Source organism: Bufo bufo, chromosome 7 (assembly GCF_905171765.1).
Source record: "Bufo bufo chromosome 7, aBufBuf1.1, whole genome shotgun sequence".
Classification (NCBI taxonomy): domain Eukaryota; kingdom Metazoa; phylum Chordata; class Amphibia; order Anura; family Bufonidae; genus Bufo; species Bufo bufo.
The window spans coordinates 216036456-216158351 of NC_053395.1; the positions used below are offsets into that span (position 1 = coordinate 216036456).

General features: G+C 46.3%; 1 protein-coding gene across 1 annotated transcript; it reads left to right on the forward strand.

Moving 5' to 3' along the window:
• Positions 1-35019: 35019 nt before the first annotated feature.
• On the forward strand, positions 35020-118554 carry DARS1 (aspartyl-tRNA synthetase 1). The gene is made up of 18 exons (XM_040439840.1): positions 35020-35176; positions 53147-53243; positions 55256-55285; positions 57718-57775; positions 65376-65468; positions 69440-69542; positions 89545-89647; positions 91185-91265; positions 95136-95195; positions 107603-107714; positions 107865-107999; positions 111762-111909; positions 114791-114937; positions 115391-115433; positions 115645-115725; positions 117554-117665; positions 117934-118005; positions 118113-118554. Exons 1-18 carry the CDS (start codon positions 35154-35156, stop codon positions 118202-118204), a joined length of 1590 nt encoding a protein of 529 aa, XP_040295774.1. The 5' UTR covers positions 35020-35153; the 3' UTR covers positions 118205-118554.
• Positions 118555-121896: the final 3342 nt, after the last annotated feature.

The window sequence follows — 121896 nt, forward strand, 5'->3', positions numbered from 1 at the left end:
AACACCTCTGGTGAATAAAGCGTCTTTCCTACAGATACTGGGTTTCCGTAAGGACATTAAGAAACTCGAGATGCCTCCCCCTCATAGTACCCCACCAACGTGGCTTGAAGAACGTGTGGGGTTACCCTTCCCTGCTTCAAAAGCTTTATCTAAAATGTATAAGCTCCTTCTCTCAGCCGCCCCGCCATCCTTGTCACATCTCACTGCATGGGAAATGGAGCTTTCGACGAAATTTTCGGCGCCTGAAAAAGCAGCCATTTTAACCAACTCCCATGGCTTCTCACGCTGTGTATTAGTGCAGGAAAACTCCTTCAAACTCACGACCAGATGGTATAAAACGCCTGTATTTCTACACAAATTGAACCCTTCTATACCTGATATGTGTTGGAGATGCGGAACTGAACCGGGATCACTGTCCCACATTTGGTGGAACTGTCATAACATACGGCCCTTTTGGCTCCAAGTCGAAAATACTATTAACCAGGTATGCTCTCCACAACATCCATTAGTACTGGACCCTAAACTAGTACTACTCTGGTGCCCAAACCAAAACTTTACCCCGTCAAAATCTAATTTACACACGATGCTACTCACAGCAGCTAGACTACTTGTTCCATTGAAATGGAAATCAGATAGACCCCCGTCTCAAGCGGAATGGTTGGATAAGGTGGATCAGGTATACCGCCTAGAAGAGTTAGCGGCCTGGGAAATGGGAAACCGCCAGAAATTCCTAAAAGTCTGGCAACCCTGGAGGCTTTTTCGGGGCTTTACTTGATCATCCGTGATTTCCAACTCTCTTGCAATAACCTCCCCCCCTCCCCTTCCCTCCTTACATGTTCCCTATATGTCAATCCACATGTTGTCTGCTGTTTACCCTTGTCTACGTGTCATTGTGATCCATAGAAACACCTTTTTGCCCATATTAGAAGCCTGACAACTGTTTGGTTCCTAACGTCCTTTTTGGTTATATGATTTTATATAAGTCTGTATTTCAAACAAGTGTTAATATGTACATGCCTATTGTTTGATGATGTGTTTACTCAAACATTACCTGTACTTGTGATGAAGCATTTTATTCCTCCTTGTAATTTTCTGCTGATGTTTAATAAAAAGAAAATTGGCAAAGAATATAACTACTATAATACTGCTCCTATATGCAATAATATAACTACTATAATACTGCTCCTATGTACAAGAATATAACTACTATAATACTGCTCCTATGTTCAAAAATATAACTACTATAATACTGCTCCTATGTACAGGAATATAACTACTATAATACTGCTTCCTATGTACAAGAATATAACTACATAATACTGCTCCTATGTACAGGAATATAACTACTATAATACTGCTCCTATGTACAAGAATATAACTACTATAATACTACATACTATGTACAAGAATAGAACTACTATAATACTGCATACTATGTACAAGAATATAACTACTATAATACTGCCCCCTATGTACAAGAATATAACTACTATAATACTGCCTCCTATGTACAAGAATATAACTACTATAATACTGCCTCCTATGTACAAGAATATAACTACTATAATAATGCTCTTATGTACAAGAATATAACTACTATAATACTGCTCCTATGTACAAGAATATAACTACTATAATACTGATCCTATATACAAGAATATAACTACTATAATACTACCTCTTATGTACAAGAATATAACTACTATAATACTGCCTCCTATGTACAAGAATATAACTACTATAATACTGCCTCCTATGTACAGGAATATAACTACTATAATACTGCTCCTATGTACAAGAATATAACTACTATAATACTGCTCCTATGTACAAGAATATAACTACTATAATACTGCTCCTATGTACAAGAATATAACTACTATAATACTGCTCCTATATACAAGAATATAACTACTATAATACTGCTCCTATATACAAGAATATAACTACTATAATACTGCTCCTATGTACAAGAATATAACTACTATAATACTGCATCCTATGTACAAGAATATAACTACTATAATACTGCTCCTATGTACAAGAATACAACTACTATAATACTGCCTCCTATGTACAAGAATATAACTACTATAATACTGCTCCTATGTACAAGAATATAACTACTATAATACTGCTCCTATGTACAAGAATATAACTGCTATAATACTGCCTCCTATGTACAAGAATATAACTACTATAATACTGCTCCTATGTACAAGAATATAACTACTATAATACTGATCCTATATACAAGAATATAACTACTATAATACTACCTCTTATGTACAAGAATATAACTACTATAATACTGCCTCCTATGTACAAGAATATAACTACTATAATACTGCCTCCTATGTACAGGAATATAACTACTATAATACTGCTCCTATGTACAAGAATATAACTACTATAATACTGCTCCTATGTACAAGAATATAACTACTATAATACTGCTCCTATGTACAAGAATATAACTACTATAATACTGCTCCTATATACAAGAATATAACTACTATAATACTGCTCCTATATACAAGAATATAACTACTATAATACTGCTCCTATGTACAAGAATATAACTACTATAATACTGCATCCTATGTACAAGAATATAACTACTATAATACTGCTCCTATGTACAAGAATACAACTACTATAATACTGCCTCCTATGTACAAGAATATAACTACTATAATACTGCTCCTATGTACAAGAATATAACTACTATAATACTGCTCCTATGTACAAGAATATAACTGCTATAATACTGCCTCCTATGTACAAGAATATAACTACTATAATACTGCCTCCTATGTACAAGAATATAACTACTATAATACTGCCTCCTATGTACAAGAATATAACTACTATAATACTGCTCCTATGTACAAGAATATAACTACTATACTACTGCCCACTGCATGTGCCTATGTTTGCAGGACACATTACAGTCACTGATGATTCTCTGTGTCTTACTGACATAATAGCCCACAGGGACAAGAAGACATTTTTGACTCCTTGACCCTGCACTTCAGCTATTTTAGTCATGAATAGTAAATCACTGGTGGACGCGGGGGCCCCCTTCGTGTCCTAGGACCACTGCAGCATATGTACAGTCTGACGACCCCACTAAATAGCCCCTGTATCTGTAATAATAATAATCCTTATTTACATAGCACCAACATATTCGGCAGCGCTTTACAATCAGGAAGTTTATGTAGAAACAAGATGATACAATACATAGTAACAAACGAGTCAACAACTAAAACCAGAGGAGAGGTGGGACCTGCTCACAAGAGCTCACAATCTATAGCTCACCTTCCTTGACCCTTGAGAATGCGAGTTAGGTTATTGAGGTTAATGGAAATCACACTAGAATTTTTGGAAATTTAAAGTGACAGCTCCAGATGAAATTACAGAGTTTCTGAATTTCAGTTTGATGACATAAACACGGAAGAGCGGATTAGGTCATTACTACTGGAAGTGAGCTTAGTATACCCGGGGGACCCGGTGAGATAGGCTTAAGGCAGCAGCCTGGCAGATGTGACCGGCTCTTTAATCACCGCCAGTGTATTAAATAGATTTGGTTATCTCTTAATGAATGAATCCATAGCCGAGGATGAGTCATGCATGGAAAGGGAAAAATGACGTAACCGTATAGGCATCACTGGAGATTGACCGAATGCAAGACAATGACTTTTGGAGATGAAGTCATACGGTATTGAAGGTTGTTATATTGTGTCATTGAACTAAACGTGTACGGCCCCTTTAAACTAGTATTGTGATCATTATCATCGTGTTAAAGGGATCCTGTCAGTAGGATTTTTGTTGTTAGATTAGGTTTTATTCTTTTTCCAGGTTTCTTTATTTGCAAAATTAGAAGCAATAATAATTGCCGGAGTCAAGGAGGCGGAGCCTTTTGAGTGAAGAGTCCAGGTGGCCAGGCCCTAAACCCACATTTCTGGTAAAGCCGGGGCAAGTACATGGAAGTAGAAGACAACAGCGCATGCACATGATTGTGGATACGACTGTGATGGTAAGATTTACAGCATGGCTACCCTGACGTCTCTCTGAAGTGGCTCCACCTCCTTGACTCCATAAAGGTAATTGACATACAGCACGTGCAGCGTTTTTTTTTTCTTTACAAAATCCTGTTACTTTTGTAATAAAGATACTTTTAGAACGCTAATCTTATGGCTAGCAGTGATAGTTAACAGAGGAAAATATAAGATTTAGGCTACATGCACACGACCGTATGTGTTTTGCGGTGCGCAAAAAATAAATAAACGGATGACATCCGTATGGCGCCCGCTTTTTTTTGCGGATCCATTGTAACAATGCCTAAAACTGACAAGAATAGGACATGTTCTATTTTTTTGCAGGACTACGGAACAGACATACTGATGCGGACAGCACACATTTTTTGCTGACTAATTGAAATTAATGGGTCCGCATCCTATCCGCAAAAAAAACACGGAATGGACACGGAAACAAACAACGTTCGTGTGCATGTAGCCTTAGGCTTCCTGCACACGACCGTAGGTGTCCCGTTGCCGTATTGCGCACCACATTTGCGGATCCGCAATACATGGGCACCGTTCCGTGTGCTCCACATCAGGGATGCGGACCCATTCACTTCAATGGGTCCGCAAATCCGGAGATGCGGAACGGAAGCACGGAACAGAACCCTACGGAAGCACTATGGAGTGCTTCTGTGGGGTTTCATCCCGTACGTCCGTTCTGCAAAAAGATAGAACATGTCCTGTGAATGGGTCCGCGATCCGCTGTGGCTGTCCCACGGTCGGTGTTCGTGCATTGAAGCCCGTGCAATTTGCTGGCCGCAGCACGGCCACGGGCGCAGGAGGTCTTAAGCGGAAATCTCAGTTCTGCTGATGCCCTCGAAATTGCTCCAGTATATGCCCGCCATGTTAGTTCTTATCAGGCTGTGTTCCTTGTCACAAAGTCTTCTCCCCATCCCTCACTACAGGTATCGAATAGTCAAGCAGTGACGGTACAGGGAAGTAGCAAATCAATATGGCTGTGAGCCTGGGACATAAGGAAAGGTAAGACGTGGGATCAGTACATGTAGCAGTTTTATTGTACACCCCACGATGCCCCACGGACATGTCTCTAGAATCTCTAGAAATACGGTTTAAGAAAAGGTCCACTGTTCTGCAGCTCCACAGAAGCCTCTGATACAAATAATATTGATGAGCGATTCACAAAGCAATCAGTGATAAAAACAGTATGGCTCACTTTCCTGTTTTAAGCAGAAGATCAGTTTAAAGTATAATTACACAGCATATAACGTGTATAAACAACGGAGAACAATAAGACACATCATCTTGACAATGTATCGTATGGCTGGAAACCTCAGAAAAATAGATGAGATGGACAGATAGCTAGACAGATAATTAGATAGATAGATAGATAGATAGATAGATAGATAGATAGACAGATAATTAGATAGATAGATAGATAGATAGATAGATAGATAGGCCTCATGCACAAGACCATGCCCATACTGTGGTCCGCAAACCACTCACATCACAAGAAATGTCTATGCACATCTACAATACGGAGCAGAATGGGACATGTTCTATAATTTGTGGAACAGACAGCACATGGATGTCTGTGGACCCATAGAAATGAACAGGTCCGTGTGCAATCCACAATATATGGTCATGTCCATGAGGCTGTAGATAAGTAAAAAGTAGATAGATAGACAGACATTTCCTGCTGCGGTGCCCCAAATACTCAGCAGTGAGGGAGACTCACTTCAGGAGACTGTCTGATCTCTGCCCAGACTTCACCTCCATGGAGGAGGAAGAGAGGCTCTCCATACTGCTGGGGGAAGAGGAGAACACAGCGGCCACAGCAGCACAATATATTACTGCCTGCCATAGACTGAGAGGAGCCTGATATACCATGGACTCCTATACCCCCACCCTGTATATGTGTCACCGCCAGATCTCTGAGAAGTTCTGATAGACGTTCTTCTGTACCTCCTGCATGATGTTCTTTTGTTTTGCTTTCGCTTTGACATCTCTTCTCCCTCTCCCAGCTCATCTATTAGCACTGATTTCCTCCCTATATATCCCCTCCCATACTGCTTCACTTTGCGGTTTATACTACTTCCTGGATTGGGTTCACTACTTGAAGTTGCTACTGCTGGTTGGCTTGATTCTAGGTGACCCTGACTCCCTCCGTATTGAGTGCAGGGAGCCGGTGGTCGTGTCCCCTCACTATTATAGGGTTTGCAGGTGTCACTCAGTCTACGGTACGTGGACATGCAACTTTCTATCATTGAGATCTTTGCATGGGCTGAGCAGTCAGGGAGATCTCTAGGGCATTAATAGGGCTCACCCTTTTGTTCCTTAGTTTGGGATCAAGTCAGTCGGATCTTTATTTGTTACTTATTGTTTCCTGCAACACCATCCGTGACAATATGTCCCCATCCCCCAACCCTATCCAATTATTTCCCACTTTGGCAATGCAAAAATGTATTTAGTCCTGCCAATAAAGCTGATTTGATTAGATAGATAGATAGATAGATAGATAGATAAATAGATAATAGATAGATAGATAGATATGAGACAGATAGATATGAGACAGACAGATAGATGGATGATAGACAGACAGATAGATAGGAGATAGACAGATAGAGTCAGATGTCATTATCAATAAAGAGACGTCGCTGCCAGGGCATTGAGAATGGCGCCTCTCAGATGTCCGGTGGGTTGTACGATGCCGCCCTTTGATGTGCTGGTTGTTATTCCGCTCGGCGGCGGACACTTACTGCTGGGAATGTATGGGATTTACGTTGTTTTCTTTCCACAAAGAGATATGTTCATGGACCTGATAAAACATTACTGATGCATCGATCAGACGCTGCGCTTCTCTATGGAGGCTTTGTCCCGGCATGAAAATACATAGTTATGTGTCAGCTCCGAGCAATGTCATCTGTGTGTAATTTACACAGCAATTTGGCAGAATCAGCACCATTTCATGACAATCTCCACTCTGTTATCACCCCGTCAGCTGCTTCCACCACCGCTGGAATCAATGGCGGCCTCTTGTTACGAGGAGACAAATAAGTCTGCGGCTGTCTGACCCGGCTGTCGGTGCACGGCTCTATGGCAGTGTGGGAGCTGTTTAATTTCGAAAGAAGTACGACCCGAAACTTCTTTCAAATCGGACCTCTTCATTCTCCTGGTATGTCTATTTTAGTAAATACTTGTACTTTCCATGAAATAACAATCCTGGACATATTTTCTTTGAACTGCATTGTAGCATTCCTCTGTTACTCCTCCTGGAAATAGATGAATTGATTGAGGAGTGGAGATTACCATTCCGCTTGCCAATGAGGTGCGTCCCTACATAACCTGACACTGATCAAATAGAACCTAATGTCAGACGGTGTGGAGACACAACCTATTGACAATGAGAATGGGAGCACCCAGCTGTGATATTATTCATACATTTCCAGGAGGATTAATTGAGGAGCCGCACAATGCAGAGTTCTATGAAAAGATGCTCCAGAATTGTGAGTTTTTACTAAGACAGACGTGTTAGAAAAGCTGACTGGTCCTCATTAAATCATTCTCCTCTGTCAGGTTTTAAAAAATTATTTTCAGTCTCCAGGAAAGTTGGGTGGCCGGCAGGACACTGACCATTACAGCTACTTTAAGGCCTCATGCACACAGCCGTTGTTTGGGTCCGCATCCGAGCTGCCGTTTCGGCGGGCCTAAATTCCAGAGAATAACTGACTGACTATCTCTGAGAGATCCACGGAGAGAAGACAGTCTCTACTTCAAGCAGAATCTGCATGGCCGAGCATTGGAGTCAGTCAGTAAGGTATTTGCTGTTTGCGGCTGATAAAGACTTTACTGCAGTGAGAGGGACATTGCTAAGACACCCTTCACACTTGGACAAGGTCTGGTCCACTGTATCTTAATCCTGTATCCTTCATTGCAAGAATAATATGACCAGCCTTAGGTTTTGCAGAAAGAGACTTTGGAGAGATAGAGGGAGGAGGGAGTACTACAACCCCCATCTTGGCCTATATCCATACATCGCTATCTAGGAATATTTGCACTGTGAATTTGTTTGGAACTGAGTTTTGATACCGTTGGATCTACTACTACTTCCATTCTGCACTTTAGTAAAGAGAGACTTTTATTTTCCACATCTGACCTAGTTAGTAACTCCAGCGCCATTCACCGGCCACAGCACCTACAGCTCCTGCTTCGCACCCATACAACACTCATAAGACCAAGGGCACCCCAACTACCATCAGGAAGGAGCCTCAACATCAGGGTGTGCCCCAAGATAAGACAGGGTGTGACCTCCTACCACTGCATGGCCCCAGGAGAGATGGGCACAGGAGCAGTGCCTGATTGACCAGTACACGGCCTGGCTATTACTGACAGCCGGGCCCCTGCTGTATTTACTGACATTGCTGAAAACTCCGATGTCAGTGGATTAACCCCTTAGATGGCATGTATGGTTCACTTCTGATCACGGCATCTAAGAGGTTTACAGAGGAAGGGGGCTCCATCTCTCAACCCATCAGCTCCCTGCATTGCGATCACAGGGTACAGATGGTTACCATGGCACCCAGAACCCTTACAAAGACTACAGGCTGGGTCTCATAGGTCACTGTCAGTGTGAAACTGACAGTTTAGTGCAGTACAATACAACATGCAATCTACTGCATTGAAACAGCAATTAAACCTTTAGAAACTGAAGTCCCACAGTGGGACTAAAATAAAAAGTAGTAAAAAAATATAAAAAAATAAAGTGTTTTATAAAAATAAAAAGTTTCAAGTGTAAAAGAAAAGTGCCCCTTTCCCCTCATCAAGCCATTCACAATTGTAAAATAAATAGTATAATAAATAAATAAATAAATAAATATAGACATATTCGGTATCGCTGAGTCCGTAACAACTGGCTCTATAAAATTTTCACATGATCTACCGTCAAGTGAATGCTCTAAAAAAAAAAATAAAAAAAAAAAATAAAAACCACACCAGAACAGCCATTTTTTTGACACATTGACCCCCCAAAATTATTATATCAAGTCCTACAATGGTACTAATAAAAACATCATCTCATCTCGCAAAAAACGACCATCTCCAGAAAATTTAAAAAAAAATGTCTCTCAGAAAACGGCGACACAAAAACATGATTTTTTTCCACCAATGCATTAATTTGTAATAATGTAAAATTAGCAAAGCTATAAATAAAACTATGTCTAATTGGTATCTGTGTAATCACATTCACCAGCAGAATAAAGGTAATAGGTCATATTTTCCGCACGGTGCACCCTGAAATAACACAACCCAAAAAGCAATGGCAGAGTTGTTGCCTTTTCTTTATCCTGCTTCCCCAAAAACGATATAAAATGCAATAAAAAATTCATATGTTCCCCAAAATAGTATAATAATAACAGCAACTCATTCAGCCAAAAAATACACCCTCAGGCCTCATGCACACGACAGTTATTTTTCTCGGCCTCCGTTCCGTTTTTCTTTTTGCGGATAGGATGGGGACCCATTCATTTCAATGGGTCAGCAAAAAAATGATTATAGTTCATCCGTTTGTGTTCCGCATCCATTGTCCGTGTTTCCCTTCAGCAAAAAAAATAGTGCATGTCCTACTTTTTTCACATTTGCGGACAAGGATAGGCATTTATTACAAGGGATCTGTGGGGAAAAACGGATCCTCCCAAAAAAACAACTGTCGTGTGCATGAGGCCTCATACAGCTCTGTGAAGAAAAAAATAAAAAATGTGTGTGGTTGTCAGAAAATGGCTGTACGGACACCCGGAGGCTGATCAAAAGCAACATGGTGCCTGTAAACCAATCCATTTAATCAAGCCTAATTTGCTAAATTTCATTCTAGATGTAGTAGAGCAATAAGAATTGGTTTCAAAAGGAACCCCTAAGGCCTCATGCACACGACCGTATGTATTTAGCAGTCCGCAAAAAACAAATCCACAAAACATACGGATGACGTCCGTGTGCATTCTGTATTTTGCTGAACGGAACAGCCGGCCTCTAACAGAACAGTCCTATCCTTGTCTATTTTTTTGCGGAACGGAAATACGGACATACGGAAACGGAATGCACACGGAGTACCTTCCATTTTTTTTTCTGACCCATTCAAATGAATGGTTCTGTATACCGTCCGCAAAAGAAACTGAATGAATCAGTCTCTCCGGAAAAACGGATCCGGTATTTATTTTTTTCACATTTTTAAAGGTCTGCGCATGCGCATCCGTTTTTCCGGAACACTTGGTGCCGGATCCGGCATTAATGCATTTCAATGGAAAATAATGCCGGATCCGGCATGTGTTCCAGAATTTTGGACGGAGAAAATATCGCGGCATGCTGCTGTATTTTCTCCCGCCAAATACCGTAAGAGTGACTGAACTGAAGACGTCCTGATGCATACTGAACGGATTTTGCTTTTTTTCCATGCGTAAATTGACCTTTCCAGTGGATTTTGAAATTTCACCCTTTTCAATAGAAGGCTGAGGCAAAATACTGAAAAAGCCATACGGTTGTGTGCAAGAGGCCTAGCACTGTACGGAGCTCCTTCTCCGTACAGTATTAGGGGTTGTTCACACGACCGTTGCCTTATTGCGGCCCGCAATACACGGGGCACCGGCTGGGTCCGCAAATCCAGAGATGCGGTGCGGTACGGAACAGAAGCACGGAATGGAACCCCACGGGAGCATTACTTGCTCTATCTTTTTGCAGAATGGACGGATCGCGGACCCATTCAAGTAAATAGGTCCGCGATCCGCATGTGGCTGGCCCACGGTCTGTGCCCGTGCATTGCGGACCGTAATTTGCGGTCCACAGCACGGGCACGGAGGGGCAACGGTTGTGTAAACAAGGCCTTAGAACGAAGTTTTATGCGAATCGACTTCGGATGTTTCATCCGAAGTCGATTCGCTCATCCCTATTTGTATCATTAGTAACGGAAGCGTTTTTGCTGAGCCCTGCCGGATGTGAAAGAAGCCTGTGATCTGCGGCAAAACGCCATCAACTCCCCAACAAAATCCACAAGTAACACACGCAGATGCCGAATCTAACAGAAATCCACACGGAAATTTCTGCGGAATTTCTTCAAGTCTACCCTCGCCCGTGTGCAGGTAACCTTCAAAGTCTTGCTCAGGGTTAGGGCTCATGCACATGAACGTGTGCCGCCCGTTTCATGCATTGGGGACCATGCTAAGCTCTGACCTTGTGTCCTGCAGTTCTTTACGTGCCTAGGTGTCAAGTGCGGGTCCCTCTAATCACCGGAAAATGTTTATAAAGTTCAAGTCACCAATAATATTAAAAAAAAATTAGAGACGTACCGAATACTGACACATTGCTTTCAACTTTATCCAAACTTGCACATGTAATATTTAATTAGTGATCAGCGGTAGTGTTGATCGTGAATATTCTAATCGGGAATTTTTATCATCTAATTACTCTTATTATCCCTAACATTCTTATCAGTAAGATGAGAACTGAGCTATGATGAGTGTTTATAAGGTCAGAGAGCAGAGATAAGGAGCCTGGCAGCTCCCCAACTGACCAGAGAGAAAATACAGATCCTGCTAGTAGATAAACTCAAAGATGTGCAGGGAAAATGGCTCATCATTTTTAATAAAGACCAATCGAAAAAATAGTTTTTTAGCTCAAAAAGAGTACAATGCAATAATAAAAAATAAAAAAAATGCCACCAAAGGTTTTCTACTTTTACTCAATAATGGCGCGTGGATTACCATAAAGGGGTGTGGCTTAAAATGCAACAATGTGCGACAATATTGAGACAAAATCTTGATGCAAAGTAACCCAACTAATAGGTGGTATAAACTTAGACCAGATGATCTGCAGATGCACCAGACTTATAGACTGTGATAACTCTGCTACCTCTTCGTAGTCCAGTTCTCACTACTGGGATTAGTAAATCTGCCCCGGTGTATTATAACATTTGTTAGGATCGCACAAGGTGAAGGCTCCGGATCTCATTTCAAGCCTTTTGTTTGGATTCCTCGTGGATAAGGTGAACAGAGGCAATGTCAAAAGGAAGAATGAGCACCTTCTGCTCCAGCCCATATGTTCCGCACAGACAGCGACCTCCACAAAATCTGCTGTCGTGACCCGGCAAATGTTAGAGCAGCCCGCGCCAAACTGGAGCCTTACTACGGAGCTCGTTCATACCAAATCCTAGTGACCATCTGTGGATTGTATCCCAGGCACCATAACGTGGCAGGATGAAGACGCTGACCTGACTGGTATAGCTAAAACTATGTAACCCATATCAGCCAGTAGTCCGCTGAGCAGTCGCTTTCGGGACCAGGAAAGGGTGGCATGGAAGCGATGGGGATCAGTAATGTAGTAGGACTTATTTTATTTTTGACCCCATGCAGAACCGTTTTGAATATCATGGTGAGGGCCAGAGAGCCCCTTTAAGTTGGCATGTCACCGGGTCCACAACTTGCAGGTGACCCAAACCCAAATCTTATAGTATTATCAGCAGTTTTGTGTCCCCGTTAAGAAGAGGCCTCTTTAAGAACAGGTGCAATTTAAGTGATAAGAAAGGCAGGCTGTGGGGAAATCGAATTCCGTAAGTCCACATGCAGTGGTCGCTATCTGGCTGATTTTGCGAAAAATACATAGACGTTAATGAGCATTTAAAAAGCATGCTTTATATAATACGGCACACTGGTGCATTTTTCAGCTGCTTCTCTGTGAGGATCTGTCACAACGTGCTAGTGGCCATCACAGCAGCCCCTCTCCTATCCTCTGCGGACATTGTATTGCAGCTTAGCCCTAGTCAGAAAAAAAAAAAATGCTGCAATACCTGACACGGCCATGGACGAGAGTGGCGCCGTTTCATGTTTTTCTGATCTTGAAGGGGGTTGTGCCATTATTACAAGCACTTATCCCCTATCCATAAGTGGCTGATCAGGGGAGGTTTGACTGCTTGGGCCCCCGACAATCACAAGGAGGGGCCCTGTGTTCCCTTGCTTAAATGAAGCAGCGGTCACACACACACACACACATTGCATCTATTCCGCTCTTTAGGCCTGCTGGAGATAGCCGAGCGTTAGTACGGAGTCACATAGAACGTCAGCATACGCGCATGACCGCTGCGCCATTCAAACGAGAGATCACCGGGCCCCGTTCACATGAACGGCAGGGGCCCAAACAGTCTGAACCCTGCTGATGATGAGACATTTATCCCATACCCGGGGTTTTTGTAATGAGACAACCCCGTTAGGGCTCATGCACACGACCGCGCCGTGTTTTGCAGTTCACAAATTGCAGATCAGCAAAACACGGATGCCGCCTGGAACGGAACGAGTCACCCATAATAGAAATGCCTATTCTTGACCGCAAAACGGACAAGAATGAGACATGCTCTATTTTTTATTTTTTGCAGAGCAACGGATGCGTAGTTCCGTTCTGCGGACCCGCAGAAAAGATAGAGCATGTCCTATTCCGGACAAGAATAGGCATTTCTATCATAGGGCAGGCCGTGTGCTGTCCGCAAAATGCAGAACGCAGGCAGCCGGTATCCGTGTTTGGTGGATCCCCGATTTGCGGACCGCAAAACACTTGTGGACGTGTGAATGAGATCTTAGACCATATTCGCAGACATGCGCTTTCCATGTTCTCCCCGCACAGCACGCACATCCATGACTTAGTGCGGTCCACGGTAGCATGTCCTATTTTTATGCACCACGCCCGTTATAGTCAGTTGGTCTGTGAAAAAACATAGACGCAACATGGATGCTATCCGTGTTTCGACCGTTTTTCAAGGATCATTGCTGGGAAATGCTCTTGAAATTAAATTTTCAGCTGAGCAATGTCCGTGGAACATGGCTGACACACGGAGGGCAAAAAAAAACGGACACGTGGACCAAACACGGATCCTTCACAGATGAACCACTGACCCTCTTGTCACTGATGTCATCATGTGAATGAGGCCTTATTCTGGATCCACTGGGGACACCATTCACTGCTTTGAGCCATTTGGCGCCACCGCCTCCTCGTTTATAATCGTTGACCGTGATTTATCTCAGCTCAGATTCTCACATTTCCCCTGCAGATAAGATCGAGTTATTGTCTCCTCGTTGTGATAACGACCTCATTAATCTTCTTCTCACATCCGAGGATTTGCATAAATGTGTTATACAGATGTTCCCGCCTGACGCCGAGGCTGATGCGACGCTTATCTTCTTGTAGAAACAATAGTCGATCAGTCACCTCTTGGGGACGCCCCCACTTTGTATATACTTGAGGCCTCACAAACCCTGTGGACGGCTGAGAGACTTTATTATGTTTTACTTTATTTATCCTAAATGTGACGTTTTCTTCTCTGTTCAGATCTAAAGCTAAATTCTAGAATTCTGCTGGTTTCCTGTTACCAGAGAGCAGTGCATTGTGGGAACTCAGATGATCGACAGTTAAAGGGGTCGTCCCAGGATAGAACCTTATCATCTGTGCACAGGGATCCGACGCTGGCCGATCATAAGGGTTCCCCCATATGAAGGACGCCGAGGTCGAGCATGCAAGTTTCTGCTTCATCCACCTCTATGGGACTGATGAAATGCATGGAGAGCACACCGCGCAAGCGCAGCCACCGCTCCACTTCTATAGGACTGCCGGGGCCATTGCTCTCATTCATTTTAGGGGCTAGAGATAGGTGCACAGCTATCTGATATGGATGGCATAGACTAACCATATGCCACCAATGTGCGAGGTGAAACAACCTCTTTAACTCCTTCCCGACCGCCCCATGTAAATTTACGTGGGTGGTTGGGACTTTAAATATGGTGCCCGCTCACGCCCATAGCTGCGGGGTGCCTGCTGTTTTAAATAGCAGGCACCCGGGACTAATGTATGCGATCGACAAGAACGTCGATCGCATACATTTAAGCTTTCAGATGCTGTGGTCAAATGTGACCATGGCATCTGTGCAGTTAAAGATCGGGAGCATGTGCTCCCCCCCGGCAAGGATGGAGGGAGCCGGATGAAGTGTGCAGCAGCCCTTGTACTCAGGAGAGGTACACGGCTGCTGCACACAAGTTCCTACGGAGAGCCTGCCTGGGGCACATTTATTAATATTGGCCTTTTTTTCGGCTACTTTCACACTAGCGGCAGGACGGATCCGACAGGCTGTTCACCCTGTCGGATCCGTACTCCCGCTATTTCGCCGTGCCACCGGACCGCCGCTCCGTCCCCATTGACTATAATGGGGACGGAGGTGGAGCTCCGATGCAGCACGGCAGTGCACGGCGAAAGGCCGCCGGACAAAAAAGGGGACAGAGCGGCGGTCCGGCGGCAGGACGGATCCAAAAGAACAGCCTGTCGGAACCGTCCTGTCGCTAGTGTGAAAGTACCCTTAGGGCGGTTATGGGGGTCATAATATGGCAACAGAATGGAAAAATTTGTTTTTTCCAAAGTTTTACATTTTTCCCAGTATTAAAAAAAAATCAAAATCAAGAAAAACGATACATATGTGGTATCGTTGTAATCGTAGTGACCCGGAGAATAAAAATAACAGCATAGTTTTACCGCATAGGAAACGGTGTAAAAAAACAACAACAAAAAAACAACATAAAACTGTGGTGGAATGGTATTTTTTTTTTTTTTATAATTCCATTTGGAATTTTTTTCCCTGCTTCCCACCACATTGTATGCAATGGCGCCTTTAGAAAGCGCATCTTGTCCCACATAAAAAACAAGCCCTCATACTATGGCTATGTGATTGAAAAAATAAAAATGTTATGGCTTAGAGAAAAAAATAAATAAATAAATAAACTAAAATCACCTGGTCTTGAAAAAGTTAAGGAGTTTGGTTGTCACCCGTTTTTTCTAGAGACTGGAAAGGCGTATGCAATATGGGAGCAGGGGAGGCAGCACTCCATAACTAGGCGGGAGGCCTGGGAAAGCATGGGGGACAAACCTTATGTACAGTGGCTATATTATCTATCATCCAGCTTTCCTAGGAGCAGATACATGACAAATAGAATTGTTTTAGGGGGAAAGCTTTTCATAGACCCATCCTCAACATGCCAATGGATGGAAGGACATGGTACCCCGGTGCCTAGTGCCAGGGGGCACCAGTTAACCATAGAAGATGCAGTCGCCCCAGGTACCTAATTGGGCTCAGTGTCTCCTTATCACATAGGAGAACCCCATAATTACAAGTGGCACTTGGGGGAAATGCAAAGTTTTTCATCAAGGTCTAGAAGTTATGGTACAAGTTACGGCGGCAAACAGATTCCCTTGCCCTGGGAGAAGCGAGGCCAAGCTATGGGTCTATTTGGAAACCATTTTCCTGCCCATTGTCTCCTGATACAAGGACAAACAACCCTAAAGGCTTTTCATGGATTTCCCAGTGATCCTGATTGACAGGTAAGCAAATTAGCGAAATGTTAAAGGTCCAAGGGTAAAAGTGCCATTTGCTGACATGCATTAGCTCCGATGAGCACAGAAATCCCGCTGTCGGGGCACATGTCAGGGGGATTAGCGCTTATTCACAAATAGGGGGGGGGTTTGTGTCTGAGTAGTTTGGGTGACCCTGCTCCACGCGCTCTCTTACTCTTCTTACACCGACCTGCAATTATAATAATACGATACTCCTCCATGGCATGTGCGTCCGATCGCACGCTGTTTGATGCTCCGCGAGTCACCGTAACCTGAAAAAAAGCTGAATTTCACGGTTCTCGACACAGAGAGGAAAGTCTCAGCCGACGCCGTATCGAGTGTCGGGATCACAGAACTTTCCAAAGACCAGAACTTAGTGAGTCTTCCACCGAAAACAGATTACTCATGCGGTCTACAGAAAGGTGACGACATGTGCGCCAAACATGAAAGGACGCCGCCAGACCGCCATTTCAAAAGCAAAATATTAAGTTCTCAGAGACGGACATTCAATCCCGAGGAAGAATAATTTGCCATGGAAGGTCACAAGGGCAGATGTATGAGTCAGTGACGCCCACCATAAGCTAAAAAAAAACCAAAAAAACAAACAAAAACAATTTCTTAAAGTCCTGAATCTCAGTAATACGGAAGCTGGGAATGCACCAGCACATCACTAAGCCAAATAGCCAATTTGGAGTCTAGGACAGCTGGGTAACATTACTGACGTAATGTCAGCCATATTAGCTGCGCAGAGGTATTCTTAGAAATTCTATGATCTCTAGGTGCCCTAATAACGGTTCAAGGACAATTCCTTTAAGTAACATTGCTGACAGCTTATAGGGGTTGTCCTACGAAAAATATTCTACAGTTTTCAAACCAGCACCTGGATCTGAACACTTTTATAATTGCATGTAATTAAAAATTTTGCATAACCACTGAGTTATTCAATAAAATGTGTCTGTATAGCGCCACCTGCTGTTTGTTTTTTTCTTATTTCTTTGTCTGGCTCACTGATATGGCCGCACATGCTCAGTTTCATCCTTCAACTGCCTCCTGAGCTGTGATAGGGAGAGCTGAGACACGCCTCCTGAGCTGTGATAGGGAGAGCTGAGACACACCTCCTGAGCTGTGATAGGGAGAGCTGAGACACGCCTCCTGAGCTGTGATAGGGAGAGCTGAGACACGCCTCCTGAGCTGTGATAGGGAGAGCTGAGACACGCCTCCTGAGCTGTGATAGGGAGAGCTGAGACACGCCCCCCAATAAAGACACTCCCCCTGAGCTGTCAGCTTGATATACAGTACAGACCAAAAGTTTGGACACACCTTCTCATTCAAAGAGTTTTCTTTATTTTCATGACTATGAAGGCATCAAAACTATGAATTTTATTACATGACACGGAGGCTCCTATTGCATTCTCTTTCTTTACTGAAATTTCTATAGCAGCACAGAAAAAGAAGAAAAAACTTTACCACACAGGGTAACCATGGCAACAAGCCCTCCCCTAACCCAGTATAAGAGTCCTGGCATCAAATATCTCCTCCTCTTTCTTTGCTGCTCCACATCAGATAAGTAGCACTTTTTTCTCTTGTGTAGCTAGATATATATATACTGTGATATTAATTTTGATATCTGACAGGGGGGGTTTTCTCCCCTTTCTGGGGTCTTGTTCCTTTTATCTAGGTTCCGTTTACTGTGCCCTGCTGTGGTTTTATTATCCTTTTGCCTGCGTTTCTGGTTATTATCCCAGGGATTGTTCCCTTTAGTCTGCCTTCCCCCTTATTCTTATTTGTTTTTCCTCTCAGCGCTTCAGCGTTCAGCGCTTCCCCCCTTCTCCCTTCCTTGCGGCGCTCACCTTATTCGGCCGCTGTCTTCTGCTTCTGAATCCACTCCCCCTCGCCATCTTTGCCCGCCCTTCTTCTTCCCTGCTCGCTTTCCCGCTTCTTCTCGTCGGGCGGCGCGCTCTTTTCAGTCCTACCCGGAAGTCTCGTTTGTTCTCGCGAGACTACGCCTGTCTGTCCCTGCAGATACCGGATTCAGCTGCTCTGATCTTCTCCTGCCGTTCACGTCTGTGAAGGAGCTTTAGTATTTATATTTCTGATATTTTCCTTACAGTATATTGTGCCTACAGTCGGCTATTGCCTATTTTATTCATTATGGCTGAGGGAAATATTATTAACCCTTCCCTACCTGGGGGCCCTGAGGAGGTTGTATCCCCTCCTTCTCTACTCCATAGTGCCCCTGCTGTTTCTATGCCTCTACAGGCTTCTGATTTGCAGCGCTCTGTTACTGCTGCCATTCAAGCCGCCATGGGCTCTGTATCCAGCGCCATATCCTCCTCTATATCTGAGGCGCTTAGGGGTCATTCTTCTAAACGTCAGCATCGCCCTGCCCGTCAGTACAGTCACCCTGTGCCTGAGCCCACCGCCTCCAGAAACCCTATGACTGGTGTGCAGAAATCCACCACTGAGAGCGCGCAGATATCGCGCAAAAGAGCCCATGCCCGCCGGGCAGAAAAGGCGAGGCCATGGAAATGCGCCAGAGCGCAGCCAGAACCCGATTCTGAATCGGATGTATTTTCTGATGAGGAGGCTAGTTTACAGGATGTTTCTTCTGCTGAAGAAGGGCTTGATTTTGTAGACGAGGTCCTCCCGGGCACCTCTTCCACCTTGGTGGACCCTATGGTCTCTCCTGTCCCACCCCCTACTTCTACTTCAGTGGTCCTTGACCCATCCGGAGAGTCCCTCTTTGACCCTGATGCTCTGCATCACCCTCGCTCTGCCGAGTGGCTGCCATCTGATCATGTGGCTAAATACTTGGAATCCCGGGTTTGCCATCCCTTATCCAAGGAGGCGAGAAATAAATTACGGGCTGAATGTCCCAGGCCAATTATTCCTAACAAAGTGGGCGAAACACCTTCGGTAGATCCGAAAATGACCCAGTTCCTGGCCAAGTCCGGGTGGAACCCGCGTAGGGGTTTGGAGTCGGCCCTGAAGGCCTGTCAAGATAAATTGCTTGATGTTTTAGGTCCTCTGACCAAAATATTTGAGATGGCAGAAGCTGCCAGAACCCAAAACCTGGCCATTGACCCAGAGGAGCTTAGTGGATGGGTTCAGAGAGCCGTGTGTATTACCGGCAATGTCAATACCTCTCTATCCATCGAGAGGAGAAAGGCCATATTATTTAAAATAGAGCCGAAGCTCTCAAATTTGGCTCTTACTGAGACCGGCAAGGACGCCCAGGGCCTTCTATTCGGGGACTCCTTTATTAAGGACCTCGGCCGCCTTCACTGCACTCGATAAGGCTCAATCGTCCATGAAATGTGTTTTCCATGGGCGGGTCTCTTCTAGGGCCGGCAGCTCCAGGGGCCGCCTGTCCGGCCGTGCATCGTTCCAGTCCCGCGGTTTTGCGGGTCGAGGCTCCTACCCATTCCGTGCCTCCCAGGACTCAAGACAGCCTCCGACATTCTTCCCATCCCGTGGTTCCTCTTGGAGATCCAGAGGCCCCAGAGGTTCTTCCTACCGTCGACCCCTTGGTAAGTCATCCTCTGTATTCTTCAGCAATTTGGATAGGAGGCAGACTCCATCATTTTTCCCATGTTTGGTTGACTGTCACCACAGACCCTTGGGTCCTAACTACGGTTCAGGGGTTTCATATAGAATTGATTGTTCCATCTGTTCAGATTCCTGTTCCCCATCCCGTTTGTCTTCCATTTCAGAAACAACGCCTTCTACACCTGGAATTGTTTTCTCTTTATCAGAAGGGCGCAATAGAGCGTGCTCCCCCTACTCCTGCGGGTGTCATCAGCAGCATCTTCCTGGTGGCCAAGAAGGACGGCCAAATGCGGTCTGTAATAAATCTCCGTCCCCTGAATCGCTATGTCCGCTACCGCCATTTCAAAATGGAGGGCATTCATCTTCTCCGGGACATGCTCCTCTTCAACGATTGGATGGCCCAGCTCGATTTGAAAGACGCCTACCTGACGGTTCCGGTAGCGGATTCTTCCAGGGACCTGTTGCGTTTCCATTGGTGCGGCGAAACTTGGAGATTCACATGTCTTCCATTCGGCCTATCATCAGCCCCTTGGTGCTTCACCAAGCTGATGCGGCCGGTTGTGGCCTTCCTCCGCAGTCGGGGAATTCGTCTAGTTATTTACCTGGACGACATCCTTCTCATGGCCCAGGATCGCAACCATCTTCTGGAGCACCTGTCGACTTCTATGGATCTTCTCTCCCGGTTAGGTTTTCTCATCAACCGGGAGAAATCTTGTCTTGTCCCGTCTCGTTCCATGGAGTTTCTGGGCTTCCGAGTCGACTCTGCCTCAGAGTCCCTCAGTCTTCCTTCCGCCAAGGTTCGGTCTATTCGCAGGGAACTTCACCGGATGTTGACTCTCCCTCAAGTCTCGCTACGCCAGCTTGCCCGAGTGATAGGCCTTCTATCCGCTTCCATTCAGGCGGTCTTCCCGGCTCCGTTACACTACCAAGCTCTTCAACACCTCAAACTTGCACACCTTCGTGCCGGTGCTACATACGAGGACCTGATTTTTCTGGACAGAGAGACCAAGGACGAGCTTCGGTGGTGGATCCACAATCTGGAGGCCTGGAACGGCAAGGCTATCTTCGGCCCGCTCCCGGACTTCACGATAGAGTCGGACGCCAGTCTCTCGGGCTGGGGTGCCTACTGCAACGGGGTGACCACTGGCGGGCGTTGGTCCCCGGCAGAGACGAATCTGCACATCAATTCTCTGGAGTTGCTGGCTGGCTCCTTCACGATTCGCAGCTTTACGAATGGTATGGCCAACGCGTGTGTGAGACTGCGGATGGACAATATCTCGGCGGTGCGTTATGTCAACGCCATGGGAGGAACACGCTCTTCAGCTCTTTCCCAACTAGCGAGGGACTTCTGGGAGTTTTGCCTGGAGAAGGACATCAATGTTGTGGCAGAATATCTTCCGGGTTTGCACAACACTCACGCAGACTGGTCCTCTCGTTTTCTGGTGGATTCCAGCGATTGGAGATTAGACGTGAAGATGTTCTCTTCTATTTCTTCTCGATGGGGTCCCATGTGCATCGACCTTTTCGCTTCTCGCCTGAATGCTCAGCTTCCGAGATTCTACAGCTGGAGACCAGACCCGGACGCGGAGGCGGTGGACGCTTTTCTCCAGAAGTGGACCAGTCGTCTGTCATATGCGTTCCCACCGTTCATGATGATCCCTCGAGTGCTTGCTCAACTGCGTCTTCAGAGAGCCGAGATGGTCCTTCTGGTTCCTTTCTGGACTGCCCAGTCGTGGTTCCCTCAACTTCTGGAGTGTCTGATCCAACCTCCCTTGCTCCTGCCGTCTCTCCCGGACCTTCTACTCGATCCGTCAGGTCACCAACATCCGCTCGTTTTGGACGGGTCTCTACGCCTGATCGCGTGCAGAGTTTCAGGAGTCCCTGGGACGTCTCTGAGGTTCCGGAAGCAACTAGACGCCTTTTGGAGAGCGCATGGGCTCCGGGGACTAGGAGATCCTACCGTACTGCCTGGCGATCTTGGTCTGACTGGTGCCTGGCAAGGAACTTGGATCCCGTATCAGCCCCTGTAACTGAGATCTTGAAGTTCCTCACTTCACTGTTTGAGTCGGGTAAGGCTTACCGAACAATTAACTTGTTTCGTTCTTCCATTTCTGCCTATCATTCGGGTTTTGACGGTCGCCCGGCTGGGCAACACCCCTTGGTCTGTCGTCTTCTCAGGGGTTCCCGTCTTTCCCGTCCACCTCGTCCTCGATTTTCTTGTACCTGGGACGTTTCCTTGGTTCTTTCCCTTTCTTCTTCCTGGCCCTCCAATGAGCAGCTCTCCTTGCGACAGTTGTCTGCAAAGTTGGTCACTTTGTTTTGTTTAATTTCATGTAAGCGGGTTTCCGATGTCAGGGCCTTAGATTATGATGCTAGGTCTTTTACGCCTGAGGGTGTTGTTTTTAACATTTCGCGGCGTACTAAAACCAACATTAGATCGGTTTCTTACCCTAGCTTTCCCGAGGTTCCTGCCCTTTGTCCAGTTGCGTGCCTACAGGTATATGAGGCCCGCACGTTTCCTCATCGCTCTTCGGCATCGCCGGAATTATTTCTGTCGTATCGGCATCCATTTGCTCCAGTCACTTGTGTTACCTTATCCAGATGGGTTAAGTGGATTATGTCCTTAGCGGGTGTGGATACTTCTGTGTTCACGGCTCATTCCACTAGAGGCGCTGCTTCTACATCTATGGCGGTTGCTGGTGCCCGTTTGGAGGATATTCTTCGTGTGGCTAACTGGTCTCGAGTTTCCACATTTCGTGAGTTTTATTTCCGTCCATCCACTCATGTATTTTCTTCTGTTATTCAACAACTTTAAACTTGCAATAGGAGCCTCCGTGTCATGTAATAAAATTGCATGATTTTCCTAGTTTATGACGTAAAGTCATGATTTTATTAAGGACACGGAGGCGAGTATTGCCCCTCCCATATTTATATTCTCCCACCCTCATTGTCTATTTTATGGTATTTTTATGATATTATTATTATTACTGTTATGCTATATCATACTTCAGGTTGCTTAATATTTATTTATATTCTTATTCGGCTTTACTACAGTACTGATCTGTTCTTATCGCTATGCAGTACATTAGACTTGCATTGATCTTACATTATCTATGTTCTCTTGTCTGTTTTTTCCTTAGGATAACAACACTGGCGTTCTTGGTGCCTGAGGTCAAGTTTGGCTCTGTTGCCTGGTCTCTACTGTCATCCCGGTTGGATGTTTTCGGATTGGGTTCTTCGGGTTTGGATTCGGTCCTGCTGTCATCACGGTTTTGAGGATGTGCCTTCATCAAAGAAAGAGGAGGAGATATTTGATGCCAGGACTCTTATACTGGGTTAGGGGAGGGCTTGTTGCCATGGTTACCCTGTGTGGTAAAGTTTTTTCTTCTTTTTCTGTGCTGCTATAGAAATTTCAGTAAAGAAAGAGAATGCAATAGGAGCCTCCGTGTCCTTAATAAAATCATGACTTTACGTCATAAACTAGGAAAATCATGCAATTAACACATGTGGAATTATATACATAACAAACAAGTGTGAAACAACTGAAAATATGTCATATTCTAGGTTCTTCAAAGTAGCCACCTTTTGCTTTGATTACTGCTTTGCACACTCTTGGCATTCTCTTGATGAGCTTCAAGAGGTAGTCCCCTGAAATGGTTTTCACTTCACAGGTGTGCCCTGTCAGGTTTAATAAGTGGGATGTCTTGCCTTATAAATGGGGTTGGGACCATCAGTGGCGTTGAGGAGAAGTCAGGTGGATACACCGCTGATAGTCCTACTGAATAGACTGTTAGAATTTGTATTATGGCAAGAAAAAAGCAGCTAAGTAAAGAAAAACGAGTGGCCATCATTACTTTAAGAAATGAAGGTCAGTCAGTCAGCCGAAAAATTGGGAAAATTTTGAAAGTAAGGGCTATTTGACCATGAAGGAGAGTGATGGGGTGCTGTGCCAGATGACCTGGCCTCCACAGTCACCAGACCTGAACCCAATCGAGATGGTTTGGAGTGAGCTGGACCGCAGAGTGAAGGCAAAAGGGCCAACAAGTGCTAAGCATCTCTGGGAACTCCTTCAAGACTGTTGGAAGACCATTTCAGGGGACGACCTCTTGAAGCTCATCAAGAGAATGCCAAGAGTGTGCAATGCAGTAATTAAAGCAAAAGGTGGCTACTTTGAAGAACCTAGAATATGACATATTTTCAGTTGTTTCACACTTGTTTGTTATGTATATAATTCCACATGTGTTAATTCATAGTTTTGATGCCTTCATAGTCATGAAAATAACGAAAACTCTTTGAATGAGAAGGTGTGTCCAAACTTTTGGTCTGTACTGTAAATCTAGCAGAGCAGTGAATGTGGAGATCTCTGGATCCATGTGAGGTACAGGGCTGGTTCTAGCTTTGTTAGAAAGAGATTGTCATGTCCTATATGATGTCTGATTTACATTTTTTACATTATTCATGGGGGGCATTATTCTTTCTTAGGGCACATAAAGGGCACCATATTGTGTTGGTGCATCACACTGTGTGGGAGGGACACATGAGAGGTCAACATATTAGCGGACTGATGGGGCAGAGCTCAGCACTGCTATGGGGTGGGGCTTAGTGGATCTACAGCCCCCCCCCCCCCCCCCCCCAGACATAACTTTGCTTGGGGCTGCAGAAATGCCAATTTGGCAGTCCAGCTGTTGTGAAACCACAAATCCCAGCATGCTCCCTTCATTTCTTGGGAGTTTCAAGAACAGTGTGCATGCTAGGAGTTGTAGTTTTACAACAGTTGGAGTGCTGGAGGTTGCTGACCGCTGTTGTAAAGAATTGTAGGGCCATATCAGATACAGGTTTGAATTGACAGTAAAATACCTCTAAATCGGGCCTTTGATAATCCACAATCTGATAATCTGGCACAAATCTGCAATATAATGTGGAATTTACTGTGAAATATCTTTAATCCAGCATTTGATATTGGATTAGAGGAATATATATAATCTAGATTCTAGACTGTCTTTACAGTCAGACGGCCGGTGTGAGGAAATGTCTGCCAGTCTGGAGGGCAGTAAAATCAGTGCGGGTGGCGCAGTGTGAACCAGGTCCGCTCCTCTCTTCCCGCTCGTTCTTGAGCTTGAATCTGCTAAGACTCTTAACATGGATTGTCACCATGATAAAATCTCCAGCACTGACTTTACAGCCTCCTTCTACTTTCATCATCTGCACTTTGAACCCCAGAGACTTGACTTTATTGATGTCCATGAAACCTAGATGACTTCCTGGGACTGACCAGCTGCCCCCGCAGATGTCAGCCCAGAGCTTGGCTGTGCAATGACCTCACAACATATGGCAGCAAGTGACAGCGAAACCTGTATGTCTAGTATCATTGTGATCCTGGCTGTGGTGGCACTACAAATCCCAGGCAAAGTCTGTACAGCCCTTATCCTAACTGGTCAACACCACCTCTGACCCCGGGGACACGTCAATAAGATGTCCCATGTAATCACGTGTCAAATTTCACATATCATGATCAATGCCTGTAAACAAGACCAAAGCTCTTCATCAGGTCTGACTAGAAATACACGTGCTACAAATCTGGAATACAGGACCATAGTTGAACTGATTATGACAGTTGTACTGATCCTGAGTTACATCCTGTATTATACTCCAGAGCTGCACTCACTATTCTGCTGGTGCAGTCACTATGTACATACATTACATTACTTACCCTGTACTGATCCTGAGTTACAGCCTGTATTATACTCCAGAGCTGCACTCACTATTCTGCTGGTGCAGTCACTATGTACATACATTACATTACTTATCCTGTACTGATCCTGAGTTACATCCTGTATTATACTCCAGAGCTGTACTCACTATTCTGCTGGTGCAGTCACTGTGTACATACATTACATTACTTATCCTGTACTGATCCTGAGTTACAGCCTGTATTATACTCCAGAGCTGCACTCACTATTCTGCTGGTGCAGTCACTGTGTACATACATTACATTACTTATCCTGTACTGATCCTGAGTTACATCCTGTATTATACTCCAGAGCTGCACTCACTATTCTGCTGGTGCAGTCACTGTGTACATACATTACTTATCCTGTACTGATCCTGAGTTACATCCTGTATTATACTCCAGAGCTGCACTCACTATTCTGCTGGTGCAGTCACTGTGTACATACATTACATTACTTATTCTGTACTGATCCTGAATTACATCCTGTATTATACCCCAGAGCTGCACTCACTATTCTGCTGGTGCAGTCACTGTGTACATACATTAAATATCCTGTACTGATCCTGAGTTACATCCTGTATTATACTCCAGAGCTGCACTCACTATTTTGCTGGTGGAGTCACTGTGTTCATACATTACATTACTTATCCTGTACTGATCCTGAGTTACATCCTGTATTATACTCCAGAGCTGCACTCACTATTCTGCTGGTGCAGTCACTATGTACATACATTACATTTCTTATCCTGTACTGATCCTGAGTTACCTCCTGTATTATACTCTAGAGCTGCACTCACTATTCTGCTGGTGCAGTCACTGTGTACATACATTACATTACTTATCCTGTACTGATCCTGAGTTACCTCCTGTATTATACTCCAGAGCTGCATTTACAATTGTACAAGCTGGTATTACTTATTTGCTGGCTCGTTGTCTGCTTTGGTGATTTGCATTCTAAGGTCATCTTTACACCAGGCACTGTACACTAATACGATTTAGGTAAAATTAAAATGATATTGGCATCTAGTCCCATCAAAACTATAAAGGCCCAACCAACAAATACCTAGCTTCTAAGGCCAGCTTTATTCAGGGATACAATCAGGATACATGTGTAATTATGTTGCATTACATATAATAAACTGTGACAAGTGTATAATAAATCCATTGACCGTATCACAGCTGCTATACTAATATAATCTAATCTCTGTACATCACTAGAGGACAGAGACGTTAGAGCGTTAGACCCTTGTAAATCTGGCTTCTGACGGATCTCCGAGTTGTCTGCGCTTCCTCCAGGTCTGAAACACAATCACTTCCATTTCTTGTGCCCCCTGTGCAGAGTCTTCAGGTCGCTGCTCCACCACAACAGGATTGTAGAATGGAGCCATTAAGGCGACCACCAAGAGACCGAACAGGATACGACTCTATCGGCTTCTCATGACTCTCAGAGAGGGCGGCCTCCACCAACTGTTCCGAGAACCACCTTTCAGCTAAAGAATTACATTTGCACTTGTTTCAGGTCCTTTCATTCTCTGAAAAGAGTGAAATATTCTGTAAACCATTTCCTTAGACTTTTTTGTGCTGCCTGTTTTAGTAAATACTTGTATTAACCATGAAATAACAATTCTGGAGCATCTTTCCCAGAATTCAGCATTTTACCATTCTTCTTTTATTACTCCTGGAAATATATGAATAACCGATCACTAAGTGCTACCATTCCTCTCATCCCTACAAAACCGGACACGGTCAGAAAAGGTTCTCCGAGTAGGTAAGGACACAACGCGAATAGTAACAACTGGTGGCGAGTTATTCAGACTTTTTCAGGAAGAACAAGAGAGGAACAGCAAAGCTCTGGGGAAGATGCTCAAGAATGGTTATTATGTTATTTTGATATTCAGGAGAGCTGGGGTCCTCTTTAACCTTCATGTAAGTGCTGTTAGAGCTCCTCCCTGACTTATCCTTAACCTGTGTTTCATCCTTGACCATTCTACTTGTATTAAACCTGTGCAGCTTCTATTTTGCTCCTTGTCTCTTGTCCATCGTCCTATCGGACACCCAGAATATTCTTCGTCCATGATTTCATCCATTTTGCTTGTCTCTTTTTGCCCTCTTGTCTGTCCTTTATATTTCTTATCTGTCACTCATATCTTTTGTCTGTGCTCCGTGTCTCTAGTCCGTGCTCCGTGTCTCTAGTCCGTGCTCCGTGTCTCTAGTCCGTGCTCCGTGTCTCTGCTCCGTGTCTCTGCTCTGTGCTCCGTGTCTCTTCTCTGTGCTCCGTGTCTCTGCTCCGTGTCTCTTCTCTGTGCTCCGTGTCTCTGCTCCGTGTCTCTTCTCTGTGCTCAGTGTCTCTTCTCTGTGCTCAGTGTCTCTTCTCTGTGCTCCGTGTCTCTTCTCTGTGCTCAGTGTCTCTGCTCTGTGCTCCGTGTCTCTTCTCTGTGCTCCGTGTCTCTGCTCCGTGTCTCTTCTCTGTGCTCCGTGTCTCTGCTCCGTGTCTCTTCTCTGTGCTCAGTGTCTCTTCTCTGTGCTCAGTGTCTCTTCTCTGTGCTCCGTGTCTCTTCTCTGTGCTCAGTGTCTCTGCTCTGTGCTCCGTGTCTCTTCTCTGTGCTCCGTGTCTCTGCTCCGTGTCTCTTCTCTGTGCTCCGTGTCTCTGCTCCGTGTCTCTTCTCTGTGCTCAGTGTCTCTTCTCTGTGCTCAGTGTCTCTTCTCTGTGCTCCGTGTCTCTTCTCTGTGCTCAGTGTCTCTTCTCTGTGCTCCGTGTCTCTTCTCTGTGCTCCGTGTCTCTGCTCTGTGCTCCGTGTCTCTGCTCTGTGCTCCGTGTCTCTGCTCTGTGCTCCGTGTCTCTGCTCTGTGCTCCGTGTCTCTTCTCCGTGCTCCGTGTCTCTTTTCCGTGCTCTGTGTCTCTTCTGGAGGGGACAATCCCTCTTTTTGACCCAAGTCCCTCTTTGATCCCTAAATGTCCCTCTTTTTGACCTGAGGAATTAATGAATAAATGTGCATTAATAAATTTACTAAATGACTCCTTACTAAACTATCTGTATGGTTTCTACCTGTATATTAGACCATAGCTTTATTATTTGGTGCAATTTGGACCTTAAAATATCTATAATCCGATGGTTTATCTGCTAGTATTCAAATGGATATTGAAGGGCAAGAAAATGAATTGTCCCAGGGGCTCCATACTACACTCACCCAACCGACCCCCAGCTGCTGCAGTTATGGCGCAGTCAGTAATTATGCTTTGGGCGGAGTTAGAGGCGTGGCCTAGTATGAAAAAATACTGCACATATGTTGGGATGTATGCTTCATGCCTCACATCCATCATTCATGTCTCTTCTCTGTCATTCACGTTTCTTGAACATCATCCGCGTGTCTTGTCCACCTGCAATCCAGCAGCAGTGGCCGTGTTTTCACACTATAGAAAAAAGTTCTGTTCTCTCTGGTGGCCGAGCCCGAGGGAGCTCACATAGACTGGTGTTTTTTCCTACAGTGTGCAAGCACGGCCACCACTGCTGGATTGCAGGGTGGTCACAAACATGGAAACGAGCAGTGTACAATGTGATGGAAAAATTAATCCAGCCAGCAAAGGAGGCAACATGGACAATCGCAATACATTAGTAAGTGCCTTGTATTAACGTTCTCTACGTAATAAATGCTATTGTGCTGAAGTGAGAGGACCCCTTTAGACGGTCCTATCTTTGGTTTCCACAGTAGACAGGCGGCACTAGAGATGTCCGACAGCCAACCCTTGCTGAAAGAAATTTCTTGCCTGACCAAAATAATCAAGCATGATTATGGGGGGGGGATATAGCTGGCGACCGCCATCTTATGACTCATGGCTACCTTGAAGTTCGGATAGCTTCTGGGTCAGTTTCAGGGCTCTCACAAGCGGCCCAAAACTGATCAATACATTCTGAATGGATAAGGATCCGCTCAGAATGCATCAATTCGGCTGCGTTTGGTCTCCGTTGCGTTTTTTTAGACGTTAACTAAAACGCAGCTTGCAGCCTTTTGGCGACCGTCTGACTATGCGGAGCCAAACGGATCCATCCTGACTTACAAAGTAAGTCAATGGGGACAGATCCATTTTTCACTGACACAATATGGTGCAACTGAAAACGGATCCGTCCCCCATTGACTTTCAATGTAAGTCAAGACCGATCCGTTTTGACTTAGACTTTAATTAACGGATCCCAGCGTTTGCATTATTGGTGCGGATCCTTCTGTGCAGATACAAGACGGATCCGCACCAAAGTAGCCTAAAAAATAAAATTCTTAAAAAAAATTAATAAATAACATTTTTACTGAAATTTGACATTTAAATAAAAAAGCTTGAAGTGATAACTGGAATGATAACGGGTTGTGGTTTCTACAATAGAATCGCAGCTTTAGACGGGGAGGAGGAGGAGGAGGAGGACCGTCTGTCTGCGGACACTCAGCAAAGCCAACACCTTTCATGTTATTGTTGTTTTGAAGCTCCAGTGGAGTTTGTGTTTTTTAGGGACGGGGAGAGGAAAAAAAGCAGGCAGACAACATGCACTTTCCAAGGATAAGCTCCGATTTGACACGGTCCTAAACAATCAACACATAAATGTAAATGGACTCCTTCCCCCCCATGACCTGTGTGTGAACAAACTGAGACTGAGCAAACGTTAGAAGGAGCTTTATCTTTATTAACTCTGAGAATGGAGAAGAGGAATTGGAGGGAAAATCGCAGGAAGCTAATTGTGTGTCTCATCAGGTCATGGCTGAAATGTATGGAAAACAGGAAGACAACGATAATGAGAAAGTGATCCATGATGGTTCGGGAATATTTTCGATGTGGAAATCCTTCCTAGAGAAATTGCTTTCTTTTTCTGGTGCGTATCGACAACACTTGATAAGTTCTCTGTGTTCTTGAAAATTTTGAACATATTGGATTTTGGCAGGATCGGCTGATTATGGGGGTCACGGGAAATATGGAGGAGTCATGAAGAATAGAATTCAGGCCGGACAATCATTCAATCAACAGCTATCTACAGTATAATGCATGGGTAGACTTTCCGAAGTGGATCCTGCCAATGTCCATGGGATACTGTCATGAAGCAAGTGTGGACCCTCTATGTCCCGGAATGGATTTGAGACTACTTCCTAGGGCATTATAGAAGTGCCCCCCCCACCCCCATTTTCACCCTTTAACCCTTGTACAGGGATATGAACCAGGGGAACCACCAGGCTGCTATCTCTTGGAGTAGACTCTGTTCAGTGACACCGTGCGCTGCATCAAGGGTAAACGCTAAAGTGCAGTCAGTAGACAGGCCGAGGTCAGGGCAGAGTTCATTCAATCCGGTAATCAGGCAATAAGTCAGGACATGCAGTACAGGATCAATACAGGAGTTAGGCAGTGGTCAGGTCAGGAAGTACAAATGGCAGAGGTCAAGCACGGTAAAACAGAGCAGAATATTAGTACAACTTTGCAGGACTAGACAAGATAAGAATTATAGCTCAGGGACTCTCCAACGGGGAAAGACACCTAAACCTGCCCAGGACCTGCAACCATTGACTGGAAACAGATTTGACCATACACGCTCCATCTGGTTCTTTGAGGACAAGCACGTGGCCAGATCTGTCCCCAGTCAACAGTTGCAGGTCCTTGGCTATTTGAGGCGCCTTCCCCTGTTGGAGGGTGTCTGAGCAATAGGTCTTAGCGGCTTAATCTGTCCCCCAGCTTGGATTGCACCGTGGGCAGCACAGTGGTTATCACAACATCTGCATGGAGTTTGTATGTTCTAGCCGTGTTTACTTGGGTTTTGGGACATCCTGGTAGAGAATCTAGGTTGGGAGCTCCATTGGAGACAGGGAGTGATGAGACTGTAAAGCGCCGTGGACATGCCGAATCCTTTTGTTTGCAAGGGAGATAAACTGCCAGCACTTAGTCAAGCGTGCATGTGTACAGGAGAGGCGGAAGACAGATTCTGGCCGAACAAATGCCAGGAAATGCCAACTCAGCCAACCACTGGCTGAGGCGGGTCACCATCGCAGTCAGTAATTAGCTGAGCGAGCACCGGCAAAAAAAAGGGCCAGTGGGGACCGGTTAATAAGGCTATTTTTTACATCTGAGTATTTACATTTGGCAGGCTGTTGCGGCAGAGTAACATCCTGCCGGACTTCACCGTCTCGGGCATAGCCAGAAGCTGCCATTCATCACCACAACCCATTGACTATAACGGGATCCAGCCGAAACCCAGCACTCATTCCGGAAACCGGCCGGATTCCTGTAGGATCCCACTGTAGTCAATGGGGTCCAGCAGTAAACAGATATGCCGGATACGGTGAAATCCGGAACGCCGTTCCTCTTAAAAACGCAGATGTGAAACTAGCCTAAGCATCGGGGGATAGGTGAGGGCGACTATCACTTCTATTATTTTTTCTTAACCCACTTAACCTTTTGGCCATAATTTTTCCTCTTTACAGAACTTTTTACATTTTCTTTTGACTTTTATTGCTGAACTTGACATGATCTCCAACACTTTTCGCAATACTACAGGCAACAACTCCCAACTTTTGAGGGTCTTCGGCGTCCTGACCCAGCGATGTGTGGTCACACCGTGCGGTGCAATGGATGATGTTTTTTCCCGGTTGCTTCCTCCGTCCATCCGCCATCTCCCTGTGAAGCTGAAGCCCCTTCAGATTGCCCCCCTTGTACACCTCTCCCAGGTTCTCCCATCTGCTGGAGGAATGTTAATGACTTTTTCAGATGGGCGCACGCCGTGGCATTACAATCAGAGGGTCTTTTGATGAGGGTTACATTACTGTGCCGCTTCTGTTAGAAAGATTGCAAAGTCTCATAAATGCTAATATTTCAGACATTTTGGACAGGACAAGATCAAAACTATCTTTACTAAGATAAACGCGCCAGAATTCTGGCTTAAACTGCGCCAAAACCTGGCACACCTGCTTCACATCACATTTATTAAATGTTTTAGACCCTTTTTGGTCTTTGCTCGACAAGGGGGGGGGGGGGGGGGGGGGGGGCTTTAGATGCATCAAATCGCATTATAATTTTAGTAAATATGTCTGATGGTGACCATATACATTCAGTAGTTGTCAGCAGCTCCTGGAGGATAGTCCGAAGAGTTGGCAATGAGATTATTTTTTATGCAGCAGACTGACCTGCATTTTCAGCAGATTGGCCTGAGAGGATCCCTTGGTTTTACAGAGAGACCTTGGTCCCAATGCGACTGTTGGGGTGATGATCGATTGCCATGCCAGCCAGATCCCTGACAAATCAGTATCCCAATGCGATCATACAAGCAATTGCCAGGGTTAGATTTGGATACCATACAAATGCATGGGGCCCTACAGATCAGAGGGGCCCCTGGCATCTGCATCCTCAGGAGACACAGTTGAATACAATGAGGAAGCCGGGAGCCGTCCGCTTCCTGCTCCACCATTCACTTTCCAACCAGTTGTTCGGTGCTGGCAGGCACCATGAAGTGATGTTATCGTACCTGCACCGAGCCGCCAGACAGACGGGAGCAGATCTGTAGTGAGGAACGTGCTCCATTTGTCGTGGGAGCATGGGCACCCTATTGTGTTAGGGGCACATAAGGGGGCAACATACTGTGTTGGGGGCACATATTGGGACATTATACTGTGTCGTGGGCACATAAGGAGGCATTATACTGTGTTGGGGGCACATACGGTGGCATTATGCTGTGTCGTGGGCACATATTGGGGCATTATACTGTGTTGGGGGCACATAAGGAGGCATTATACTGTGTTGGGGGCACATAAGGAGGAATTATACTGTGTTGGGGGCACATAAGGAGGAATTATACTGTGTTGGGGGCACATACGGTGGCATTATACTGTGTTGGGGGCACATAAGGAGGCATTATACTGTGTTGGGGGCACATAAGGAGGCATTATACTGTGTTGGGGGCACTTAAGGAGGCATTATACTGTGTTGGGGGCACTTAAGGAGGCATTATACTGTGTTGGGGGGCACATAAGGAGGCATTATACTGTGTTGGGGGCACATACGGTGGCATTATACTGTGTTGGGGGCACATACGGTGGTATTATACTGTGTTGGGGGCACATACGGTGGCATTATACTGTGTTGGGGGCACATAAGGAGGAATTATACTGTGTTGGGGGCACATACGGTGGCATTATACTGTGTTGGGACACATACGGTGGCATTATACTGTGTTGGGGGCACATATAGTGGCATTATACTGTGTTGGGGGGCACATTTTGGGCATTATACTGTGTCGGGGGCACATACGGTGGCATTATACTGTGTTGGGGGCACATACGGTGGCATTATACTGTGTTGGGGGCACATACGGTGGCATTATACTGTGTTGGGGGCACATACGGTGGCATTATACTGTGTTGGGGGCACAGAAGGAGGCATTATACTGTGAGGGGCACATACGGTGGCATTATACTGTGTTGGGGGCACATAAGGAGGCATTATACTGTGTTGGGGGCACATACGGTGGCATTATACTGTGGGGGGCACATACGGTGGCATTATACTGTGTTGGGGGCACATAAGGAGGCATTATACTGTGTTGGGGGCACATACAGTGGCATTATACGGTGTTGGGGGCACATACAGTGGCATTATACTGTGGGGGGCACATACGGTGGCATTATACTGTGTTGGGGGCACATACGGTGGCATTATACTGTGTTGGGGGCACATACGGTGGCATTATACTGTGTTGGGGGCACATACGGTGGCATTATACTGTGGGGGGCACATACGGTGGCATTATACTGTGGGGGGCACATACGGTGGCATTATACTGTGTTGGGGGCACATACGGTGGCATTATACTGTGGGGGGCACATAAGGAGGCATTATACTGTGTTGTGGGCACAGAAGTGGTCACCATTTTAAGGGTGTGATATGGCAGAGCTTAGATATGTAAAAGGGTGCAGATTAGCAGGGGTCCCCAGATATAACTTTGCTTTGTACCCCAAAAGTGCATAACCCACCCCTGGCAATTAGGTGTTCAAATCTCCTGGCGGGACTTAAAAAAACATTAGCGTTTTTCACAACAAACTACTGTGCAAAAAAAACCATAAATATTATTTAAATTTTTTTTTTTTTTACATGTCTAGGACTTTTTTGTTGTTGTTGTTGTTGCAAATACAAAACACACAACAAAAAGCAGGAATCCCCCCCCCCGTGTGGAGCCGCGGAGAACATGAGGAGCCCTGGACTCACAGTCACATCCCCAATACAAGCGGAACTCCATCCTCCCGGAACCCGAGTGCCGGCGTCATGTTCCCACCCCAGTCGCGCTCGTCCGATACTGAAGCGTGTCTCCGCGAATTCCTTCCCCTTTCCTTTCCTTGCACGTTGGTGGCGGAAGTCGGCTTTTTGGGGCTCGTTCGGGACACCCCGTGATATCTGCCCGCCTGTCATCACCATGACCAAGGAGGAGAACAAGGGGTAAGATGGCGGCAGGGCTGAGAGAGGGTTAACAGTCACGTGTGTGGTGCGAATGTCAGAAAGGTCAGTCAGCCCCCTGGGCGTGCTGGACATTGTAGTGCGACCAGAACTTTCAGGTTGCCAGTTGTGGACAGAGTGTCAGGTTGTCACAGTAGCCCCGGGACATGCATGATGCAATTCACTTGAAGTCTCCCTGCTGACATCCCAGAGATCCTATACTGGGGTCACAGGAGTCCTCCCAGTGTGCCACACAGATGCCCTGCCATGTGCCAGGAGGAGCAGACCTCCCTAACAGTGTGCCACCTGCAGACTCCTCCCTAACAGTGTGCCGCCTGCAGACTCCTCCCTAACAGTGTGCCGCCTGCAGACTCCTCCCTAACAGTGTGCCGCCTGCAGACTCCTCCCTAACAGTGTGCCGCCTGCAGACTCCTCCCTAACAGTGTGCCACCTGCAGACTCCTCCCTAACAGTGTGCCACCTGCAGACTCCTCCCTAACAGTGTGCCATCTGCAGACTCCTCCCTAACAGTGTGCCGCCTGCAGACTCCTCCCTAACAGTGTGCCGCCTGCAGACTCCTCCCTAACAGTGTGCCGCCTGCAGACTCCTCCCTAACAGTGTGCCGCCTGCAGACTCCTCCCTAACAGTGTGCCGCCCGCAGACTCCTCCCTAACAGTGTGCCGCCCGCAGACTCCTCCCTAACAGTGTGCCGCCCGCAGACTCCTCCCTAACAGTGTGCCGCCCGCAGACTCCTCCCTAACAGTGCCGCCCGCAGACTCCTCCCTAACAGTGTGCCACCTGCCGACTCCTCCCTAACAGTGTGCCACCTGCCGACTCCTCCCTAACAGTGTGCCACCTGCCGACTCCTCCCTAACAGTGTGCCACCTGCCGACTCCTCCCTAACAGTGTGCCACCTGCCGACTCCTCCCTAACAGTGTGCCACCTGCCGACTCCTCCCTAACAGTGTGCCACCTGCCGACTCCTCCCTAACAGTGTGCCACCTGCCGACTCCTCCCTAACAGTGTGCCACCTGCCGACTCCTCCCTAACAGTGTGCCACCTGCCGACTCCTCCCTAACAGTGTGCCACCTGCCGACTCCTCCCTAACAGTGTGCCGCCTGCCGACTCCTCCCTAACAGTGTGCCGCCTGCCGACTCCTCCCTAACAGTGTGCCGCCTGCCGACTCCTCCCTAACAGTGTGCCGCCTGCCGACTCCTCCCTAACAGTGTGCCGCCTGCCGACTCCTCCCTAACAGTGTGCCGCCTGCCGACTCCTCCCTAACAGTGTGCCGCCTGCAGACTCCTCCCTAACAGTGTGCCGCCTGCCGACTCCTCCCTAACAGTGTGCCGCCTGCCCACTCCTCCCTAACAGTGTGCCGCCCGCAGACTCCTCCCTAACAGTGTGCCGCCCGCAGGCTCCTCCCTAACAGTGTGCCGCCCGCAGGCTCCTCCCTAACAGTGTGCCGCCCGCCGGCTCCTCCCTAACAGTGTGCCGCCCGCCGACTCCTCCCTAACAGTGTGCCGCCCGCAGACTCCTCCCTAACAGTGTGCCGCCCGCAGACTCCTCCCTAACAGTGTGCCGCCCGCAGACTCCTCCCTAACAGTGTGCCGCCCGCAGACTCCTCCCTAACAGTGTGCCGCCCGCAGACTCCTCCCTAACAGTGTGCCGCCCGCAGACTCCTTCATAACAGTGTGCCGCCCGCAGACTCCTCCCTAACAGTGTGCCGCCCGCAGACTCCTCCCTAACAGTGTGCCGCCCGCAGACTCCTCCCTAACAGTGTGCCGCCCGCAGACTCCTCCCTAACAGTGTGCCGCCCGCAGACTCCTCCCTAACAGTGTGCCGCCCGCAGACTCCTCCCTAACAGTGTGCCGCCCGCCGACTCCTCCCTGACAGTGTGCCGCCCGCCGACTCCTCCCTAACAGTGTGCCGCCCGCCGACTCCTCCCTAACAGTGTGCCGCCCGCCGACTCCTCCCTAACAGTGTGCCGCCCGCCGACTCCTCCCTAACAGTGTGCCGGCCGCCGACTCCTCCCTAACAGTGTGCCGGCCGCCGACTCCTCCCTAACAGTGTGCCGGCCGCCGACTCCTCCCTAACAGTGTGCCACCTGCCGACTCCTCCCTAACAGTGTGCCGCCCGCCGACTCCTCCCTAACAGTGTGCCGCCCGCCAACTCCTCCCTAACAGTGTGCCGCCCGCCGACTCCTCCCTAACAGTGTGCCGCCCGCAGACTCCTCCATAACAGTGTGCCGCCCGCAGACTCCTCCCTAACAGTGAAATCTAGTGAAATCCTAGTTGCGGATTTCACACGGACATGTCGCTTATTTTCTGCAACACCGATTCCAATCCACAGAGGAAAAAATATTGCATGTGTGGATTTTGCCCCACGTGTCAGAATCTGAGTACAAAATCTACCCAAAATCTCCTATGGGGCAAACGTGTGTCCGACTCCTTACATAGCCAGTGCTTCCAGTTAATGGAGGTGGATCTAGTCGCGTTGCGGCCTGCAGCAGTCGCATTGCGCTTCATAGTGGTTGCAGCATTACTCTGTCCGTGCACCTCCATTAAAGGTTATCCGACTCCTCTGGATAGGTCATCAGCATCTGATTGTTGGGGCTCCGACACCGGGACCCCTGCCGATCGGCTGTTTGAGTAAGGCCGGAGGATAGGTCATCAGTTAAAGGGGTATTCCGGTTGTTGCAGCAGATATGGGGCCTCCTAATGATCGGGTCCCAGCGGTAGGACCTCCACCGATCTGATAGCAGATAACTTCCAACAACCGGAATACCCTTTTAAGAGTCGGATAGCCCCTTTAATGCTGGATTAAAGGAATTGTTCAGTACCAGCAGCTTTACAGACAGACAGTCTCCTTGCAGGTGACGCAATCATCTTGCACACGGTCACAAGCGGAGCGGGCGCTGCCCCTGTGATCTGTGTGCGTGGCGGATCCTCACACTTGATTGACAGGCACATGTGCGGCTTCTTTCATCCCTGGCACCGAGTCGCGGTGGACAGCGAGGCTTCTCCTCCGAACCTGCGGCTCATTAGTCACTATATGACTGACGGGCATCTCTGGTGACATTCCTTCGTCTCCGGAGGATCCCCCTCCCCCGCTGGGTTAGGTCTTTATTAAAAGATGGAGACAGCAGTCACGGCTTTATGGGCAAGAACTGAGTCCTGTCAGGCAGGTGCCAGGTTACAGCTGGTTATAAAGACTAAGCGGTGTAAACGCTAAAATGCGTACTGCTTCTTTAAGTGAAGTCAGATGCAGTCACCCTTAAAGGGATTGTCTAGGATGAGAAAACCAAGGATGCGTTCTTCAAGAAACAGTGCCACATCTGTCTGTGGGCCGTGTCGCCATAGAAGTAAATGCAGTTGAGCTGCAATACCCGACACGGCCTGTCGACAGGTGTGGCGCTGTTTTCAGAAGAAAGCAGCCATGTTTTTCTAGACCTCAGCTGTTTCTTAGTTTTCTGTTTCTAGGGAAGGTGACAACCAATATGGCCGCCATTACAGGTCCCAGACAAGTTACAGCTCAGCTTTTCTGGATACCTAAGGCTGGTTTTACACGGGCGTTGCGGGAAAAGGTGCGTTGCGGGAACATGCGCGATTTTTCTGCGCGAGTGCAAAACATTGTAATGCGTTTTGCACGCGTATGAGAAAAATCGGCATGTTTGGTACCCAATCCCGGACTTCTTCGCAGAAGTTCGGGTTTGGTGCTGTGTAGATTGTATTATTTTCCCTTATGGTTATAAGGGAAAATAATAGCATTCTGAATACAGACTGCATAGTACAATAGGGCTGGAGGGGTTAAAAAATAAATAAATAATAATTTAACTTAATCCACTTGTTCGGTCAGCCGGCATCTCTTCTGCCTTCATCTGTGAGGAAAAGGACCTGTGGTGACGTCACTGCGCTCATCACATGGTCCATTACCATGGTAATGGATCATGTGATGGACCATGTGATGAGCGCAGTGACGTCACCACAGGTCCTTTTCCTCACAGATGAAGACAGAAGAGATGCCGGCTGACCGAACAAGTGGATTAAGGTGAGTTAAATTATTATTATTATTTTTTTTAACCCCTCCAGCGCTATTGTACTATGCATTCTGTATTCAGAATCCCGATCATCTCCTAGCAACCATGTGTGAAAATCGCACCGCAACCGCACTTGCTTGCGATTTTCACGCAGCCCCATTCACTTCTATGGGGCCTGTGTTGCGTGAAAAATGCACAAAATAGAGCATGCTGCGATTTTCACGCAACGCACAAGTGATGCGTGAAAATCACCGCTCATGTGCACAGCCCCATAGAAATGAATGGGTCGGGATTCAGTGCAGGTGCAATGCGTTCACCTCACGCATTGCACCCGCGCGGAAATCTCGCCTGTGTTAAAGGGGCCTAAGGGTGTACCGTATTTTTTTTGCAGAATCCTGACTTATGACATGTGAACAATTTTTGCAGAATTTCTACCTATTGTGCTCAGTGTGAAATCCATTCTGTAGTTCTCACTGTGGTGGATTTTTTTTTTGTGCTCTGGGTTAAAAATCTGCATTGGGGAAATGTGTCAGTTCTCGGCGAGGAGATTACAGTAAGTGGCCACACGCGGATTCGCTTCGGGAATTGGGCTAAATCCACATGCAAATCCGTGGCCAAAATCTGAAGGGTCATCCTCACGTTCTTATGGCAGATCTGTATGAACATGCAAGGTTTTGCAACTTTGCAATGCTCTCTGTGTTTCAATTCTTCAGTCTTCAGTAGCTCTGCTTGCTGTCAGTGAGTAGGAATTCTCTTTGCTTACATCCAGAGGCTGAGTATCATCCCGACCCTGCACACACCGCTGCAAGAAAGGTCTCAGACGCACGTAACGAGCCACACACCTCTGTCACCAGTCGGGCACAATCAGGTTTACAATGCGTGTTTCTTTTCAGGGACAGCAAGCAGAGATCTTGAACCACAAACGATGTTAGAAAGTGACTGCACAGCACTGTAGAAGGCTCCTTAATCGGCGCCATGATCTCCGGATGCTGTTCTGCTCTCCCCGTGTGACGCAGGTGTTTGGGGGGGGGGGGTTGTGGCAGATTGAGGCGCTGTGGTTTGCAGGAGGTAGGTGCGCCGGTGTAGACACGAGACCCTCTGACGAGGATGGCGGGGGCACATCGCACACCTGGTTAGTCTATACGTGGGGGGCTTCAGATGACGTGGGCTGATCGGCTCCATCGCCTCGCTGCAGACAGGATTGTGCCCCCTCCATTCTCGCTGTGGTTTCTGCAGGGCGTCATCCTCGCCTGTCTGATGGGAAAGCTGGGTTAAAACCGTATGGCGGCCATTATGACGCACAAGGGCTGTCACTCAGCTTTCCTCGACTTCTGATGGCTAAATCGTCTGGATTAACCCCTTCCTGCACCCTGATGCAATAGTACGCCAAGGGGTAGCTCAGGCTTGCGGGTGTACTGTGACCCACGAGTGTCCGGAACGTGTCCGTCTTTTGCTCCTGGTCTCGTCAGAGTCCACATTATATAAGTGCTGGATGGTTAGCTGTTCTGGATGCCAGATTAAAGGAATTGTGTTAGAAGATGATGTAAGCGTCAGTAAGAGTGTAGAAGGTTACTCTGAGCCGGCGGGCATGATGCCGCAGAGGGCAGCGAGAAGCCATGGTGTCTGCGGGAAGCCTGCTTTGTGATATGATTATGTGACATTGACCCCGGTGTCTGCATTCCTCTCAGCTTAGACATGAGGACAATGGGCTGTGGATGTGGGACCTGAACCCCTCCATAGGGGCCGACGAAGAGGTCTAGGAAAGCTGGATGAGCTGTAATGGTCTCCATATGTGTTACCTCCCCCCTTCCCTGCTTTCCTGGAATCCTGAATGGCTAATCTGTCCGGTTATTCAGGAGGTGGTTGTGCCATTGAAGATTCTTGGAAAGCTGGGTGACAACACCTATGGGTGCTGCAGTGACTTACATTGATTGCCACCCAGCTTTCGGAAAGTCCTGAATGGCGATTAGGTCTGGCTGTCCTGTAATATGTGAGTATATACGGTAGGTGTGCCATTCAGGAGTCTAGGAAATCTGGGTGACAACCCTGCCGAGGCTGTAATGCTCTGCGTCTGGGTCACCACCCAGCTTTCTGAAGGTCCTGAATGGCAAATCTGCTTGGTTATGCAGTAATATGATATTGAAGGAGGCAAGTGTGGCATTCAGGAGTCTTGGAGAGCCGAGCGACAACCCCTATGGGCGCTGCAATAGTTCACGTCGGGTGCCACCCAGCTTTCGCAGGGTCCTGAGTGGCAGACCTGCCCTTTCTGTGTAGCGATGTGGAGGTGGAGGATTCGCTCTGCATTTAGTTGTCTGTGTCCCTTCCTCTTGTTCTCTGTGGTTTCCAGTACCGTCATGCTGGTGTGTACTGGTATCGTATGTCTCCAGTACCCCGAGTTGTGTCTGGCTCAGCACTAGATCCTCCTTGTGAAGTTGCCGGGTGTATGTCATCTGCATCGCTCGGTCTGTTTTCTAGCCGTGGGGGTGATATCAGGTTCTGGAAATCGTCCTGTTCCAGGATGTGGCGAGATGTCGCTCTGTTTGTTTACAGCGCCGCACTTTCACACCTCAACATAATTTGCATTTTGCGTGTTTTCATTTTATTTATTTTTTTCATTTTCCTACATCTGGTGAAGTGAGTCGGACAAGAATATGTCTTCACTGCACCAACCTGCGTTCAGGAGGGCTTCAGATTGTCAAAAACGTGTATAACGAGTAAGAGGTTACAGTGCAATTCCCTGATATTTAAAGGGCCAGCGCTTCATATGTATATAAAGGAAATCTCCGGCATTTTACCATTATACCCTGGGGCAGCGTGAACGTATACCAGGCAGTTTTAGGACATGTTCACAAAGCGCATTTCTCACTAGGATTTCAGCACCTTTTCAAAAACAGTTTACCTTCCCTCACTCCCCGTTTTTATTTTTTCATGGTAATTCACAGCGTCGTCCATGGGTAGATATGAAATCTACATTGGTGAGGGGGAAAAAAACGGATGTCAATTTTTGACGCGGCTTTCACATGGAGAACACAGCGGAAACACGCCTGACGTTGAATGAGGCCAGTCCAAGGGCAGAATAACGTGGCAGTGCAACCCGAAATATTGTTTAGCTGACTTTGTCCCAAAATTTGGTCTAAATAGTTGCACCTTAGGCCACGCCCCCTTTTCTGTTAAACCACGCCCACTTGGCTAGCTAGGTACGATAGTTTTTTGGGGGGTTTTCGCATTTGGACTATAGATGCCAAAAATGGGCGTTTTAAATCAAGGGTCAGAAGCCGTTATGTTGGCAATTTAGTTTCCATTCTTCACCATTCCGAGATCTCTGTCTGCTGTCAGTGAATGGGAACATCCTTGATTACATCCACAGATGCCGTTTTCTACAGTTGTGCCCAACAGCAAAATCCTCAAATTGACTGATACGTTTTACCTGCACTGATACATTGTAGCAAACCAGCAGAGAGATCTGTGCAGCTGCAGATAATCTAGTGAGGATTGTTCAAACACAAAGTAGCAAACCCTCAGCTGCGGGACGTATTAGACCATGTGCAGTATTCTGTCAGGGTTGAGGAGCGTATTCTGATACGCACGGCCGCGGTGCGTGTGCATAGATGACATGTCATCGTTCAGGGTCTAATGGGGACCCAGCCTGCACGTATCCAAAGAGATCCCATCTCGGAAAACCTCTGTGAATGGATGTAAACAAAAATGCTCTCATTCACTGACAGGAAGCAGAGATGTTGAAAATGCTCAGAAATTGAAACAAAATGCATTCAAAAGTTGCAAAATTTTTCACTCCCCAATGCATTCTTTCCATTAGACTGGAGGGCCCCTTTAAAGGGGTTGGCCCATCTCACGCATTGGTGGCATATCGGCAGGATACTCCGCCAATGTCAGATAGGTGCGGATCCCACCTCTGAGACCCGCACCTATCTCTAGAAGGGGGCCCCCAAAGTGAACGAGGGCTCACCCATCAAGGGCGGCCACCCTCGATTCAGCCAGCCGAATGACCGCGCTCACCTATTTCTGGAACTCCCATAGAAGTCAATGGAGAGCGCTGTGCGCAGGCGCAGACTCGCCTCTACATTCACCTTTATGGGACTGGTGGAAATAGAGCCAAATCGGTGCTCGGCCATATTTGGGACTCCCATAGAAGAGAATGGAGGGGGCTGTGCCCCGTTCCACAGACAGGTGCGGGTCCCAGAGCTGGAATACCCCTTTAAGCTTCCTACCCGGTGGGGGGAGGGGGTACACTTCAGAGTAGTAGAGTTGTCAGGCAGTCTGTGCCCAGACAGTCTCCTAGAGCGGGGCTCATTGGTGCCGCCACCCCGCTGGCTGCCATGGTAACCTGGCGTTACGAGCTCATTGTGAGTAAATATTTGAGCTCATTTGCATATGTGTAAAGAGCCCTCATTGTGGTTTTGAAGTGCCGCGAGCGCGGACCTCCCATATCGCAGCATGTGGACAGATGGAGTCACCGTCCGCAGCCGAGGGGGCTTATTCACATGTGCAATTACATAGGGTCTATAGCGGCTGTACATGCTGGGAGTTGTAGTTTCACACTCTGTCGGAAAGCAGCAGCAGCATAGACTGTCTGTACGCTGCATCATCTGATAGAAGGCACCTTACAAGGACCTTTGGTGTCCCGGTCCCTGTACCCGTCCTTTCAGACAGCATCTCCCCCTAAAATACATTTCCGTGAATTCCAGACATGGTGGTTTTGCTGCGGACTGTACTCCAGACATGTTTCCTGGAGGAGTAACAGAGGAACGGCACAATGCGGAGTTAATAGAAAAGAAGTTCTGGGGCTGTTTCATAGAGAAATCAAGTCGGAATACCCCTTAAAGGAGTTTTCCCATTAGCCAGATCTATCGCCTATCTACAGGAAAGATGTTACATGTATGATTGCTGGGAGTCTGACCACTGGGAAGCCCACCAGTCCCTGGAACGGGGGTCCTCGAGTCCGCTGTGTTAATAGAGTGGGGGTGTACACCTGACCATAACTCCAGTCCTATAGAAGTGAATGGAAGGATGGTCACTACCTCTCCATCCACACGGGGGGTCTCGGGGGTCCCCATTCTTGTGACCAGTGGGTCACTACCTCTCCATCCACACGGGGGGGGGGCTCGGGGGTCCCCATTCTTGTGATCAGTGGGTCACTACCTCTCCATCCACACGGGGGGCTTCGCGGTCCCCATTCTTGTGACCAGTGGGTCGCTACCTCTCCATCCACACGGGGGGGCTCGGGGGTCCCCATTCTTGTGATCAGTGGGTCACTACCTCTCCATCCACACGGGGGGCTTCGCGGTCCCCATTCTTGTGACCAGTGGGTCGCTACCTCTCCATCCACACGGGGGGGCTCGGGGGTCCCCATTCTTGTGACCAGTGGGGGTCCCAGTGGTCCGATCCCCAGAGATCATGTATTTATCACCTGTCCGGAGCCCCTTTAGACCTGCGCTGCTCTCTCTGTCTTGGATTGTGGCCCCTCATGCTGTAAGTTACCCGGTAATTTATTAATATTTGCGCCCGCTCCATGGTATATAATTGCCGTGACTGACGGAGGCGTATTATTATTATTATTGTGGACATCGCCGTCGAGACCTAATTGTCTGGAGCTGTCAGAGATTGTAATGTTAATGGGATGGAAACGCGCCGCACAGCGGAGGGGCTCCGGGATGTGGCCCCGGCCTTTGTTACACGACACATCCATCATCCCGCTCTGCCGCCTGCATTTAGCCTCACGCAGCTCGCGGATCCCTCACTTATAAATGTAATCTTCTCATCCGATAGCGCTGATTAATATGCCGCCACTGAAAGCCGTTCCGTGCAGCCGCAGTCCGCTCCTCATCATCTGTGCAGACACGACGGAGGCAGCGAGCGCCTTCACAGGGGCGTCCGTCACAGTGTCGCGTATCTGGCATCTTCTGCGTTAGTAAAAGTGCTGATTATGGGAATAGGTTCCGTTTACAAGATGGCGGGGGGCCCTTTGCTGCCTTTGTTATGGGGCCCCTACACTAGATATGTGGCTGCTCCAGTCTATCCTCTGTGAGCTAAATTTATGAACAAAACAAAGCTTTCCTTTCCTGATCATTTGTTACAATGTGTCAGCGCAGGTAAAATGTGTCAGACTAGAGTCCAGACTGAAATTTGTCTCGGCGGGATATAAAGTCCGGACACTTGCTGCAAAGTCTCAGTTTGAGCTCCAAGGAGAAAGCGCAGTTCGGCTGCCATGGGGGGGTCTGTCCGTGTGTGTTTGGACGTCAGCTTGGGAGTGGCCTGTATGAGAGGTGTGGCTTATATAAAAGGGCGTGGCTGAATCTATTCCAACCCCCCATATTATTATCAGTCCCCAGACCGCTAAATCCAGACCAGACCCCTATATTAATATCGGATGCCTAACTTTAGACCCCAGACCAGAACCTTAACTATATTCACACCCCCAGACAAGTCCGCTAAATATATTCACACCCCCAGACAAGTCCGCTAAATATATTCACACCCTCAGACAAGTCCGCTTAATATATTCACACCCCAGACAAGTCCGCTAAATATATTCACACCCCAGACAAGTCGACTAAATATATTCACACCCCCAGACAAGTCGACTAAATATATTCGCACCCCCAGACCAGTCCACTAAATGTATTCACACCCCCAGACCAGTCCGCTAAATATATTCACACCCCAGACCAGTCCTCTAAGTATATTCACACCCCCAGACCAGTCCACTAAATGTATTCACACCCCCAGACCAGTCCACTAAATGTATTCACACCCCAGAACAGTCGACTAAATATATTCACACCCTCAGACAAGTCGACTAAATATATTCACACCCCAAGCCAGTCCTCTAAATATATTCACACCCCAGACAAGTCCGCTAAATATATTCACACCCCCAGACCAGTCCGCTAAATATATTCACCCCCCAGACAAGTCCACTAAATATATTCACACCCCCAGACCAGTCCGCTAAATATATTCACACCCCAGACCAGTCCGCTAAATATATTCACACCCCAGACAAGTCCGCTAAATATATTCACACCCCCAGACCAGTCCGCTAAATATATTCACACCCCAGACCAGGCCACTAAATATATTCACACCCCAGACCAGTCCTCTAAATGTATTCACACCCCAGACCAGTCCACTAAATGTATTCACACCCCAGACCAGTCCTCTAAATGTATTCACACCCCAGACCAGTCCGCTAAATGTATTCACACCCCAGACCAGTCCGCTAAATGTATTCACACCCCAGACCAGTCCACTAAATGTATTCTGAAATGTAATATTCAATTCAGATCCCAACTTAATTCAGACTGCAGACCAGTTACCCTCCTTGCTCCCAGCTTTGAATCATCACCAAGCCAATGTGCATGTGTATGGAAGAGTCGGGGTCGTCCGACGGCTATATCAAAGGCTTATGAACAGCAAGCAGAGCCCTTGAATAAAGCAGATTATTACGAGGTGCAGAACCTTACATTACACAGTGATCGAGCTTTGTGTACATACGACCTGACAACCCTGATTTCAGAAGAGTAACGGGCGCCCAAAGCCGACCCCCACCTGTCTTCTCTACCTCTGCTTGCTCAGTGGAGCGTTGCCTACTTCATCATATCGGATTGATGGCTGATTATATGGGATTCTGGGTATAAATTCCCCCATGTATAAAGCTAATCATAGAGCCATTGACACATCAGCGGCGGCCGCCTCATCCCAGGCTTCAGACGCCCGACACCTTCCCCAAGGAATCCCTCCGATCACAAGTCAAGTGCTGACGGGGATTTCTCACTGTGCAGATGGCGCGGTGGTGACAGCCGAATATATAACTTGAATCAATTAAGCGATTTCCCCTCGTACAGAACGTCAAGGAATCTACGGTAATCCCGTGTAAAGCGCTGCGGCCTTGAAGTCTGGTGGTGAACCGCGGCCGCTGAGTGACGGGGGATTCATTTCGAGTTCTGTACATTCCTGGTAGTCAATTCTCATCACTTCATCCACAGCTGAGCCCCGGCTTTCCATATGTGTCGTCTGCTTGTAGCCTTAATCTCATAATTAAGAGCAAGGCATGAGTGGCGGCGGCCATTGTTCTGCTGACGTCGCCAAGGTCGAAGAGTCCGGTAAATATTCCTTCTGTCTGAAAGAGTCTAGGGCCCGGTCACGCAGCACCGATTCTGGCTCCCATTCTTTGAAGATCAGGGAGCAGTGGTCCACGGTAGGTTCACGCCGAGGACTGACATTCAGCGTGCCGAATCTGCACTGAAACCACTTCCCATTGTTTTCAATGGGAGGCCGCGCCTCAGTTCATGCGTCCGAGGGTTTTTGCTGCGCGAATTTCCGGTCCGCACCATGTACAGGTTCGATCTTGGCGTGGTCATCACGTGGACTCTTTGCAGAGCTACAGCGGGAGGCTGCTCGCGGTTTAGCTCCATGGAGGGGGGGGGTTAAACTTAGAGTTGGTCCATGCGAAAAACCGCAGCCACGCCATGGGATACGCAGAGCTAAATAATAATAGGCACGTCTCATTTACCATTTTCTACGCCTGGTTTAGAAGTAGAAAGTGGTCTAAATGTAGGACAGCAAGGCGACACGGGTCGTGTGACACCTGTCGCGGCTAGGATTGCTGCGCAGCGGTGATCCCATAGAAATGAATGGGATGGCCGTGGCAGTCGCAAGAAATCCATTCATTTCTATGGGATCACCGCTACTCAGCGAACCTGGCTGCGTCAGGTGTAGCCCTAGCCTTAGAAGCAGCAGTGGATCCGCCAAAGTTATGTAAAGGCCGGCGTCTCTTCGTTATTTCGGAGGGTCCACCGCCAGCGCACGGCATTTTAGACGCCAGTCTTAATAAATGACCCCCAGAATATTTTGGGCACAGAGTTTGCCACAGATTCTGCACCAGTAACGCATGCAGAACTTCCCCATTGATTTCAATGGGAAAATCTCAATGTTAAACCACGCAGTGCCCTTTTTTTTTTCCGCTCGCAGTTTTTAAAAACCGCACTGCGGAAAAAAAAAAACAAGTGTCCTGTCCATTCTTGACACGGAATCTACATACTATGATTTCCACTGAAAATGGGAAAGAATGAATATGGTCACTGAAACTGCAACAAAAACCACGTCAAGAAAAAAGTCCATGTAAAAAACAAACAAACACGTGGAGGTATTTTTGGCAGCGCCAAAAACACTTAGTGTGAAAAAACCCTAAAAGCTGCGACCACAGCGAGAAGGGATGTTTCAGAACACCTACATGTTCGATCGAGCCGAGCATGCATGTGTATGGCAGAAAAATCTATGTCCAGCTAAACGGTGGTGTATCCTAGGGTCCATTCACACGACCGTATGTATTTTGCAGTTTGCAAAACGCGGATCCGTGTTGCATCCGTTTTTTTCCAGACCCATTGACATCAGTTGGTCAGTGCACGGCATTTTGCAGCCAAGAGGAGGGCATGTTCTGTCTTTTGCAGAACGGACATATGGATACAGAGAGCACACGGATCATGTGCTATATACATACGGTCACGCGTGTTTAGACTCGCGTGTCTTTACTCACGCAGGTTCTCACCCGCTGCTGTTGTGTTAGTCTAAATCTGGATTCTGAAGTGTTTCTGGCGATTTCCTCGATGACTAATGTGTTTGTAGGATACCCATAAAGCTTGTGGCAGCTCTGAATCAGGCTGCGGTGCCCAGTGCCAGGCAGGTGCATGCACCCGTCAGCCTCTGAATGTGTTTGCTGCCCCGTGACACCTGCCTCTCTGTTATTGTACTGTCTTCCTGGCCGCTGGGATTGTAGCTGGCCGCCCGTTCTCAGGGTCACATCCTCTCCTGGACATCGTTGGGGTCTATACTTAGTGTTCCTGTGCGTCCGATCCTGGGTTGTGCTCTTCCACCGCCGTCTTTCACGATCCCCCACTTACTGCATGTACACGGCCGGGAGTCTAAATACGACCCATTGTACGTGAAAGAAGAGAACTGCGCGGCGCTGTGAGAAGCGCAGCCACGGCGTAAGAGAATAGAGTACATGTATAATATAGAGAGAGAATAGTAATACATTGTAGAATAGAAGCTGTTACAGGGAATGTTTTGTTACATTGTTGCAGACGTTTAGAAGTTCATTCCAGATCTCCCTGATGACTAATGTGGGGTCTTGTTTTGCCTCTGGAGTTCCTCGGATAGTCCACGGCCGGCTGTGATTCAGGGGAAGGTGCCCAGCGTCAAGCAGCTGCAGGCACGAGTCAGACCTTTCATGTGCTTGCTGCACCTGTTATTGTGTTCTACTTCTAGCTGCTCTCCTCTACGCAGATACATTGTGAGTAGAGTCCTGGAAAAATAAATGACACATAGCAGAGTCATGCGGAAATATTCAACCGATGAAACGTGCTAAACCAGGCGTAACAGCATCCCCAATATACGTAACATACATGATACAGAGTGCGGCCCGTCCAATCACTAGGAAGACTTTTCTGTACATTTAAAATGATCTATCTCATATCTATCTATCTAATTCTATCTCTCTCTCAGGCATCCTCAAACTGCTGCCCTCCAGCTGTTGTAAAACTGCAACTCCCAGAATGCTCTGCTGTAGTCTGATACCTGTAGGCTGTTCGGGCATGCTGGGAGTTGTAGTTTTGCAACAGGGCCGCAGTTTGAGGATGCCTGATCTATCTCATATCTATCCATCTATCTCTCCCTTTATTTTCTACCCCATTTCACAGATCCCCACTCTTGGGTATCTATCTCTTTCTCTCTCTTATTTATCCGTCTATCTCCTATCTATCTATGGCTACTTTCACACTTACGTTTTCCCTTTCCTCTATTGAGTTCCGTCATAGGATCTCAATAGCGGGGGGGGGGTGGGAACTCTTCCGTTTTGTCCCCATTCATTGTCAATAGGGACAAAACTGAACTTAATGAAACGTAATGCTCCATAATGCCTTCCCTTCCGTTTGGTTGCGTCCCCATCGTGGACCGAATAACGCTGCAAGCATCGCTTTTCAATCCGCTATGTGGTGCGAAGCAAGACAGATCGGTTCTGACACGCAATGCAAGTCAATGAGGGCGGATCCGTTTTCTCGGACGCAATAGAAAACTGATTCGTCCCCCATTGACTTTCAGTGTTGTTCATGACGGATCCGTCATGGCTATAGAAGACATAATACAACCGGATCCATACATGACGGATGCATGCGGTTGTATTATTGTAACAGAAGCATTTTTGCTGATCCATAACGGATCCGCAAAAAACGCTAGTGTGAAAGTAGCTTATTCTATCTATCTATTTATCCATCTATCTCATATCTATCTATCTATCTATCTATCTATCTCATATCTATCATCTATCTCATATCTATCTAATATCTATCTATCTATTATCTATCTATCTATTATCTATCTATCTATCTATCCCCAATTATCTATCTATTATCTATCTATCTATCTATCTATCTATCTATCTATCTATCTATCTGTCTATCTCATATCTATCTATCTATTATCTATCTATCTATCTATCTATCTATCTATCTATCTATCTCATATCTATCTATCTATTATCTATCTATCTATCTATCTATCTATCTATCTATCTATCTATCTATCTATCTATCTATCTAATCTGTCCATCTCATGTCTATCTCTCCATTTATTTTACCCCCCACTGCACAGATCACCCCTCTCGGGCGTCCTGTAGGTCGGGTGGTGTCCGGGGCCCTCTTGGCTGACACATTGAACACATGAATCACAAGGGAGGTATCAGCGAAGACCCCAGTGAATTACCCACATAGAGCGGGTGTCAAGTAGCACAATCTGCTCCTCAGATTCTGATTTCCCTGCTGTCAGTCTAGACGGCTGGAAGGTTATTAGCCGCGGGCTGAGCCGGTGTACCTGATACTCGTAGCCACCATGATGAGCGATTGATCCTCCATCAGGATTTTACCTTTTACACTAGTATATTTTCATTACATAGGTGACGATATCACCATTGAATTTGTAGATTATTGTACCAGTCGAGGTGCCCACTGGTTGTCACATCAAAGAGGAATATCAGTGGAGGCGCAGCCTCATGTGTGCACGGCTCTTACCATTCAAGTCTATGCTCGTTCTCATTTGAGAGTGATATAAATGTGTATATTTTGATCCATATTTTTGGAACCTGTCTCCATTGCAGTTTTAAAATTTCAAGTATGTGTCCCATATAGAATTAAAGTACATACTTACCTTGTACTGATCCTGAGTTACATCCTGTATTATACTCCAGAGCTGCACTCACTATTCTGCTGGTGCAGTCACTGTGTACATAAATTACTTACCTTGTACTGATCCTGAGTTACATCTTGTATTATACTCCAGAGCTGCACTCACTATTCTGCTGGTGCAGTCACTGTGTACATACATTACTTATCCTATACTGATCCTGAGTTACATCCTGTATTATACTCCAGAGCTGCACTCACTATAATGCTGGTGCAGTCACTGTGTACATACATTACATTACTTATCATGTACTGAACCTGAGTTACATCCTGTATTATACTCCAGAGCTGCACTCACTATTCTGCTGGTGCAGTCACTGTGTACATACATTACTTACCTTGTACTGATCCTGAGTTACATCCTGTATTATACTCCAGAGCTGCACTCACTATTCTGCTGGTGCAGTCACTGTGTACATACATTACATTACTTATCCTGTACTGATCCTGAGTTACATCCTGTATTATACTCCAGAGCTGCACTCACTATTCTGCTGGTGGAGTCACTGTGTACATACATTACATTACTTATCATGTACTGAACCTGAGTTACATCCTGTATTATACTCCAGAGCTGCACTCACTATTCTGCTGGTGCAGTCACTGTGTACATACATTACTTATCCTGTACTGATCCTGAGTTACATCCTGTATTATACTCCAGAGCTGCACTCACTGTTCTGCTGGTGCAGTCTCTGTGTACATACATTACTTATCCTGCACTGATCCTGAGTTACATCCTGTATTATACTCCAGAGCTGCACTCACTATTCTGCTGGTGCAGTCTCTGTGTACATACATTACTTATCCTGCACTGATCCTGAGTTGCATCTTGTATTATACTCCAGAGCTGCATTTACAATCCTGTAGGCTGCAAACCTGCAATCTCACAACACCCCTTGCTGGCTCAGTGTCTGCACATGTCCTTGTGATTAGCATTGTATGAAGAGTCCTTCTTTACACCAGGCACCAGTAACCTGATGTAGGAAAGAAATGTCACCGCTCAGATAAGGGAATTGTTAGCCAGCAGAATTGTGAATGCAGCTCTGGTAACTGAGGATCAGTACATAATGTTTGGTCACAGAATGCAGGTTCTAACCGCGGTCAGCACAGACTCGGTACGGTGTAATCACGACTCTAGGCGGTATCGGAGGGCTGATTGCGCCATTTATAGCGAGCGGCATACTACAGGCCTAGTGTTATTGGATTTAGCGTTTTGCTGACAGGTGTATTTCAGCCCCTGCCCATAAATCATAGATTGTGCCAGATCAGGGCCACAGAGTCATACGGGTTCACGTAACCCGCCGCCATTGTCAGCGTCCTAATTGGAAGAGGATACCTCTTTATTCTGTGTTTGCGATGCTTGTTAAAAGAAATATCCCATGCTTATTATTTCCAAGCACTTGCTTCCCTAGAAATTTCCTGTTTTTATTTTCTGGACGAGAGAGAAAAGAAGTTTGAATGAATGGAGAGAAACCGAACAAATCATTCCAGCAGACAAAGCATTTAAGTGCCCCCCCCCCCCCCCCCCCGGGCCCGATGCTGTGAATGGGAGCGAGTTTCCCACTGACTGAAAAACTTCCTCCAGGAAGTGGAATAAATAGCAGATGGAAGCGGCAGGGTCACCTGTTATACCAAGCGCTGCACGCCGGCCTCACTCTCTATTCTCTCTCTGTGTTTTGTAGTGCGGCCGAGGACCAGGCGCAGTCCAAGAAAGCCCAGAAGAAACAACAGAAGGAAGCTGAGAAGGCTGCAAAGAAAGCTGAGAAACAGGCCAAGCTGGTCAGTGCTGGAGTCGCCTTAAACAAACACGCTGAGAAAACAATGATAGACACAATAAACAATGACCATAACCCCCATCGTTATATTCACTTATGATAGTGGTGAAAGGTGTCCTGCAGAGCACAGGGGTCATAGCAAACCCCCCCATGGACCTGATGTTGCAAGGTCAAACTTAAGGCTGTGTTAAGGCAGTATTACACTGACGTTTTTTTTGCAGATGATCGCTAACGAGCATTCATTTTGCAGTGTAAGTCTACTTTCACACTGGCGTTTTGGTTTCCGTTTGTGAGATCCGTTCAGGGCTCTCGAAATCGGTCCAAAACAGATCAGTTTTGCCCTTAATGCATTCTGAATGGAAAAGGATCCGCTCACAAAGCATCAGTTCGCCTCCGTTCCGTCTCCATTCCGCTTTGGAGGCGGACACCAAAATACCGCCTGCAGCGTTTTGGTGTCCGTCTGACGAAACTGAGCCAAACTGATCCGTCCTGACACACATTGTAAGTCAATGGGGACGGATCCGTTTTCACTGACACAATATGGCACAGTAGAAAACGGATCCGTCCCCCATTGACTTTCAGTGGTGTTCAAGACGGATCCGTTTTGGTTATGTTACAGATAATACAAACGGATCCGTTCTGAGCGGATGCATGCGGCTGTATTATCTGAACGGATGCGTTTGTGCAGATGTATGACGGATCCGCACCAAACGCGAGTGTGAAAGTAGCCTAAAGCCTCATTCACACGTCAGTGTTTTGGTCAGTGATTGTGAGCCAAAACCAGGATTGGAGCCTCCACAGACGTAAGGTATAAGGGCAAGATCTGCACCTGGTTTTGGCTCACAAACACTGACGTGTGAGTGAGACTTAATACCGCCGCCGATTGCCCGATGAATGAGCAAACACTCGTTCATGGGGCAATTGTAATTGTTAAGAACACTATTACACACGTTATTAGACAGCGCGATCTGGCAAACCACTAGATAGTATGGGGACGAGCGATGGCATAGCGATTGCTCATACTGCGGAGGAGATCGCTGCGTGTAATAGCAGCAGTCTCGTCCGCTAGCGAGCAGGCAATTGCCGGAAGGAAACGCTTCCCTCCCAACAGTCGCTTGCTCAATCGTCCTGTGTAATATAGGCTTTACATAGTCCGATGTGGCAGTTCCCTCCCGGCAATCGCCTGCTCAATAACGGAGGAGACTGCTGGCATTACATGCAGCAATCTCCTCTTCTGCATGGCGAGGAGCGATCGATACGCCATCTCTTGTCCTCATGCTGTACAGTGGTTTGCCGTCAGCAGATTGTAATTAGACAGCGCCATCTGCCACCAGCAAACAGTGATTTTTTTAGCATGTCAAAAGATTTGGATTGAGCGTTTGCTCATTCATCGGGCAATTGGTGGCAGTATTACACTGCCAGATGATTGCTAGAGAGCCTTCATTGGAACGCTCATTAGGGATTATCTGCCGCAAAATCAGGCAGTGTAATACAGGCTTTAGACCTCACGCACACAATCATATCCTTTTTGCTGTCTACAAAATATGGATGTGGTCCGCATGATGTCTGCATTTTTTTTTTTGTGGACCCATTGACTACAGTGGGTCCGCGGTCCGCATTTGGCGCACATATTCTATCTTCTTGCAAAACAGACATTCGGATGGGGAAAGCACGCGGATGATCCTTGTGCTTTCTGCAAAAAGATAGAACGTGTCCTATACTTGGCTGCAAAATGCAGGCCACGGACTGCGTGGAAACCAATGGGATCACAAAAAATGCAGATGCAACGTGGGCGGTATCCATATTTTGTGGATCTGCAACAGCCATAATCGTGGAAACCCCCTTTAATGGTGACGAGCCATTCAGTCATTTAAAAGCGAAAATGGCGGGATTACATTTTCTGCAATGACACAGAAAACTGACAAACAAGACTCCAGAACTGATCGCTGTCACAATGTGTCTGGATTTCCATCTTTTCTATTATTGACTTTTTTTTTTTTTTTCTATTTCCTTTAGGCCTCTGAGCAGCAGGCGGATGAAGGAGAGGTGAGAGCCTGCGGTGTCGGCCTCTATGAGGACGCGTTTTCTTGCACCTCCGTGTGGTTAGAGGGTGACAGGTTTAGCACCTTCCATCATGTGTGACATTGGGCGCATCTCCGATCCATACTGTAGTTATGAGAAGCTCCAGATCTGAATGTGCACCTCTTTGTACTCATGTAGTAAATAACCCAACGACAACCAAGGGGGTCGTCTCACTGCAGTAAATGGCATTTATCATGTAGAGAAAGTGAATACAAGGCACTTACTAATGTATTGTGATTCTCCATATTGCCTCCTTTGCTGGGTGGATTCATTTTTCCATCACATTGTACATGTCTCGTTTCCATGGTTACGACCACTCTGCAGTCCATCAGCGGCGGTCATGCTTTGACATTATAGAAAAAAAGCCTGGCTTCTCTGGCGGCCGGGATGGTGGGGGTAGGGCTTTCCCTAGTGTGACTGCTGTAACTGTAAAGAACCCTCTCTGAATCTCCTTTCCTCCACACGTAATGAATGTCTCCTGGTCCTTGATAAAGTCCCTGGAATGAATAAATCCTGTGACAGTTCTTTGTATTGACCACATACGTATTAATAGATCGCCCCTAAGGCGTCTTTTTCCGAGCTGGACAAGCCCAGTTTTTAAGCCTCTGCTAATATAAGTGACCTTCCATCCAATGTAATAATCCGGCGGCCCGTCTCCGCACCCTCTCCAGCTCTCCTATATCCTTTATAGTATGTGTAACCCAAGACTGAACCCCATATTGAAGATGAGGGGGGATATTACATTGAGATCTCTTTTCCTACACATCTTTTGCAGCTGCTGTCTGACATTGAGCGCTGCTCCTAGCTCCAGAATATCCAAGTCCTTTCTCCAGGTTTATTCCATGTAATGTGCATGCAGCCGATGTCTCTAGGGGAGAAGGAAATCGTGGGGGGATTACTTCCCATTTGTATCTCTTGGGCTATTGTGAGGGGCTATTTTCTATGCAGGGAAGGAAGGGGTTAACCAGAGCTAATTGCAGTGCATCCTGGGGGATGCAGGTGCTGGATGAGCTGTTGCCCACCCACAGAAAGGGCAGAAAATCCTGCAGAGGAGTAAAAATAGTTTTACATTTGTGGAATAGCCCCTTTAACGCACACAGTGAATATATAACGAATTGTAAATTGCTTTAGATGATTAGTGAGGCTCTCGATGCATATTGTGATTTTTCCCACTTTTACATCCTCCACGTGGCTTTTCTTACATTAATTGACGACCTCGACATCAGAAGGCTGGTTACAGGCCCCTATATTGGTCGTCACCCAGCTTTCCCAGAAGAGGATACAATGATGACTTCTTAATGAAGTATTCAGCCTAATGGGTCTTCCTTCTTGGTGTTAGGGGTGACACTATAAAAACGAGGATCCCCCCCCCCTTCCCGCAGCGTCCGTCTGGTGCCAGCGGGAGGATAATGGCAAGGATGTTTGCTTTAATAATCCGGCCCCATCTTAATGAGGTTTTGGCAGAAGCAGCGAGAAAACCAGTTTTATAGGACGAGGGAGACTCCAAACAAACGGCTCTTGGCAGCGGATCTCATCCTCCTTCTCAAGATCGTTTTCTGTAGAGGACGTGACACAGTAAATGCATTCACACTCTGATTTCAGCTTGCGTTTAGTGAATGCGCCGGGAAAGGCGTCCTTAGGGCCCTATTCACCCAACAGGGGCCACAACAACGTCTGAGTTGGCTACCGTGTTCTTTACAGAGACGGGCGTTAAAGGGTTTTCCCCATTAAGACAACTTATCCCCTGTTCACAGGATAGGGGGGGATATGTGTCTGATCTGGGGTCCCCAAGGATCACGAGAACTGGAGTCCACGCTCCATTCAACTCAATGGGGTTGGCGGCGATAGCAAAGCGCTTGTACTCGGCCTTTTTCCAGCAATCCCAATGAGTTAAATGGATGTGTGTCCACCGCTCCATTCAAATGGGAAGCCCCCCCCCCGTTCTCGTGATCAGTGGGAGCCCCAGCGGTTGGACCCCTCTGATCAGACACTTATCCCCTATGCCTGTGATGGCTAACCTCCGGCACTACAACTCCCAAGATGCACACTTGCTTGGCTGTTATCAGAACTCCATAGAATTGAATGGAGCATGCTGGGAGTTGTAGTTTCACCACACCTGTAGTGCCGGAGGTTAGCCCTCACTGCCCTATGCTGTGTCTTAATGGGAAAACTCCTTTAAAAACAATAGTATTCCACAAAGTATCCTCCTTTTTTTTTTTTTTTACATGTAAGCCTATGGATGATGTACGCCTACACAGTCCTCCTTGTATTGCTGAATTCTGGGGTTTTCACTTTGGAGAATTGTCTCTCTGGGATTTTTTTTAATTTGCATTTTATCAGTGGTTTCCATCGGCACGCTGAATTGTGGATTTCATTCCATGTCTCTCGTTATACAGGACTTTGCGAAGGACAGATATGGGGTTTCTGCAATGATACAGTCTCAGGAGAAACCTGGTATGTATGTGCATTATTACAATACAGATCTAGTCTCTCCCCCCTTGCATCTTAAAGGGGCTGCCCAACATGCCTCTCTGAATAGTGTAAAGGGGTATTCCAGTTGATTCAAGTTATCCACTATTAGATCGGTGGGACCCCGATCACGAGAAGGTGGGGGCGTACCCCCTGCAGCCCCCATAAAATGAAGGAGCGGCCGGTCGCACATGGGCGACACCACTCCATTCATTTATATGGGAGTTCCGGAGCAGGAGGAGATGAGCAGATTGATGGGGAAAAATTTTTAACTTTTAAATCTTTGCTTTTTCTGATTTCAGTTGTACACACGGGAGGTGAGGTTAGTGACTGATAGCACTGTGTGTACAGAGATAGCTGTCAGTCACTGATGGGCGTACGTAGGGTGGGCTTAAGCAGAGATTTAAAGGGGTTATCCAAAGCATAGAACATGTCCCCCAATGTGTGGGCCCCTCAAATACATTATACTTACCTGCTCCCCGGCACCTGCATCGCTCCTGATACCCGCAGGGGGAGCAGCCAATTGCAGGCCGCGACGGGGATGAGCCTCCCTAGCGTCACCCTCTAGGGGCATGTTTTAAACTTTGGATAACCCCTTTAAATGTATAAATTACACTTTTTACTGAATCTTTTCTCACAAAACTATATATAAATCTGCTCAGCTCCTCCTGCTCTATAACATGCTGCCTGCAGATTACACTACATTTTTTTTTAGTGACAGTCTAAGGCTATAGATAATCAGATCTGCGCGGATCTGACTTCTGGCAGCCCGACTATCTGTTGTTTTCATACCAGGTACAGCGCCATACATTGCATAGTGGCTGAGCTTGGCATTGCAGCTCAGTCCCATTCCTTTGAATGGGATAAGGCCGCAGAAACGTCTCATGACCGAATAATATGAGGCCACAGGCCGAGGAAGAGGCCACATTGCTTACCCGAGGCCCTGCGACCCCTTCCAACAACTCTTTGGCAGGGGATGCCGGTAGATTTGCCTCCATCGATCTGATGTTGATAATCTGTCCTGAGGGATAGGTCTTCTGTACTTAAAGGGGGATTTTTTTTACTGATGACTTATTCTCTGGATAGGTCATCAGTATCTGATCGGTGGGGGTACGACCCCTACGACCACCACGATCAGTTGTCTAAGAAGGTACCAGCACTTAGAGTAGCACCTCGGCCTTCTTTCTGCTTTTCATCAGTCACATAGCCTAGGAGCAGCTCAGCCGCATGGAAGTGAATGGAGCTGAGCTGCGATACCAAGCATAACCGCTACACAATGTTCGGCGCTGTGCTTGGTGAGCTGCAAGAAGGCAGTTGGACCTCCACCGATCAGATACTGATGACCTATCCAGCGGGTAGGTCATCCGTAAAAGAAATCCTGTAAGACCCTTTTAAGTCTCAGAAAACTCCTGTAAGGCTCCATTCACACATCCGCAATTTCGATGTGCGGGCCCGATCCGGAAATGCGGACCTGCACTTCCGGGTCCCTATTTCCGTTCCCAAAAAAAATAGAACATGCCCTATTCTTGTCCGCAATTGCGGACAAGAATAGGCATATTCTATTAGTGCTGGCAATGTGCGGTCCGCAAAATGCAGAACGCACATTGCCGGTGTCTGTGTTTTGCGGATCGGTGGATCCGCAAAACACACACGGATGTGTGAATTGACCCTTATGCTGTTGGTAGATCTCGGGGTACTTTGTGCCTCGCACCTCACGGCGGTAACCGATCTCAGTTGTCCTCGGATTATTATTATTTGCCTGTAGCACAATGGCTGCGTTTTTCCTCCTGTAACCAGCAGATAACAGGCTCTGGGGGTGTTTCCTCATAATGAGAATTAGCAAGTTGGAATCTGTTATTAGGGATTCATAACGGATTGTTAATGTCGTGCAGATCATTTCATCTCCTTTTATTAGCGGCCAGGAGCGATCGGGGGAATTCCATGCGCTCGGCCGGGATTAATGACTCTGCGTGTTCCTGCAGGAGCGTCGCTGTCAGATGGGTCCCACCTGTGCAGATGACGGGGACGGCCAAAAAACATGCTTTCACCCAGCTGGGGCGACTTCTGCAAAAATTACACCTCTGCCTCACAGACCGACCACAGAATATAACAGGCAGATAGTTGTGTCACAGATGAAAGTGAAGCGTTTAGCACCTCGCAGTGAGAGTCTTCATTTCTGCATTTTTATTTTGACTGTTTAGGGCTCTGCCTCCCCCCAAAAAAATGTTTTGTGAAAGGGATTCTGTCACCAGGTTTCACCCCTGTCAGCTAAACATATGCTGATGTTCAGGGCCTCATCACGATTCCTAATGTGGGCTTATAAATGTCATCTGTAGCCTTATTTAGCTAAAAAACAGCTATTACTAACCTGTCAGTCAAAGAAATAAGGTGCCCAAGGGGATGTGAAGTGATGCAAGGTGCCCGCCGCACCCGTCGCCGTTCGTGCCCAGCGCTGCCTTTCCAGACTTCTGCGCCGCCTCCTAATCCTCTGTGCCGCCTCTCGCTCTCCCTCCCTCCCCCCTCCTCCTGTTGTAAGATCTCGCGCGTGCGCACAGGGCTCTGAGAGGCTGGCGCCAGAGTGCAGGTCATACAGGGGGTTGAGCGAAGTGCCGGCGCACGCGCACTTCGCTGTAAGAAGCCAAATAGAGAAGTCCTCACAGGCGCATCAGGCAGAGCCCTGTGCGCATGCGCGAGATCTTACAGCAGGCCGGCACCTTGCATCACTTCACATCCCCTTGGGCACCTTATTTCTTTGACTGACAGGTTAGTAAAAGCTGTTTTTTAGCAAAATAAGGCTACAGATGACATTTATAAGCCCACATTAGGAATCGTGATGAGGCCCTGAACATCAGCATATGTTTAGCTGACAGGGGTGAAACCTGGTGACAGAATCCCTTTAAATAAAAAAATATATATATATATATATAGAATGTGCCAGTAAATGTGGTTAAAGGGAACCTCACTGAGGGCAGCATAAAATTGTGACAGAAATGCTGATTTCAGCGATTTGTCATTTAAAAGTTAAAAGTAAGTGGGAAAGAGTCACAGCCACCTGAGAAGAGTCCTGGTTATTCATAATCTCCTGCTCTCCCCGTCCATCTGCTGATGATTGGCAGTTCTGTCCTAGAGAGGAAGGGAGAAAACTAGGTAGAAGCCGGTCAGTCATCAGCAGGAACCCATGAATAACCAGGACTCTTCTCAGGTGGCCGGGACTCTTTTCCTGGCCCAGTCCGCAATGATTGTGATGTTGGTTCTCGGCAACCACTTACTTTTTGACAGACGGCTGAAATCAGCTCACCGGTCTCTTCTTTATGCTGCCGTTAGTGTGGGCAGCACAAAGGGATGGCAGGTTCCCTTTAATTATATCTATTTCTGGGAAAGCTGGATCGCAGTCAATATGGCTGGCATTTCATCTTTTTGAAGTTGTTCCCCCTTCATGCACTGGTTTTTAACCTCTTCAGCTATTGCAAAACTACATTTCCCAGCTTTCCCTTTCTCTCTATGACACCTAAAGTGGCTCTCCAGCTATTGCTGAACTACAACTCCTAGCATGTCCTATGAATCCATAAAGCAGTCTTCTCCAACCAGTGGCTCTCCAAACTATAGCTTCCCACCACTGACTCTATTTAGCACTGGCACCCTATAACTCTGAAACGTTCTGGTCCTAAACCTGTGGCTCTACAACTTTTGAAAAACTACAACTCCCAGTGTGCCCTAGCATTCTGTGACCCACAAAAGTACTGGTCCGATTCTTATGACTCCCCACTCTGCCCTGACACTTTATAACCCCCAAAGGCCTGGATACAAACCTCCCCTTTCTGCAAAACTACAACTCCCAGTGTCACCTGACTGACTGAAGCCCCCATTCGTTAGGTCCCTTTGTAATGTCCAGCCATCACTGCAACTCCCATCGGCCCCTAATGCTCTATAACCCCTGACGCATTGGGTTCAAACCCCCAGCTGTTGCAAAACTACAACTCCCAGTGTGTCCTGGCAAACAAATATTCTATAGCGCAGGGTCCCGCTCTGTGGTGCTGATTCTTACAGAGCAAAGAGCAATCCCAGAGGCGAGATGTGATTCATAGAGCGAGTGTGTAGATGGTTGTGTGGGAGCATAAAGTAAGGCAGTAACCCCCACAGTGCGGTATTCTTTGTATGCATGTGGAACGGCTCCTCCTGATATTAACCCTTTGTGTCGCTCCTCATCGACCGCTATGATGTAGGGTTATATTTTCACACCCTATCCGATATTGTAGTAACCATCGCCGGTTGTAGCATTAGGGCTCAGGAGAGCACGGAGGCTGTATAACGTCACATGGAGACCCACATGTGCCGCCATACGGTGCCTTCATAAGGAACTGTATTCCTCCCCAAAAGTACTGACTACTAACGTCCTGCAGCACTCAGTATTGTAGGCTATGAATGGACCCTTAGCTGTCCTAGCAGGGTATAGTGCAGAGACATTACTCCCATCTGCATACGCCCTTAGGCTCCATTCACACGTCCGTATAATGGGTCCACATCTGTTCCGAAAATTGCGGAACGGGTGAGGACCCATTCATTCTCTATGGGGACGGAATGGATGCAGAGAGCGCACTATGTGCTCTCCGCATCCGCATTTCCAGAGTGCGCCCCCGATCTTCCGGTCCGCGGCTCTGGAAAAAAATAGAACATGTCCTATTCTTGTCCGCAATTGCGGACAAGAATAGGCAGTTCTATGGGGGTGCCGGCCGGGTGTATTGCGGATCTGCAATACACCACGGACGTGTGAATAGAGCCTTAGGTTGCAGATTTACATGTTAATGATTTTATTGTTCCCATCATATGAGGGCAGCTCGTTATATCATATGTTTCATGGGTTTACAGTTGCAAGAAAAAGTATGTGAACCCTTTGGAATGATATGGATTTCTGCACAAATTGGTCATAAAATGTGATCTGATCTTCATCTAAGTCACAACAATAGACAATCGCAGTCTGCTTAAACTAATAACACACAAAGAATTAAATGTCACCATGTTTTTATTGAACACACCATGTAAACATTCACAGTGCAGGTGGAAAAAGTATGTGAACCCTTGGATTTAATAACTGGTTGAACCTCCTTTGGCAGCAATAACTTCAACCAAACGTTTCCTGTAGTTGCAGATCAGACGTGCACAGCGGTCAGGAGTAATTCTTGACCATTCCTCTTTACAGAACTGTTTCAGTTCAGCAATATTCTTGGGATGTCTGGTGTAAATCGCTTTCTTGAGGTCATGCCACAGCATCTCAATCGGGTTGAGGTCAGGACTCTGACTGGGCCACTCCAGAAGGCGTATTTTCTTCTGTTTAAGCCATTCTGCTGTTGATTTACTTCTATGCTTTGGGTCGTTGTCCTGTTGCAACATCCATCTTCTGTTGAGCTTCAGCTGGTGGACAGATGGCCTTAAGTTCTCCTGCAAAATGTCTTGATAAACTTGGGAATTCATTTTTCCTTCGATGATCGCAATCCGTCCAGGCCCTGACGCAGCAAAGCAGCCCCAAACCATGATGTCCCCACCACCATACCTCACAGTTGGGATGAGGTTTTGATCTTGGTGTGCTGTGCCTCTTTTTCTCCACACATAGGGCCAGATTTATCATTAGATCAAGTCAGAATAATGGAGTGAAAAAGTCGCAAATTTTTGCGCAATCGCTACAACCGCGCAAAAATTAGCGACTTTTTTCTGCTCTGCACTATGCTCGCCAGTTTTCTGAAAGTGGGCCTGTTTTCTTATGTAAATGAATTTCTAGACAGATTTACTATTGCGACTATTTAAAAAGTCGCAAAAAAAATGCGCAATTTCACTCCAGTGAGGACCATGCTTATCTTATGAGACTTTTTAATAGAACATGCGACTTTTGTAAAGCTGCTTACTGACGGATAAACTGCTACCGTCAAACCACATTTATCACCGTCTTAAACGGCCGATCATAAATCTGACTTGGCTAAAACTGACTTTAGCCACATGTGAAAGTGGAGTGAGCTGTCAGAGTCATGATAAATCTAGCCCATAGTGTTGTGTGTTTCTTCCAAACAACTCAACTTTGGTTTCATCTGTCCACAGAATATTTTGCCAGTACTGCTGTGGAATATCTAGGTGCTCTTGTGCAAACTGTAAACGTGCAGCAATGTTTTTTTTTGGACAGGAGTGGCTTCTTCTGTGGTATCCTCCCATGAAATCCATTCTTGTTTGGTGTTTTACGTATCGTAGATTCGCTAACAGGGATGTTAGCATGTGCCAGAGACTTTTGTAAGTCTTTAGCTGACACTCTAGTATTCTTCTTCACCTCATTGAGCAGTCTGCGCTGTGCTCTTGTAGTCATTTTTACAGGACGGCCATTTCTAGGGAGAGTAGCAGCAGTGCTGAACTTTCTCCATTTATAGACAATTTGTCTTACCGTGGACTGATGAACAGCAAGGCTTTTGGAGATACTTTTATAACCCTTTCCAGCTTTATGCAAGTCAACAATTCTTAATCGTAGGTCTTCTGAGAGCTCTTTTGTGCGAGGCATCATTCACATCAGGCAATGCTTCTTGTGAAAAGCAAACCCAGAACTGGTGTGTGTTTTCTATAGGGCAGGGCAGCTGTAACCAACACCGCCAATCTCATCTCATTCATTGGACTCCAGTTGGCTGACGCCTCACTCCAATTAGCTCTTGGAGATGTCATTAGTCTAGGGGTTCACATACTTTTTCCACCTGCACTGTGAATGTTTACATGGTGTGTTCAATAAAAACATGGTAACATTTAATTCTTTGTGTGTTATTAGTTTAAGCAGACTGTGATTGTCTATTGTTGTGACTTAGATGAAGATCAGATCACATTTTATGACCAATTTGTGCAGAAATCCATATCATTCCACAGGGTTCACATACTTTTTCTTGCAACTGTATATCTGGATATTTCCGGCTTGTACGAAATGTTTGATTGTAATCCTTCCAAGTGAGCGCTTTTATCCGTTTGTACCCGCGGGCCTGGATTTGATAGCATAGGAGCTTTATGCACAAAACGGAAGGAGATTTGTCAAGGATTCGAAAAAACATGGCTTAATGCCATTTACCCAGAAACAGCACCCCAGATGTCTATAGGTCATGCTTGGTATTGCAGCCCAGCTATAGTTACTTAGCTTGCAATACCAGACACAACCTAAGAGCAGGTGTGGCGCTGTTTCAGTTTTTTCATCCTGGATAACTCCCTTAATCAAGGTTTGCAACGTGCAGGCATCATCATTGCCTCTAATACCACATTTGGCCGTGCTCCTTCTCATCATCGACCATCTACAATGGATATCAGAGCAGTCTGGCGTGCTTGTCACAAATGGGAAATAACCTCAAACTGAAGACTGTTGGATCCGTGCAGGAGTGGTGGCCAGATACTTTGTGCATATGTTTGGGCCATTCCCCAGCCCCCATGACGTGTCCCAGTATATATCCCCCATGGCCAGTCCCCTGCAGGTTTCTTTATTGGTCTGATGACAGGGGCCAATGTTGCACTGAATAAAGCCGCGTCGGCTTCTGCACATAAAACCCACGGCAGCAATGGTTTCTCTTTTCTCCTCCAGAGCGGGTTCTTGTGAGAGTAAAAGACCTGACGCTGCAGAAAGCTGATGAGACAGTCTGGGTCCGTGCCAGGGTCCACACCAGCAGAGCAAAGGGTAAGAGCTCATCTTCTCACTGGCCCTTCTGCATCGAGTGAAATGCACCTGATATTTCCACCTGTTACATTTAAAGAGGACACGTCCCCCCTCCTGACATGTCTAAGTCACTGCTTGCATTGCCCATTTCTGGAGCATCTTTTCATAAAATCCTATGTTGTGCCCTTCCTCCTACTATGAATTATGAATGAATTGCCAGCAGGATGCAATAAAGGTCAATTTGGGTGTTACACCGTTCACTATAAGGGGGGCCCGTGTTCCTCAGTTTGAATGGAGCCGCAGACACGCATGTTCTGTGAGACTTCTGGAGATAACCAAGTACAAGCTCTCAGCTATCTCTGGCAGTCCCATGGAGTTGAATGTGTATACGTGTCTGCGGCCCCATTTAAACCGGGGAACACGGGCTGCTGTTCTAGTGATCGGTGGTCGAACCCCCAGCAGTCAGACATTTAGGCTACTTTCACACTCGCGTTTGGTTCGGATCGTCATGGATCTGCACAGACGGATCCGTTCAGATAATACAACCGCATGCATCCGCTCAGAACGGATCCGTTTGTATTATCTGTAACATAGCCAACACTGATCCGCCTTGAACACCATTGAAAGTCAGTGGAGGACGGATCAGTTTTCTATTGTGTTAGTGAAAACAGATCCGTCCCCATTGACTTACATTGTGTGTCAGGACGTTTGGCTCAGTTTCGTCAGACGGACACCCAAACGCTGCAGGCATCCTCCAGAGCGGAATGGAGACGGATCGGAGGCAAACTGATGCATTCCGAGCGGATCCTTATCCATTCAGAATGCATTAGGGCAAAACTGATTCGTTTTGGAGCGCTTCTGAGAGCCCTGAACGGATCTCACAAACGGAAAGCCAAAGCGCCAGTGTGAAAGTAGCCTTATCTACAGACACTCCTGTGATAGTGAATAAGTTGTCGTAATATGACATCCCCTTTAAGGCCCAATCAGATTTGATTAAGGCCTTATGCACACGACCGTATTTTCAGTCTGTATTTTTTGCGGATGGAATGTGGACCCATTTATTTCTATGGGGTTGGAAAAAAAAATTCGGGCAGCACAGTGATGTCATCCGTATGCTGTCCACATATGTGCTACAAATGATAGAACACGCCCTATTCTTGTCCGTTTTGCGGACAAGAATAGGCATTTTTACAATGGGGCCAGTGACCAGTGCGGGATGCACACACACACACCGCATCCACCATTTGCGGATACGGTCGTGTGCAGAAGGCCTAAGTTGTAGCAAACCCTCAGCTTTAAGACGTTTTTGATCTGTGCTGGTTTTTCAGGCTCTGGGTTCAGTAAGGAATGTTTCCATTCACTGACAGCAAGCATAGATCTTGGAATGAAAGGGATGTGATGGACAAAGTTGCAAAACTTTTCATTATAGTGATTAATTCAGAATTTTTTTATGTTTTGTTACATGTCTGGTTACATGTATTTTGAACGGCATGACAAGTTATAAATACGATCAATGGGCACAGGTCCCCTCCGTGTCAGTAAAGTCCACGTGGGAGTAAAATTCAGGATATAGTAAGGTGTCCCCCCCCCAATACTTGGCCACCCAGTCTGTACTCTGCAGGCGTGGCGCACATTTCCCAAATGTCATGTTATTTTAGTCTCGCAAAATAAACATTCTTCCAGTGTACCAGCCCCAGAAGCCATTGTGATAGAAAAGGGCATACGCCATTAGCGATTGTCAGCCCTGCTGAGTGACGGCGAGGAGGAGGTGCCGCCCGGCAGACAGGCCTGAAGAAAAGATCACAAGATTATCTTTTTTCTACATTTTATACTGATTTTAGATATTTGTATGCACAGTTTGATTAGTCTGCTTCTGAAGCCTTACCTTATGTGTCGGGCTTAAAGGGGCGTTCCAGCATCCGCTGAGTATATAGATGGCTAAATATGTACTATGAGTGAATAAAGTGAATAGTCCAAATGATATAATAAAATTAAAATAACTGAAGTGTTTAGATCTCTGGAATTCCTTCACAGACAGTGCAGGTATCTGTCCAGGCTGTAATATCGCTCAGTATACGGCCTACTTAAAAGGATTATCTGGTTAAAGTGTTTTTTTCGAGATTTTTATACTGATCACCCATCCGACACCCAGGACCCCCGCCGATCAGCTGTTTGAGAAGACACCGGCGCTCACAGTAGCGCCACCGTCTTCTCGCAGCGCACCAAGCACAGAGCCGTCCATTGTATAGTGGCCGTGCTTGGTATCACTCTCAGCCCCATTCACTTCTATAGGGTTGAGCTGCTCCTAGGCTATGTGACAGATGACCTAGGCCTAGGCTAAACTATGAAAAGGTCCCAGCGATAGTGTGAGCGCCGGTGCCTTCTCAAACAGCTGATTATAGGAGGTGCCGAAGGTCAGACCTCCACTGATCAGATATTGATGACTTATCCTTTCATTTATTAAATTGTCACCGTCGTTTCCACAAGTTTTTATAAATCATTAATATAAATGAATAGAAAAAAATTGTAATATATCTTATCAGAGAAAAATGTCTCTTTCTCCACTTATCAGGCCCCACTTATAAAGTCCATCTTGAGCCATGAGACTGATTTATCAGCTGGCTGAGTGATCAGGTCACCACCTGCTCATAGATGTCTAGGGTGAGGGAGTAGGAGGAAGAAGCACCTGTAGAGTGACTGAAAACAAGAGACACAGCGGCACTGCTACCTCTAGTAAGATTTCTGTCTCATGCCAGAGGTGGATTAATAACTGCATTGCTCAGTAATGCTGGATTCACAGCTACACTGCTCGGTAATGCTGGATTCATAGCTATGTAAAAAGGTAAAGGACGGCTCACCTCTGGCTTAAGATGGCAAGGTGCACCAAACAGATGTCGTACTGTAATCACCAAAGAACAATTGTAAAATAGAAAGAATGGGCACTCTTATACCTGGTTCACAAAGTTAGCAAAGTGACACTATTTATTAAAGACAATTAATAAATATACAGATCGTCACCACTCCCCCATCTAGTAGTTATATCAGTGGACTGATTCATTTGCTATTTTATCTGACATTTTATTTGATGTTTTAATTGCAACATTTTTTAGGTTAACATTCTGTCTAGGATATACATTTATTTTCATTTATGTATGGTGACGATCTGTATATTTATTAATTGTCTTTAATAAATAGTGTCACTTTGCTAACTTTGTGAACCAGGTATAAGAGTGCCCATTCTTTCTATTTTACAATAGATTCATAGCTACACTGCTCGGTAATGCTGGATTCACAGCTACACTGCTCGGTAATGCTGGATTCACAGCTACACTGCTCAGTAATGCTAGATTCATAGCTACACTGCTCGGTAATGCTGGATTCACAGCTACACTGCTCAGTAATGCTGGATTCACAGCTACACTGCTCAGTAATGCTGGATTCACAGCTACACTGCTCAGTAATGCTGGATTTATAGCTACACTGCTCGGTAATGCTGGATTCATAGCTACACTGCTCGGTAATGCTGGATTCACAGCTACACTGCTCGGTAATGCTGGATTCATAGGTACACTGCTCGGTAATGCTGGATTCACAGCTACACTGCTCAGTAATGCTGGATTCACAGCTACACTGCTCGGTAATGCTGGATTCACAGCTACACTGCTCGGTAATGCTGGATTCACAGCTACACTGCTCGGTAATGCTGAATTCATAGCTACACTGCTCAATAATGTCCTCCTTGCTGCTGCTTCTGCTTTTGAGATAGTAATCCAGAGAGATAGGGGAGCAGGATCTCCACTGTGTATAGAAGATATCATAACATCTTGTCTACCCCCACTCGGTGAGTATTAGGTCTTTGGTGTCATATTTTGTACATAAATGGACTATTTTTGGGTCCATTCATTTCCTCGCCCAGTATAAGAGTTTGTGTACGTTGTGCCACTGTGATCAACAAGCATATGATGCACCTGTATTCTGTATCCTCTCCTCAGGAAAGCAGTGTTTTCTGGTCCTGCGTCAGCAGCAGTTCAACGTCCAGGCTCTGTTGGCTGTGGGAGACCGCGCGAGCAAGCAGATGGTTAAGTTTGCTGCCAAGTAAGTAAGCAATTCTATCCTGTTGTCACAGTAAACAATGGTGAGAACCCCCGTCCGTGAGGGCTGGGACCATTTTCACACATCCACATCAATGCTCCATTTATGTAAGAAGGAGAAGAAGAAGAGGAGTGGGGGGGGGGGGGGGGTGCACTTTCTTAAGAGTGTCCCTTCGCCATCGTATTGAATGCATTGCGCTCACAATGGATTCCAGACCTGAAATTCACTGAAAGCCGTTGAAGCGGTAGTCTATCAGCCACCAAACACAAAGGACCTGGCTGGGGCTTCAGGGTTTGGGGGAGGAAGGGGGTGCAGGGAGCTGTGCATATGCAGATTAGCAAAGTTTTTGCAACTTTTTCTGAGACTTACAGCGCGCTGGGTTTTGAGGGGACGGTGAAATAAGGGCGTTCTGTATGTCACGATTTTACTTTGCTCATGTATAAATGTACATAGATTGAGTCCATTTACTAGATGATGTTACCTTGTATTCCCAATGAAATTACAATTCTGAAGCGTCTTTTATTGTGCCGTTCCTCTTTTATTCCTCCTGGAATTGTACGAATAGTTATTTATCACTGAGTGTTACCATTCCCCTTGTCAATGAAGGGGGGAGGGGTCCCTGCACAGTCTGACACTGTCCAATAAGTGGCGGCAGTGTCAGACCTTATATACAGTATTTAATTTATTCATATATGTCCAAGAGGAATAACAGAGGGACGGCACAACATAGAGTTCTAAGAAAAGGTGCTTCAGATTTGCTGTATATGATGTCGATGCTGCTAGTGCAGTTATTATATATATGGACTATAGTAGGACATGGATGTAATAGAGAACACGTCACTAATTGACATCTAGCGCATACAGGCATTGCAAGTCAGGGGCATTTCCTCTTCAGCCGCAATCAAGATAGTTGTTAAGAGCTGCCTCTAGGGGGAGCTTACTGCATACTTTTTTACTATTGCATTCTATGTGCAGTGTGCTCCCCCTAGTGGTGGCTGCAGGTAGACCCAATCTGATCATTAATAGTACAGCTCGTTCATGTAAGCGTCTCATTGTCACATGCGTAGTTAAAGCAATGATAAGAAAGGATTGTAAACGTTCTCAATAGCCACCTACGTCATTCTCTTAGGCTACTTTCACACTCGTGTTTGGTGCATGATGGATCGGATCCGTTCAGATAATACAAACGTCTGCATCTGTTCAGAACGGATCAGTTTGTATTATCTGTAACATAGCCAAGACGGATCCGTCTTGAACACCATTGAAAGTCAATGGAGGACGGATCCATTTTCTACTGTGCCAGATTATGTCATAGAAAACGGATCCGTCCCCGTGGACTTACACAATGATCAGTTTGGCTCAGTTTCTTCAGACGGACACCAAAGCGGAATGGAGGCGAAACGGAGTTAAACTGATGCATTCTGAGCGGATCCTTTACCATTCGGAATGCATTAGAATGCAAACTGATCCGTTTTGGACTGCTTGTTAGAGCCCTGAGCGGATCTCACAAACGGAAAGCCAAAACGCCAGTGTGAAAGTAGCCTTACTTGACAAGGAGCAGTTCATTAAAGGGATTATTCCATGATGTAAATAATGAAAATCAGACATCATATATAGTACGTGACAATCTCCTAACAAAGCCAGAACCAGCCCTGCACCTCACATGGATCCAGAGATCTCCTCATTCATTGCTGTAATAGATTTATTTCAGGCTGGCAGCTTAGGGGGCGTCCAACTTCTCAGGAGGCATGTCCTTCCTGCTGCAGCTGTTGGCAGTTGAAGGATGGAACTGAGCATGTGCGTCCATCTCCGTGAACAGGACAGAGAAATTACAAAAAGAGCAGGTGGTGCTTTTCAGATTCATCTTATTTAATTACATGCAATTACAAAAGCCTTCAGATCCAGGTGCTGGTTTTAAAAATGTAGAATACATTTTTCGTGGGACAATCCCTTTAAGTTATAAAGGGTTTCTGTCATTAGAAAAATCATTATGTATCTGGCTGACAATAGCGATGGGCTAATGTCAGCAGAACATAACTGTATGATTTTTAACTCCCTGCCTGACGCCGTTCCCTCAAAATAAAGACTTTTATAATATGCTAATGAGCCTCTAGGTCCTAGTGGGGCGTTGCTGCAGCACCTAGAGGCTCCGTTTTCTCACCCTTTGGCACGCCCTTGTCCAGTTGATTGACGTCCTAGTTCCCTGCGCCCATAAAATCCCGCACCTGCCCCGTCCCGGTTAGTATTCGGCGCAGTGAGTGAAGCCGGCAGCAGGAGAGCGTCCTTCACTCACTGGGCCTGCGCCTAATACTGAAATGGACGGTGCGGGATTTGCGGGGCACGGAGCAGACCGTCAATCACCTTTACAAGGGCGTGCCAAACGGTGAGAGGACGGAGCCTCTAGGTGCTGCAGCGACGCCCCACTCGCACCTAGAGGCTCATTTGCATATTACTAAAGTCATTATTTAGCGCGGACGGCGGCGGGCAGGGAGATATAAGTCATACAGTTATGTTCTGCTGACATTAGCCCATCGCTGTTGTCAGCCAGATACATAACGATTATTCTGATGACAGAAACCCTTTAATCTGAATTCAGTTAAGAGACCCTGGGGCTGTGGTTGGGAATTCCCAGCTGCTTACGCCCTATAAAACTATATACCGACAAGTCTTGTAGATGAAATACCCTGAAAGATTCGATTTTTATTTTTTTTCCACTTCTGCAGCTCTAACAGCAGCAACAGCGACGCAATTAAAGGCAAATTTCATATTAATGTGAAAACCACAGGAATGATTCTGTTTGGCTTCAGCTGGATGACGATGGGAATTTCCTCTATGACTGCATTTCAGTACTAGAGAACCTCATGGTCTGTCCCCGTTGCCACTGAGTAGAAATGCTAAAAAATTCCTTTAGTCTGGCATCTGTGGGACCTTTATAAGCATCAAATTCTAAAATATTCTGGATTATCAGACGCTCATATGAAAGGAAGAGATGCGAATCGGTACTCTCTGCTCCGTTTTCTTCTTTCTGTCAAATTCCGCATTATGTTACATTCCGGTACTTCAGCGGGATACCGGATTATCAGCCTGCGTAACGGATCACTGGAATTTGACTGTATTTTGAACCGAAGCTCAGTACAAAAGCATCATTTTTCTTCAGTGGGATTTGACTGACAGCTCTGGAGGCCATACTGCTGCCAGGGGCATAACTGAGCCAGCACCCCTGAGTGACTGACCACTTCATTATAATGACACCCTCCTGGGCGGGGGAGGGAGGCCCAGTCCTGCCTCAGGTTCATCTCTTAATTAGTAGGTCCGAGGCGTCTCATGTGTTTGTAATTAGTATATTGTGCAGTGTTAATTGTATCTGTCAGAAATTCGAATGACCAGACAGACGCGCCCCGTATTGGCCTATACCCCTAGACCTAAGAAATAAAAAACAAAAATGCTCATTAAGTAGAAGTAAAGTGAAAACTTTTTTTGCTAAATTTTTCTTTTTGCCATTTCTTAGTTTGGGAAAGCTGGGCGACTGCAGATACGGCAGCTTTTAGGCTAGGTTCACACGTGTCAGATATGCATATTATAAGTGCCGCAGAGCAAGCTATTTAGGCTACTTTCATACTTGCGTTGTTAATTCCGGTATTGAGATCCGGCATCAAACAGATCCGTTTTGATTTTGCACATCAGGATGAATCCGTTCCATTAGGATGCGGTTGTGTGAAGTCACAACGGAAATAAACGGCTCTGTCACTAAATGTAGATTGAAAGTCAATGGGTGACGGATCTGTTTTTTAGACTCCTACAAAAACGGATCCGTCACCATTGACTTACTGTTTTCAGTGCCGGATCAATTTTTTTCCGTTTTTATGACCGAATACAAAACAGTCGCTTGCAGCAGTTTTGTTGCGGGTCACAAAACGGAATGCTGCCGGAATGGAAGACATCCTGATGTATCCTAAACGGATCTCTTTCCACAAACATTTTTTTTTTTTGCGGCCCATACGCGTAACCATACACTTCACTGAAACCGCAAAACAAAAACAGAAATTACTCCATGTGCATTCCATTTCCGTATGTCTGTTCCGCAAAAAAATAGAACATGTCCTATTATTGTCCGCATCACTGACAAGGATGGTACCTTTCTGTTAGGGGCCAGCTGTTCCGTTCCGCAAAATACGGAATCCACACGGCCGGTATCCGCGTTTTACGAATCCACAATTTACGGACCGCAAAACATCCAATGATCGTGTGCATGAGCCCTTATACTGAGGTTAAGTCATCAGTAAAAAAAAATAAAATCTCGGAAAACCCCTTTAAGTCCCAGACAACCCCTTGAAAGACATTCAGTTTTTCCATTCAGGGGTCTGGAAAAGCTGAGTGAGCTGTAATGATGGTTATCTTGGTGGTCACCCTACTTTATTACTGTAAAACACACAAAATGTAATTTTTATGGAACTTGTAGAAGATGATATCGACTCAAGGACCTGTATCTGCTTGTGATTTAAAGGGGTTTTCTGGGAGTAAAATATTGGTGACCTATCCTCAGGACAGGTCATCAATATCTGATCGGTGGAGGTCTGACTCCTAGCACCCAGAAAGCTCCGGTGAGCGCTGCAGCCTCTTCCTGGGCCAGTGATGTCACACTCATCAGTCACATGTCCCAGGCGCAGTCTCATTAACTTCTGGCACCCCACATCTCGGGGGCCGCTGCTGTCTCCTCACAGTGCCGTACATAGTGGCCATGCTTGTTACTGCAGCTCAGGCCCATTCTTTAACCACCTCAGCCCCCAGTGCTTAAACACCCTGAAAGACCAGGCCACTTTTTACACTTCTGACCTACACTACTTTCACCGTTTATTGCTCGGTCATGCAACTTACCACCCAAATGAATTTTACCTCCTTTTCTTCTCACTAATAGAGCTTTCATTTGGTGGTATTTCATTGCTGCTGACATTTTTACTTTTTTTGTTATTAATCGAAATTTAACGATTTTTTTTGCAAAAAAAATGACATTTTTCACTTTCAGTTGTAAAATTTTGCAAAAAAAACGACATCCATATAGAAATTTTGCTCTAAATTTATAGTTCTACATGTCTTTGATAAAAAAAAAATGTTTGGGTAAAAAAAAAATGGTTTGGGTAAAAGTTATAGCGTTTACAAACTATGGTACAAAAATGTGAATTTCCGCTTTTTGAAGCAGCTCTGACTTTCTGAGCACCTGTCATGTTTCCTGAGGTTCTACAATGCCCAGACAGTACAAACACCCCACAAATGACCCCATTTCGGAAAGTACACACCCTAAGGTATTCGCTGATGGGCATAGTGAGTTCATAGAAGTTTTTATTTTTTGTCACAAGTTAGCGGAAAATGATGATTTTTTTTTTTTTTTTTTTTTTCTTACAAAGTCTCATATTCCACTAACTTGTGACAAAAAATAAAAACTTCTATGAACTCACTATGCCCATAACGAAATACCTTGGGGTCTCTTCTTTCCAAAATGGGGTCACTTGTGGGGTAGTTATACTGCCCTGGCATTCTAGGGGCCCAAATGTGTGGTAAGGAGTTTGAAATCAAATTCTGAAAAAAATGACCAGTCAAATCCGAAAGGTGCTCTTTGGAATATGGGCCCCTTTGCCCACCTAGGCTGCAAAAAAGTGTCACACATCTGGTATCTCCGTACTCAGGAGAAGGTGGGGAATGTGTTTTGGGGTGTCATTTTATATATACCCATGCTGGGTGAGAGAAATATCTTGGCAAAAGACAACTTTTCCCATTTTTTTATACAAAGTTGGCATTTCACCAAGATATTTATCTCACCCAGCATGGGTATATATAAAATGACACCCCAAAACACATTCCCCACCTTCTCCTGAGTACGGAGATACCAGATGTGTGACACTTTTTTGCAGCCTAGGTGGGCAAAGGGGCCCATATTCCAAAGAGCACCTTTCGGATTTGACAGGTCATTTTTTTCAGAATTTGATTTCAAACTCCTTACCACACATTTGGGCCCCTAGAATGACAGGGCAGTATAACTACCCCACAAGTGACCCCATTTTGGAAAGAAGACACCCCAAGGTATTCCGTGAGGGGCATGGCGAGTTCCTAGAATTTTTTATTTTTTGTCACAAGTTAGTGAAAAATTATGATTTTTTTTTTTTTTTTTTTTTTTCATACAAAGTCTCATATTCCACTAACTTGTGACAAAAAATAAAAACTTCCATGAACTCACTATGCCCATCAGCGAATACCTTGGGGTCTCTTCTTTCCAAAATGGGGTCACTTGTGGGGTAGTTATACTGCCCTGGCATTCTAGGGGCCCAAATGTGTGGTAAGGAGTTTGAAATCAAATTCAGTAAAAAATGACCTATGAAATCCAAAAGGTGCTCTTTGGAATGTGGGCCCCTTTGCCCACCTAGGCTGCAAAAAAGTGTCACACATCTGGTATCCCCGTACTCAGGAGAAGTTGAGGAATGTGTTTTGGGGTGTCTTTTTACATATACCCATGCTGGGTGAGATAAATATCTTGGTCAAATGCCAACTTTGTATAAAAAAATGGGAAAAGTTGTCTTTTGCCAAGATATTTCTCTCACCCAGCATGGGTATATGTAAAATGACACCCCAAAACACATTCCCCACCTTCTCCTGAGTACGGAGATACCAGATGTGTGACACTTTTTTGCAGCCTAGGTGGGCAAAGGGGCCCATATTCCAAAGAGCACCTTTCGGATTTGACAGGTCATTTTTTTCAGAATTTGATTTCAAACTCCTTACCACACATTTGGGCCCCTAGAATGCCAGGGCAGTATAACTACCCCACAAGTGACCCCATTTTGGAAAGAAGACACCCCAAGGTATTCGCTGATGGGCATAGTGAGTTCATGGAAATTTTTATTTTTTGTCACAAGTTAGTGGAATATGAGACTTTGTATGAAAAAAAATAAAAAATAAAAATCATCATTTTCCACTAACTTGTGACAAAAAATAAAAATTCTAGGAACTTGCCATGCCCCTCACGGAATACCTTGGGGTGTCTTCTTTCCAAAATGGGGTCACTTGTGGGGTAGTTATACTGCCCTGGCATTCTAGGGGCCCAAATGTGTGGTAAGGAGTTTGAAATCAAATTCTGAAAAAAATGACCTGTCAAATCCGAAAGGTGCTCTTTGGAATATGGGCCCCTTTGCCCACCTAGGCTGCAAAAAAGTGTCACACATCTGGTATCTCCGTACTCAGGAGAAGGTGGGGAATGTGTTTTGGGGTGTCATTTTACATATACCCATGCTGGGTGAGAGAAATATCTTGGCAAAAGACAACTTTTCCCATTTTTTTATACAAAGTTGGCATTTGACCAAGATATTTATCTCACCCAGCATGGGTATATGTAAAATGACACCCCAAAACACATTCCTCAACTTCTCCTGAGTACGGGGATACCAGATGTGTGACACTTTTTTGCAGCCTAGGTGGGCAAAGGGGCCCACATTCCAAAGAGCACCTTTTGGATTTCATAGGTCATTTTTTACTGAATTTGATTTCAAACTCCTTACCACACATTTGGGCCCCTAGAATGCCAGGGCAGTATAACTACCCCACAAGTGACCCCATTTTGGAAAGAAGAGACCCCAAGGTATTCGCTGATAGGCATAGTGAGTTCATGGAAGTTTTTATTTTTTGTCACAAGTTAGTGGAATATGAGACTTTGTATGAAAAAAAAAAAAAAAATAAAAATCATAATTTTTCACTAACTTGTGACAAAAAATAAAAAATTCTAGGAACTTGCCATGCCCCTCACGGAATACCTTGGGGTGTCTTCTTTCCAAAATGGGGTCACTTGTGGGGTAGTTATACTGCCCTGGCATTTTCCAGGGGCCCTAATGTCTGGTAAGTAGGTAAATGACCTGTGAAATCCGAAAGGTGCTCTTTGGAATGTGGGCCCCTTTGCCCACCTAGGCTGCAAAAAAGTGTCACACATCTGGTATCTCCGTACTCAGGAGAAGGTGGGGAATGTGTTTTGGGGTGTCTTTTTACATATACCCATGCTGGGTGAGAGAAATATCTTGGCAAAAGACAACTTTTCCCATTTTTTTTATACAAAGTTGGCATTTGACCAAGATATTTATCTCACCCAGCATGGGTATATGTAAAATGACACCCCAAAACATATTCCCCAACTTCTGCTGAATACGGAGATACCACATGTGTGACACTTTTTTGCAGCCTAGGTGGGCAAAGGTGCCCAAATTCCTTTTAGGAGGGCATTTTTAGACATTTGGATACCAGACTTCTTCTCACGCTTTGGGGCCCCTAAAATGCCAGGGCAGTATAAATACCCCACATGTGACCCCATTTTGGAAAGAAGACACCCCAAGGTATTCAATGAGGGGCATGGCGAGTTCATTGAAAAAAAAAAAATTTGGCACAAGTTAGCGGAAATTGATTTTTTTGATTTTGTTCTCACAAAGTCTCCCTTTCCGCTAACTTGGGACAAAAATTTCAATCTTTCATGGACTCAATATGCCCCTCAGCGAATACCTTGGGGTGTCTTCTTTCCAAAATGGTGTTATTTGTGGGGTGTTTGTACTGCCCTGGCATTTGAGGGTCTCCGCAATCATTACATGTATGCCCAGCATTAGGAGTTTCTGCTATTCTCCTTATATTGAGCATACGGGTAATGAGATTTTTTTTTTCCGTTCAGCCTCTGGGCTGAAAGAAAAAAATGAACGGCACAGATTTCTTCATTCGCATCGATCAATGTGGATGAAAAAATCTCTGCCAAAAAAAGAAAAAGGAGGGGAAAGGCGTCTGCCAGGACATAGGAGCTCCGCCCAACATCCATACCCACTTCAGCTCGTATGCCCTGGCAAACCAGATTTCTCCATTCACATCAATCGATGTGGATGAATAAATCATTGCCGGGATTTTTTTTTTTATATATACAAAGTGTTTGCCAAAGTATATGAACACCGCCACCTCCTCAGCTCATATGCCTCGGCAAACGTATCTTTTACTGCAGAGGAGAAATCTCGTCTTGCAGCGCCGCATACACCGACTTGCGTGTAATCTGACAGCAGCGCAATGCTTCTGTCCGAATGCACATCAGTGCTGCAGCTAGTCGATCGGTTGGTCCACCTGAAAGGTAAAAAAAACAAAACAAAAAAGAAAAAACCAGGCCGCAAAGCAATAACTTTATTAACTGTTGAACAGAACATAGAAACTTTTTTTAAACTTTTTTAACTGAACATTTAACTTTTTTACTTACCGGTATTTTTTTTTTTGTTTAGTTTTTTTTACCTTTTATAGAACAAACCTCTCCTTCCCCATGGGACAATGTGCAAAGCGCAAATCGCCCAAAGATGTGGCGAAGTACATTATGCACTTTATCCCAGGTGAAAGGAGAGGTTTGCAGCAGCTGTGAGTGAATGGGCCCTAATAGCCCTGTGTGCCTGTCCTGGTGAGATGTGATCCCTATGCTAAGTGTACCTGTGTGTGGTACTTCCGGAAACACTCTCCATAGCATAGGGCAGGGTGGTCAGCACAGTCAGGACAGAAATAGCGGGTGTCACGCCTTATTCCACTCCTGCTACAGACACGACATCTTTTTCGGGGTGACGGTTGGGTTGAGGTACCAGGAACGACACTGGGGAAATGTCGCTCGTGTAGACGGCTAACTACACTGGTGGATGGGGCCACGGAACCTCCTGGGTAAAGGAGGTTCTCGATGATCTCTTCCTGGAATTTGAGGAAGGATCCTGTTCTCCCAGCCTTACTGTAGAGAACAAAACTATTGTAGAGCGCCAATTGAATTAAATATACAGACACCTTCTTATACCAGCGTCTGGTTCTGCGGGAAACTAAATACGGAGACAACATCTGGTCATTGAAGTCCACCCCTCCCATGAGCGCATTATAGTCGTGGACACAGAGGGGCTTTTCAATGACACGGGTTGCTCGCTCAATTTGGATTGTCGTGTCTGCGTGAATGGAGGAGAGCATGTAAACGTCACGCTTGTCTCTCCATTTCACCGCGAGCAGTTCTTCGTTACACAAGGCAGCCCTCTGCCCCCTTGCAAGACGGGTGGTTACAAGCCGTTGGGGGAAGCCCACGCGACTAGTTCGCATGGTGCCACAGGCGCAAATCCGTTCTAGAAACAAATGCCTAAAGAGGGCCACACTTGTGTAGAAATTGTCCACATAAAGATGGTACCCCTTGCCGAATAAGGGTGACACCAAGTCCCAGACTGTCTTCCCACTGCTCCCCAGGTAGTCAGGGCAACCGACCGGCTCCAGGGTCTGATCTTTTCCCTCATAGATCCGAAATTTGTGGGTATAGCCTGTGGCCCTTTCACAGAGCTTATACAATTTGACCCCATACCGGGCACGCTTGCTTGGGATGTATTGTTTGAAGCCAAGGCGCCCGGTAAAATGTATTAGGGACTCGTCTACGCAGATGTTTTGCTCAGGGGTATACAAATCTGCAAATTTCAGGTTGAAATGGTCTATGAGGGGCCGAATTTTGTGGAGCCGGTCAAAAGCAGGGTGGCCTCTGGGACGGGAGGTGGTATTGTCGCTAAAATGCAGAAAACGTAGGATGGTCTCAAATCGTGTCCTGGACATAGCAGCAGAGAACATGGGCATGTGATGAATTGGGTGCGTTGACCAATATGACCGCAATTCATGCTTTTTTGTCAGGCCCATGTTGAGGAGAAGGCCCAAAAAAATTTTAAGCTCGGAAACTTGGACTGGTTTCCACCGGAAAGGCTGGGCATAATAGCTTCCCGGGTTAGCGGTTATAAATTGTGTGGCATACTGGTTGGTCTCTGCCACGACTAAGTCCAAGAGCTCCGCAGTCAAGAACAGCTCAAAAAATCCCAGGGCCGAACCGATTTGAGCCGTCTCAACCCGAACTCCAGACTGGGCGGTGAAAGGGGGAACTACTGGTGCGGCTGAAGTTGGTGACTGCCAATCAGGATTTGCCAGCACCTCAGGGACTCTAGGGGCTCTACGGGCCCGTCTTTGCGGTGGCTGCGACGGGGTAACTATTGCACGTGCCACCGTACCAGCTTCAACTGCCCTTCTGGTGCTCGCTACTTCACCAGGTTGTACGGCAGTGCTGGTACTAGGTCCAGGAAGGGCTGCGCTGCTGGTGTATGCCTCACCACGTGATCCGGCAGCGACAGCCCCACTCTGCTGCTCTTGAAGCGGATCCTGCGTAACCTGTGGTCTAGCGACATGGGGCCGGGTACGCCTGGTGCTGCCAGGGACCTCCACCTCCTCGTCCGAACTTTGGGTCAGAGAGCCACTGCTTTCCACAGGTTCATATTCTGACCCGCTAGATTCGTCAGATGAGGGTTCCCACTCCTCATCCGACTGGGTCAGAATCCTGTAGGCCTCTTCAGAAGAATACCCCCTGTTTGACATTTTGGACTACTAAATTTAGGGGTATTCCCTGAGACTACCCAAGAAAAAAAGCAAACCTGTCTTACAAAGGGGAGGCTAGCGAAGTACCGGAGGCTGCTGCGGTTGATAAAAAATATCAAAACTGATTTTTTTATCGCCGCAGTGCGTGTAAAATGAATGTGCAGTGATCAAAAAATAATAATTTTTTGTCACTGCGGTGGGGCGGGCGTGGGTGAACGCACGTGTGGGCGACCGATCAGGCCTGATCGGGCAAACACTGCGTTTTGGGTGGAGGGCGAGCTAAGGTGACACTAATACTATTATAGATCTGACCGTGATCAGTTTTGATCACTTACAGATACTATAAAAGTACAAATGCTGATTAGCGATACGCTAAACAGCGAATAAAAGTGACTGCGGTGCGGTGGGGTGGGCGCTAACTGACGCTAACTACCTAACCAAGGGGCCTAAACTATCCCTAAAACCTAACAGCCAATACCAGTGAAAAAAAAAAAGTGACAGTTTACACTGATCACTTTTTTTCCTTTCACTAGTGATTGACAGGGGCGATCAAAGGGGTGATCAAAGGGTTAATTGGGGTGCAGGTGGGTGATCTGGGGCTAAGGTGTAGTGTTTGGTGTACTCACAGTTCAGTCTGCTCCTGTGCTGGATCCAACCGACGAAAAGGACCAGCACAGGAGCAGACAAGCCATATAACAGATCATATTTACTAATATGATCTGTTATATGACTTTGGATTGGATTTTTTGAAAATCGCCAGCCTGCCAGCCAATGATCGTTGCTGGCAGGCTGGTGACGAACTTGTTCTTTGAATTTTGCCGGCCCGCGATGCGCATGCGCGGGCCGGCTTGGAGCGAAATCTCGCGTCTCGCGAGATGACGCGTATATGCGTGACTCTGCGCAGCGCTGCCACCTCCGGAACGCAATCCTGCGTTAGGCGGTCCGGAGGTGGTTAAAAAGGACCTGTCACCTCCCCTGACATGTCTGTTCTAATAGCTTCATGCATTCCCCATGTAATAACAGTTCTGGAGCATCTATTCTTATGACTCTACGTTGTGCCATTCCTTTATTATTCTTGCTAGAGGTTATGAATGAATTTCTAGCAGTCTGCAGTAAGGGCACAGAGGGAGGTAACCAGTTGGGGGTGTGTCCCTGCACAGACTGAAAATGGCAGCACTGATTGGATAGAGTGAGTCTGTGCAGGGACACACCCCCAACTGGTTACCTCCCCTCTGTACCCTTACTGCAGACTGCTAGCAATTCATTCATAACTTCTAGCAGGAATAATAAGAGATGTGGGGTGCCAGAAGTTGGACCCCCACCGTTATATATCTATCCTGATTATAGATATTAAGTATTCTACTGCCAGAAAAAAACCTTTGATTGGTTTTGGGGGTAAAATGCTCTTATTCGGATCGGTGTCTGCTGATTTGGAGTCTTGCTTTGACTTACCTCCAGTGATTCATCCCCAGTAAACAAGCGCGTTGCTGTCATGACATTGTTTTTACTGGCATTGTCTTGTTTTTTTTCTCCATTTCCTCCGTTTTTTTTATATTTAGTCCGGGAAGGAGGAAGAGCCAGTAATAGATGTTTAGTCTCCCGGGGCCCCTCAAGATCTATGTATGGGAAGACGCACGTTACCTTAACGGAGGCGAGAGAGTGACTGATTCACCAAAACAAACTGCTGCGTCTGTCTTCATCTCTGCCGATGACGTCACGTTTCCAGGGCTAATGATGAAGGGGGGGTAATAAACAGTGAGGGGAGTATCATATGTTCTTCCCCAATGAAGTCAATGTGGAATTGAGGCGACGCACCCTTTGGCATAGAAGAATGGCAACTTTTGGATGTAAATGTTCCTCATTTTTAGGGAGGGTTCTAAGCGCTCTGACAAATTTACAAAAACTTATGGCTCACTTTATGGCAGAAATCTTTGCCGGATCCTCGCTGGTGCAGATTTCATGTTCTGGCACATGAACAAGATGCGCCAAAATTATATGCCTCATAATAACTTGGACGCATCTTACTCTAGTCTTAATAAATTCAACCCTCCCCGAAGTTTTCACCGATATTTTGCAAAGGAGACGTTCACTACAAATTCCAATAACGAGCCATAAATATGAGATGGCTGAGGATCTGACGCTCTGCGCGGCCTTCGGTCAGCCGCGGCGCTCGTCTGCAGTCTCTTCATTGATTCCATGGAGCGCTCTACCTGTGCTTAGTAACAGCAGTGCAGGATCTTACACCTTCATCCCATTCAAGTGAACAGGACGAAGCTGCAACATATTGCACTGGCGTGCTGATCGTCAGCCCCATGTAAACAAGGAAGATTACACATAGCGCCCACACGAGTGCTTGGGGCTCCTTCAAATGGATGATCTACAGGGGGTGCAGAGAGTCAGACCCCTATCAATCTGACACTGATGACCTGTCCTGAGGATAGGCCATAAAAACCCTGCATGCCGTAAAACCCCATTTAAGCTTTATTAGCTTAAAATTGGAAAACCCTCTTTAGCTCCCCCTAGTGGTGGCTGTAGACAGCCAGAATTTGAACTCTGTGAAGTGACAACCACTCCCCTCGTTTTCTCAGGTGTCACATTTGGAGATGAGTGAGATGCCACTTCCCGGTTTAGCAGGCATCTAGTGACGTCAGATGGCATACAACGTCCTGGCAGGGTGAACATGGGGAACTCCACGTCCTGATTTCTCAGAATCCTTTTTCATGTGGCTTCATTACAAATGTTTTTCAACCTCCAGTAACTAATAAAATACCATGTAAACTCACACATGGTGACTGTCCTGTTACACACGAGGCACTTTCACTTTCCAGATACCTTTCGGCACGGTTTCTGTCTATGACTCAAACTCTTCCATACGAGTCTACTGCTGCTGTGCAATACCAGGAACAACCTATGGACAAGGGTGGCGCTGTTTCTCTGTAATGTCTGATGTCACCTGTACACGTACTGTCTCCTTGCATTGCGCTGCAGAATATGTTGGTGCTGCTTAGAAAGCTCAGCGGCTTCAGAGAGCTGATCCCACTCTGGAGGACCCAGCATGTCTGTGCATTACATCGATTTTAATGGATATCATGCAACGCTTCATTTCCCCTGCGGAGGCGCTGCAGGAAAATAGAAGGCTAGCTGCTAGGTTTTCCCACATGTTAAAGCTGATTGCTGGGGGGTCCTAGCAGACTTGGACACTCTCATTTTTGTGGGAATCCTTCCAAGAAAAAGAGATTATGCAAAGCCCCTTAAAATCAGACTACAACTCTCAGGGCATGCTAGGAGTTGTAGTTTTGAAACAGCTGCACAGCCAGAGGTTGGAATTATGGTCTGATATATTGTTGGGGGGTGGTCAGCTGAATGAAGGGTCCAACAATATGGATAAGGCTTCATGCACATTGCAGTCCACAATTTTGCGGGTGCATGTGCTATCTGCAAAAGATGAGGATCGAACGTAGATGCAAAATCTGGTCTTGTGCATGAGCTTTTATCCATTGCTTTCGCCCCCCTTCCCCCAAAAACATCTGTAAAACGCTTGTTTCAGAAGCCACTCAAGGGCCTAATGAATGCACGGGGATGGCAGATTTGTCATGTATATTGTCACCATCTTCAAGGCAGTCATTAGTTCCCTGACTAATGATTCTCCTGACACTTCACATGACAAAGGGGTCAGTGAAAGCGCGTCCCCCGGGGGTACGGCTGGATGCAGGAACACCCAGCACACAGGCTGACTGACGTGGTCCTATCATTACTGCAGGCTAATCCCACCAGAGTGGGCTACCTTCATGTGTGCCCCCCCCCCAGGTACCTCGGCCCTCAGCTGTATTTCAGAATGACTCTTTTATGTTCCAGGACAAGGCAGAAAATTGCTCGGGCCGCTTTGATCAGTGGATGGAGGGGCTGTATGTTCAGTCATAGCAATTAGCTTGATGGGTTTTTTGTGGCCTTGTTAATTTCCTGCAATAACAAGGCTGTGTTCCGCTTAATGCATGGAGAACAGCAGGGTCCCCGCAGGCACCCGGCTGGGGCTTTGCAGATGAATAATATGTAAATCGGGGCTTGTAATGGAAGCTCGGTCCTTCCACGTTGTAGAACCACTGTACTCAAAGATCTTCATGTAATTGATGCGCTCCATGCTGCGGCTGCCGGGATTACATCCGGGACCCTGATAAGGTGTCACAGCTAAGACAGTAACCCTTCAGAGGGTGAATATACTCAGGTGGTATGAATCCAAATAGACTATTCACAGAGTACCAACCTAATTTAAAGCGTAGCCTTTATTCTAAATACTAAAATTACCCCCCCCCCCCCAAAAAAAAAAAAGAGAAATTTCCAAAACAGAAATAATCAAACCAAATGTGAACAAGTAGATATGGTGATAAATATTCCACAATACGGGATGGGGTAGTACTGTAGGCAAGGTTGTGGTGGTAAAGTGGGGACCTTTCCCAGATACTCACCCTATACTGTATAGCCCTGCCTACAGAACGGAATAGCCGCCCGGATAGGGGCGATCCCGAGTTCAGGAACCTCCTAAAAACCCTTGGATGGCCCTGAAAAAGAATTTTAGGGGCAACCTGGATAAGGTGCCCTAAAGCACGGCACGGTTTCTGTCTATGACTCAAACTCTTCCATACGAGTCTACTGCTGCTGTGCATTACCAGGAACAACCTATGGACAAGGGTGGCGCTGTTTCTCTGTAATGTCTGATGTCACCTGTACCTACTAGACCTACTATAAATACCGAAAATAATAATTGCTGAGTACATAAAATAATAAATAAATGCTGAGTACACCAAGATGGATAAATGCTGGATACATAACAATAAATGTACGCTCAGTGCAACCTCTGCTTCCAATGATCATAACATTCAAACTATAGGTCCCTTCATCCCAACGCGTTTCGCCCAATGCATTACGTGCGCTCATCAAGGGACACACATGCAGAGATACTTGCGTGCCCCATATGTTTAACCCGAAGTGCTGGGGAAGATAACCAGCCAGTGTAGTTGTGGTTCGGTAGCGTCAGTGGGCCGCTGCGGCATATGCGCCACGTGGTGAGTCGGTATAGTGGAGTGGCGGGTTCTCTTCCCCAGCACTTCGGGTTAAACATATGGGGCACGCAAGTATCTGTCACTCTGATAATAACAGACTGAGCAGTATCCATGTGGCCTCTCCTGTGAGGACGTATACCATTCATCTGCCTTTGAGTGTGGGGGGTTATCAGCCTCATGGGCCCAACTTTATTATTGTTTTCTATTTGCTGAATTAGTGTCTCATCAGATTTCATTACTGACTCATAACTAATTGGTGTTGCAAAGAAATTGCTAGACACGAGGTCGGATTATTCATGTGAAAAACTTTTTGGATGTTTATTTAAGCACTGCATGTGCGTCCCCTGATGAGCCCACGTAATGCATTGGGCTGAAGGGACCTATACTTTGAATGTTATGATCATTGGAAGCAGAAGGCGCCTTTCGGGCAAATAACTATTGAATCCGACATTGCAGAAGTTGCACTGAGCGTACATTTATTGTTATGTCTCCAGCATTTATCCATCTTGATGTGCTCAGCATTTATTATTTTCGGTATTTATAGTAGGTCATTGAATAGACCCGCTTTAGGGCGCCTTATCCAGGTTGCCCCTAAAATTCTTCTTCAGAGCCATCCAAGGGTTTTTAGGAGGTTCCTGAACACGGGATCGCCCCTATCGGGGCGGCTATTCTGTTCTGTAGGCAGGGCTATACAGTGTAGGGTGGGTATCAGGGAAAGGTCCCCACTTTACCTCCACAACCTTGCCTACAGTACTACCCCATCCCGTGTTGTGGGATATTTATCACTATATCTACCTGTTCACATTTGTTTTGATTTATTATTTCTGTTTTGGAAATTTCTCCTATAGCAAGATAAGAAGTGCCATCGGTATCTCCTAGGCTGACCGACTCAAGGTGACGGCTCTTATTGGATATGCCAGTCTCGGGCGTCTATGGCGCTTTATGAGGTCCTGTGACATTGCCATCCGGTGCAGAATATACAGGACCCCCTGAAAATAAAGGAGCGGCGTAATGGTTTAGTGCATCTTTGACCCCAGGCTCCTGTCTGTGCGGAGAAGTGCAGCCGGCCCCATTCATTTGACCAGGGCTGCGCTGTGCATAAAAGGGGCCACATGATGACTCCTGCAGCCCCTTAATTATTGTTTTATTTTACACACCTTTATAGCACTGACATTTTCTGAATGTCTTTGGAATGCAGGAAGAAACCCACACAAACATGAGGAGAACATACCATCTCCATGCAGGTCCTGTCCGTGGTCGGAGCCACCGTGCTGCCTTAATGCTCCGGATCAGTGGGGGTTGCAGTGACCAGACCTCCACCGCTCATTAAGTGATGGTCTATCCTAGCAATACGCCATCACTTTAAAGGGGTTGTGCAACCTTCTCCTGCCCCACTTGGTCGGACCTGTAAAGAGAACCTTACTTACTGCACTAGCTCCCCCCCGCTCCTTCTTTTCCCGGACTGCAGTGTCCCAGCGGGCTCCCTCCCTGTAAACATCCGATTTGGCATCGCCTGCAGCCAATCACAGGCCGTGATGACGTCATTTGTCATGACGTAAGGGGAGCTAGTTACTGCCGCAGCCAGTGATTGGCAGCAATAATGTCAAACCAGATGTTTACAGCGGAGCATCACAGGCCTGTAGCCAATGCCGTAAAGCAGGTAAGTAAGCTCCTCTTTACTGGTCTGGCCAAATTGTGTGTGGGAGAGGGGGGGGGGGGGGGGTGCCAAAAAAAAAACCTTGTTGCACAACCCCTTTAAGGTAGCCACAGTCATGTGAAGAATCGGACACCAACCTTTTCTTGGAGAAATTCATGGCCAAGAAATCTTACTGGTTTTGATTGACCAACCAATTCCTGCTTTGAAGGCCTCATGTGAATGGTCCTGAATGGCCAGATATAGTCCCGGTGGTCCTGAATTAGGCAGCCTGTGCCTCTGTAAAGGGCTTTTCGGGGAGTATACATCAATAATACAGCATGGAAGAACATGCTACCATAGGAAATTCAAGGTATAAGGAGGTAGCGTACGAAGTCATAGATTTTATATGAATGACCTATTACTTTGGGATCCAAAATAAAGCCATGTGCATGAGCCATGAAGGAGGTTTCCAAGAGAGTGCCAGAGAGAAGCAGGCTGAAATGACAGGAAAAAAACAAAAAACCACACTCCCATTTTCAATGTCCTCTCCGCTCCAATCCTTGCCAGGCCTGCAGCGGCCACGTGCCGTTCATTGGACACATGGCTACCGCAGCCAATCAGGGGCCTCAGCTTTCACATGCCATTCATACATTGATGACTGCTGAGGCCAGTGATCAGCTGCAATGGTCATGTGAATGATGAATGGCCTACAGCAGGCATCGGAGCAGGAGTGGCGAGACGTTTATATGGCGTTTTTTTCTTTTAAACTTTGGACAACCCCCTTAAGATTTTCAGACCGACTTGGTCTTGTTGGATCATACCAACATGATCAGTCTGGCAGCAGTTCTGCTTGGCCGAGCAGTGTTTGCCACAGCTATGGAGGTTGTATCAGCAGCTCAATAATCTGCAGCGGTCATTGGCGGACAGGTTTATGTGCAGTTTTATGTAAGTCGGTCATTGCACTCATTAGCAGGACTTTTACTTTCTTCCTGCAGACTCAGGGTCCAGGATGTGACCTCTGCTCTCCCATTAGATTGCTATCTCTCTTCTTTTTCTGTTTGTTTGTTCTGGCTTATTAAGCTATTTTGGTGCCATCTTTCCTGGATTTGTTTAGGCTGACGTTTTATGTTCAGCATTGATGGAGACAACCCGCAACCTTACCCCAGTGCGATGCTATTAATGCATAGACTGGTATGTTCGTGCAGCCACATGGCGGTCCATTAATAAGGGGAGCGTCTCTGTAAAGGTTACACTGGGTGATAAGCGTCTGCAGGTAGCACGTGGTTCACCGTGCATGAGTTTCTGCATCGCTTTACACAGGATAGAAGGCCCAATACTCAGTGACCGGGGTGTCGGTCTGAGCGGGCCCTTATACACATGGATGATTTGGTGGGTGAACAGGAAAAATTAGCACCATCATAGCAAACTGGGACAACACTTCCTCGTTTCTTCACAAATCAAGCAAATTGTGAAGCTTTTTAATAGTTAAAAGTATAAAAAAATAAAATTAAGTGATCGTCATTGATCGTTCCTTCCCATATTTCATTTTTTATTTTATTTTTTGGGGAAGGGGGGGGTCTGGAAAAAAACTCCGCTTTTTATAAAGAAACCTAGATGTGCAACCACCCATGTGGAAGGTGGCCAACTAGCTGTTGTTTTTGTGCAAAATGTGTCTTCATGAGCACCATGATGGTATTTTTTGGAAGGCACTCGTTGTCCTTGTGGAGAGCCAGCAGGTGTCAGAAATCTTACAGGCAGTGCATCCAAGGAAGAAAACTCACTCTGGTGCCACCTTTAGTTGGCATTAGAGAAACAGTTTTTGAAATTTGAGAGTTGTTTTACAACCTCCCATTGGTCAGAACTGAACGTTTGCTTTGTCTGTTGTGCTCGGCTTTAGCATCACCAAGGAAAGCATCATCGACGTGGAGGCAATTGTGCGTAAGGTGGACCAGAAAATCGAGAGCTGCACCCAGCAAGACGTTGAGCTTCACATTGAGAGGGTAAGCGATTGGTTCAGGAAGTGACTATAGACATACACAGCGTCATCCCATCCATAGCAGCTGATGGCAGGGGTCCCGGCGGGTGTCAGCTGTGCGGAGTTCAGACGTGGCTGATGGTTAGGGCTCGTTCACACAAACGTATTTTGCGTTCCGTATATGGGCCATTTTCTGCGTTCCGCATACGGTCCGTATACGGAACCATTCATTTCAATGGGTCCGCAAAAGATGCCTGTCCTGTCCTATTCTTGTCCGCAAAACAGGCATTTCTATAATGGGCCCCCTGTTACGTTCCACAAATTGCGGAAGGCACACGGGCGGAATTAGTTAAACTGATGATCTATCCTCTGAATAGATAATCAGCATCTGATCGGCAGGGGTCCGACACCCGGGACCCCCGCCGATCAGCTGTTTGAGAAGGCAGCGGCGCTCTCGGTTTCCCTCAGGCTCAGTGACGTCACGAATAGTATCACTGGCCTGGGAGCGGCTAAGCTCTGTTCACTTGAATGGAGCTTAGCCGCGCCCAGGCCAGTGATAATAGTCGTGATGTCACTTGGCCTGAGGAAAACCGAGAGCGCCGCTGCCTTCTCAAAAAGCTGATCGGCAGGGGTCCCGGGTGTCTGACCACCACTGATCAGATGCTGATGATCTATCCAGAGGATAGATCATCAGTTTAAAAGAACTGCAGAACCCCTTTAATACCACAACCAATTCAGTAATAAAAACCTCATTGATGGGCTGTCTTGAAGGGTGCCCATACTCGATTCAGTGCGGAGCGGCAGGGTGCCAATAACAGTGCGGGAAAAACTGTTCACAGTTTTACCTGTTTTCAGTTCAGTTTTTGTCCATATTCTTCACCTGTACAATCCTCTCAGTCCAGAACAGCGGCAGTGATAATACTACTCCCTTCTCCAACTAAGGCCTCATGCACACGACCTTTGTGTGCTGGCCATGCCCATATTGCGGCCCACAAACAACGGGTCCCCAATATACTGTCACCGGCCGCATGCGCACCGTATCACGGATGCGGACCCATTCATGGGTCTGTAGCCCGGCAGGTACTATGCGGTATGGAGGCACAGATCAGAAGCACTACGGAGTGCTTCCGTGGGTTTTCTGTCTGTGCCTCCCCACCTCAGAAAAGTAGTGCATGAGCTACTTTTTTGCGGATATCGGTCTGCAGACAGCGGGCACACAGTCGCCGCCCGTGCTTTGTGGCCTCCAAGGCCGGCACGCAGTTGTGTGTGTGAGGCCATACTAGTATTTTTACTTGGACAATTGGCTGACTAATGTCCTATAACTGCTGCAGCCACATGGAGCATTTTGGGTAATTACAGCCGTGTACAACATCTGCTCATCTCCCCAGTTACCTATAGACCAGGTTTCAATTCCCACCACGTTTCCTTGCGCGGCCATGGCTGTCTGTGCGTGCAGCGTATTGTGATGGCCAGGTGTTTGTGCACGCGGCGTATAGTATTGGCCGCGTGTCTATCACAACAGGCTCTGCTTCCGCTCATGTTATTTCTGTTCTGACTTTCAGATCTACGTGATCAGCGCAGCTGAACCCCGCCTGCCTCTGCAGCTGGAAGATGCGATGCGGCCTGAGGGCGAAGGGGAAGAGGTGAGGAACCCTGCCACCAGCTTGATTTTAATACATGCACGGTGCTGAGTACTGGTCTCTCAGTGCTGAGTACTGGTCTCTCAGTGTACTTACTGCTTTGCAGGTGAAGATTAATAATGAACTTGTAAAACCATATTTTATCATCCCACATCTGGAGATTTAAAGGCTGCCGAAAGTAAACCGGGTCCATGGAAGGACCTTCTAGTTGCTGAGGGAATTTGGATACATTAATGAAATCCAAATTTTGTTTCTTAGAGCATTGATCTCTGCTGATGAGGTGTTTAACTCCCTTAGTGACCAGCAATACACCTTTTTATAGCGGTCACCAAGGTGCTTTATATTGGGCGGCCCAGTCTATGTGTCCCATGCAGTGGAGAACATAGACTCCTGCTGTAATGCATGGGACACATAGACTCCTGCTGTAATGGCCGGGACCGGCAGAAGGGTCGATCCTAACCCCTTAGATGCCGCAGGCAATAATGACCGCAGCATTTAAGCGTTTACAGAGGGAGCGGAGGATGTCACTATAGCTCCACGCAATGCAATGTTTAATAGAAGTAATCAACAGATCGCCTATGAAAGTCTCCTTGTAAGTAGTTTTTTTTTAAAGTTCAAAATGATTAAAAATATATCAAGTTTAAAAATACACCTTTTTCTATTGGAAAAAAGTGTTTCAATGGAAAAATTGCTAAAAGAAAATCCCCTTCACATATTTGGTATCGCTGCACCTATAATAACCCACACTACACAATTATCATGTAATTTATCCCATATGGTGAATGCTGTAAAAAATAAAATGAAAGCTCGAATTCTTGTTTTTTGCATATTTGCCACAAAAAAAAGCAATCAAAAAGTGTTATGTACCCTAATAAAAAGTGCAAGTCGTCCTGCTAAAATCTCCATAGAACGAAAAATAAAAAAGTTATGGGTCATGGGATATGGCGATGCAATATATATATTTTTAGGCTACTTTCACACTTGCGGCAGAGCGATCCGGCAATCTGCATGCAAACGGATAGTATTTGCGGATCCGTCTCACAAATGCATTGCAAGAACAGATCCGTCTCTCCGTTTGTTATACGGACAAACGGATCAGTTTAAATTTTTTTCACATTTTTGCGCAGACCGGAAGGACGGATCCGGCACTAATACATTTCAATGTAAATTAGTGCAACTGATCCGGAATTTTAGACGGAGATAATACTGTAGCATGCTGCGGTATTTCCTCCGTCCAAAACGCCGTTCAGTGACTGAACTGAAGACGTCCTGATGCATCCTGAACAGATCGCTCTCCATTCAGAATGCATGGGGATAAAACTGATCAGTTCTGTTCCGGTATTGAGCCCCTAGGACGGAACTCAGTGCCGGAAAAGAAAAACGCTAGTGTGAAAGTACCCTTAAAGAGAGTTTATTGCGCAAAAGAAGTAAAATATTTAAAAAGAAAATGTATTTGGTATCGATGTAATTTTACTGACCCAGAGAATAAAGATATAAGTTAATCGGTGAGATATATGTGCCCCAAAATGTTGTCATTCAAAACTACAACTACAAAAAACATAAATCCCCCCCCCCCCCCTTCTCAATATGGCTATATTGACGAAAAAATTAAAAAAACTTATAGCTAAAAAAAAAAAAAAATTGCATGCTCATTAAGAGGTTGTACAAGATTAGAAAAACATGGCTGTTGTCTATACCAGCGCCTCTCTTGCCTGGAGTTAGTATGTACTGAGCTCATGGCCAGGTTTGACACTGTTTCTAATACTTTTTGTGGGCCTCATGCACATAACCGCATCCGTTTTGCAGTCAGCAAAACACGGATGATGTCCTTGTTGCGTTGTTTTTTGGGCCAATAATAGGAGATGCTGTGTCTTTTTGTGGATTGTACACACGGATGCGGACGGACGTCATCCATGTGCAGTCAGTTTTGTTTATGCAGGCCCATAGCCATAAAGGGGTCCGCGTGCAATCTGCAAAAAAATATAAAAATGAGGATTGGACACGGTAGTGTGCATTAGGCCTCATGCACACCATCGTACGTATTTTTGGTCCATGTCTGATCCGCCCACAGACCTATTCATTTCTAAGGGTCTGCAAAAAAAAAAAAACTGATGACATCTGTGCGCTGTCCACATCTGTGCGTCAGCGCCGCAAATTATAGAACCTGACCTATTCTTATCTATTTTGCGGACAATTATAGGCTTTTTAACAGTGGGTCCCGAAAAAATTGCAGGATACACACGGACCGTATCTATATTTTGCGGATCCGCTATTTGCAGACCGCAAAACGGATACAGTGGCGTGCAGGAGGCCTTAGGGTCCATTCACACGTCCGTTGTTTCTTTCCTGATCTGTTCCGTTTTTTGCGGAACAGATCTGGACCAGATCTGTACCCATTCATTTTCAATGGGTCCTGAAAAAAATCGGACAGCTCAATGTCTGATTTTTTTTCAGGACCCATTGAAAATGAATGGGTACAGATCTGGTCCAGATCTGTTCCGCAAAAAACGGAACAGATCAGGAAAGAAACAACGGACGTGTGAATGGACCCTTAATTGCATATAATATACTGAACCAGGATATATGGAATAGTGTGTGCGCAGACACAGGATATCACAGCATAGGAGGTTGTGTAGCAGATGCTGCGCACCAGGACATCTGCCCCTGGGGATGGGGCCCTCGTGCATTGTGTCGACGTCATCAGCGACGAGCGGAAGTCTTGATGTGCGGAGCTCCATAGTCTCTGCATCTCCTGTTTACATTCACTTCTCCATTAGTTTTTTCCTCTCTGCACGTGAGAAGCTCCTGTGTAAACAGGTCTCTGACAGGCAGCGCTCGGCTCCTCGGTAATGTCACCAGATATTGATCCGCCCCTGTTCGTAAGCCTAATTTATAATACTGATCACTACTATTAATCTAGGATCCGCCGAACGCCCCTTTAATAAAAGGGAAATTAAACCGCGGTCTTACAATAGTGATTTATAGTTTTTGGACCTGCTGTCAGTCATCCCATAGAAAGACACTACAGCCAGCGCCTCTGCAACTGACGTGGGAGCAATAGATTGCATGGAGCTGCCTAACAAATATTGAAAGATTTAAAGGGGTATTCACAGCTCATATCATTAGGATATGACATTACTTTATGACCGGCTGGGGTCTGACTTCTGGGACCCTACTGTGTAGGGGGAAACTCTGCTGCAGCCCCTTGATTCTCATGACAGCAGGAGTTCCTAGATGTCGGACCCCTATGATCACAAAGTAAGGGCATATCCTAGTGATGGATCATTGCTTTATGAGATGGGAGTTCCCCTTTAAGACTTTAATATTCCTTTAATTAATGTATCCAGAGATTTGACTTGTAGGGAAATATTCATGCGTGATATTTAAAGGGGTTATCCCACTAATAGCATGTATCACCACGGGATATTTACATTTTCATTGTTAACTCCCTGCATCCCAAGCCTAAACAGTATATCAGGGAATCTTCCCCTTTATCTACTGTTTTTATCTACCGTCCTCCCAAGCCTTTATAGTAGGGGTGTATATCATCTGCTCTGCTCCCTGGGGGTCTCTATATGTTGTGAACCCGCACTTCACATCAAGTGCTGACAAATGATGGGAGTTGCAGTTTCAGCTTGAGTGGTAAGAAGAGCAGATTTCAGACATTTCTGTATCTCCGCTTGCTTTTTGAGCTTTTTACACTCTGGCGACGCTCTAAACACCGAACCTTTCCGCCAGCTCCGGCATCGGGAGGTCCCCAGCAGGACAGTGCGAGCGGCCGCTGGGAAAATTGACTTGCAATCCCTTTACTGTATTATGTTACTTTGCTTGATGTTTTGTGTTTTCTTTGTGTTTTTTTTTTTCCTGCTTTAGGAAGGAAGAGCTACTGTAAACCAGGATACTCGGCTGGACAATAGAGTCATTGATTTAAGGGTAAGGATTGAATTCCAGAGTGCAACTCGCCCCTCTTATATTGTAATCCTGAGACAAACATGTCTTTACTACAGGTGCCTATCCCTCATGTTACTGGCTAGCAAACGCAGGAATCGGCAGTAAAAATGGTGGCCTCCACTGCTCAGACTGCACGTCCCATGATGCTTTGCTCACACATCACATAGAGAGATGTGGCCGGTTCAGAATTATAAGGAAACATAGTGACCTTTATTAGAAATTTTGAACAAGAGGCCAAAAAGACACAAATGCAGGTCTAATGCACAGGAGAGGTGGCAGACTGTGCCTTCTGCAGCAGCATGCGTGTCGCAGGCACTAAGCGGACTGTGCCTTCTGCAGCAGCATGCGTGTCGCAGGCACTAAGCGGACTGCGCCTTCTGCAGCAGCATGTGTGTCGCAGGCACTAAGCGGACTGCGCCTTCTGCAGCAGCATGCGTGTCGCAGGCACTAAGCGGACTGCGCCTTCTGCAGCAGCATGCGTGTCGCAGGCACTAAGCGGACTGCGCCTTCAGCAGCATGCGTGTCGCAGGCACTAAGCGGACTGCGCCTTCTTCAGCAGCATGCGTGTCGCAGGCACTAAGCGGACTGCGCCTTCTGCAGCAGCATGCGTGTCGCAGGCACTAAGCGGACTGCGCCTTCTGCCGCAGCATACGTGTCGCAGGCACTAAGCAGACTGCTCCTTCTGCAGCAGCATGCGTGTCGCAGGCACTAAGCGGACTGCGCTTTCTGCAGCAGCATGCGTGTCGCAGGCACTAAGCGGACTGCGCCTTCTGCCGCAGCATACGTGTCGCAGGCACTAAGCAGACTGCGCCTTCTGCAGCAGCATGCGTGTCGCAGGCACTAAGCGGACTGCTAATGCAGGGGAGGCCAAAGATGATGCATGGCAGTAGCCTTTACTCCCCTCTTTTTCTTTCATCTGATTTTTTTCTCCTATTTAGAGATGAGCAAATCAATTCGGAAATTCGGCTCAAATTTCCTGATTCTAATTCTACAAAATTTGACTTGATTGTGATTTGATTTAAGAGAAGAGAGAAAGATCGTGATAGAGAGAGAGACTTTGCCAGGCAGTCAGAGCACTTTCGATTTCAGGTAGAATTTATTTGGCCGAATCAGGCCAGAAAGGGTTTTTTAGCGATTTGCTGATCTTTTCTCCCATTGCTTGTAAAGCTGAGAAATATATCAGTATTTGCTCATAGAGCGACCATGACCCCCTTCCTCCTCCTCACAATCTGGCTGCAGCAGAAGCCTCCCCCCCACTGCTCTGTCCACTGAAAGGACACTAGGGACAAGAAGTCCCATGTTTCTTAAAGGAACCTGTCACCTGGATTTTGTGTATAGAGCTGAGGACATGGGTTGCTAGATGGCCGCTAGCACATCCGCAATACCCAGTCCCCATAGCTCTGTGTGCTTTAGGCTACTTTCACACTTGCGTTCGGAGCGGATCCGTCTGGTGTCTGCACAGATGGATCCGCTCCTATAATGCAAACGATGGGATCCGTCTGCATTATATTTCAGAAAAAAATCTAAGTCTAAAAGTTAGTCAGACGGATCCGTCCAGACTTTGCATTGAAAGTCAATGGGGGACGGATCCGTTTGAAATTGCACCATATTGTGTCAACGTCAAACGGATCCGTCCCCATTGACTTACATTGTAAGTCTGGACGGATCCGTTTGGCTCCGCACGGCCAGGCGGACACCCGAACGCTGCAAGCTGCGTTCGGGTGTCCGCCTGCTGAGCGGAACGGAGGCGATACGGAGCCAGACTGAGGCATTCTGAGCGGATCCGCATCCACTCAGAATGCATTGGGGCCGTACGGATGTGTTCGGGGCCGCTTGTGAGAGCCTTCAAACGGAATTCACAAGTGGAACCCCGAACGCTAGTGTGAAAGTAGCCTTAATTGTGTAAAAAAAAAACACGATTTGATACATACAGTACAGACCAAAAGTTTGGACACACCTTCTCATTCAAAGAGTTTTCTTTATTTTCATGACTATGAAGGCATCAAAACTATGAATTAACACATGTGGAATTATATACATAACAAACAAGTGTGAAACAACTGAAAATATGTCATATTCTAGGTTCTTCAAAGTAGCCACCTTTTGCTTTGATTACTGCTTTGCACACTCTTGGCATTCTCTTGATCAGCTTCAAGAGGTAGTCCCCTGAAACGGTCTTCCAACAGTCATAGTTTTGATGCCTTCATAGTCATGAAAATAAAGAAAACTCTTTGAATGAGAAGGTGGGTCCAAACTTTTGGTCTGTACTGTATGCAAATTAACCTGAGAGGAGTCCTGTCCCTGACTCATCTCACGTACAGGACTCATCTCAGGTTAATTTGCATATGTATCAAATCGATGTTTTTTTACACAATAAAAGCACACAGAGCTAAGGGGACTGGGTATTGCGGATGTGCTAGCGGCCATGTCCTCAGCTCTATACCCCAAATCCAGGTGACAGGTTTCCTTTAAGCCTCGCTCTGTACCAGCCCAAAATCAAGGAGGGCAGAGGGATAATTAATCCTTGGTTTCTCTGCAAGATTTCTACAAGTTTGTTTCAGGAACACTGGGCAAAAATGTATGTCCTGTTTACTTTTACTATTCGTTCTTAGGGTTGTTTCGGGTATCAAATTTTCGATACCCAATCGATACTTTTGTCTCGGTATCGATACGATACCGGGATTTGCCTTTTATCGATACTAGGCTGTGCTACAGCCCAGTATCAGAGAACATCGATCGCACTGCTCTCAGCGCAGCCATGTTCTCTCAGCAGCACGGGGAGAAGGAAGCAGTCTCTTCCTCCCCCCTGTGCCGCCGCTGCCACCAATGGGAACGAAGAGGAGGGGAGGGTGCACTGCGCCACCAATGATAACTAACGTTTAATACATTAAAAATAGAGGCGACAGAAACGCATTGCCGTCACCCGACCTCTGACAGGGCGCTGCGATCCGCGGCACATGAGGGGTTAACTTCCGCTGATCGCAGCTCCCTGTCAGAGGTCGGGTGCCGGCAATGCGTTTCTGCCGCCGGCTGTATTTGTATTAAACGTTAACTATCATTGGTGGCGCAGTACGCCCCCCCCAGTATTAAAAACATTGGTGGCGCAGTACGCCTTCCCCCTCCCCAGTATTAAAATCATTGGTGGCGCAGTGCGCCTTCCCCTCCCCCCAGTATTAAGTCATTGGTGGCGTAGTGCGCCCTCCCCTCCCCCCAGTATTAAGTCATTGGTGGCGCAGTGCGCCCCCTCCCCCCAGTATTAAAATCATTGGTGGCAGTGGCCACAGGGTCCCCTCCTCTGCATTGGTGGAAGTGGCATCTTATAAATCACCCCCTTTCCCAATTTTACATATAAAATATATAAACAATAAATAAATAAACATATTACATATTGCCACGCCCGAAAAGTCCAAACTATTAAAATATTTAAAAAATCTCCTATGTGGTGAACGCCGTAATAGAAAAATAAATAAAAACCACCCGATTCGCTATTTTTTTTTGTCGCCTTGCCCCCCCCAAAAAACAGTATAGGACTGTCTGATTATGGGCCGGACGTTTCATAAAATGCAGAATGCACGCAGCTTTTTTTTGGCTTTTTTTTTTTTTTTTGCGTGGTATCGAGTATCACAATACTTTTTTATGGTATCAAAATTTTGGTATAGAAACAACCCTATTCATTCTTATGTTTAGTACCCCTTTCCCCACCTTCTGCTGTAAGTCGGGTCTTTAAATTGCAGCAGGCGCCATAGCTCTCGGGTTTCTGCTGTTCAAGAGACACCCAGGGCTAATGTCTGTGATCAGTGATAACGCTGATCGCAGACATTTAATGTTTCAGACGCTGTGATCAATGGTGACTATGGTATCTGAGGCTGCTTCTCCCAGGAGCACTGCATTTCCAGGGCCCGAACAGCTTTCCCACATGGAGATGAAGGAAGCGGTTTGTTCTCAGTAATAGCCATGGTCTGTCAGAAGGAACCCAGGCTATGGAGGGTGGCAGGTGGCAGGGCTCCATAGGAACATAGCGAATCTTCTGTACACTGCAATGGTAATTCATTGTAGTGTAAGGGAGAAGTGATCTGAAGATCTGCTGCAGTGACTTAAAAAAAGGTAAAAAAATATAAAAAAAAACACATGTGAACAGAAAAATAAAAAAGGCTCCGGGAAGGGCGGAAGTAAAAAACTGAAACACAAAAATGGAAAATAGCCCGGGCGTGAAAGGGTTATTTTGGAGCTGTGTACCCCACCCTAGACCATGGTATATGTATTACACACCATCACATTGGAGATTGATACAGCCGTCCAGGTCATGAGTCTTGCAGACAGTCTTCGGGGCAGCGATTGTGAAATCTCTTCTCAGCAAATCTATTAGAATTTTTTTAATTTTTTTTATTGCCAGACATTATTACGATGTAAACAAGATTGTGGCAGACAGAGCGTCGTCTGTACCGCGATACACGTGTCTTCTTTATCGACTTCTGCAATCTGAGGATCTCCGAGTGTACAGAATCTGCAGGGACTTTTAGAGACTGTCTAATATTTCCAGATCTCAGCCACGTGGCGAGGTCACAGCTGGACATGGACCTGAAATAATTTTGAACGTCATAGAATAAAAGCTGAGCATCTAAAAGTGACCCACAGTCATGGCCATCTTGGTGCCGCCTGTGCCCTGTAAAGGAACATGCATGTCGTCGGTAGTCCAGCCACTACAGGGAAGGGCAGAGGTCAAAGGGCAGGGGTCATTGTTTGCAATAACTTTGAGTTGATTATAGGGGGCAGCCTGGAGGAGATGCAGCGGCGACACAAGAACTCACTGGTCAGCTGGTGCAAATAATGAAAGTCTAAAGATCTGTGGAATTCTGCTCAAAATTTGTGTCTATAGCGGTTCATGTGTGAACAGTAATACTCCCATACTAGTATGCTCTCCGGCTCTATCAGTAATGTGTCAGTCTGCTGTCCAAAGTGACAAAACCGCAGCAGGACAAGAAAACGCAGCTGAAATCTCCCAGTAGCCCCTACTTGTTCAGTATCTGTGCAGTGTCCGGCTCCAATGATTTGTATTCTGCAAAGTGCAGTCTTTACAGTGAAGCGACATATCATAGGAGTACTTTTGATGACAAGACTGCTGATGGTTTCCAATAGCAGCCAGAATAGTGAGCGCAGCTCTGGAGCATAATACAGGATGTAACTCAGGATCAGTACAGGATAAGTAATGTATGTACACAGTGACTGCACCAGCAGAATAGTGAGTGCAGCTCTGGAGTATAATACAGGATGTAACTCAGGATCAGTACAGGATAAGTAATGTAATGAATGTACACAGTGACTGCACCAGCAGAATAGTGAGTGCAGCTCTGAAGTATAATACAGGATGTAACTCAGGATCAGTACAGGATAAGTAATGTAATGTATGTACACAGTGACTGCACCAGCAGAATAGTGAGTGCAGCTCTGGAGTATAATACAGGATGTAACTCAGGATCAGTACAGGATAAGTAATGTAATGTATGTACACAGTGACTGCACCAGCAGAATAGTGAGTGCAGCTCAGGAGTATATAATACAGGATGTAACTCAGGATCAGTACAGGATAAGTAATGTAATGTATGTACACAGTGACTGCACCAGCAGAATAGTGAGTGCAGCTCTGGAGTATAATAGAGGATGTAACTCAGGATCAGTACAGGATAAGTAATGTAATGTATGTACACAGTGACTGCACCAGCAGAATAGTGAGTGCAGCTCTGAAGTATAATACAGGATATAACTCAGGATCAGTACAGGATAAGTAATGTAATGTATGTACACAGTGACTCCACCAGCAGAATAGTGAGTGCAGCTCTGGAGTATGTTAGATAATGTTACACCAGAATCCCAATCATCAGCAGAATTAACAGGCCACATCTTCTGCTGTGGTGCCACTGCTACTTCTCTGTTGTTCCAGATGTGACGCATCCTTTTTGTTGTCCTGGGGGCTGTCAGACCCTCAATGATAACACTTTGAGGAACTCTTCTATTTCTAGGCCATCAATGCATATTACCAGAACACTCCTTGACTTCTATATATAAACGCAGTGATCCTGAGAAGATGTATATACTGTGTATGTAAAGTCGGGACTCGTCCTGTTAGTGATTTATTCACGGCAGACTTTGATCAAACCACCGTGAGACTGGGATCCAGCACCGCGCAGTAAACAGGAAGAGAAAACACTTGCTATTATTTGAACTTGCTACAAAGTAAACTTCTATATTTTTCCTGAACGTAAGCGCCTTTTGAAGTATTGTTCTGCTCCCAGGAGGCCGCTCCTCACCGAGCCCCTCTTACAGAACCTGACACAGAGGGAGCAGCGGCGCGCTCCTCGCCTGCTCTCACGTGGATCTAATTTGTGTTCATAACAGTCGTATATTCTGGCTTTGCTGTGTATAAAGAAAGTGTCTCCGAAGAAAACTCCTCAACGGATCTTCCATTTTTTTATTTTCGTTTAGATCCCAAATAATTGTGTCCACGGCTCATTTTAAAGGACCCCCTTCCTGTCATTGTGGACAAAGGTCAAACAATAGCTGCAAAGTGTTTGTGTTACAGGATATCGTTCAAACAGGGAAATATGGAATATAAGTGTCGAGAGCTTGGCACGGGGCACCTCCGGGGGAAAGAGTATTAATTTCAGGATTGGAGAGGATTCCTAGGGAGGAGATTCTCAGTCTGACCAGGGCATTTTAATAAGCAAAACCTAATGTGTTCTCTGCATACACTGTGACATTATTCAAGGAGTCTTCTCATGTGCTTTGCATCATGCGGTGTCTCTCTGGCTGACGGGGCCCCATGTGATGAGCAATGTGTTTATATAAAGGTTTGGGTCTAGTGAATTACGGGAGGCAATATCAGGGCATGTTCACACGGGCCGGACACACTGCAGACTTTTATTGTCCAGATTTTTCAGGCGCAAAAGTCACAGCATATAACAATACCAGCAAGGTGGAGACGAATGTAACAAATCTGATCCACACATTGCATTTTATCTGTGATAATTTACATCCCCTGCAGACGTACCCTTACAGTAAAAATGTTTGTACATAGGAGCAGTATTATAGCAGTTATATTCTTGTACATAGGAGCAGTATTATTGTAGTTATATTCTTGTATATAGGAGCAGTATTATAGTAGTTATATTCTTGTACATAGGAGCAGTATTATAGTAGTTATATTCTTGTACATAGGAGCAGTATTATAGTAGTTATATTCTTGTACATAGGAGCAGTATTATAGTAGTTATATTCTTGTACATAGGAGGCAGTATTATAGTAGTTATATTCTTGTACATAGGAGGTAGTATTATAGTAGTTATATTATTGTATATAGGAGCAGTATTATAGTAGTTATATTCTTGTACATAGGAACAGTATTATAGTAGTTATATTCTTGTACATAGGAGGCAGTATTATAGTAGTTATATCCTTGTACATAGGAGCAGTATTATAGTAGTTATATTCTTGTACATAGGAGCAGTATTATAGTAGTTATATTCTTGTATATAGGAGCAGTATTATAGCAGTTATATTCTTGTACATAGGAGCAGTATTATAGTAGTTATATTCTTGTATATAGGAGCAGTATTATAGTAGTTATATTCTTGTACATAGCAGCAGTATTATAGTAGTTATATTCTTGTACATAGGAGGCAGTATTATAGTAGTTATATTCTTGTACATAGGAGCAGTATTATAGTAGTTATTCCTGTACATAGGAGCAGTATTATAGTAGTTATATTCTTGTACATAGGAGGCACTATTATAGTAGTTATATTCTTGTACATAGGAACAGTATTATAGTGGTTATATTCTTGTACATAGGAGCAGTATTATAGTAGTTATATTCTTGTACATAGGAGCAGTATTGTAGTAGTTATATTCTTCTACAGAGGATGCAGTATTATAGTAGTTATATTCTTGTACATAGGAGCAGTATTATAGTAGTTATATTCTTGTACATAGGAGGCAGTATTATAGTAGTTATATTCTTGTATATAGGAGCAGTATTATAGCAGTTATATTCTTGTACATAGGAGCAGTATTATAGTAGTTATATTCTTGTACATAGGAGCAGTATTATAGTAGTTATATTCTTCTACATAGGAGCAGTATTATAGTAGTTATATTCTTGTATATAGGAGCAGTATTATAGTAGTTATTCCTGTACATAGGAGCAGTATTATAGTAGTTATATTCTTGTACATAGGAGGCAGTATTATAGTAGTTATATTCTTGTACATAGGAACAGTATTATAGTGGTTATATTCTTGTACATAGGAGCAGTATTATAGTAGTTATATTCTTGTACATAGGAGCAGTATTATAGTAGTTATATTCTTCTACATAGGAGCAGTATTATAGTAGTTATATTCTTCTACATAGGAGCAGTATTATAGTAGTTATATTCTTGTACATAGGAGGCAGTATTATAGTAGTTATATTCTTGTACATAGGAGCAGTATTATAGTAGTTATATTCTTGTACATAGGAGCAGTATTATAGTAGTTATAGTCTTGTACATAGGAGCAGTATTATAGTAGTTATATTCTTGTACATAGGAGCAGTATTATAGTAGTTATTTGGTTGTACAGAGGAGCAGTATTATAGTAGTTATATGGTTATACATAGGGGGCAGTATTATAGTAGTTATATTCTTGTACATAGGAGCAATATTATAGTAGTTATATTCTTGTACATAGGAGCAGTATTATAGTAGTTATATTCTTCTACATAGTAGCAGTATTATAGTAGTTATATGGTTATACATAGGGGGCAGTATTATAGTAGTCATATTCTTGTACATAGGAGCAGTATTATAGTAGTTATATTCTTGTACATAGGAGCAATATTATAGTAGTTATATTCTTGTACATAGGAGCAGTATTATAGTAGTTATATTCTTCTACATAGTAGCAGTATTATAGTAGTTATATGGTTATACATAGGGGGCAGTATTATAGTAGTTATATTCTTGTACATAGGAGCAGTATTATAGTAGTTATATTCTTGTACATAGGAGGCAGTATTATAGTAGTTATATTCTTGTACATAGGGGGCAGTATTATAGTAGTTATATTCTTGTACATAGGAGCAGTATTATAGTAGTTATATGGTTATACATAGGGGGCAGTATTATAGTAGTTATATTCTTGTACATAAGAACAGTATTATAGTAGTTATATTCTTGTACATAAGAGCAGTATTATAGTAGTTATATTCTTGTACATAGGAGCAGTATTATAGTAGTTATATTCTTGTACATAGGAGCAGTATTATAGTAGTTATATGGTTATACATAGGGGGCAGTATTATAGTAGTTATATTCTTGTACATAGGAGCAGTATTATAGTAGTTATATTCTTGTACATAGGAGCAGTATTATAGTAGTTATATGGTTATACATAGGGGGCAGTATTATAGTAGTTATATTCTTGTACATAAGAACACTATTATAGTAGTTATATTATTGTACATAAGAGCAGTATTATAGTAGTTATATTCTTGTACATAGGAGCAGTATTATAGTAGTTATATTCTTGTACATAGGAGCAGTATTATAGTAGTTATATGGTTATACATAGGGGGCAGTATTATAGTAGTTATATTCTTGTACATAGGAGCAGTATTATAGTAGTTATATTCTTGTACATAGGAGCAGTATTATAGTAGTTATATTCTTGTACATAGGAGGCAGTATTATAGTAGTTATATTCTTGTACATAGGAGCAGTATTATAGTAGTTATATGGTTATACATAGGGGGCAGTATGATAGCAGTTAATGTTTGTGTAGAAAACCTATTCAGTTTAGTTGGTTAGATGACTTGTCCGCACTTAACATATAGATTGATTCTTCTTCCTGGTTGTTTGTGAACTTCTTAGAAGGAGCCGTCTCTACGATCAGTGATTCCCACATACTTTTAATTCTTATTTATCACAGTTTTTTCCTCTCTTTGTTCAGAAAATAAACGGTGAAGTGTTTATCGGATAAACTATTTCACCGGACATAGATGGAATGTCATTTGTAGCTCTTCCCGGGTGGCAATTATTGCCGTAGGGTTCATCTTTGGAACAGTAAGTTCACACTTAAGGCTTCTAGTATGGCCTGCTGTTCCCACCTATAGCCGCTTTCTGCAACTTCCACTCAGCAGGAAATCCTTATTATACATTCATGAATAATTCTCGGCCCATTAACAGGAGACTCTTACTGTGCTACGTAAGGTACAATACAATGGCTGTGTTTGATAGAAAGCATATTTTAGAGGAGGGGAAGTCAGAATATACATTCATTCTATTTAGGTACTTTTCCCTTCCAGGTTTTCCTATTATGTCTTACAACTATTATCTCTTACAACTAAAAGCAACCATTTGATTGCTCGTGGGTCTTAATATTTAGCTTTCCATTTATGCCAAATGACACTAGTATTACCCGACCCCTCATGGAAAAATACATTAAAATATGTATCTTTGTACTTGTTCAGGATGCGTATGTGGTTGATTTCTGTATTGCTTCATTTATTTACAAGACCGGCTTTCTCTGACATGTCTGCTTGTGGAGCTGCAAGCTCAGAGCTCAGTGGGTGTTCCGTGCTTGTGGAGCTTCAAGCTCAGAGCTCAGTGGGTGTTCCTTGCTTGTGCAGCTTTGGGTTCAGAGCTCAGTGGGGTTTTCCTGCTTGTGGAGCTGCGGGTTCAGAGCTCATTGGGTGTTCCCTGCTTGTGAAGCTGCAAGTTTAGGGCTCAATGGGTATTCCTTGGGAGGTTTCTACCTCTTTCTGTCTCTATCCCCCTTCATTCCTGTTTTCCCATGGTGTCTCTTCATCTTCTCCATTTCACTCACTGAAATGACTGCAAGCTGTGAGAAGATGCCGATCTACTACAAATTGAGCAAAAAAGCATATGTCAAGCAGTTTGTGCCATAGTGGAGTGGTTCTCTGTCCTAGTTCTCTCAGCTAAAATAGTTCACTTCTTTTATACCATGGAAGGATGATCCCATTTATATCACATTAGAGGCCATTTTCTGGATTCCTCCAAGATCGGGACTTGCTCAGTATTGCACCTTCCTCAGGAGGGGTGGGGATCCATAGCATTGGGTAGTTGTGCTGACTTATAAACCACACTGGGCAGACTTTGACTTCCTGTGGTCTTTTACCTCAACTTTCACAACCGAAAAGGTTAACCAGAAGTGAAATTAGTACAGAAAACGCCATCTGGTAAATGCAGCAGGTTTACAAAAACAAGCATGGGGAATTTCTACATTATAGAATAATGCGGTAATACTGGTGCACGTTAACACTGGACCAACCAATATGGCCACCGCTGGTATTTTTGAGCCCTCCTTCAGAGCTCTTCTGATCTTGAATCAGCAGCTGAGCTGACATCACTTGTTTTGCTGAGATAGAGCAACGGGTGTAACCGAATAAACTGCTAAACCTGGCTATAACGGGAAGTGTGACACTTTATGACGTGTGGGGGGGGGGGGGGGAAGCGAAACAAAGCAGAAGAAAGAGGCTTTATGAGCTCTTCACAACTGACTGTGAACACATGAGCCTTATCTGAGATCCCGTGATCTGTTTACAGAGTGAACCCTCTCCAGATTTTTCTCTCGTATTTTACAGTACAAAAAGTAGAAAAAAAATACAGTACTTATGTTTTATTCTAAATGAACCACAATTATGAATTTTCTAGATATTGAAACTTGTTTTCCTTTTCCGATACAGTTACATGATAGAATTATTGTAATCTTCAGCCACCACTAGGGGGAGCTCAGTGCACAAAGATTTATACAGCTTTGATTGGAACCTTTAACCCCTCTTTACTAAGCTCCCCCTAGAGGTGATGACAGTTAGGACTTTTGTAGCCAGCTTTAAACTTTGTGCATTCCAGGTTTGGTTCAACAAATTATTTTTGGGGGGGAATAAAAAACAAAAATAAACACTTTTTTTGGATCCTGTGTCATCCATATTGATATATCAATGCATATCAATATTGTTGGAGTAAAGAACCCTATGTGAATGCTCTGTTATGTCATCCGATATTTGAGGTCCTCCCAAAAGTAATCAGAACAGAGCATTTGCTTCTCCCCCTGCATGGCCCAGTATGTCCATTCATTTCACAGGGTAAGACCTCCTCTAGTTCCTGACCTTTGGCACCGCATTTCACCCCCGCAGACCAACGCCTCCCAATCAATTTGTCATTGGGGCAACTAGCAACTTCTTTAAGCTACATTTTAGCTCAGTCCCTTTATTTATTTTTTGCCATTACCTGCTGAATGAGAGCCTGGAATAGTAATGGCGGCATTTTTTATGGTGACTGTAATGGCGGCACTCGTTGCTCAGGTCTTCTTACCGCCTGCTGTTTTATCTTGCAGACCTCCACGAGTCAAGCGGTCTTCACCCTCCAGTCCGGTGTTTGTCAGCTCTTCCGGGAGACCCTAAGCAACAAAGGATTCATCGAGATTCAGACTCCCAAAATTATATCAGGTTTGCAGCTCTGATGTCTTCTGTGTGATACCGTGGGCGACGGGAGTCCCGCTAGAAGCGTTCTTGGTCCTAAATGCAAAGTAATAACAGATATCTACAAGCAAAAGGTCCTTTAGAAACGACTAATAATGAATTATTTTGTTCTTCTAGCGGCGAGTGAAGGAGGAGCCAATGTGTTCACCGTGTCCTACTTTAAAACCAGCGCCTATCTGGCCCAGTCTCCACAGCTCTACAAGCAGATGTGCATCTGTGCGGATTTTGAGAAGGTGTTTTGCATTGGACCAGGTAAAAAACAGTCCATACACCTGCATGATACGAGGCCTAAATATAAATAGAAAATATTTTTTATCAGACCTCGGATCAGACCAAAAATAACTAAATAGGCTTAAAGGGGTTTCCCATCTCAGACATCGGGGGCATATCGCTTAAGATGGGACCCGCACCTACACCAAAAAAATGGAGCAGGTAAAGGTGGTGGAGGGCGCACTGCGCCGCCGGCCCCAGAGAAATGAATGGAAGCGGTGGCCGCGCATGCGCTCTCCCATTCGCTTGTATGGGGAGAGCGCTTGGCAGTGGCTGGACCCCGGAAAACCCGGGCTCCTTCAGCCACTGCTCTCTCCGTTCTCAGTGTAGGTGCAGGTCCCAGAGGTGGGACCCGCAACAATCAGACAATGGGGGCATATCCTAGCGATATGCCCCCATTGTCTGTGATGGGAACACCCCTTCAACTCTCCAGACAGCGCGCTCCACTCAATGCTTCCTGGTCTTTTCCAGGCCCGCGCTGCCCTGTGACCTGACGTCGCAAAGCATGAGATGATAATGTGTGTACTACATCCTGACGCTGTACGTAGTCAGGATAGTGCAGCCTGGGCCCATAGAAAACCAAGGAGCGGTGAGTGCAGCCAGCACTAGCAGCACTTCGCTCCCCTCACCTCCTGCATATTAATGAGCTCTTCCATAATGGAAGCTCTCACTAGCATTCACTTTAAAAGACTCTCTGCCACCCCCTCCCTCCAAAAAATATGGTGTGTGATATATATATTGGCTTTAGAAAAGCTCTATTGATGAGCCGAAACGTTGCCATTTTGCCACATGGGTGAATAAATTGCTGTTGTTTTTGCTGTCCCACTTTTGTTTTTTACATTTGGGCATTGGGCTTATGCCTTGGGACATAGCACCCGCTCCTTATTTGCTCAGTGCCGCCATTTTTTCTCAAACCTATAATATATATATATTTCTATATCATAGCTCCTGCATATTCCGAGTCACTTAATTCCTGTATGTCCGCTGTGCAGTATGACAGCATGTCGATTATGGCGATAAATAATAATTTTTCAGAAGATTTTTATTAGTTTTGGGCTACATCCAGTATGAGGCGTGAGCTGCGCTCTACCAGCCCCTTTAACAGATCTAATTCCTCCATAATTGTCGCACAACGATTCTGTTTTGCCGGGAGGAGAATAATCGACATTTAGAATATTTGCTCGTTCTCTCCACAGAGGAATTTCATTTTCAAAATGAATGATAAAACAGTGTGAGCGGGAGAGGGGCACGGTTTTAGTAGCTGCTCTTCTTCTCTATCTGGATTTTGCACCTTTTCCCTTCAGATACGATGATCCTCTGATTGTCCAGATTCAGATCCATCCTCTGTCCACCTATGGGCGATGTGATGATTGTTGTTTGATCATAGTCATTATGTACAATAGTGGAAATGTTGTCAATCTGAACTGTAATGCCGACAGCAGTCTCCCCTGACTCTGCTATTAACATGCATGCTCGGCTAGTACCACTAGGGGGAGCTCACTGCATACAGATTTATACAGCTCCTGCAGCCACCACTAGGGGGAGCTCACTGCATATAGATTTATACAGCTCCTGCAGCCACCACTATGGGGAGCTCACTGTATACAGATTTATACAGCTCCTGCAGCGTCACTAGGGGGAGCTCACTGTATATAGATTTATACAGCTCCTGCAGCCACCACTAGGGGGAGCTCACTGTATACAGATTTATACAGCTCCTGCAGCATCACTAGGGGGAGCTCATTGTATATAGATTTATACAGCTCCTGCAGCCACCACTAGGGGGAGCTCACTGTATACAGATTTATACTGCTCCTGCAGCCACCACTAGGGGGAGCTCACTGCATACATAATTATACAGCTCCTGCAGCCACCACTAGGGGGAGCTCACTGCATATAGATTTATACAGCTCCTGCAGCCACCACTAGGGGGAGCTCACTGTATAGAGATTTATACAGCTCCTGCAGCGTCACTAGGGGGAGCTCACTGTATATAGATTTATACAGCTCCTGCAGCCACCACTAGGGGGAGCTCACTGTATACAGATTTATACAGCTCCTGCAGCATCACTAGGGGGAGCTCATTGTATATAGATTTATACAGCTCCTGCAGCCACCACTAGGGGGAGCTCACTGTATACAGATTTATACAGCTCCTGCAGCCACCACTAGGGGGAGCTCACTGCATACAGAATTATACAGCTCCTGCAGCCACCACTAGGGGGAGCTTACTGCATACACAATTATACAGCTCCTGCAGCCACCACTAGGGGGAGCTTACTGCATACAGAATTATACAGCTCCTGCAGCCACCACTAGGGGGAGCTCACTGCATACAGAATTATACAGCTCCTGCAGCCACCACTAGGGGGAGCTTACTGCATACAGAATTATACAGCTCCTGCAGCCACCACTAGGGGGAGCTCACTGCATACAGAATTATACAGCTCCTGCAGCCACCACTAGGGGGAGCTCACTGCATACAGAATCATACAGTTACTATTGAAATAAATTCTAAATCTATTTCAGTAGGCCCCTAGGCACCTTATAGTGGCAGCTACAGGACTCTACATTGCAACCAGGATGATTTTATGTCATCTGTAGAACTCATTATATGCAGAATTAACTTTATCTATAAAACTAGAAAATCCCAGTTTTTGGTCAACGCAAAAAATTAACATTGATCTGTAGGTGGCCACTGGTCCATTTTACAGCACATGTATGTAACCATAGGAAACATTATATTCAGCTTGTATCTGGCTTCTAGGTCATCATTGCCATTCTCAGCACAGACTGGTCCCTTGTACTCATTGGTCCTAGTGGTGCTCACATGGTGAATGCATACAATGAAGTAGTGTGGGTGATAGTATAGTCAGGGATTGTATGGATACCATACTGTGCATTAGTGCCTGTAGTACCCACCAAAAAAGTATAGCGCTCACTGAGGGACAGCCATTGTATTTCTAATTGCACATGAACAGACGACAGGTTGCTGTGTCCAATGTATGGTCTGTAGTGGAGTTTGGAGCCCTCTAGTGGATTGCTAATGTAACTGCAGTGCCCTGCTTTTTGCTCACATCTTCTGGAATTTCTGCGGATATTCAAACAGAAGATACAGTAGCATCAAAGTGGATGAGAAATCTCATCCAAACGCTGTTCCTGTTTTCTGAGCGGAAATTCACCTGCAGTGCAGACTTTTCAGTCCGCAGCATCACCTGGTTTCAGACAGACATTTGTTGCAGATCTTCCCTGACTTCAATGGGGAAATAAAACCCCTAGTTTTTGAGGATTTTAGTGCAGATTACCCACAGACGTGAAGCAGAGACTCCTGAATAAATTTTAAAAAAAAACTTTTTTCACTTAACATATAAACATAAAAACGAAATCATATACGGGTGCATCTCTGTATACTTGCAGACTCAGCAACTCTGCTTTGTGTGAACGTGTCCTTATGGTGCTGGATCGCCAGTATAACGCTGCAATCACATGTTTTTGGTGCAGTTTTTGATGCAATGGATTTAAAGCCTATTGAGAAAAAAAAAATGCACCAAAGCTGCCTCTGCCCGTCCAGCCTAAATAAAATAAAAAAGTGAGTAATGCTGGGAGTTGTAGTTTTGCCACAGCAGGTGAGACCACTGATATAATATTGTCCGTCTCCCTTTGTGTTTCCTATGTCGGCTCATTTATTCTGAGACCCTTGATGTGGATGTTGAATTCCTGGTGACCTGATCCCGTTTCTTACAGTTTTCCGCGCAGAGGACTCCAACACTCACCGCCACCTGACGGAATTCGTAGGCCTGGATATAGAGATGGCCTTCAGCTACCATTATGATGAAGTCGTTACTGAGATTGCAGACACCCTGGTCCAGATATTTAAGGGGTTGCAAGAAAGGTGATGTGACTTATCAGGACTTATTATCCTATGTTCATCTCCTAGCAGTTCCCACACCTCACTTGAAATTAGGGTTGCATCTGGTATGGAAGTCTCGATACTTTTGATACCCGGTTGGATACTGGGATTATTACACAGCTTAGTATTAGCTTCTATCAGATATTAGCTCTCATCTGCGGCTGCACAGTGGAGAAGGAAGGAGGGCGTCCCACTAGAATGCAGCCGGCCAGTAAGGACTGTGAACCCCCCCAGGTCGCTGCGCCACTAATGTGAAGGAGCCCAGCACCGCCTGTATTCAGGAATCTCCTCCTTGCTCACAAAGTCAGATCGCCGTAATCTCGCGGTGCGCTGTTCCTTCCCTGAGGCTGATGCCAGCACAGGGAAGGAACACTATGCCGGCACTGCGCATGCGCGGGCTCGCAGCAATCTGACTTTGTGAGCAAGGAGGAGATTCGTGGACACAGGCGAGGCTGGGCTCCATCAACGTGGGGCGAGGCTGGGCTCCATCAACGTGGGGCGAGGCTGGGCTCCTTCACAGGGGGGCGAGGCTGGGCTCCATCAACGTGGGGCGAGGCTGGGCTCCTTCACAGGGGGGCGAGGCTGGGCTCCTTCACAGTGGGGCGGTGGTGGGCTCCTTCACAGTGGGGCGAGGCTGGGCTCCTTCACAGTGGGGCGAGGCTGGGCTCCTTCACAGGGGGGCGAGGCTGGGCTCCTTCACAGTGGGGCGAGGCTGGGCTCCTTCACAGTGGGGCGAGGCTGGGCTCCTTCACAGTGGGGCGAGGCTGGGCTCCTTCACAGGGGGGCGAGGCTGGGCTCCTTCACAGGGGGGCGAGGCTGGGCTCCTTCACAGGGGGGCGAGGCTGGGCTCCTTCACAGGGGGGCGAGGCTGGGCTCCTTCACAGGGGGGCGAGGCTAGGCTCCTTCACAGTGGGGCGAGGCTGGGCTCCTTCACAGGGGGGCGAGGCTGGGCTCCTTCACAGGGGGGCGAGGCTGGGCTCCTTCACAGGGGGGCGAGGCTGGGCTCCTTCACAGGGGGGCGAGGCTGGGCTCCTTCACAGTGGGGCGAGGCTGGGCTCCTTCACAGTGGGGCGAGGCTGGGCTCCTTCACAGTGGGGCGAGGCTGGGCTCCAGAACGGTTAGTGCAGACCCTTGGGCTCCTTCACAGTGGGGAGAGGCTGGGCTCCTTCACAGTGGGGCGGTGGTGGGCTCCTTCACAGTGGGGCGAGGCTGGGCTCCTTCACAGTGGGGCGAGGCTGGGCTCCTTCACAGGGGGGCGAGGCTGGGCTCCTTCACAGTGGGGCGAGGCTGGGCTCCTTCACAGTGGGGCGAGGCTGGGCTCCTTCACAGTGGGGCGAGGCTGGGCTCCTTCACAGGGGGGCGAGGCTGGGCTCCTTCACAGGGGGGCGAGGCTGGGCTCCTTCACAGGGGGGCGAGGCTAGGCTCCTTCACAGTGGGGCGAGGCTGGGCTCCTTCACAGTGGGGCGAGGCTGGGCTCCTTCACAGTGGGGCGAGGCTGGGCTCCTTCACAGTGGGGCGAGGCTGGGCTCCAGAACGGTTAGTGCAGACCCTTGGGCTCCTTCACAGTGGGGCGAGGCTGGGCTCCTTCACAGTGGGGCGAGGCTGGGCTCAAGAACAGTTAGTGCAGACCCTTGGGCTCCTTACCAGGCCGATTTACATATATATAAAATCATTTTTAACACTCCATAAAACCACTCAGAGATATGGGACAGGTATATTGCGGACATGCTAGCGGCGATCTAGCCGTGCATGTCCGCATCTCTATAGGGTAAAAAGAGGTGACAGAATCCCTTTAATGTGAGGCACATGGAAGTCTAAATTGATAAAACCAATGTGCCTCACATTAATAGTAAGTAACCCCATCATGTACATCACGCATTAACTGCATGAGCCCTGAGGGTAAGTAACTTCATCATGTTGTCCATTTTGTGAGGAAGTACTTGATGGGAATACTAATAATATGAGGTGCATGGAAGTCTAAGAACCATGTGCCTCATGCGGACCCATTCATTTCAATGGGGCCGCAAAAGATGCAGACAGCACCCTGTGTGCTGTCCGCATCCGTAATTCTGTTCCGCGGCCCTGCAAAAAAGATAGAGCGTGTTCTTTTCTTGTCCGCAGCCACGGACAAGAATAGGCATTTTTAGCACTGTGCCGGCCACATGCGGTCCTCAGATTGCGGAACGCACCCGCGCCGGTATCTGTGTTTTGCAGATCCACACTATGGTCATCTGAATGAGCCCTGAGGGTAAGTAACTCCATCATGTTGTCCATTTTGTGAGGAGGTACTTGATGGGGTCGCTATTAATGTGAGGCACATGGTTTTATCAGTTTAGACTTCCATGTGCCTCACATTAATACTACCTCCTCACGTAATGAGCAATCATGCCAAAAAGAAGAAACACATAAAAATACACATTAACCCTATGTTGCCTGGCAACATGTGTTTAATGTGTGGATATTTTTCATGTGTGTTTTTTTTTTTTTTGGAATTGGTATGGAGAATCGTGATAGTTTTCTTGGTATCGAAACTGAACTCAGAATTCTGTTACCGAACTCTACCTGAAAGTGGGGATTGTCTCCTTCAGGCGCACATTTTGGGATTGCTGCATGGCAGGCTGGAGGTTCGCTTTGTCTTCGGTGGCATTTCTAGTGACTTCTTGAAGGCTCTGCCGCAGCAATGGTGATAAATTAGATGAACTTCCATAATATTAATTCTGCATGACATCTGCTCCCTCTACTGGCGAAAACCAGTTACTGCCGTCACACTTCTTCTTATTCTTTTCCACTCTGGCTCGTCTGACTTGCAGCTTTCTTTTTTAATTAGTTTGTATTGATTTTATCTTTTTTTTTCTTCTGCCAGGTTTCAGACAGAAATCCAGACTGTAGGAAGACAATTCCCATCCGAGCCGTTCAAGTTTCTGGAGCCTACGCTACGTCTGGAGTACCGTGAGGGTGTCGCAATGCTGCATGAGGCTGGAGTGGAGATGGGAGATGAAGAAGATCTCAGGTTCATATTATTTCTTGGTATTTGCACTTGGAAGCTGACACCCAGGATTAATGTGCATTACAGTGTAGTTTCAGCCCCATTGGAGTTCTCTGCATACAATATAAAAGTCTGTAAATTGCTCCTTAGCAACAGATTGCAAACCAGTGCTTTGTAATTAAGCTTTTTTATTTTTTTCCCGCAGCGCTCCAATCCTGTGCATAAACATCAGTGAAATTATAAAATTTGGCTTCCTACAGCCACCACTAGAGGGAGCTTACAGCATACTGTTTATACAGTGAACTCAGTAAATCAGGATGCAGTGAGCTCCCCCTAGTGGTGACTGCAGACAGACAGAATTTTATAATATAAGTCTATGCAGCGGGTTTGGAGCTGTGACCGCTATAACAATATATTAAGAAATGAATCCTCACTGTCTGATGTACATGTCATGGATTTCTTTCTGTTTTTTCCCAGCACTCCCAATGAGAAACTTCTGGGACGGTTAGTCAAAGAAAAGGTAACTTTACACTTCCCATTCACATAATTACAGATATGATCTGTCTCATGTATTGATGTCCTGCATTCGATTTCTTTTATTCCTTTAATACATTATCAGTCTGTAAAGCGTAAGAAAAGATTGTGTGACTGTAAGCCTACGGGTCAGGCTCCAATCTAGTGTCCTGTGATCCTGATATCAATTGTTTTACGAATTGTTCTCTTTCTCTCAGTATGACACCGACTTCTACATCCTTGATAAATATCCATTGGCTGTGAGACCCTTCTATACAATGCCAGACCCTCAAAACCCTGTGAGTATTATACAACCAGTACTAATGGGGAGAATTCTCTTTATTTTTAGAGGGCTTATATGATCCCCTTAGTCCTCGGACCCCCTGTGTCCTAAAACCCTTAGTGTCTCTATGCCTTAGTCCTAGGACTCCCAGTGTTGGTGTGCCCATCCTAGGACCCTCACTATCATGTGCCAAAATTCTATGACCCCCCCCCCCCTCCCCCCACCAGTGTCTATGTGCCCCAGTTCTAGGATTCACAGTGTCATTGTTCCCCAGTCAGATGACCCCCAGTACCAGTGTGCCCCAGTCCTAGATCTTGTAGTGTCAGTGTTTCTCATTCCTAGGACCCCCAGTGTCAGTGTTTCTCATTCCTAGGACCCCCAGTGTCAGTGTTTCTCATTCCTTGGACCCCCAGTGTCAGTGTTCCCCAGTCCTAGGACCCCCAGTGTTAGTTACCCAGTCCTAGGACCCCCAGTGTCAGTGTTCCCCTGTTCTAGGGCCCCCAGTGTTGGTGTTCCCTAGTCTTAGAACCGCCAGTGTCAGTTTCCCCAGTCCTAGAGCCCCCAATGTCGGTGTTCGCAGTCCTAGGACCCCCAGTGTCAGTGTTCCTCAGTCCTAGGACCCCCAGTGTCAGCGTTCCCCAGTCCTAGGACCCCCCAGTGTCAGTTTTCCCCAGTCTTAGGACCCCCAGTGTCAGTTTTCCCCAGTCTTAGGACCCCCCAGTGTCAGTTTTCCCCATTCTTAGGACCCCCAGTGTCAGTGTTCCTCAGTCCTAGGACCCCCAGTGTCAGTGTTCCTCAGTCCTAGGACCCCCAGTGTCAGTGTTCCTCAGTCCTAGGACCCCCAGTGTCAGTGTTCCTCAGTCCTAGGACCCCCAGTGTCAGTGTTCCCCCAGTCCTAGGACCCCCAGTGTCAGTGTTCCCCCAGTCCTAGGACCCCCAGTGTCAGTGTTCCCCCAGTCCTAGGACCCCCACTGTCAGTGTTCCTCATTCCTAGGACACCCAGTGTCAGTTTTCCCCAGTCTTAGGACCCCCAGTGTCAGTGTTCCTCAGTTCTAGGACCCCCAGTGTCAGTGTTTCTCATTCCTAGGACCCCCAGTGTCAGTGTTTCTCATTCCTAGGACCCCCAGTGTCAGTGTTTCTCATTCCTAGGACCCCCAGTGTCAGTGTTTCTCATTCCTTTTACCCCCAGTGTCAGTGTTCCCCAGTCCTAGGACCCCCAGTGTTAGTTACCCAGTCCTAGGACCCCCAGTGTCAGTGTTCCCCTGTTCTAGGGCCCCCAGTGTTAGTGTTCCCTAGTCTTAGAACCGCCAGTGTCAGTTTCCCCAGTCCTAGGGCCCCCAATGTCGGTGTTCGCAGTCCTAGGACCCCCAGTGTCAGTGTTCCTCAGTCCTAGGACCCCCAGTGTCAGCGTTCCCCAGTCCTAGGACCCCCCAGTGTCAGTTTTCCCCAGTCTTAGGACCCCCAGTGTCAGTTTTCCCCAGTCTTAGGACCCCCAGTGTCAGTGTTCCTCAGTCCTAGGACCCCCAGTGTCAGTGTTCCTCAGTCCTAGGACCCCCAGTGTCAGTGTTCCTCAGTCCTAGGACCCCCACTGTCAGTGTTCCTCATCCCTAGGACACCCAGTGTCAGTTTTCCCCAGTCTTAGGACCCCCAGTGTCAGTGTTCCTCAGTTCTAGGACCCCCAGTGTCAGTGTTCCTCAGTTCTAGGACCCCCAGTGTCAGTGGTCCCCGGTCAGTGACCCCCAGTGTCAGTGGTCCCCGGTCAGTGACCCCCAGTGTCAGTGTGACTGATGCTACTGGTTATATTTGCTTTTCATTTGTATCTAATTCAAACTTTATTTGCACAGAAATATTCCAACTCCTACGACATGTTTATGAGGGGGGAAGAGATCTTGTCCGGTGCTCAGAGAGTGCACGACGCTCAGCTGCTGACGGAAAGAGCCCAGCACCATGGGATAGGTAAGAAACACTCAGCTAGACATACAAGGCCCTATTTTAGTATGCAATACAGCGGTCACACATGCCTGCAGTATTAGACTGAAGCCGTACCGACACAAAGGTCTGCATGGGACCTGTATGCACAAAAGAGGAGGCGCTTTTTAATCAAGACCATTTGCAAAGTTGCTTTATTTTTTATTGCAAATGCATTGGAGCAATAAGAAATTACTGCAAAAGTATGCACACAAATATAGATAATGTCGTGCTTTTTTTGTCTCGCTCTCTTAAGACTTGGAAAAAATCAAGGCGTACATCGACTCCTTCCGTTACGGAGCTCCACCTCACGCTGGCGGTGGCATCGGTGAGAAAACAGTGATTTTAATTATAGGCTTCATGTGTATATCAGAGCATACATTGCGTTCAGCCTCGCTCTTTTCTCCCATGATTCCCTGTATTTCTGTATTTCAGGTCTGGAGCGAGTCACCATGCTGTACCTAGGACTGCACAATGTACGGCAAACCTCCATGTTCCCCCGTGACCCCAAGAGGCTTACCCCATAAGATGCCCCCAGATAGGGGATCACCTGCTAGCAACCACCGTATTCTGCACTTTGGAAGTCGTAATGCCGGGCTGCCGCCAGTCCTGATAGATCTCCCCCTGGCCCGGGCAGGTTTAGGGCCGACTAATCCTGCAAGAAGTGACCTCTCTGGGCCAGAGACCTGTGAACTCCTAACACTCAATACAAGAGACGAGCACGATGTTCTGTATTATAACACCTAACATTTGCTGCCGCAGGATTTTAACATTTTCAGCCTTAATTTTTGTAATGATATAGGACGGTGACATAAAGTGCGAATCACTGTAATAGCAAGTGGGTCCTGTCGAGGAAATATTAAACTTATTGAGTATATTACATGACTCTTCTCAGCTTGTGGGAGACGGAAGTTAATGGAGGTTTTCCATTATCTGCCATCGGCGTGTGATTGCTGGGGTTTTGACCACTGAGGACCCCCACCAGTGCTGCACAGACACTTCCAGGCCTTTTCATGGCTTCTGCAGATCCAGCACCATTTCTAAATGTAAGGCCTCATGCACACGACCGTTCCGTTTTTTTGCGGTCCGCAAATCGCGGATACGCAAAAAACAGAAGCCGCCCGTGTGCCTTCCACGATTTGCGGAACGGAACGGGCAGCCCATTTTAGACATGCCTATTCTTGTCCGCAAAACGGACAAGAATAGGAAATGTTCTATTTTTTTTGTGGGGCCACGGAACGGAGCAACGGAGTGCTGTCCGCATCTTTTGCAGGCCCCATTGAAGTGAATGGGTCCACATCCGAGCCGCAAAAACGGCGGCTCGGATGCGAACCCAAACAACGGCCGTGTGCATGAGGCCTAAGATAGTTTCCGAGCTGTCTTACATTTAGACCTTTTTCTACATCTGAAACAGGTGTAAAAAATGGTAAATGAAACGGACCTGCCGGCCCTTCTCCGCCTACAATTTTAGAACTGGCGAGAGCCTGGAGAGGTCGCAGATGGCGGAGCAACAATTATGCCTAATATAATTTCAGTTTACTAAATGACCCCCTTCAGACCCTCACCAATCAGACATCAGTGACGTAAAGGGGTTGTGCAGCGATTTATATTGATGAATTATCCTCAGGAAAGGTCATCAATAACTGATCGGCGGGAGTCTGACACCCAGGACCCCCGCCAATCAGCTGTTTAAAGAGGAGGCTATGCTCCATGCAAGCACCACTTTCTGTTCATTACACTGCACTTTGTCTTGGATGCAGGGCCGGCGCCACCAATAAGGCGACCTAGGCAGTCGCCTAGGGCGCCATTTAGCAGGGGGCGCCCTTTTGCGGTGTAAAAAAAAAAAAAAGTTGGTTATATAAGTTCGGCCGGCCGGCGGCGCCCCTCATGCTGCGCCTCCTGAGCGCTTGCCGCTCTAAAGAATCTCCGGCCGCCGGCTCAGTGCTACGAAGCCTGCCTGCTGTGTCTGCTCTGTGCTACTGCTGTTCTTAAATTCTCTGTATTTTACACCCCTCCCCTTGTCACCTCTAGTGTAGCGTGGCCGAGCTCTGTTCGGTCCGCGGTACAGGAGCTTTTGTTTCCTGTACCCGGCCGGACTGACAGGAAGTGCTCACTTAGTGTGCACTTCCTGTCAGTCCGGCCGGGTACAGGAAACAAATGCTCCTGTACCGCGGACCGAACAGAGCTCGGCCACGCTACACTAGAGGTGACAAGGGGAGGGGTGTAAAATGAGAGTAATAAGGGGGGGGTGTAAAATGAGAGTGACAAGGGGGGGGTGTAAAATTAGAGTAATAATGGGGGGTGTAAAATGAGAGTGACAAGGGGGGGGGGGTGTAAAATGAGAGTGACAAGGGGGGGGTGTAAAATGAGAGTGACAAGGGGGGGGGTGTAAAATGAGAGTGACAAGGGGGAGTGTAAAATGAGAGTGACAGGGGGGGGTGTAAAATGAGAGTGACAAGGGGGGGGGGGGGAAAATGAGAGTGACAAGGGGGGGGGTGTAAAATGAGAGTGACAAGGGGGGGGTTGTAAATGAGAGTGACAAGGGGGGGGGTGTAAAATGAGAGTGACAAGGGGGGTGTAAAATGAGAGTGACAAGGGGGGGTGTAAAATGAGAGTGACAAGGGGGGGGGTGTAAAATGAGAGTGACAAGGGGGGGGGTGTAAAATGAGAGTGACAAGTGGGGTGTAAAATGAGAGTGACAAGGGGGGGGGTGTAAAATGAGAGTGACAAGGGGGGGTGTAAAATGAGAGTGACAAGGGGGGGTAAAATGAGAGTGACAAGGGAGGGAGGGGGGGAAATGAGAGTGACAAGGGAGGGAGGGGGGGAAATGAGAGTGACAAGGGAGGGAGGGGGGGAAATGAGAGTGACAAGGGAGGGAGGGGGGGAAATGAGAGTGACAAGGGAGGGAGGGGGGAAATGAGAGTGACAAGGGAGGGAGGGGGGGAAATGAGAGTGACAAGGGAGGGGGGGAGAAGAGTGACAAGGGAGGGGGGGAGAAGAGAGTGACAAGGGAGGGGGGGAGAAGAGAGTGACAAGGGAGTCCCCAGAGCCAGACCAAGAGCCAGACTGCAGCCAGAGACCAGATCATCTTATTGTCCTGGTGGTAAGTAGACAATGCAATATGTTTATTATGTAATTGTTTAGTTATTAATACTACATTGGAAACTAATTTCCAGACCCGGATCCACAAAACACAGACAGCGGCAATGTGCGTTCCGCATTTTGCGGACCGCACATTGCCGGCACTAAGAGAATATGCCTATTCTTGTCCGCTATTGCGGACAAGAATAGGACATGTTCTATTTTTTTTCAGGATCGGAATTGCGGATCCGGGTCCGCACGTCGTGTGGCCCCATAGAAATGTATGGGTCTGCAATTCCGTTCCGCAGTTCTTTTAATTTAAAAGCTGAGAAAGGGGTGGAACATATGTGATGTCATGATATGGGCAGATCATCTGATAAGGGGGGGGGGGGCAATTTTTATCTTGCCTAGGGCGGCAAAAATCCTTGCACCGGCCCTGCTTGGATGGAACATGTACTTGTAATTACGCCACCTCCTCGTCAAACAGCTGATCGGCAGGGGTCCCCTTTAACTCGGTGATCACATGCTCTGTGCAACATGTAACCAGCAGGGCAGTAGACAGATCAGTCCTGCAGCCTGAGAGCTAGCAGGAAGCCAGTGTAAGGCTAGTTTCACATCTGCGTCACGGTGATGCAGCCGCCGCTTCCAGCTGAGAATGCTGGGAATCATCCAGATACAAACCACAGCGCGCAGCAGTTTCTGTCCAGCCGATTCTCTTTATTTTTGCCGATGAGCGCCTGGACCTCATTATAGTCAGTGGGGTCTTGCAGACAGGTGGCAGTATCCGGCAGTGCCAGATCTGGACAACTCTGGCAGTCTGTTCCCTACTGGCGCAGTCTGCCGGAGCCCCTGCCGCAGATGTGAAACTAGCCTAATTGATAATGCAGCCCTTTTTTAGGGAGAGCCTCCTGCTCTTATTGCTCCCTCTGATTGTGACCCACTGCTAGTAGCCAGAGAGAAGAGAATATAGAGGGGGCCTGACACAGTGCACAGCCATTTATTGGAATGGACGGCATGTAATGCTACATGGCCCCTGCTGCAAGGAGAATGTATGGCCAGCCTTATCTTTCCCCGACTATTACAGCTGATCAGCGGGGGTCCCTACAGCCGGGCTTCTAGCAGATTACTTGGTTGATTT

Excerpts from the sequence above, each read along its gene's own strand:
- DARS1 (XM_040439840.1), top strand. The coding sequence starts at position 35,154 with ATGACCAAGGAGGAGAACAAGGG. Across the intron at positions 111,910-114,790 it reads TTTAAGGGGTTGCAAGAAAG|GTTTCAGACAGAAATCCAGA; the intron begins GTGATGTGACTT and ends TTCTTCTGCCAG. Across the intron at positions 115,434-115,644 it reads GACGGTTAGTCAAAGAAAAG|TATGACACCGACTTCTACAT; the intron begins GTAACTTTACAC and ends TCTTTCTCTCAG.